The sequence below is a fragment of the Rhamphochromis sp. 'chilingali' genome (assembly GCF_963969265.1).
Source record: "Rhamphochromis sp. 'chilingali' genome assembly, chromosome: 10".
Taxonomy (NCBI): Eukaryota; Metazoa; Chordata; class Actinopteri; order Cichliformes; family Cichlidae; genus Rhamphochromis; species Rhamphochromis sp. 'chilingali'.
In genome coordinates, this window is record NC_137937.1 from 14,925,766 (window position 1) to 15,064,642 (window position 138,877).

General features: G+C 41.3%; 9 protein-coding genes and 1 long non-coding RNA gene across 16 annotated transcripts; 6 read left to right on the top strand and 4 right to left on the bottom strand.

Moving 5' to 3' along the window:
* Nucleotides 1-34,244: 34,244 nt before the first annotated feature.
* LOC308404709 lies at nucleotides 34,245-37,884 on the bottom strand. The gene is made up of 3 exons (XR_013973178.1): nucleotides 36,448-37,884; nucleotides 35,492-35,976; nucleotides 34,245-34,954 (listed from the first exon to the last, which is right to left on the bottom strand). It is a non-coding gene; the product is annotated as an uncharacterized lncRNA (long non-coding RNA).
* A 1,032-nt stretch (nucleotides 37,885-38,916) lies between these two features.
* On the top strand, nucleotides 38,917-40,997 carry LOC308404708 (dual specificity protein phosphatase 18-like). The gene has a single exon (XM_080894869.1). The coding sequence runs from the start codon at nucleotides 38,948-38,950 to the stop codon at nucleotides 39,584-39,586; it is 639 nt and encodes a 212-aa protein (XP_080750995.1). The 5' UTR covers nucleotides 38,917-38,947; the 3' UTR covers nucleotides 39,587-40,997.
* Nucleotides 40,998-41,997: 1,000 nt separating this feature from the next.
* Nucleotides 41,998-46,431, bottom strand: tgoln2 (trans-golgi network protein 2). Its single transcript, XM_080894868.1, has 4 exons — nucleotides 46,235-46,431; nucleotides 43,618-44,342; nucleotides 43,056-43,139; nucleotides 41,998-42,970 (listed from the first exon to the last, which is right to left on the bottom strand). The coding sequence occupies exons 1-4, from the start codon at nucleotides 46,296-46,298 to the stop codon at nucleotides 42,965-42,967; spliced, it is 879 nt and encodes a 292-aa protein (XP_080750994.1). The 5' UTR covers nucleotides 46,299-46,431; the 3' UTR covers nucleotides 41,998-42,964.
* A 3,721-nt stretch (nucleotides 46,432-50,152) lies between these two features.
* Nucleotides 50,153-80,897, bottom strand: tcf7l1b (transcription factor 7 like 1b). Of its 2 annotated transcripts, none has more exons than XM_080894997.1 (12): nucleotides 79,904-80,897; nucleotides 79,704-79,776; nucleotides 79,459-79,586; nucleotides 62,349-62,432; nucleotides 55,449-55,584; nucleotides 55,108-55,210; nucleotides 54,425-54,508; nucleotides 52,483-52,623; nucleotides 52,210-52,372; nucleotides 52,006-52,113; nucleotides 51,764-51,815; nucleotides 50,153-51,155 (listed from the first exon to the last, which is right to left on the bottom strand). In XM_080894997.1, the coding sequence occupies exons 1-12, from the start codon at nucleotides 80,087-80,089 to the stop codon at nucleotides 50,665-50,667; spliced, it is 1,749 nt and encodes a 582-aa protein (XP_080751123.1). In that variant the 5' UTR covers nucleotides 80,090-80,897; the 3' UTR covers nucleotides 50,153-50,664. The 2 variants fall into 2 exon arrangements, with proteins under 2 accessions (XP_080751123.1, XP_080751124.1); XM_080894998.1 differs by having other exon boundaries at nucleotides 52,210-52,369; nucleotides 79,904-80,895.
* A 13,184-nt stretch (nucleotides 80,898-94,081) lies between these two features.
* Nucleotides 94,082-98,690, top strand: ube2d4 (ubiquitin conjugating enzyme E2 D4). 2 transcript variants are annotated; one of them, XM_080895156.1, is made up of 7 exons: nucleotides 94,082-94,352; nucleotides 95,568-95,631; nucleotides 95,710-95,741; nucleotides 95,836-95,913; nucleotides 96,010-96,115; nucleotides 96,569-96,662; nucleotides 96,785-98,690. In XM_080895156.1, the coding sequence occupies exons 1-7, from the start codon at nucleotides 94,329-94,331 to the stop codon at nucleotides 96,828-96,830; spliced, it is 444 nt and encodes a 147-aa protein (XP_080751282.1). In that variant the 5' UTR covers nucleotides 94,082-94,328; the 3' UTR covers nucleotides 96,831-98,690. The 2 variants fall into 2 exon arrangements, with proteins under 2 accessions (XP_080751282.1, XP_080751281.1); XM_080895155.1 differs by having other exon boundaries at nucleotides 95,836-96,115.
* Nucleotides 98,691-100,815: 2,125 nt separating this feature from the next.
* On the top strand, nucleotides 100,816-109,298 carry dbnlb (drebrin-like b). Of its 3 annotated transcripts, XM_080894507.1 has the most exons (15): nucleotides 100,816-100,972; nucleotides 102,620-102,675; nucleotides 102,902-103,014; nucleotides 103,097-103,171; nucleotides 103,488-103,637; nucleotides 104,637-104,714; nucleotides 105,022-105,173; nucleotides 105,281-105,335; nucleotides 105,483-105,554; nucleotides 105,810-105,933; nucleotides 106,226-106,342; nucleotides 106,652-106,741; nucleotides 106,948-107,006; nucleotides 107,088-107,175; nucleotides 107,968-109,298. In XM_080894507.1, the coding sequence occupies exons 1-15, from the start codon at nucleotides 100,890-100,892 to the stop codon at nucleotides 108,102-108,104; spliced, it is 1,449 nt and encodes a 482-aa protein (XP_080750633.1). In that variant the 5' UTR covers nucleotides 100,816-100,889; the 3' UTR covers nucleotides 108,105-109,298. The 3 variants fall into 3 exon arrangements, with proteins under 3 accessions (XP_080750633.1, XP_080750634.1, XP_080750635.1); XM_080894508.1 differs by lacking the exon at nucleotides 106,226-106,342; XM_080894509.1 differs by lacking the exons at nucleotides 106,226-106,342; nucleotides 106,652-106,741.
* Nucleotides 109,299-116,872: 7,574 nt separating this feature from the next.
* arid5a (AT-rich interactive domain 5A) lies at nucleotides 116,873-120,267 on the top strand (the record flags this gene model as incomplete). Its single annotated transcript, XM_080893714.1, has 4 exons — nucleotides 116,873-116,983; nucleotides 118,012-118,109; nucleotides 118,203-118,362; nucleotides 118,452-120,267. The coding sequence occupies 4 exons, from the start codon at nucleotides 116,873-116,875 to the stop codon at nucleotides 119,634-119,636; spliced, it is 1,554 nt and encodes a 517-aa protein (XP_080749840.1). The 3' UTR covers nucleotides 119,637-120,267.
* A 2,830-nt stretch (nucleotides 120,268-123,097) lies between these two features.
* On the top strand, nucleotides 123,098-127,513 carry gins4 (GINS complex subunit 4 (Sld5 homolog)). The gene is made up of 8 exons (XM_080895032.1): nucleotides 123,098-123,373; nucleotides 123,468-123,554; nucleotides 125,228-125,341; nucleotides 125,423-125,520; nucleotides 125,616-125,704; nucleotides 125,828-125,918; nucleotides 126,056-126,160; nucleotides 126,496-127,513. The coding sequence occupies exons 1-7, from the start codon at nucleotides 123,275-123,277 to the stop codon at nucleotides 126,150-126,152; spliced, it is 675 nt and encodes a 224-aa protein (XP_080751158.1). The 5' UTR covers nucleotides 123,098-123,274; the 3' UTR covers nucleotides 126,153-126,160; nucleotides 126,496-127,513.
* Nucleotides 127,514-127,661: 148 nt separating this feature from the next.
* ppp1r3c2b (protein phosphatase 1 regulatory subunit 3C2, duplicate b) lies at nucleotides 127,662-129,721 on the top strand. Of its 3 annotated transcripts, XM_080895030.1 has the most exons (4): nucleotides 127,662-128,109; nucleotides 128,358-128,414; nucleotides 128,554-128,625; nucleotides 128,846-129,721. In XM_080895030.1, the coding sequence occupies exons 3-4, from the start codon at nucleotides 128,606-128,608 to the stop codon at nucleotides 129,714-129,716; spliced, it is 891 nt and encodes a 296-aa protein (XP_080751156.1). In that variant the 5' UTR covers nucleotides 127,662-128,109; nucleotides 128,358-128,414; nucleotides 128,554-128,605; the 3' UTR covers nucleotides 129,717-129,721. The 3 variants fall into 3 exon arrangements, with proteins under 3 accessions (XP_080751156.1, XP_080751155.1, XP_080751154.1); XM_080895029.1 differs by having other exon boundaries at nucleotides 127,662-128,414; XM_080895028.1 differs by having other exon boundaries at nucleotides 128,358-128,625.
* Nucleotides 129,722-130,941: 1,220 nt separating this feature from the next.
* Nucleotides 130,942-136,773, bottom strand: phyhip (phytanoyl-CoA 2-hydroxylase interacting protein). The gene is made up of 5 exons (XM_080895031.1): nucleotides 136,644-136,773; nucleotides 134,313-134,489; nucleotides 131,926-132,100; nucleotides 131,583-131,700; nucleotides 130,942-131,494 (listed from the first exon to the last, which is right to left on the bottom strand). Exons 2-5 carry the CDS (start codon nucleotides 134,478-134,480, stop codon nucleotides 130,951-130,953), a joined length of 1,005 nt encoding a protein of 334 aa, XP_080751157.1. The 5' UTR covers nucleotides 134,481-134,489; nucleotides 136,644-136,773; the 3' UTR covers nucleotides 130,942-130,950.
* Between the last annotated feature and the right edge of the window lie 2,104 nt (nucleotides 136,774-138,877).

Here is a 138,877-nt window from a genome sequence, read left to right on the forward strand (position 1 = left end):
GTGAAATAACTAGGGAACAGGTCTCACCTGGCCCTGAAACTGCTTGTCAGTCAATTGTCCAATTAAGTTTGAACCTCTGAAAACAAGGGACTGTGTATAAAATGGCTGTAATTCCTTAATAGTTAATGTCAATGTTTTGTAAAAACTCCTTGAATTGAAGCTAAGTCTGTCATGTATTGATTGTTTAAAATACACTGTAGTACTATATAGCTTTCAACATAATATATTGCACAACTGTCCAAATACTTATGGGCTGGAGTCCATTTGATTCCCAACCTTGAACTTGAGTAGTAATACTCCAAAATGCTTACTTACCCTTAGAGAGTTTAACATAGAAATTGCTTGACTACACTGTAATATTTAAATACTTTGTAGTTAAGATAAAGTTCTTAGTTGTAGTCTGATACAAAAAAGTTTGCATGTTGTTAGTGGACAAATCCCTCCAAACCACGAAAAATGTGTGCGAGCAGACGATGGAAGTACTGTGATATTTCCTGTCTTCCATCTCCCCGAGAGCCCGGCTCTCTGGTACTCCTGGAAGGTGGTGATGCAGTGTCGGATTGTCGCTTCCTCTGATCTGCAGTCACACAGCGGATTCCCAGGGAGCGTGTCACCGAGGGCGGGTGGGAGACGGGGCTCAAATGCTCTGTTCGTTACTCTAAACGCTGCCTAATTAATAATGTATCAGAGAGGACGCGCTGAGACACAGCAGGGCTCCTCGGCTTGTCATAAGCACTGCCGCATGCACGCACACACATACGCGTTCGAGAAGAGACTGATCAACCCCCCGCCCTCCTTCTACAGAAGCCTCCACCCAAATCTCTCCTCAGACACAGAAGCAGCAGGAGGAAATAGACACCAGCCTCTGAATACACGTGTCAGTCCATTGTTGATGAATCCCTCATCCTGCTGAAGCCCTGTACGTACATGCATGTACATACTTACTGCAAAAACTCGCAGAGACAACAGGAAAGGAGGAACTTTATTCTTTAGGGCTTTGTTTCTGACGTATGAATTTACATAAGTGAAATTTTATAGTAAAAAGAGCTGTTGTTGGGAGGAGTGGGAGCGGCGATGAGGTTAGGTTCTCATGACCTCTATGAGACTAGTTTAAACACACAAATAATAACAAGTAATGGCCTCTCTTGTCCAGTTGAGTCGCTTAGTGGTAGGCCTTAAAATCAACCACATGTCTATTTGTGCTTCGATTTTTAACATGTTATCATCCATAAGCCTCTAAGCAACAAGGATGAGAGGACTCACGCCTGTTTGTGCCATAATGGTTCTATACTTGCACTAAAACAAAGCAAAATATTGGTTGATACAGAGGCTTCAATTTCAATCATCACGAAATCAAGCAGCGTTGCACAACTATAATCTATTCATAGATTATCAACAATGTGATGGTTATTTATATATATGTTCTGAGACTGACATCCAAAGCTTCTCTTTGCCCTTTTTTCTTTCTCTCTTTTCCTCGCACTTGATTTATTTTGCTTCTTTGTTTGTGTTTGTCATATGGAGAGATGTAAATTTAGCCACCCCAAGGGAGAGCATCCTCACTAGTGGCATGAAAAAAAAAAAGACGACTGGAAGAAAAAAAAATCAGAATAACATAAACCACAAAAAAGTGAGGGGTGGAAGGATAAAGTAAAGGAGGGATTGTGGTTTGAGCAAGATGGGGGGGAGTTAAGAAGAGAGGGAGGTTTGAGATGCACAGGACTCTGTAAACAGTCGACGCGGGGGCTGGAAAATTAACGCTGCATAAATTGTGCAAAATATGTCCTATTTTCCTTTCTCTTTTTTCCTCTGCACCCTCTTTTAAAAGGGTTCAGGATGCAGGGCTGTCAGATGAACGCCAGACAGGCATTTTCCGACTTCGTTTGATCCCAGCTCCTTCTTTTAAAAACACTTCCCAATGACAGAGGGGAGGCAGAAAGCAGGTCGCAGTTGTATGTGTGTGTGTGAGGTGCTGGTGGTGAGCTGGAGGAACAGGAGAGACGAGCCGACAGGAGACACATGTAGACAGACTCTCACAGTTATCACACCCTCAATGACACTGCCTTTATAGTCCCTGCAACCAGCGCTTCTCACTGGGAGAGCGGCAGGGATTTTGTGTCTGATAACTGTGTCAGCACCTCAGCACAGCAGATCAGCACCTACTGATGCAGTGGGTGTTAGGACAGGGACTAATAGGACTCTTAAGGGCCAGTATAGGTGGACCAAAGCAGAAGAAATATATCAAGGAAGAAAAAAAAGACACTCCTGCTTAATTGGCTTGTTTCTGTTTTATATATAAGTCCAGGTGTGTAGATTTAATTTGCTCAAAAGAGGTGTTAAAGGTGTAATAATCAACATGACAATAACAAATGAGAAGCAGAGATTTTATTTTACGTCTATCAAATCACTGCAACGTTCAGCTTTCCTCTTGGTTGGAATACAGTAGCCGTATTTATATACAGCCATTCTGTCCAAAACAATAATGCTAACTTCTCTCCTCCTGCTTCTGCTATTGACTTCACCCTTTGTGTCAAACTACATCTGCCTGTGCTTGCTTCACCAGCTAATGAATTCCAAACAGAGTGAAGAAAAGAGAGGGGGGGGGAGAGAAAAAGCAGGGCATCTCTCAATGGTCTCTCCCTTTCTCTCTCGATCACAACAACACCATTTCCATTTATAATTTCAATTGTTAATTTGCATGAGAAAAATTAGTTGGGTGACATGCGTGATGTTTCCCCCCCCCCTTCCCCCCCCTTTTTTCTTTCTTTTCTGCTTAATTTTCCCACTAATTATAAGCAGCAATGGCACATTATTTACATAAATAATTGTTGTTCCTTCTGTTCACTCATATTTTCCTCCTTTCTTTCTTTGTCAGAGTTGTTTTGGCATTTGTCGTCCGCGGGGGCATTTCTCCTCTGAGAACGTTTTCACATCTCTCCCGACTGAAATATCTTGGATCTTGAGTGTTTTCACCCGATGTTTGTTGTGGTGTTTTGCTGTCCTTTGTTCAATAAATAGATTTATCCTACATTTTTTTCCCATCCCCTCAAAACTTCTGAACTCTCATAAACAAATATGTCAGTTGAACTTTTCTACTATTTTTACTTTGAAGACAGACCACCTCTCCACTTTGTTGCCTGTACAGATAAGTTTGTGGTACAAAGGATCAAACACAGGACCTCACATGTGCGTATTTTTATTCATGGTATTGTTGCTGTGAGGATAGCAGATACGGCTTTCAGTTATCCGGTCGTTAAGTGATGACGTGACGAATCCTACTTCCGGGCCTAAAGTAGTCTGCGTTTAATATGGCTTTTGTGTTGTTAACATGTTTAATGTTTTGTATTTTCTTCTATTTAATCTCAAAAAGCTCCTAAAACAGTCAGTGATCACTGTTGACCTCCCTTGGCTTTTATTGCCGCTAATCATTTATTTAAGCTCAGTTTTTAAAACCTTAGGATGTAACTACAGCCCAGCCCATGCAGCAGTATATGAATGACTAACCTCGTATTGTGGATGGATTATTTCAGTTGTTCTCCTGGCTGAAGTTTGGTCCTTTTACAGCATCCTGCCATGCGATTACATTTGTTCCTGACCACCGAGAACACTCACGTTAACTTTTATCGAGTGGAAAAAAAGTTAGCCTGTTTATATTATGCTAACATAGCTGTGTCGCTAGCGGTCACGTAGCGGTCATCATTATATACAAGCTAGCCAAACTTCAGTAACCCTACAAACGTCACTGCTGTTTAGTTTTCTGTCTTCATTTACGTTGGAAGTGATAACAGAGCTGTACGTTTTAATTTGTTTCCAAAACCCCGCAGTCAGGACATGCTATATTGTATTTAGATAGAAGCTAGCGAGCTAACGTCCTGCTAACTTCTAACTCCATTAAATGTCATAAATTCCGTTTTCATGGATGCCTGGATGTTAAACTCAATTGTTACACCTGGTAGAGCAGAACGCTGATCATTTTATTAAAGATGAAAGACTTTAGACAGTTTTTCAACTCTCTGCCATAGTGATCATTTGATATATGGACCTGCAGCGGAGTTTAGGCCCAGACACGGCTAGTGACATCAGACTTAACGACCGGATAAGTAGCATGCTCTTGTGTGCATTGCAGGTGGAGCTGTAAACTGCCCCCCTGCTTATCACAGTCTGGTGCTTGTGGGTATTTTCTTCTCTGCATGCCAGGGCGCGGGTTCTGACACCAACCTGTACACTTACTAACAACATGATTATTGGTTCTTTGCTGGACATTGCAACTTCTCAGATCCATCCGAACACATTGTTGCCTAAAGCCTCAACAGCAATGATTTCTCTGTTTGAGATATTTAATGTTCATTAACTTATTACTGTGGAACATGATGGTGATTTTGTCTTTCAGTTACAACCTTGTTCAAAACATGTTTATATGTCCTGTGTATGTTGTCAGAAAATAAGCAGTTAGGACAATTTTCTGCTGACGCTGAGTAACTGAATCTTTGCACCATTGCTTATAACAGCTGTTATACACATAAAGCAGCTCACGAATATCTGTTAAAATATCATTGCAATCTTATTTTTTGTGATTGATGCAACAATACTGTTGCTTTAACTGTCTATTTTTATGACGTTTTTAAGTAACTGCTAATAGTATGCTAACGTTAATGTGTGCTAACATCTATAATAACACATCTATGTTAACATTTTTAACACTTTAACGAAAAAGGAGAATTACTTACCACTTAAAATTCCTTATTAACATCTGTGCTGTAAAGTGCTCCAAAGCTGCATTCTTTTGATGGCCATCGGGAACAATCGCTGATCCCTGAGTAGTATTTTGTAAAATACAATTAATACATCTAAAAACATGCATTTACCAAACTACTACTTTCTACTTAAATAATACATACCAAAGGACCAAAAATGAATAACATTTTAATAAAGATAATATTTACATTAGTTGCATAATTTTTTTATGCATGTAATGATATGAACATGTTAGTAAAATTAAAGACTGGCTGAATCATATACAGATTATAATGTCATTTTCTTTCATTTCATTAAACCCTGTATAAAGATCCAGAAACCAGGCCTAAAGCCCAGCTAAATGTTCTGTCATTCAACAGTTTACTGTTTCATCAGCCTCTCTCTGTGGCATTTGTAAGTCTGACAGTTCCAACTAATGGAAGATCACAGTTTCATTAAAAAAAAAAATTCTTGGTAATGTCAGAACACAACCGGTCAGTTCATTGTTGGATACTTTTATGAGATTAATTAGGCAGGGGATTTATACACTCTAGTGTTTTCAGTGACACTTCAATACAGCAGCTGTGGGATTGATCTTTTTTAAGGCAGTACCTCTGTTGATCATAAAGAAGATAAGTTCCCTTGTGTAAAGGATCACTGGGGGGTTTAATACTAATAGTAAAGAGCAATGGCAGGGGTAAGTAACATATATGAATTCATTTATTAACAGGCAAGCTATTTCTTTTCAAAAGGCAAAAACCGCTTTATCATTTGTTTACAGTTAGTGACAATCACTGCATAATCTAATAGACTGTATAAGTTCTTGAGCTTCTTACTTTTACATTGTCCTTTTCCCCACACTGGTGCTGAGCTCAGATGTGATGATCCAGTTTGTTCTTGGTAACAAGGGGAGAGAGAAGTCATTGGAAACAAGGTAAGAGGGCTGCATGTGGGGTACACACGTTTAATTGAAGGGAGGAAAATGAGCATCATAGTGCAGTGAGGGGCGGCGGGCAATCTTCAGAGGCCAATTAATTTGGAATACAAAACAGTGGTGCAATCTGCTCAGACTGTCTGTACGCACGGCGAGCTCACAGCAGTCCTGTCTCAAAGGCCTCGAAGATCAAATTTATTTAAACACACTTCCTTCACAACCCCTGACTCCCTAGATACGACTGCCACCTCTAACGCACACTCATTCACTGTCCATATGTTCTTTATTGTTGTTCTGAACTCTAAAAAAGCAATTACTCCTACAGTGCAAACTTATTTTATTACTGCACAAAAAGTAACAACACACGCACACACACATGTGCATGCACATACACAGACTAAGCGGTACCTTTCAATGTAGCCACAAATAGCAGGACTTTCCTCTCCAGATTATTCTCTATGTACCCAGCAGAGAGGCACACAGAAATGGCCAAAGCTCATGCAGTCACAGTGCACCTTGTCTGGACCAACTGGGAAAAGGGTTTAAAATAAATAATGAAAAGAGATTAAAGTTGTCCTAAAGGTGAAGGTAGGTCTTTAGTGACTGTACTACTGTGTTACAGAGTATAGCATGGTGGAAAAGGATGGAGAGAATCCCCCACTAAGCTTTTGGGTTGGCATTTCTTTAGATTTTGTTTTGTATTAATTGCATGCTTTGGTGTTTTTTTTTTTTGTGTTTGATGTGAGGTGTGGGCCACACCCATGTGGGAGTGGAGATTCTACTCTAGTCCAGCTGCCAGCTATTTGGAGTTGAATACAGGGAGCAGCTGATTGGGGAGGATTGGAGCCCTTCTCTATAAAGGGGAGAGGAAACAGGAAGTAGGGGTTGTCGTTGTTTTTTAGTAGGACACTGGTGAAGCAGGGAAGCCTCGAAGATCCAGGATGAAGTGTGCACATTTTAATGGAAAAGATTTTTAACCTGGCCTGGTTTTGCTTTTAAAATAAACTGAGGATGTTGGAGGGAGGACTCATTCTTATTGGGATGTGAGTGGATGTGCTGGAAGGCAGGAAAACAAACACTGGACTGGAGACTCTCTGTGCCCCTGACAAGGAAACTGGACCAGTTTTGGGGAAGTTCCAGCTCCCAGGATGTGATGTGGAGACCCAGCCTCGAACGAAGTCAGGCCTGAAAAGGCTAACAACCCTGACCGCGGTGGCTTTGGGCCTTGGATTCCTGGCCAGAATTGTGTCTTCAGCCAGTAGTTTTACCCGGAGAAAGAACAAATAAATCTTGTGTAACCCATTACAGTGTGCGTGTGGTGGTTCGTTACTGGTCAATATTAGAGCTACTACTTTCTTGTACGGAGGCCATTTTGGGCCTTACGTAACAACTACAAAAAGTGTACGTTTTTCAGTGCAGCCTCGAGCAGAAGACAAAAGCATATGAAGCTGCAATGTGAAGAAAACAAATAAATGAAGTAAGTATGAAAATAATTTTCTTTTTTTTAAATGGTGGAATCAATAGGATTTTTTTAGGTAATCACTGTCAAGAAAAGAAGACAGTTGGCCACATACTTATTTCAAGTATGAATTAGAAAAACAGGTTATCGTCAAAGTTTTTTTTTTTTGTTACAAAGAGTATACTTGAGCTTGGGGGCATGGCAGAGGTGAGAAAACGGATAATTGGGTTTTGCAAACAAGTGCTCTAATCTGAAGATATGCATTACAACCAAACAATATAATATATTATGGACAGTAATGAATGAATAGCTAAAAAAAAACACAATGCAATGACACTGTGAAAGGATCCTAAGCATGCAGTGGTTACAGAGTTGAGAAACTGTAAGAACTACAGTCAGTCAAAATGTTTGCTAACGTTAATCCTGTCACAAGTACAGTTTTGCAGCATATTTTAAACACAGAATTGCTTGGTGTAAGGCAACACCCATAATATTTTAGCTAATATCCACAGACTACTGAAAACCTGGAACTTTCCAAACACTTTATTTCTGGACATTATAAACAGACAAAATCAGATGAAAGCTAAAAACAGGAATCGCTTGGTCTTTGTTTTCATTAGATGTCCTCTTGCCTTTCTTGATAATACTTACACTCTATCTACGATTAATAATGATAATGATGGGTTTCTCACCCTTTACTCCACACACGATGACTTCAGACACATACATTTGCATTAAGACAACAGAAATGAGTAAATTGGAACTGTAATTTTTTTTACGGTAACTTGTTCTGTAAAGACATTTATTTTAATCAACAATAATCAAATAACTCTTTCAGGAGGTCCAAATATTTGCTAGTGTAGTTGTTTTTTTCAGTTCTCAAATCTATAGTAAAGAATCTTTTAGGTTGTATAATTGAAAAAATATTTTGGATTCATAAATATACATCGATAAATGTGTAAATATGTCTTCTAACAACTTGCTGTGTTATCATAAAGTTAGAATTAATCCATTAAACGTAAAAAAAAGCCTCCACGTCGACCGCCATCTTGAAAGCAGTGGCTAGTATGACATCCACCTAACTGCATTTTAGGTATGTGGCTAGAGGCCGGCCACATACAAGTTCTCTTTAATTTAAAGATCACAAATAGCTCTTTCAAACTACATATCACTATTTAAGATTTCAACATGCATATTTTCATAATTTCTTTCTCATGATGCCTTTTTCCTCCTCCAGCGCTGCTCTTCCTCCTTCATCATTTCCACCTCATTCTCTTTCTCCTCACCTCAAGACTTATGTCCTGAACTGAAGTCAGGGCTCTAACACATGAAAACATGCATAAAAGTGCTTATTTATCCCCAATATTGTCTCTGGGCAGCTGACACACTTTCCCTCTGATGAACAGTGTGATTATATTCTCACATCGTATGAGTTTATTGAGTCCAACAATGTTAGATCCACGTCAAAGAAATGTTGTAATATTTTACAATATATTGTAAAAACTGCAATGCTTCCTGAGCCAAAAGTTTAGGATATCCTCAACAGCTCGCCTTAGTTTCACTGTCATCGGACAGAAGATAGCCTCACTGACTCACCGACTCATATCGGGCTCCTTTCACGAAGTTTTACTGCCTCCTCGAGAGTAAATAGGCATGGACACATATTGACAGCTGAGATAAACAATGGATGACAACCTACAAAGATGAACAGCAGACACAGTTGTTTGCCCTACAGCGGCCAACGTAGCTAGGATTACGTACTTGAATTGGGAGTGGTAAGAACACAGAATTCAGCTGACTGCAATCTACTGACATTTAGTGATGAGATGTTACACACTCTACCTTTAATTTATTAACTTTGAGTATTTGAGTGGCTTATATTCAGAAATAGCCCTTGAGCTTTCAGTATAAGCTACAATTTAACATGAAAAACTTTGTTGAACTTACTAAAGATATGTTTTGGCATTGTATGCATCGCTTGGTGAGAAAATTGTGCCTGTGTTTGCTTCTTATAGGTCCAAATTTATGTTTGTGGAAGATTTTTGATTGTCCTAGTATTTATAACCCTTGCTTCACAAAAACCATGATGAATGGAGAGGATAAAGGACTGAAAAATGGTAAGAAAGGGAAAATTGTGATGTATGTCCATGCTGATGAAGGCCTTGGTAAAAGAAAGAGTCGGGGAAAGCTTACAAAGAGAGAAACCTAATTGTGTAGGAGAGAGAGAGGATTGCAGAATTGAAGTCCTCTGTGAGCTGGTTAATTTATAAGAGCAGTGGTGGGGGTAACGTGACAGGCCAAGTAATGGTAGGGAATAGTTGGAGAGATTCCTTTGTCTCTCAGGTCAGGCATCCATTCATGTCACTCAGCTTCCTCTTCTATCTTCTTTTTCTCACTCTCCTTTTTTTTCTGTCTCTTTCCCTTAGTGTATATGCTCGTTTCCCCATCTCTTACAGAAGTAATCAATCTTAATCATGGTTCGAATGCAATATTTGCCTTGGCTCACGGAGGGAACGGCACTCTCTGGGCTGAATCAGGTTTTCTCCTGTTTACACTAAAGCCTAGAAGGTCTTTTACCACAGGAAACCGGGGTGGGATGTGATACACCGTACTAGTGTTTCACAAAATTATACATATTATGATTCTGCTACATTTTATGTTTTTATTTTCTCTTTAACCTTCATTTTTATTCACTGTGAATCTGACAACAAATCCTGTTTACTGTTAAAGTCACCCTTTCTCTCACTCATCCTCGCTCTTTCTTCGCCCTCTCTCTATCTGTACCTCATTGCCAATGCAGGGAGCATAGCGGCGGCCATAGACTTCAGCGTGGAAACACCCAGCAGACAAGAAAAATGACGGCCAGCGCAATCTCATTTTCTGAGGGGCTGCAAGTCAGGCAGGAAATGGCTATTATTCCATCGACACTGTCGGTATTAAGTTATTTCCTTCTCTAAATACGAGAATGTTCATGAATATCTATTGAGTTCCAGGTGCAAGCGCTGGAGGTTTTGTCGCCACACACTTGGATGATTGCAGCCCTATATTCTGCCCGCTGCACCCTCACTTCTGAGATTGAAGTGAAAGACAATGGTAGTGGAAATTGGCTAATAAATCCAGAGAAGGCAAAGGGCTGTTTGAGCAATACTACCAGCTCATGCATGCTTTTTAAGAAGAATAAAACCTCCTGGCTTTCTTCGACCTTATGCTGTTCTAAAAGGAGGTGACCTCGCCTAAATTGCGGCGATGGTCCTAACAGCACTGCTTATAGAATTTTGAATTGTGGTCAAAAGGATGGCACACCATATCTCCATGTACACAGCATCAATATTTCAAAGGAATAAGATTATGCATTTCTGCTGATAGCGCCAGAAACAGTGAGACGAAAAAGCTCAGCGGTTAGAGAGAAGAGGTTCATGACAGAACTAGGCAGCCTTTGCATTTGTTTTGCACGTGCTTCTCTCGTTTCTCCTCCTCCAGCTGTGCACTTTGTTTTTCATGAAGCTCAGCCATATAGCTGCTTGTCGCGGGCATGAGCAGGAAGGTGAAAGCTGGGGGAGGACACCAATGAAAGGGGGTCACAAGACCAAAGTGAAAGCTGTAGGATGGTGACCAGTAGCCAATCTAAGACTCGAGTGCCCAGTTACCTCCCACAGCAAAGCGACACAGAGGGCAAGAAAAGAGAGAGACAGAGAGCTGGAGCTCTGCTTACATGTGTCCAGTCACAGGCAGTGCATTGTGGGGAGGAGACAGGGGCACAATTGATTGAAGGTGGTGGACCATAAATGAAGGTATTGATTTCAGGGTCAGAGCCACAGGATGAGGTCTTGAAATAAATTGAAATAAACATATCAATACATCAAGTATATTACACTATGAGTGCACACATACACTCTCACAGATATATTATGAACCTTGTTTAGCCTAATAGACGGTTGATTCATGCACATGTAATGGTTTTGATCCAAAACTGGATAATACATTCAAAATAAGATGCCATGATTATTTTGTGAGGGATAGTATACGTTTAGTTAAGCTAGAAATTGTTGACAATAATATAATCTTTGAGCAATCTGGAAAAATGAATTTGAATGTATTTCTTTACACTCAAGTGAATACCTGCTAATGGATTTACATATATTTTGCTATGAGTGCAGTCTTTAAAACGTGATTTCACAATAAAATGTTAAAAAATAAAAATAATAGACAACAGGTGTGGCTGACATAAGTGGGAATTTCAAATCTCAGGGGGAAAAAAATCATCTCAGCTGCATAATAAAAGAATAAAGCGAGCACTATAAAGTGAACACTCAGGAAAGGTTAAAGTACTTCCAATTTATAGGTCATAAGGAGACGCTTTAGCTGAGGAAAAAAAGAGAAAAAATTGGCTAGGAGACCAACAGAATCTTAGCGTAAAGACATGGCAGCCAATTAAGAGAAAGGTCAAACCATAAAAGAGGAAGAAGCACAGGAAAGGTTCTGCACACAACATGTCCTTTTCAGCTATCTCTGGATCCACAGTCTACCTGCTGCTCGCAAAATGTCTTTATGTCTTTCATAATAACAATTTGTTTTATGAACCATGTTTCAGACAGAAAAAAAGTTTATCACCAGCTGCAGGGTATTCAAATGATCCGTCATGTTTAAGCATTACTGTATGTAATGAAAAGCTTAAATCAACACGCTTTACACAAAAGATGTGAAACCCTGAGGATGTTCTAAGATGCTAAACCAAACTAACATTACTGATGATAATCTCCTCTCTTTAAATGTCTGCAGTCTTACAGACATAAGAAATATAAAGCCAATATAACCTTTCAGTTTCTGACAAATTACTTATAGATTTCTCTCTTTTGTTTGAATAAAATCATAATTTTACAGATACTAAGAATCCTTCCTAAGGTGAGAATCTTTACCATAGTCACATGACTTATTGATATGCACAAAAATGAAAAAGACAAAATATAAGTTAACAGTTCTCATCATGCATTATGATGATTTCAGACTGGCTTGTTTTAAACTGAATGTTAACTCTTTGGTATTTTTTGGTAAATAAACCACTGCTATAGAACTTACATGGTAAATTATAATGATAAAAATGGAAAAAGACGTGCAGTAACTGACAATAATCATTTTTTTCACAAGATGAAAAATAAGTAGACTTTTTGGCACCTTGAAAGCAACTTAAACAACACAGTTTATGGAAAATTGGAATGGGCGATATAGCATTTAAATGATATTGCAATATTTTAAGAGAATTTGCAATAAAAATATTTGTGACAAAAAAGAAAAATTGAATGTTTTATTGATGCTTGCAGGCGGCAGAATCCGTAGCTCTGAGTAAATAAAGGGCATTTTCCATCCGTCTTTTCAAATGAGCTGCAGTCACTGATGACACACTTCCTAATCTGAAGTGTGAATCTACTGATCCAAGGTGCCAGCAGTAGCAGCATTATAGTGCAATAGTAGTGACACAGCATAAGTCAAATGTAAGGACAAAAGTAGCCTACGTAGTGTTTCTCTGAAGTAAAAGTATTAATTTAACAATAACTAAAGTAACTTAACTAAAGAAGTCCTGTTGCTTTTGCTTCCAAGCGCCTTAGATTACTATAACCTGGATGACTGAGAACCTATACGATCAAGCATAACATTCAACCACTAAAACTGATTTTTCTGATCAAGAATACAAGTAAATAACTGTCATTTCAAATTACAATAGTAAAGGTGTGCTTTACTATTTTTTTCGTTCATTTTTTGCAAAACAGTAAATTTGAAAATTCATCTTTAATACAGTAAATACAAGGTTGTTAAAATCGTAGCATAGCAACAACAGTGGCTGCAGTGACTCAAGACATGCTTGAAAAACTATGGGACAAGTGTAGACATATGCCACGTGTCCAGAGGGGGACACACTGAGCACTCGTGAACATTGTAAGTTTTTATTGTAAAACATTATATTCATTTCAGTTTTATTTTTTTATATGGCCAAATCAGCCATTTATTTTTAAATGTGATGCAAACTCCAATGCCCTTTTTTTTAAAAATAGTATAGTAATTTTAAATCTGATGATTCTTTTTGACAAACCCTGTGTTTTTTAGCATCAGTGATATAACTCTGATTAAACAGTTTGTGCATGCAGGTGGATTAACCATTACAGAAACAAGGATTGTGGTAATTATTACTTATTTAGGTTTATTTAGCTCAGCTGTGGCATAAACCTTACATTGGGTAATGGTCCAGTACATTTGTTTTTAAGTGTGAGCTAAAGAGCTTTACCTTTGATGTAAACTATAGCTGCAGATTTCTGGAACTGTGATTGGAGGACTTGTTACTGTTAAGTCATTTCATGTAAACACATTGTGAATACGTGTAGCATTTTTCTCTTACGCTTAGTAGCTAGGTGCCAACTTCACCCATCTGCTATTTGATGCTAAGTATTGCAGTTTGCACTTTAAGGAACTGCCTTCTGCAGCTAAAGCAGTGCTCATGAAAGCAGTAAGAACAAATCACATAACTTTTCCAAAAGCCAAATTAAAGAGCTGGATTTCTGAAATAATCATTAGCAGCTGTTTAACATAAGTTCAGAAATTTTTAAAAACAAGAAAATCTGCAAGATAAAATGATCAGTTTGCTCCCATCCAATTTAAGATTTTATCCCCCTGAAAAAAGCCAGTAAACTCCTACTGTTCATTATTTTCTAATGTTTGTCAGTTATTACTGAACGAGCTTGAATTAAACAGGTGCTGTTATAATTGTAACTGTCGCTGTTAACTGCTCTTTTTTTCATTAAACTGTCTCACTAGTTTCGAAGCTGCTAGAAAACAATTGTTGCATTAAACCAAAGCAGAAGCACGCGCGCACAAATACACATTGTGAAAATGATTTAGGATGCTGACTTGTTGGTCAGGTTAAATGCCCCCCTCCCCACTGTATGTTTCCCATGAAGGATATTGAAAATGGCTCGTGGAAATAAAAAGGTTTGAGGAATTCTATTATTTCTCACTCTCCCTTTCCTTCTCACGGTGATTAATGTGTGTCATGTGTGCCTGTATGAATTTCTGCCCCCACATTTCAGTGCACAGCCCTCCTCCTACAGTGGCTTCAGGCCAGCCTCTCAGCAACACCATCACAGGTCGCTCCACAAGACCTGCCATGCAGGGAGTGAGATCATCACTACTGTGAAACTGTCTCATTTGCTTCAAATGCTTCAGGTTCCTCCTCCCTACTCCCCTGGACAAAGCCTTCACCTTAGGACCAGTCAACCATGTGGCCTCAGCTCCCTGACTCAGTCGCTAAATATAGTTTCTGCTTTTGTTCAAATGGTGGCAGGTTGGGGTGGAGGAGTTGTCAGGTGCAACAGCTCTAAAAAAGGAAAAAGTGTACCTGGGAAATACTATGTGATGTGCTCAGAAGAATATTTTTCTCAGTCCTAGATTACATTTGCTGAGGTAATGAGACAGAACAAAAGCTGTGTAATATCAAGCTGTTCTAATGCATTCCTCGTGTACTTAACACTGCTTTTTCCAGATGTTCCTGCCCAGAGGCTGCATGAAAACTCACAGTGATTATAGTTTTCTTCTCTGAGTAACGTTGGCAATTTTGCTGTTTGTGAAGTTGCATTAAAATGACAACACCCTCCTTTATAAAATATAAGGACACTTATACTAACATGGCTAGAATACCGCAAACTGTAACTTAAAAATAACATTTTTAATGCATCTGGACAGACAAATACTTGCTTTATTAAACAGAGAGTGGATAGAGTGATAAAATTATTATCATTAAAATGATTATTTACAATGTTTGCTCGTTTCTCCAGAGATTTTCTTTATGTTTTTAGTCTGGTGAGGAAGAATAGTTCATCAAATTATTTTTATTTTATTTTTTTAATGGCTAAAGTTTGAGTGACACCAATATAAACACTTGCCCTTGCTTCACGTTCCCTTCCTTGTGTGCAGCACATGGGCATGGGAGCATGGCATGAGGAATGACATGTGTAATGGGAAGTGGCGTGACAATTAGGAAGCTTATGTGGTACTGAAGGTGGGCTGGGTGTGGAAATGCAGTCTGCTGTACTACAGACTGCTATGACGGGTAACTAACAACATTTGGAACAAATTGCTTAAAATAGCAAATGAATAAACTCCATCACTAACGGCTCAGTCTAAAGTAGAAAATCTCAAAAAGGTTGTTTATCTAGATTAAAATGTTACATAAAAGTTGCTTCTGTTTAAAAAAATCTGAACTTCAGTCAAATGTAAACTTACAACTTGCTAGCTTTGCCCTGGCTTCATTTTAATTTGTAGTTTTACTAAATTTCTCCTATGCAGGTAGTTCTTGGCACTTGCATGGTTTTCATGTTTGCATGGAGACATCTGAACTTTACCACTCTACATTTTAGCAGCCCAGTGCCCGGTTATTATTAAAACCTTTTTCTAATTTTGTTTTTCAATACTGGTTGGCAAACAGTCTGTAGGTGTATTACCACCACCGTCCTATCAGACGATGGCAGACAAGTAAGAATATGTATTTATTTCAAGGCAAAAAAAATAGCTGAATAAGAATGTAAGTAGTTTCTTGTTTGTCTGAACAGACAATAGAGTTAAACTGTTACTGAGATTAAGACTCTTCTAATAAAGGTATGTGAGTCTACACCTTTAGGCTTTACACCTTTAGTTTTATTTACTGTGACTGATGACTGATGGGTTTCTTGGTATTTGTTTCCAAACAGTTCTGTTTCAGCTCATCCAAACTCGAACAGGGTCAGAAGCATTACCAATGTTTCTGTTTTAGGGGACTAGGAGATTCATGGATAATGTTGATCAAGGTTAACAATTTTCCCCCTCTATTCCTTGCAGAAATTATTTGTGCGATAAACTTAAGAATGTGTCAACATGGAGTTTTTGTCAAAGCCAGATTATTCACATCTGCTGTGGAAAAATCACTGGTTCCAACATGATCACTTGAGCAACGCTTCCAAGGAATCATCCCTTAAAATTAAGCCTTTTTTTTTTACAAAGGGAATAAGATGTACATGAGATAGTATATGAGAAGGTCAGGAAGTCAGATGGAGGACTGGCACAGAATCCAGTCAATTTTTAGAGTAAAAGATCTGTCTGCAGACCAAACTTATGAAACACAATACAGCAGATGAGGTTTTTGCTTTGGTAATGTTACTGGTTCTGTGATTTATTTTTACATAATCTCTTCATGATTCCATTAAAATTCAAATTCTGCGGTACAAATTTGGTCTCGTAGGTTCAACATCTAGAGCTCTTGAGAAAACAACCAACGTGTCTGTTCTGGTATTACTGCTTTGAACAGATTAGATGGTTATTTAAAAATGAGTGTTGACTCATTTAATTAATTTCATTTATTCAGTTTCATTAATTCTGCTTCGGATCTAATATTTCCATGCTATTCCAATTGTGAAGAACCAAATTATTCACTGAAATAAGTGATTATTCAGAGAAAAAACTTCATTTTACAACAAACGTTCTACCAGAATGGCCCAAGACTCACCTCCAAGTGAAACCAAGTGAAAAACTGGACATTAGCCATTCATCAGGAAAATCTGTCCTTTTGCTCAGAGAGATGCCTACAATAAATCTGAATGACTACAAAATTTGCAGCCTTGCAAAAGTTGGAATTAGTTTTAACACAGTTTCTCTCTTCTTGATTGTTCACTGGAACATTTCATATGTGTTAATCTTTATTTGCCTTTCTATGTTAAAAGATTGAAAAATAAATTCCAGATTTCCTTTTGTAATGAAGCAAACTGTGGGAACAATTATGAGCTTCTGACCTGTGGAGCGCAGGCATCACCTTCATTCATTAGCCATGACTAAATCTATAATGTAGGTACAAGCAAATCTATTAAGGCTTTAGAATTAATGAATAAAAGTTGAAAATCAATTCTGATTCGATTTGACAAATAGCCAGTGCAGTGTAGTGAGGCTGGGGGTGATGTGGTTTTGCTTGCTATAGTAGCTAAGTTTTGAATGAGTTGGAGGCATGAGATAGACTTGTGACTGGGACCCAATTACAATAGTTCAAACATGATCAGATGAAAGCAAATAACATTTACCAAACTCCAGGCAATGTCTCAGTAAATCCAGAATAAAATAAAGAATGATGACGAGATCCTCTCTAGCGTCACATCCTTTTACAGTATCCTTTAGTGCTTTTACAGATACTAATTTAATTTATTAAAGGAGATAGATGTACTTTTGCATTAAGTATTCTCCAAGTTTATTTTATCAAGTAAACTTTTGTTTCACTTAATGTGCAAATAGCTGTTTTTGAACAAGGTAAACTACTTGACATCACGTACAGCGGCTTGGACAGATAACATCTGCTTCCTTGCAAATCTCTGTTTGCCTTAGAAACCAATACCACACAGCTGTGGCCCATCTAAACCTGCTCCTTGCTTTCAAAAAGTTCTGCTGCATCCACAGATAATCCTTCCTTTGGGAACATGGTGTGATAAAGATGTACAAAATAGACTTAATTTTACTATTTGTCATGACCAAAACCAGCGATTAAGCCCATAAACTCAGCAGAAAAGTGGTTACAGAGGTCCCAAAAGGTTGATTCTGTTCATCTAGATGTAGCGTTTTAAGTGGGAGAAACGCTTCGTCACTCATCCAAGTGACTTCTTCAGTCTCAGCTGGCAGGCAGGTTTCCCCAACCTTATAAAAGGTTCATTTGCACAGTAGCTGAACCTAGCCCACTGAATGAACAATGGGCTGTGAGGTCAGTTCTTTGATCATTAATATGGAAACTGGTTACAGAAGTCAGGACAGAAAACTGTTTTTCTGTATATTTCTATAGGACCAGAAGTCTTTCTACAACCTTAACAATCACCAAACAAAGTGCTATTCTTTTTCTGCTTCAGCAAGTAAGGATCGATTGCATGTGTACCTCCTTCAGTCTCAGTTAAGTTTCACTTGACTTTGCTATTTAGTCATCGATAACTTAGACCCACATCTTACCATCCATAATTACTTAAACAGTCACAGTACTACTCTAAACCATCATCTGCATACAACGTATTTTTTGCTACATGCTGTCCTGCATCATTTCACTGAATTTCTGTCCACAGTCAGCTCCACTAAAATGGTCTGAAAGTATAGTCATATGCATATATCTACATTATAAGTATAACTGAAGTATATCTGTCAACACCGAGATTAGAAAATATGAGAAAATTTCTAGTGCCTTACCCTGTGGCCATCCCACCACTCTACCAGTGGTACACTCAATAAATCTGAAAATCAGCACCAGGCAGCCAGTTTCTTTAAAAAGAGATTGAATTAACTAGTTCCAGAGCTGGTCCTGACCCTCCTGGGGGCCTAAGCAATATTCTGCTAAGGGGCCCTCCTACCTGACCTGTGAGCCATGTAAACCATTTGCCGCTGCCTCACAGTTACACATGATAGCCCAGTCGTCTCACTGTAATCCTCACTCCTGTAAAACCGTCTCCTCTATGGGTGAGTCTCAGAATAATACAGCCATAATATCAATCCATGTTTTGAATCTGTGGGAATCAGAAGAAACTGAAAAGTAAAGAAAGAAAAAAATATTAAAAATAAAATGAATCATGTATAATTTAGTCGAAAGAAACAGCAGATTACAGTTAATAAAGTCTCTGGACTGGTCTCCATATAGCTGCTGGGGAGCTAGCTGGAGAGCATGAACAAGTTTTCTAGCTTCAGTTTGAAAATACTTCTAATAATTGTATTAATTCCTAATAATTTGTGATTAATTCATAACTAAAGTCTCTAAACAATAAATACCTGGAAGTGGCTGCAAGCAAAATGACACACTGAGTGTTGCACGCCGCTTACCCACTAAGTAAGCTAGGCAAAGAGTGCAAGAATAGCACATTAAGCTAACATTTGATGACATCAAACTAGAAGGATACGTTTACCAGACTGCTGTTCCTGTGAGCCAACCTCGTTGTATTTTACCTGTTTTGTGACCAGAAGGGTAATTCTTCTTCCTCCTTACACCAAAGTTCATCTCACAGTGGCTCCCCTGAGTAGAAACTGTAACTAATGAGTAGCCACCATTTTAGCTACTAGCAAAAACCTGATTTACTTATGTATGGCACAGACGTGTATGAATCATTCATGTTGTTATTCTTAATATCAGAAAAAAAGAAATATTATTAAAGTTATATTAGAATTAATCAAAAAGAACTAATAACCCAATTATTGCTGTGCTGTTTCTTCCCATTGTTGTTGTTTTTTTTTTTTTTTAAAGAGGTGCTTTAAATATCTTAGTTTATTTCATTTAAATTAATAACTTTATGGAAATCTGGTGAGATGAAACAGTAAAGTCTTTTTACAGCCTCTGTGGAGCACAAACCCATTATGAAGAGAAAAGTAGTAGTAGTGGAGTTGGTAACAAGCAAGCATACTAGACCAGTTTAGCCTCCCCTACTCGTCGCTGCTTGAGGCAAGTGGCTTGAGGCTACATTGGCTGCTACTCGCATAAAGTCATGTTGCAGGAAGTCTAGAAGGAATCCAGTGCTGCAGTTCAGCGATGGCCTGCTCTTTTAACATAAACTGTGATTGCAGTGGAAATCTAGCACATGAAAGATGTCTCAGATGTTATACATTTCAAAAGCCTCCACTGACTTTGCTGTAGCCATATTTCAACAAGCAACAAAGAAAATGAATATGTGGATAAAACATGGAAAATAAATGATTAAAACATTACCTGATAGGTGAGCTTGCTGTTAATGGTCAAAGGTTAAAAAATGGCATTTTTTAAAAGTAATATTCTACTGCCACTTAAAGCAGTTTTAATCTATCCATGTTAAAACTGTACAATATGGGGTCCATGCTGTTCTTTAGACAGCAGAGCAGAATGGGAGGTTACGGTACAAAGGCCTCACTCTAGGGGTCTAGGGTTTTGGCAGCAGTATGTGTTTACATTGTAATTAGGACTTAATTGTCCTAATTAGAATCCCCAAACCCTGATTACTCAGAGCCTTGCAACCTGCTGGGCCAAACGACCTGACTCCGCTTCAGTCGTCAACCTAGACACCCTGCATAATGCCTGCTCCTAGTGTAATATTCATATAATTTTGCAAAAAGGCTCTGATGACTGTGAAGGGACTACTCAAGACTGCCCGGGGAGTTTTGAGAAAAATAGATTTCCTGGAAGTGTGTTTCTTGCCTCAGGGTGGGAATATGTTAGCATAGGAAACCGTATGCACAGGCATATACACAAAAGGAAAGCCTCTGTCACAAACTGCATCCTACAGGACTCTCCTATCGATTTTTATTGAGCAGATTTTATTAAACTAGTTTTCATTCCATCACATCATCATGGCCCTTTATTGCCCTCCAAGCCATACCCTCCGTGGTTTGTTTTTCTTTCCCCTTTTCTGATTTTCTCCAGTTTTCTGCAGAAATCAATGCCAGGGCATGTGTGTGTGTGCAGAGGCGGGTGAGGAGGTGGGGGCAACAAGTGGAACATAAAAACACCTGTCTCCCTCACCCTTTCTACCTGCCCTCGTGGGGCTGATGGGCAGAAGGCACCATCAGCAGTCCATCTGAGTCCTGTAACTAGGACTGCCAAGCCCAGCTCCCACAGAGCACACCGGGGCTGACACGCCAAAAGGTGTGCGGGGAAGCTGGGCAGCCTGGCTGGCTGCTGCTGCTGTGCTGGAAGAAAGCATGGAGCATGTCAAACCACAGCCAGTCTCTCCGGGGGTTCTGCACGGCTGGACAGGCCTGACGTTTTCAGACACAGGGGGATGCATCGATCCACAGCCAAGTCATGAGAGGCTATCCAGCGTCAATGATAGGGAGAAAGAAAGGAGAATAGCCCAGTGTGCTTGCTGCCTTTAAGGTGTCAGTTTTTAAATTCCATACGTGCTTTATACTTTTATTTTCTAAAGAACTCAGAGGTTGAAGATGCTGGTTGTATCTTTAAAGTTCAGCTAAATTATAAATGTATTTTGGCTAAAAATCAATATCCTGCGTTTGGTCCAACCTTGCAACAGAGAAGAAATTCCACCTTTTTTTGTATTACATGCATAAAACCGAATGTTTAGTCCCACTTATGGCAATGCAAAACATACATCCAAAAAATACCCTTCATTGCATACCTGCAAATATATTTTTTACTCAGGTGTGAAAAATGAACCCAGTTTGCAATGTCATATTCCATGCCGAGGTGTGTGAGACCAGCATTTGGGCCGCTTCTCAGTGTGTGAGCTGCGCTTAGCCCACGCCACTCACTCACATCATTTAATGAACCCAGTCCTCTCACTAATGAGGCTAGTAAAGGACTCAAGGGTCAAGTTTTCTGTCTCTCTCTCTCTCACACACACACACATACACACACACAGACACGCACACAGTTCCCATTTACACTCTCTTTTGAAGCTCTATTAAAAATGTGGGGATACAAAATTTAAAGGCTCTTAGTTAATTAGCAAGGACAGGTCAGAGTGTGTTCATTTGACTCAAGTTCATTAACCTTCAATGACACCTGAATGATGAGGAGCCACTTTTATGATATTGTTGAAGGAAATCATAGACGACTCCATCTGCTTTTTTTATAATCCCATCAAGTATAAAAATGGATTGTTACATGTTTTGATGTTCGAGGCTGCTATAAAAAATATCCCCGTCATTTTAACAAACCTCTGTTGTTATTATCAATTACTCTTGTTGCTATTATGCTTCGTGATCTGCCTGGAAACATTGGCTCGTTGTTAGCGTTTTTGTCCAAATATCTAATGCTGTGCAGCCTCAAAGCAATAAGTATGAAAGTGGATTTAGACAGCCAATCAGCGTTACAGGAACTTTGTCTTGGCAGAAGTCTTGTAACTTTGAAGAAGATTATTTTGAATATAATGCAAATAAACATAGCTGTTCTGCAGTCTGAGGCAGACACTGGTGATGAATCTCGTATCTGTACATCTAAAGGCATCCTTCACTGAGAGGCGCACACAATCACAAGAAAATAATGCCTACATGCCCGCACGCACACACACACGTAAGCACATGCACATACACATACACACACACACACACACACACACACACACAAAATCAGATTCTCCATCTCTGCAGGTGCTGTCATGGGCCCACTCTTCAGCCTCCCATCTTTCCTCCCAGCTCGCCTCTCCTTCCTTTGTTCCCAGACTGCACACCGTCATGTCCAGGTCTTGCCTCTGGGGAGTTCAGCCTGGCAGGAGGCTTGTTTTTAGAGCTTTGCTCTTTTTTTTTTTTTTACTTCTCTCCTTTCTCCTTCTTGGGTTTTTCGTTTGTACTGGTGCTGGCTAATTACCGGCGCATTCTCCTCCTGCCAGCAGCGTGCTGCTGCTGTCGAAACCCCCCCCCCCACACACACACACACACACACACACACCATCACTTCTACCACCACCTCCACCCCCACTCCTCTGTTTCTCTCTTCCTCCTCTTTAGGAGTGAGCGGAGGAAGGAGGCGGAGGGGAGGGCCAGGTTACAGATGTGTATTAATGAAGCAGTGAAGGGCAGGGGGTGACTCATAGAGAGGAAGAGAGCAAGGGAGTGAAAGAGGAGCAAGAGGCGATTTGCATGCAGAGATGAGATTCACTGCTTCTACAATGCCTCTCTCTCTCTCTCTCTCTCTCTCTCTCTCTCTCTCTCTCTCTCTCTCTCTCTCTCTCTCTCTCTCTCTCTCTCTCTCTCTCTCCTCTGTCTCTGTCTGCTTCTCTCTCCCTCCAAATCCTCCTCCCATCATCCTGCATTCTCTTACTGTTTTAGCTCTCTCACCCTCTCTCTCCACTACTTCCTTGCCTCTCCTTTGCTCTCCGGCTTGCTGCCACTGCTGATTTGAATAATTCAGCACAAGCCGGTATTCTCCAGGGCCCCATTGTCTGCGCGCGGCAGGAGAATGAGAAGGAGAGAGATAGGAGAAGAGGGAGAGAAGAGATAGGTGGGATTGCAGGGCAGTGTGTGTGTGTGTGTGTGTGCGTGTGTGTGTAAATGGAGAGGGTGGAGGGAAGGGTGGGGGGAGGGAGGTCCACGCTGCCTTCTTTCACCTAGCTGTGGCGTAAATCAGCACTAATGAGGTAGAGGAGGAATACCGAGGCCTCGTAACACACTACAGAAGCTTCTATTTTTTCCATGCAAACGCACTAACGCACACAGGTAGACACACATTTAGCAGTCTACATGCATACAATCACCCATAACCTTCATTGCTCTGCTGTGTTGTGGTTATTGACTTGTTGCTAACCCTCACTCCAGCGCTATCAAAAGGAGGAGGAACGCAAGCAGAGAGACAGAAATGTTGTCATAAGAACACACAGGAGAAAAAATGGCATTCGTTCTTTGCGTTTGTGAGTTGGCTTCAAATATAAAACACTTAAAAGTGAAACAGACCTTTTTAGTAATTGTTGTCATAAGAAAGAAACTTTCTGCCCTTTTGTTTTCAGCTGGAATGCAAAGTGTGAACAACTTGGTCCAAAGCAAATCCTGCATGTGCACAGCAGCTCTGTAGTGCAGATCTGCTCTCCCTCTCTGGAGGTTTTCTGATGTAACATATTTGTCCTGATGCTGTGACCATTTTAGTTTTTACAGCTGCTTGAGCGAGGACAATTTAGCTTCGTTTAGTGCAAAGAGGAGGTCTGTCTGCTTATCACATACCATAATTTGACTTTTCCACCCTTCTCAGAAATAGATAATCAGCTTCTGATTGAATCCTGAAAAAGTGGAGGCTGAAACCAAATGAGCACACCAGGCACAACAGATGCTCTCACATTCTGTCTCTTTTAGCTCCCTTTAACTTTGCTTTTAAAACCTTGATCTCCACTGCACATCTCATCTCCTGCCAGCCCTCCGTCTTACCATCCACCCACAGATTCTGATATTGGGGAGTGGGCCCAGAAACTGTCCCATCCATGAGAACTTTCCCAGACAACAGGCACCACACACTGGACTGAGATCAGCTGAATGCGACAAAGCTCCGGAGATTGTAGTCTACGCTGCTGCATCTTTACACCCAACTGGTGATTTGTTCCCATAAGAAAATATGTCAGTAATAGCTCCACCTTCATGAATATGGACCAATGTGGAAGCTTTGTACTGTCTACACAGTGACTTCAGTCAAGTACCTCTCTCTTAGGAGATGACATACTAGTCCGTCAGATGTAGGGTTTTTAGTTTCTCAGAAAAAAAGAAGAAGAAGAAGAAGAAGAAAAGAAAAATATATAATGTCTAGACATCAAAGGAATGACGCAAATGTTATGAAAGGGCTTTCTTTTGTAAGTCTTGTGAACTCGCTGTCAGGCATGGGTAAAATATGCATTTTAAAATGTTTGGAAGGGTAGACTCAAACCGAGTATTGCACATTATTTCTATCACATCTTCAGCTCTATATTTGGCTCCTGTGGGTGAGGAACTCAATAAAAAACAATGAGCATGGGGGAGGAACTGATTCCCTGGGTACATTTTATAACTGTAATAATATAATCTGGGGAACATTTATTGGGTTATTTATCTGAAATAACAAGCTAAAAACATGTTAGATAGGCTCAATTAAGCAGCGAATCACGAAAGCAACGTAATGCTGGTGCACTCTTTTTCTCTTATCTCAGTTTCTGCTTATTCGCTGCCCCCCCCTCCCCCCCAGCTCAGCTATTAAAAAGGCTCAACCAATAGCTGTTTGTTAGCCATCAGGAAAAGAGGAAGATTTTTACCTCACACCTAACCCACATGAGTGCAATGGTCAAATAATCAGCTTCTGGAGGATGCTTAACCAGTCCAACTTTATCCCTGGAATAATTTTAGTCAATGAAGGGAGGAAGGGGAGACTTTCACAGTTTGCACCCGCTCACTTTCGCTGCGGCCCCCCCATCACTAGTCTCGCCAAAAGCAATGGCTGGAGGAGGGTGGAATTCCTCAAGACTTACTGCCAATTGGGAAGGTTTGAAGACAGAAAAAATTATTTAAAAAAACAGCTGTATCAAATGTAAATGATGTTGCCTTACCTGTTGTGGGGATTATGTGTGGCTATTACTGTGGCTATTATTACTACGTGAAGAGAATTACAAATGTAGTCATCATCAAGAAAGAAAGCAAAAAAGAAACAAGGAAAGTAGAAACGTATTCAACATCTGTTTTGCAGCTGGGAGTATTTCTAAGGGACACCGGGAGAAAAAGGAATTAAACACAAGAAAGGGGGAGGTGGGGGGATCTCTGGGAAAGCTGGAAGAGAAGACAAACACGGGATCCAACATGGCTGGACTGGATTAAAATGGCTGGAGTAAAGAACACCTTTCTATTTACCCAGTTTGAACTTGCATGTCATACAGCTCTGATGTCTCTGCCATGATTAACTGGAATCTAGTGGAGAATTAGACTTCACATGCTGACCTTCTCTGGAAAAATGAGGTCATTTGCACCTTGAGCAAAGTTTAACATAATAAGTACCACGTTTACGGCAAATCGGGGGGTTCATGTCATATGCAGCTGGTGACAAATGCCAAACTACCCGCTTGATAGCCGCTTCCTAACAGCTATAAAATGGCAAAGAGCACAGACCACAAACACCAACAGAGTGTAGCAAAGCCCCAAGCCCGGCTCTACAGGGCCTGACAGTAATCAGGAGAAGAAGTGAGTGCTGAGGAAGTGTCAACAGAAACAAACCCTGTGCTTCGTTTGAGCCAGACTGAGCTGATAGCTCATTGCCAGTGGCATAATTTAGATGAATGGTGGGTGCAATCCATCAGAATCAGAGTATAGCTAGAGTTAGTATGAGCGCAAGGAGGAAGAGGAGGGGTGCGACCCTTTCCTGCGCTCGCCTGCCAGTAACGGTATCCCATTACCCTACACCTGTTAACAACACCAATCCCCTTGTATAAACAGTAAAGTGATCCACTCATTGAAGGCAGAGGGACAGAAAGAGACAGACGGTGGGATTGAGGTAGGAAGAGAATGCAGAGAATGGGACAGGAAAAAGAGGAAAGAGTAGATGAAGCAGTGGGGATAAAGAAATGTTTTCTTGTTTGATTTTAAAGAGACTAGCACCTCTGGACATGATGGATGAACCCAGGGTCTGGAGAGACAAGTCATGGACAGATGGCTCAGATGCAAACTCCAACAGCACTGCAGCAGCCTTTACAGTAAAGCAACAGGGACATCTAGTGGCACAGAGTGTAACTTCCCCAACGCTCTCAACGTGCATTTGGAACGTGCACTGATTTTATCAAAGCAGCTTTAGCTTGAAACATCTTTGAAAGGCATCTGTCTGTTTTCATTGATATGTGACAGGTGCAATTAAAAAGTTAGAGGCAACAAATCAAAATTAAATTCTTCATTTATAAACATAACCCTTGAAATTGTTTAAAATGTGTACACAACATTAAGTAGGCTGCATATCTGAGTATTTTGTCTACATTTTATTGTTGATTAAAGGAGTAGATGTCAGTTTTGTCATAGCAAAGGACGATATATTAAAAAAACAGGTTTATTTATGAATGAAAACAGCTGCTGTGTTCATTTCTTTCTTAAGTTTTTACATTCGGTTACGGCACAAGTCAACCACATTCCTCACCTACCTTTGCCACAGAGACGATCCCTCAGCAAAGAGACATTTAATGAGATACAGAGAAGAATTGTTAAAGCCACCAAGTTGCCACAGTCTTCCTCTGAAAGGCAACTTTTATGTGTGTTTATTTTATTGTTCCTGAATGGATGGCTCATGTGAAAAAAACCCTGAAAAAGTAACTTTTAGGTAAAAGCTATTGACTCAAGCGGTCGGCTAATTGCCCATTTTCAGGCAGTGAAAATAATGGGCAAAAAAATAAAGAGCCATCCAAATTTTGACTAAATTACCCTCCTATAGCTTGGGAAGGTATTTATAGTCAGAATAATAATAATAGTCAGAAAAACACAGCGCTGTGACCTGGCAGATTAGAAGGTAACCATTAGCGGTTTGATAGCTTCAGGGCAGTCGAGTATCGACCCGCATGTAGCTGCATGCTTTTGTCATTCTTGTTCACTGTCGGCTCTCTCTCTTTTCTTTTCTTTTTTCCTTTTCTGGAGAAGGAAATAAAGCTCTTTTCATGGCAGATGGCTGTTTTTCAGCTAGTTCTTCTCGGCTACAGTTTTACACCACTGACACAGATGAGGCGAGCTGCAAACAGCACATCAGGGCTTCAGGACTGAGGTGTGGACAGGCTCGCTTTCAGTGTTTCGGGAAATGTAGGTGTCTGTGGCATTGTCTGTCACACTCATCCTTTTATGCAAAATCTATTCCCTGTTTGGCTTGTGATACTTTTATTTTGGAATACTTATCAGCAGCACAAAGCCTTATTCAGATTCCTTCACAGGGTAAATGTCCAGTTCAAAATAATAATGCAGCAGCTGCACTGACATGCCCAAACATGCCAAAATTTATAAAAATGCATTTCAAGGAATCTGTTGAAGAGTCGATTATATCTTTGGGTCTTTGGGGAGTTTTATAAGGAAATGGCCAAAGTGGGCTAAGACTAAGTCATTATTCAGCCTGTGAACTTCTACATCATCATGTGTCGTAAAACTTTCAGCAGAGTGTGCGCTTGCACAAAAGCTTAAATTTGAATTGTGTGCGTCTTTGGGGTAACTTCTTAACAACAAACCCAGCGCAATTGTCTGGAGTCAAACTGTGACTTGTTCTTTAAATAGAAGCTCCAAAAAATCAGAGACAGGGAGAATTAAGGAGTGGGAAACCAGCGGGAGAGCAGGCGTTCAATCACTCCCCACGCAGAAGATATAAAAAGTCTCCAGTAAGAATTCGAATAAGTATAAATGTAACACACATTTCCAAAATGACCATCAGCTCTTTGCAGAGGGCCCAAATTTTGCATCTAAGACAAAAATGAAAAGCTGAAGAAAGTTGATAGAGAAGATGAAATGTGAGTGTAGAGCTCGCCGCTGTGTGCAACATTGTGCTTAAAGGTGATTCCTCTTTGGCTTCAGCATCGAGTCCTGCTGCCTACTGCCTTCACACCTGGCTTTTTTGTATGCACAAACAGGATATAATGAGTAAATAAGGGTCTCGTGAGCTTTAGAGGCCAGCCAAGATTTTTTTTCCTCAAGCTTACCAGCTGCTGTTTTTAGGTTTATATTTAGCGTAAAGATAAATGAGTGGTGTTAGTCTTCACTATCTCGTCACCATCAGATACCTGATAGTGGTTTCTTCCTGGTAAAAATGAGTTTGTGCTTACTCATTGGGGTTGTCGGATGGTTGGGGTTTTCTTTAAAATACTGTAGCGTGTTCACAGTACAAAGCACCTTGGACTATTTTTTTCTTGTAGTTTGAATTGAAAACCTGAATTGATTTAAGTCCAATTTTATCTATTTTGCAAACAAACAAAAAACAGTCAAATTGTGCTTTTCAACATGTCAAATTACAAAACTGGTGGACTAAAAGCTTAACAGTTTGCACAGGTAGTGAAAGTGGGGTGCTTTTAAGCTAAATATCACATTCATTTATAAAGCTATTAGAATTATTGTTATTATTTTTTATTTTATGGTGCAGTGAATGTGTAATAGCCTATTAGAGTTGATTACAAAGCAGCGGATACTGTGGGAACCTGTGACCTGCGAGGAAAATCATTCAGGAATATTTTAGCTTTAAAATGAAATATTTCCTATTCCAGCGCTAATGACAGTCCAGCTACCCCACCATCACCCCCTCCCCACTATCAATTCATCTTATCAGTCCACAGTATCACTTATCAGTGAGTTTGTGTAAATGGCAGTGTGTGGGAGAACAAGTGCTGCAGCTCAACTAACAGCATTCCTCCTCAAAGGAGTTTCTCCTGTCCTTCCTTCCTTCCTTCGTCCCCTCCCTCTCTCCTTTCACTCTCATATTGTGTCTCTAACGAGTCACGTCCTTCTAGCAATTATTATGAAATTAAAGCTATTTTCCACGGCCGATGTTTGCCCCGGTAATAACCACACCGAGATAGGCTTCATTCATTTAGCGTTTTAGTTCAGCTCAATTCCTGTCGCATTAGCAAGAGGAGCAAAATCAGAGTGTCACTCAGATATTCTGCTTAATGGTTTGGCGATGGCCTGGCCCCTTTTCTTTTTTTCCCCCTCCTTTTTCTTTCACGATCCCCCTAACCCTATCTCTCTGCCAATTACGCTGTTTAATCTATATGTAGATAATGGTGTCCAGGACCTCCCTGTTGAAATGTCAGGTGTGAAGAGGTTATTAGCTAACTTTTAATTACTGTCCATCATTCACCAGGCAGCAGGACAGATTGGTCTTCTCCAGCTGTCCGCTTATCTGGTCTCCGAGTTGGGTGGAGGTGTGGAAAAGAAAGACGTTTAGGAAGCACCAGGTCTTCCACTTAATATCACCATTTTTTTTTTTACATTATTAACTAGACTTAGTGTTTGGAAGGAAGACACAGAAGCGAGGAGACCAAGTAGATCATGTGTCATAGGGTTTAATAGAAGCTGTCCATAAGGTGAGTTGCTCAATGGAAGGTGACTGTGATGCTGTGATGGCACTGTATAATGTGCAAACATTTTGCAGAAAATGTGCAATCATTTTAGCATCAAAACAAAACAATCTCTGCTTTCCAAAAATCTGAAAATAGTTGGCGCTGGTTATCAGAAATGCCAGTCTACCGACACTTTGAACAACCTGCATTCTAGTTTAAAGTGAAGCTTAATAGAGATCAGCTAGATCATAAACGTTCCAGCACAAAAATATTTTATGAACTCCCCCCAGTTCATGTGTCAAAACCTATGTTGTGCGCTGAAAGACCAACAACCCCAGAGCCACAATTTAGTACCCCTGTCTTCAGCACTTGTACTTGCTCTGCTGTATTGCTCCAGCAGGGAAGCAACAGGATGACTAGTGCAGACAGATGCCAAGGAGAGTGGCCTTGGAATTGTCTGTGGAACTGTTGCCGGATATGGTGGAAGAATTGGACTCAGCGTTTCCCAGCAAGACACAACCGCTGAAAAGACTGATTTCTGATGGTTGGTGCGAGACCATTTGATTCAAGACTGTTGCACCTGTACATATAATGTATAAGTTGGACTTCTAGCCTGGTTTCAGTTTTAGTTCTCGTTGTTTCTTTAATGCCCTGGGTTTGCTTTACTGCTACGAGCACTCCTTTTTTTTAGCTGCTCTCTACCCGATGGAAAAGGAACTCCCTCTTCCTTCTGCTTGTTCCTCTTCTTTACATGTGTAACTTGTCTGCTTCTTATCCAGACTGAACTGAATAGGAAGTCTCCATTAATTTCCACATACATTTTTGCAAATGTATGTGGAAACAGGACACAGGTTGTAAAGGTTCTACAACACGACAACAGCGCACATACAGCAGGCCTGGAAATCACTTTTCCCCCTAAAAAATAGAAAACCTGAAGAATATTGTAACTAGATTCACGTCTTCATTCAGGAAGCAGCGACACGTAAAAATACACACTTGCAGCGAGAGCGATCTCTTTTCAGTCCTTGAACTGTCTTTCAGTGGTTTTACTATTTTAAGCTCTACAGGGCAGAGCACTGCTGATTACAGTGCCACAAAGAGAAATACTTCCCGGGCTTAGGTTTTCTTCTTCTTCTTCCTCGCCATCTTTTACAGCCTACACACACATTCCGCTGGAAGTAGCGGAGCTGTTATTTCAGCAGGCATCCTCCATATGATGGAGGCTCTGGTTACAGAGGGCTGCTTCTGGATCGCACACATAATTACGCACGCACACATGAGCAGTGTGCTAAGACATTCCTTATTTTATTCAAACAAAGAAGAAAACGGAAATGGATAATTGGTAAAAACTTGCAGAAATTCTGACACAATTAGATAATTGTGGAAATTACTGATTGCTTACATCAACACACACACGCACACAAGCTCTCGGTCTCTGCCTCTCTCTGTCTTTGGGACATAAATGTCTCTGTGGTATCCAAGCCTGTATAAACTTGAGCATTAGTGTGTTTTCAAAACTAACCATGCGCTAGAGGACATCATTAAGCCGATTAAGGCTTTTCATGCAAACATACCTGCCTTTGAACTGAGGTTTGTGTGATATTTAAGACTTTAAGTGGAGCCTCACTTTTCTGCGCGGGGTTTTGTGTGTGTTAAGACTCTGCTTTCAGAGCTCTGCGGTGAATTACCGCTGACCCATGAAGACCCCGGGCCCCCCAGCTTCTGCCTGTGGAAACCCCCCTGTCATCTGGATCACATTGGGCTCAAATGGGGGGCAGAGCAGAACCCAGTGTGTCTGACCCATGCAGATCAGGAGGATGCTGGAATGAAGGTCCACTGCGGTGTGTGTTTCGCTCTTTCTGTCTCTGGCGCAGACACACAAACCTGTATGACGTGATGGATCTAATGCACACATTACAAGCGAGTTTTAAAGCAATACACTCATATCCTACTAACATTACTAACCACTTTTGTTTCACCTTTGAGTTGTAACACACTTTGTGTATTTGTAAAATCAACATTGCTGAAAATGTGGTTTAAAAGGAATCATAAATGCAGTGTTTGAAGCAGGCCTGATGTAAATGTGAAGGAGTATCAACAGAATAGTTTGAAACATTGCCCCATCACAAATATGTGTCCGCTTGACTTAAATATAAGAAGAAACCTGTGCTAGAATTTACATCGTTTTTATCTCCCAACATGATGAGTTGCTGCCCCCTGCTGGAAGTTTGCATCCATGAAAACAATACAGTTATTTTAGACAGTTTGTATGTATGAATTCACAGGAGGAACATGGTGATCTGACTGATCAGCCAGACACATGCATAATATTTAAGTTAGTTTAGTAATACAACCACTTCCCACTTTGATGCCAGCGCTTCTCTGCCATTAATGATGATTTAAGGATCCATGACATTTCTTTGAGAGATAAAGTACTACAGGTATGTAAGCATTTCAAGATAAACAGAGCTTCATCATTTGACCTTAACCAGATCCTTTTTTTATACCTGAGCAGCTGTCAGAAACAAATACAAAAGATAAATGTTGAATGATGTCATCCCTGTTATCAGGTTAAAAAAAGGTTCTTGAATTCTTAAAGGTTGTTGAGGCACTGACACAATGAGTGTGTTGCAGTGTTTATGGGTCGTAAACACATATCGTTACACTAACACTCCTTCAGCTCCCAACAAAATGAACTAGTAGCTATTTACTTTATGCAAAATATGAAGCAATCTGGTCATTTTTTTCTATACTCATTGCTAATATTATTTATGTACGTATTTACAGAATATACATGCACATATACATATATTATGCATATATATTTATTGCTGATTGTGAATTAATAATAAATAATGTTACAAATCACTAGCAATATTATTTTCATTATTTTTGATGCAATATTGTCTACTTTATGGTTTATACATAGTATTTTATATTGAATTGGAGCTTATAAGATGCAATACCAATTGTGTTCTGATGGCCATTGTCTTCACATTTTAAAGCAATGTGTAACCTTGAGTGTCATTGCTAATCTGCGCTTGTTGCTTAAAACTAACTCCACGCCGTCTGTGACCGAAACAGGACAGGAAACACGGGCCCACAGACTTATGACGAAACGCTATGTTGCAAAAAAATTTATTAACTGGATACAAAGTTTTAGAAACAAAAGTTACAACATTACAAAAATATTCAGAAATTGTTCATGAAACAGTAAACGATACAATCACTATCAAATTATTGTTTTTAAACTTTATTAACACATTTTCTTAGACCTCCTGCTGTTCTTATGGACATTTTGCTTGTATTGCTTTTTTGTTCTTTTCAAAACATGATTTATGTCAGTGTAAACATTAATTAACATGCTGCTTCCACATAATACATAAACTGAGAGGTTCAAGGATTAGATTTAGGCTGCAAGAGTATTTGGAGGTTTTCGCAGTGCTCACTGCCAGTTTGCAACTTGTTTGCATTTCCACACAAATACACCTCTTGTACACACTCGCTCTTCTCTCTCCCTCTCACACACATTCAAGCACGTTGTTGAATTTCATTCTGTTAGTAAGTGACGCATCCCCTCGATGCTGGGGCGCTTCAACAATTCTGAGCAGAGAGTTATTGATTCTAGTTAATTTTTGTTAGGTTATGTGTTCATTAGTAGGTTAGTTTGTTAGTTTGTGGAGAGCTGTTCAACACTCTTCTTTTGGGTTAGTGAATTGTTTTGATGACTGTTGTTCATAGTAGGTCTGTCCAGTGGTATTGCTGGGCATGCTTTGATTTACTCAAAGTTTAGCAAAGAACAGCAAACAAAGACATTAGTAAGATGGACATTTACAGGATCAGGACTGTTAGTATCAGCACCAATCAGGAGTTAGCACTGAGGTGTGCTCAGTTTCTGTCTGACATCACCGCCCGAGCTGACAACAAGCCAGGCACTCACCTGCAGGTTGACCGCACTGAGCACGTACAAATGTAAAGGCTGACCTCTCTGAATCTGATCACAATCGTTTTTGCGATGATTGCTCGTAAGTGTGTGGTCAACCCAGTTTGATGTCAGCAGCTGTTCCCGCTTGTCTTTTCACCTTGAGCTTAATCGCTTTCTTTCCCTTTCCAAGTCCCGAAACCCTTCTTGACATGCTCAGTGCAACATTTTTCCCGACTTTAACGATTTATTTAAACTTCTAAAAGAAGGGATGCAAAATCATGCAAAGGAAGTATATGCGCTGCAGACCGCGGGCAGAAAGCAGAGGGTTAGTCAAGTTAGGGTTAGAAATGCCAGCCAACAGCATTCTCAATACAGGTTAGTAATCCTCCAACTGTTAGCACATATATTAGTACTGTTAGAGATTAGTGAGATACTGTTAGTACAACCCAGATGTGGGTAAAAATCTATTTACGCATAATTATTAGCATTTGCTGAAATTGGCTTCAGTGTGAAATGATAGGACTGCAGGCATCGGGACAACTTAATTAATGCCAGCGGGCATCGTTTAGAAAACTACAGACCATTAATTTCCAATGGCATCCTTGTGATCTAAATCAGCATAATAACTGCTACTTCAGTGAGGTTGTAACAAATGCTAAGAACCATTTGTAAATGTTGTTTTATCCCTTATCTGGTACATCCAGTGGCTAAAAGAATATAGGCCTGTTATTGAGTGTGCAGCTGTGAAAACAAAAACCACAGTAAAGCAGCTTTTAGCTTCAGGCCCGTTACAAATACATTTCATCTGACTGATAAGAGACACATGCAGACATACGTACAGGGTACATGCAAAGAAACACGTGCACTCACGTAGACACTCCCGTAACACACACACACACACACAAGTGTGATCAACTTTAGAGGTTTCCACACAAACAAAAACATACTGTGTGAATGGCACATTGGGAACTTGTCATTTTCACACAATTTAGCAGCTTTTTTTTTTTTTTTTCAAATATCAGAGCTTTGCACAAATCTGTCAGAGTAAACTCCAGCTATGAAAAGACACAAAATAGAGTCTTGGTGAAACACTGCTCGCTTTGACTGAAGTATCTTATATAGGAAGAAACCATCAGAGGGTTAGAAAGAGTAGAGGTCACCGCACGCGTCACTGTTTTTGAACAGCAAAATAAAGTCAGAGAACGGGCCAGGACGCGCTTATTACTTACAAAAGAAAAAAAAAACTGTATCAAATTATTCTGTACAACACCCATGAAATATCTCCCTGCTAAATCTGAGCACACTGATGTTGACCACGAAGCAACAAGTGAACTACTGTTTTCACTGATTTGCAAAAGCAGAAGTCATCTCTCAGTAGGGAAACACTGGAACACGGACTCGCTCTTCTGAAGGTGCAGGGCAGGGAAAATGGCACCATGTGGTCATCGCTGCAAGACAAGTCACAATAAAGGGAATTAGGATGGTATAGTGTAGTATAAAATAATATAGATATAGCGAATGATGGCATGATTACAAAGATATAGTTTTGTACTGGTTTGAAAAATATTGACAAATATTTCCTTTTCTACAAAAATCTTGAATAAAATCACCCGAGGGGCAGATTATGCTAATATGATTTGGTCACATGATCCAATTTGTGGTTTATCTCACCTCTTAACCATAATCATGAGAAAAGTACCATATAGCAAGCATAATAATAATAATAATAAATGTCAGTGATTAAGCACATAACTGATCTCCCACGTTCTATCTGGTCTTCATTTATCTGTCCTCTGTGCCAGCATAGAGGCTTAACACAAACACACAGAGACACACACTCACACAAAAGCATGACTGAGTCCATAAAAAACTGGCTCTGTATTTTATATTCATCGGCACTTATATAAGAAGTCACTGTGTACAATATAAAAGTGAATGTGGAGGAATAAAAGTCAGTGGTATAAATCTGTGGCTAGATCCTGTACCAGTCCATACGCAGCACAGTAGAGGGCAATGGAGCGAAGCCACCGGGAGTACAATGAAGTCCTGTCGAGCCCCCCCAACAATCTGCTTTTTCCATCGATGTAACTGGAGAAGAGCACACAACACAAAGCAGCAGAAAAAAGTGGGACACAACCCAACTGTCCTCACAAGATCCCCCAGGTACTGGTTGTTCTTTCATCTTTTTTTTTTTGTTTCTTTTTACTGCTTTATATTTAGTATCAGACACGGTGGACTGAAAAACACCCACTGTAAAAACATATGAGTCACTTAGGATAGGAGTCAGTAATATCAGTTATCTAAATGACTGAGTAATGCTATTAAATTTCCGTGTGACCTCCCTAGAGATGATAATGACGACAATCCAGTCTGTACACATAACCTGTCCTGCTGTTGGTTCCCTTCTGGATCCTCCCAGCATCCTGTGTGTCTCTGTCTGCAGCGCTGTGGATGAATCCACAGGGAGTACCTAAAAGGCAAAATACTGAGTCAAATGGACTTGTCTATATACTATATACTATGTATATACTTCATATATACTTCATATTAGATGTGACTCTAATATTAGAAGATCTAAGTTAAGGCTGGGACTATTTGACATTGCTCTTGGCAAATCAGTGCAAAAATAATGACTACAGCTTGTTCTCTGCAGATTAAAGACATATAGGGTAGGTTGCATCCTGCTGTATTGAGAGATGTATTGAGATTAAAAATAACTACAAGATTATTTTTCATATTCTATGGTAAACGAGTATACACCCTACAACCTACAAGACATATTCTCTATAATCTAGGCCCTCAACTGGAGGGATTAAAGGAGTTAGTGTTTGCCTAAAAACATAGATCTTATTAAAGGATTGGGAGGGATAGAGGGGGGTAAAAGTTGAATGCAACGGAAGAGCAGAATAATTGGAAATAAATTATCTTTTTTTTTTCCTACCAGTGATCTCCGGGATCCACGTCCACCTGTCACCAAACGATAAGAAAAGATCGCTCCTTCTTCGCCTTTTTTCTGCTTTCTTCGTCTTCCTCTACCAGGCTGACCGCAAGCCGATCAGACGGGAAAACAGGCGTCGTGTGTGTGCGCAGTGATTACGCCCGCACTGAAAGGCTGGTTGGATCGAGTGGCAGCACGCTACTAACACGAACCGCGGCTGTGCGTCCTCTCTATATGGCTGCCGAGCGGAGAGAAGCAGATGTGGGAGTGCCAACAACAGCTGCGCACTGACGGGAGTCCAGTCCACGGAAAATAGGATAAAGTGGAGTCGGAAGCCTCGGGACAAAGAACATGAGCGGAGGGTATTAATGAGAACAGTAACTTCTTTCACTCAGCGCGCAGACCTGAATTAATCGCTGGTCTCGGTCTCCAGCTGCTGCCACAGGTTTATGGTCTTTTGTATGCGCCCCCTTCATCCACCATCTGTGTTTCCCGGGCAACGAGAGGACTGCCTGCAGGCACCACCAGCAAGGCCTGCATGCAACCACCTCAAATCAAGGCACACTACAGTGCTGTGATTCTGCTTACTGTAACATAACCAGTGGTTGATGTTTCTTCATTGTTAGGTGCTTTCTACACGTACACACGCATAATCTCACACCTCTTCTTTCGCCTGCTTTTCATTCACTCATCCAAACTGGTGTTTGAACAATATTTCTTATCTTCTCGGTGCTGTGATTCAACACATTCAATTTCAAATAGCGGGTACTCGACTAAAAATGCCAAGTTTACCAGTAAATCTCAGCAAATAATAAAAGCTCTTAAAAAAACTGGACAATTGCCAACTAAATACTTTTTCAGACACCTAGCTATTATCTTGATTTTAGTTCATGAGCAAAAGAGCTCACATTAATCAGATTTAAGCGAGAAATTGCCACAAACGTAGTTTAATTTAGCCTTAATTTTCAGGTATTATTAATTAAAGGGCTTAATTATTTCAGAGCAAATCAATGGGAAAAATGGAAACAAGTTGTAAAAATCTCAAACTGGAACAACATTAGGCTGTGTGTTATCAATCATGAGCATAAAAGAGAATCCGATACAAGCTGTTAACCTCCGATAATTCTCAGAAAAAGAAATGAAAAGTTTCCATAAAACAAGAAGAACAAAACCGGTGAAGTGGTAAACGGATGAAACAAATAGTGTCTATCAAAGAGAAAAGCTTTAGAAAGAGGAACATATGTAGACGGGGACAAAGATCCTGACCCAAAGAATGTGGTTCTGCCAGGGGTTGGATCTCCTGGGCTGCCGGTGGAAGCGGGACACTGGCTTTTACTCTTGATTTTCCTGCCAACTAAATAAAATGCTGCTTTTCTGGATCAGGACCTGGAACATTCTTGACTGGCTGAGTTAATCAGCTGATCTCAGTTCAACTGGGCTGCATTCCACTTACTGAGGAGGAAGATTAGTCTGAGAGACCTGACAAGAAGCAAGAATGAGTTGCTTTCAAAACCACTTACACTTACATTATCTTTAAATTTAGAGTTTTCATGTTTGCTTTGTGTGTGTGTGTGTGTGTGTGGGGGGGGGGGGGGGGGGGGGGTGATGATCCTGTTTTCTGTTCTGTATGTCTCAGTTTTCCAGGTCATGGTAGGCTAAGGAGCTTGGGGGGGAAAAAACTCACTGGACTTCTTTACGTTTCGTGAAAATGTTTCATCTCTCATCCAAGAGCTTCTTGGACTTTAAGTTTCATGAAGGAAACATCTTCATGAAACTTAAAGTCCAGTTGTTTTCTGTGCCTTTAGTTCCCTGATTGCTTTAGTTGGTGAAAGGTTTATTAATCTCCATTTTGCATTCCCATTCTCGTTTATCTTCTATCTCTTTGTCAAATTCATGTCTCAGTCCTGGTCTCAGTGCTGGTTATTTCCTGTCTTATTTTGATAGTCTCTCGTCGTGTGCTTTCGCTTTGATTCTACTCCCACACACTTATTATCTGTTATTAGTTTGAGCTGTCCTCTTACCTGTTGCTTGTACCCTTGTTATCCTTTGTGAGCATATGTTGTCTCAGTCCTCTCTGAGCTGTGTCCTGGGTGCCTGCTTATCTTTGTGCTATTGTTGGAGTGTAGCAATAAAGCTGTTTTTTCAGTTTTATGCCTTTTGTTCCCAGTCCTGCACTTTGGGTTCAATTACTGAGGCCACACAGCAAATCTTGATTTTTTTAAAAAGTCATTTACATGATAATCATAACGTTGATGATTCATTAAAACTGGGATGTTTAACGTTTGTTTGTTTGTTTTCACAGTGTAGGTTATTTGAATTGTGATCACACTTTAAACCCACTGCATAGCTGTCAGTATAAAGCTGCCTAGTACGTCACTAAGAAAGGGTATTTACATTTCATTAATTCGACCTTGGTATCCACTTGATAAAACCCCCATCCAGCTGGAGGCGCCAGCTTGCGCGCTCACAGATGTTTGGCCTTCCTGAGTCGCCGTACCACTGCATGTACCTCGCTGCCCCAGCCGTGCGCGCGCTGGCGCGATTAGTATCATGGAAAGGAACAAACTGTGAAGCATCGCTGAATGTGACGTTATCCATGCATCAGCCAGCTCCGTCGGCTCTCTCGGGTCTGTGCCGAGTCACCGACTGTCTTTACCTGAGTAATGCCCGAGCGGCCGGTGATCCCCGCCAGGTGACTGGCTGCGGGATAACCTGCATCATCAACGTCACTGAGAAAAAGGGCAGCGTCTCGCCCCCTCCAGGGGTGGAGTACTTCCACATCCCGGTCTCTGATACCCCGGTCTCTCGACTCAGCGATCACTTTGACGAGGTGGCGGATAAAATCCAGGTTACAGCGGAGAGCAGCGGCCGCACGCTGGTGCACTGCAACGCCGGGGTGAGCCGCTCCGCAGCCCTGTGCATGGCTTACCTAATGAAGCACCGCGGCGTGAGCCTCCTAGAGGCCCACGGCTGGGTCAGGACCTGTCGCCCTGTCGTGAGACCCAATAACGGGTTCTGGAAACAGCTCATCCAGTATGAGGGCGGGCTTCGTGGTTGCAACTCTGTCCGCATGGTGTCCTCATCCATGGGAGAGATACCTGACATTTATGAAGAGGAGGCCAGGAATATGATGCCACTGTGAGGGAAGCACGCTTCTTTGTGTGTGGTGGGAAAGTGGGACATAATTTCACAATGATCTGCAGTGTGCTGGCCTTAACTGTAAAATCCTGTGCAGCCTTGAAAGGAAGCATAAACAGTGAATGCGTTCCCTCCAGGCCCTCATAATAATGGGCAGTTGTGCAGAGTAACAGTGAGCTACTGTATAATTTATGCCTGCCGTGGTTTTCCCATGGTGCATTTGGCCACCTCTTGCTTGATTATGTGAGATTTTTGGTGAGCTCAGGAACCGCTTGCAGATATAAACCCTCCATCATTCTGCAAAATGCTCAAACATCCAGTGAGAGTGAGATTTACCACAACACGTTTGTCATGAATGGGAGCTCTAAAGATAGGCTTGTAGTAGGCTTCTACTCAATGTGACTAAATGCTGCTCCACTGTCTGTTAATGATAAATGTTGTGGTATGTTGTTTTACCACAACATTTATCTGAAAAATTACAGGATGTCATATTAAAGGATTCAAAGCTTATAAAATACAACAGAATAAATGAGTGATTGCTATTCTCATTGAGTTATTCCACATAAAATTAACCAAATCCCTCAATAAGGCAAATAGTATCATCTGAACTATTAAGTTCAGATGATACTGATCGAAGAAAAATGGCAGCCATGAAATTCTCTTGAGTCATAAGGAATCATTGCTGGAAGATGATCCTAGTATCAAAATCGTGGCTCAAAGAGTTGGCAGTTTGTCTTGTAACCGGAAGGTTGCCGGTTCGAGTCCCAGCTCAGACTGTCTCGGTCGTTGTGTCCTTGGGCAAGACACTTCACCTACCGCCTACTGGTGTTGGCCAGAGGGGCCGATGGCGCGATATGGCAGCCTCGCTTGTCAGTCTGCCCCAGGGCAGCTGTGGCTACAACTGTAGCTTGCCTCCACCAGTGAGTGAATGAATAGTGGTATTGTAAAGCGCTTTGAGGGCCCCGAAAAGCGCTATATAAATGCATTATTATTATTAAAATGTAAAGTTTACACATTGTACTTTTGGGGGGGGGGAGATGAGTCATCAGAAAAACATCCAGGTTATCGGTTCTTGTTTCTGTTATTCTGCGTCACTGATTTGAAAATAGTTTGTTTGTGGTCTTGGATCTGAGCTTAAATACGTTTTTCAACTCTGAAAGTTTAATGTGGCCATCTCATGTATGTAAAGGGGAGGGATCAAAAGTGCTGGGAGACTCATGTCAGATATCAGATTATGTACTTTGAGACCCTGTAACTCAGAATGTTCATAATAACAATAATAATAATAATCTAGAAAGTTTATGCATGAAAAACAAAGTCAGCTGACTCTGAGGGCTCAGGTGGAAGCTCTGATTCAACACTCACTTTGCTTTTAAAAATGTTCAGAAACTCCAATAAACTCTTTGTATACTTTTTATGTGGATCAATTGTACATTTAGATAAAAGTTAAAGTCCTGCATTCACAGCGTTGCTAACTGAACTATTTAACATTAATGCTTTGATACTTTTTACTCTCAAAGTCAAAATAAGAGCTGTGACACTGAAGGCTGTTAACAAGTCCGACTCAACTGAGACAAGACAGTAGAAAAAGCATTTCTTTTCCAATAAGCATACAACTGAGCTGGCTCACCTCTCACCCTAATGAGCAAGAAAGCTTCTTTTTATTGTTCTTTGTGTTTTTATTTTTTAAATGGACAGTCACTCCTTACAACAGAGAAATAAAGTCTACATGGCCATGATGTTTTCTAGCTAATTACAGTGCTTCATTAAACAAAACAAAAAAAGATAATTTCACTTAATTCTTTAATAAAAATATACATTTTCATACCATAATATGGGATTCCTTAAGTCAAAAGAAAACAGCTCTATTTCTTACACAATTAGCTTTACGTGCCCGCCACCTGCAACGAACAGCGAGGAAACTGAGGAAAACGGGTACAATATCTGAGCGACGCCACGGATCACAGTAAAACTCATTCACAACTTGGCACAAGTCTGTCATTTCTTTTAAACATAAACACACATCTGTTACAGAGTAAATGTGAAATCTTTATATTTAAGTGGTCATCCCCGAGACACACATGTAGTGGTACAACGTAAAAATATTCTTCTAAACCACAGACATGATGGATAGATTTCAGATCTTTAAACACCACTTTGAAAAAGACTGGTCGTCTCGACATACTGTCTGAAATAAGAGATTAGCATGCGCACCCAGTAAACCTAAGACAAGTCTCAATTTTTAAAAAGGAGTAGTCGGCCATCATACGGTTGCTCCCTTTATGCCACGAGTTTGCATCACAGCATTGACAGTACGTTCATCTCTGCATCCAACACAAACCTACAGCCAGCTTAGTGTTAATAAATATAGATTCCAGCCTTAAGCAGCGCATCGCTAATCGTGCACTTAAGTAGTCTTGAACAAATGGAAAAAAGTTCACGCGAACGCCCGCTTAGAAAGTCTTACAAACAAAAACGAAAAAAAAAAGATGGTTTTAATTTTTTTTTTTTTTTTTTAAATTAACCATCAAAGTGTCTTTTTTAACTTTCAAATGTCAGATTCTGTTCTGCAATCAGTTTATCGTAAACATTGTAATATTGTACCGGTGCATCAATGAGCTGCTGCCCACATAGGGTGATTTAGCGTAGGTAGAACAGTTTAATAAGGAGCAACCTCTAATAACAAGTCTGGTAATGAAGTTATATTTGGGAAACTGCTATAAAACACTGTTTACACAATCACCACACACTAACTTTGTAGTCCTCATTGATTCTACATTCCACCTTAAAAGCAAAGATGTGCTTTCCGATATTTGTGCCAGGCTGTGGCTGTATTTAGCATGCAGATATGAGAGCAGTGACTTTTCCTTCTTCCATGGTTATATTTAAGCCATTACCTCCTTCTGGATTACGGTTGTTACAACATTCACATGGCCTACACTGCAGAGTCTGACCTCCAATATGACACTTTTACATCTTAATGAAATCTTGATGTATTTTTTAAACTCTAAAAGACATTTTTAACAACCGCAAATAAAAAGCACATTACAGTATTTTACAACGATTCAGATGGCTTATTTAAGAGTAAGGCTGGAATTTGCTACTTCAACATCCTGAGCAAGGACCTTTGTCAGGCCAAACTACAAGTGAAATAATGACACAAGTGCAAAAACGGCATGCCTATTTTACCTTCATTGCACTTCCCCCATTCCCTCAATAAGGCAAATCGTGTCACCTGCATAGTCATGCAATAAACATCTAAAAAGGTCCAAAATAGAAGAATGTTCATTTAACCCGAGGTGTAACCCAGAGTACTTCAGTAATATATCGAACACCGGTATCTGCACTCCTTCATTTCAAACAGCCAACAGCTGGCTTGAGATCAAATCTGAAAGAAAAGAAAGAATCGAAAAGTTACAACATTTCTTGAAAAGAGCCGCAGAGAAATGTATTTCTTTATAAAAGTCACTCACCTGCTGTTGCAATTTTTGGTATTCTGTGGACTTAGGTCGACGTGCGGCTCTGGATTGCTTTCCTTCCAAAACAAAGGCGATTATCTGGTGGCGAAAAAAAAGATCAGGCAAGTCTGGTTTGGACTGCTGTAAGATGTCTGATTTTCAAAATAAGGATAGTTAAGCTAGCCAATGTTAGAACTGAGTGTGCTACACATTAATGGACAACTAAGTTAAAAAAAAAAAAAAAAAAAAAAAGCTTTAGCTAATGTAAAAGTGGTTTTCAGCATTAAACCAGAACAGCTGGGAAATGTGTTTCTTTCCTTAAGCTCAGTGGAGAAATTTACACAACTCTCAACGTAATTGTTGTGTGTGTTCTACACAGGAAATGACCTGCGCCTCAAAAGGCAACCACAGGTGCCAAATATATTTTAGGCTCAAAGTTCAAGGTTCAAGGTGCAGTTTATGTTAGTTTAAACACCAGAGTCAAACTTTAAAGTTAAATTTAAAAAAAAAATCTTTTTCTATGTGTGTATTTGGGTACAAGACTTGGGACATCAAGCCGGTCTAACAGCAAAAGTACCTTGCGCTTGTTGTGGTAAGTGATGTAGAGCACTGCCACCAGCACAGCTGCAGAAACGAGGTAGGCGAAGAAATGGCTGCTTTCCCCGTTTTCCATCATTTTGGATGGGTCGTATGGAACTTTCACCTCTTTTCTTTTAGTCTGCTCCACACCATCCTTTCCTTGCTCTTCGCCATTAGCATGGTTTGGTGTTTCCTCATTGTCATCTATCCCATCGTCCTCGTCTACATCACCTCCTTGGAATTCCTCCATGGTGCTCAATTCATCTTTAAGTTTCTCTGTGGATGTGCTTTCAATTGGCTTTTTTTTAGAATCGTTTTCTGTAGGAGCTTGGGCTTGTGGACTTACTTCTTCTTTGTCTTTGGTTTCAGGCTCCGCTTGGTTGGTTTGCCCATCTGTCTTATTGGGCAGCTTGTTTTTCCCTTGGGTTTGCGGACCAGAATCCTGTTTTCCATCGTGCTCATCATTTCCATCCTCCTGTTGTTTTTCAGTTTGATTCTGTGTATCTGTTTCAATTCCTGCGCTTTCCGGATTTTTCTCGACCGCCTTGGGCTGTTCAGCTGATGTACTCACACCCTTCGTAGGTGAGCTTAGTGACTCTTCAGGTTTTGATACGTTAGCCGCCTTTCCGGTGTGGTTACCAGACACGCTTGACTGAGATTGATCTGTTCCATTTGTATCTTTTACTGGTGGGCTTTTTGCATCTGGGGAGACTTCACCCTGTGCTGAATACAAAAACAAGAGCCTCAGTATTAATGGAATGTTAAATGTGTTAACTGGGATTTTGAATTAACTATTTATTACATTACATGCACATCTGCTTGTTTATCCTCACTACTTATTTCTTCCAGTGCAAACCTCTGAAATATTATTTAATCTATTTTTCTCTTCTCTCCCGATATCTTCGTAACATTTTTCTTGTCAGCTTCCTCCAAGTGATTACATTAAATGGGATTACTCAATTACATAATTGAATCATGTCTGCCATGAAAAAGATTGGCAGCAAAACATTCCAGAAATCAAAGGACAATATAGCAGACGTGGATAATACTAGACTGTGACAGTGACCACTGACACTTTGAGTACATTTGCTTACATATGTGACATACTGCGTAGACCTACTACTATAGGACTAATACACCAGTTATCAAGGCTGGATTACCCACTATGCAAAGCAAAAGGTCAGTGGGCTACAATATGTCAGCTGACCTCATTAATTTGTTAGGTTGACTACAAAATCATACAAAAACACAAAGATATAAGCAACACGCACTAGGAATCCAGTATTTTTTATCATCCTGATTTTCAACTGGGCCAATAATCAGCAGAGTGAACACTATATGCCATTAGTATTTGGTCACATGACTTGTGTGGATCAGTGGTGCAGACCATGATTAACAGATAAATAATGCTGAGATTTTTTTTACTAAAAGAATGTAGATCTGTACAATAAGTTATAATTCATGAGTAATTTTCTTAACATTATGCTACGGACAAAATGATCCAACAGTGTCCACAGTTTTATCCAGCAGGTTTGGAAATATATGTAGTAGAGACCAACTGATTTATTGGTGGGTCAATATTATCAGCCGATACTGGCACTCCACCTATCCTGTTATAAAGGTTGATTAAAGAAAGTAAAGAAGAAAAAGGTAGAAACACCCTTTAATCGTGTTAGGAGTCTTAATGTTGCATTGTTTGCCAACTAAAGGGCAGTCTACAACTTCCCTGTTGGCAACAGGTACCACAAAATCAACAAGCAACGTCAGGCAGAGCTTAGGCGAGTAAACAAATAAGTGCATAACAAATGTCAGGGAAATCTCTTTAAGTTTCATGTGTCTGAAAAATAAACTATATATATTGGCCAATATATCCGAATATTGTCGGGGTTTTTAAATCATAACCAAATATTGGTATGGATATATCGCCTGTGTCAGTTGGCCTCCAGTTGGGAGGAATTACGCCAGATTACGGTGAAAACCTTGTATGTGAATCCATATTTTGCTATATTCACTGTAAAGACAGGGAATATTATGCACAGATGTGTATAGTAGAGTACAGCACAAGTACACATTCCCCTGCAAGAGATCACAATAAGTTAATTATATCGCAAAAGTGAAGCGGTGAAGGAAAAGGAGACTGGATGAGCGCAATCCCTCCCAAGCTCTTAAGAAGCAGAAGGATATCCTATTCACGTAACACCTGTGAGCCAACCTGTTAAACCGGACCGACTGCTCAAGGAGGATGAGGAAAAAGTCAAGATTATTAAAATAACAGAAAAAGCTCAAATAAAAAACTAAACTGAATAAATAGCACCTATTATGCAATTAAAAATAAAAATAAAACATTAAAATTTACAGTTTTAAAAAATGTCAACACATTAACGTGGCAATATATACGAGTTTTTATTACTCATTTTATTGTTTTATTATTCTTTTTATTTATTTATTTCTACAGTGGTGTAAATCAGTCTATTCTCCTTTCTCCATTTAAAAAAAAGGACTGTTTTGACATATATCGCCTATCATCTTTATCAGGGATTGTGGGGAATTCCATAAGTGCTCAACCAACGCAGGCCTAAAGCCAAATAAAAACGCAAAAACAAAACTCGACTCACCTCCGATGGAGCTGAAACACAGGAATATTGCAGATATAGTGAGCAGCAGCAAAGCCGTCCTCATCGTGTCGGCTGTGTCCACACGCCAAAGAAACGCGACCCGAATCCGTCTAATTTCAGCTGCGTCTTCTCAGAGCTCACGACGCAATCCGAGCTGACAAACGCAGGCCGACAGGTTCAAGAGGTTTGACAGATCCGGCCTGCTTCCGTGTACGAGCTGGCATTTCTCTTCTTCTGCGATTGTAAACACGTGAGTGAAGTTTAGTGCCACCTAGAGGCTACATGCTTTTATAACAAGAACGTGCTGACGGAGAAAGCGTGGCGATTGTGGTTTCATTACTTTCACGTCCTTCTTATTGTGCAGTTTTATCATTTCAGCTGCCCAGCTCAGCCTGTGACACCGCTGAATCTCTAGAGCCCATCTATGGTAGTATACGGCACGAAATCATTATACTTTTGTATTTTTTGATTCAATATTATGATTTTATTTCGTCTCAGCTCACTACCAAAGTGGATCTGCTTGTTTAAGTTGGGTTTGCTTTTGTTTTGTTTTTTGTTTGTTTGTTTTTGCGGGGGTGGGGTAGTTGTGGGGCGAGATTTGACACGTTCAAATGAGGTGTTACAATAGAAAAACCTTTCAGTGTCATCAAACATGTGCACCTCGCCTTGCTTCTTTTGTTGGAAAGCCATATTAACAGACACTAACACTAATCTGTATTTCTCTCTTTTTTTTTAAGTCAATCCGTCTATTTTCTTCCACTTATCGAGTTCAGGGTCGCAGGGTGGGCGGGGCCAATCTTTTGTATGGCTAACACAGGCACAGAAAAGCATTCACATTCACACCTATGGGCAATTTTAAATGACCAATTAACCTAATCACATGCATGTCTTTAGACTGTTAGGGGAAGCCAGAGTACCGGGATGTAGATAACGTGCAAACTCTGTAAAGAAAGGCTTCACAGGACCTGTGGCTAACAGTGGTGACCATACAAGATACAGTTATTTTATATTTATTATTTTTATTTACTTATAGCTTCTTCTTTTTTTCAGCTTACTTATAATCAATTATAATATCTTTGGTGCTTAAATTATGATAAAGACGTGTCACTATAGGTTAAGGGACAGTTTTTCATGTCCTGCTCCCAGTCATAGTGTCTCACCATTGTTGTAACAGAGAAAAGGAAAATCCCCCCGTTTCCTCCAAATATGCCTGCAGGTATTACTGTATTTAATTCCATATATGTATAAAGACAGGGATGTTCGAGGCAGCTCTGTCTTTACTCGACTTGGTTTAATTTAAAAGCTATGTGGAAACCACTAAAATTACACACATTACACAAATTTAGGGCACGCCTATTTGACCTCATGAAAAAAAAGTTGTGTTTATTATTCTCAATGTCTTTTATCCACCATAGAAGAAGAGATGGGGGTCTCGTTTGTGTTATACTGCCACACACGGGTTAAGTGTAGGCATTGTTGATATTTTTCCTTCATGCGTGTCATTTCACCTTTTCAGCAGATGGCAGTATTGGCATGTAGTGCAATTTAAAAAAACAAACACTTTACTTGTGCCATTATCTATGTAGGTTAACTTTGCTTAAAGGGTATTGAAAAGCATTTCTTCTAGTAAGCAATGGCCAAAATAAAACACCACAAAACAAAGCCATGACAATACCAATATCGCTGGCCTTGGAGCTGAACATGTTCAGCAGTTTCTGAGATAATGATATAAATGTTAATTAGAGGTGTTTTACATCTCAGTTGGGTGCAGGAGACCTTCAGGCTCTTGTAATGAATTTGTCTTAATTGTGGCAGGCTATTTGACATTTGAAAAGTCCGATGATCCCTCTCATTCTTGACATCCATTTGCATTTCCATCTTTAAGGTCAAATGGGTATGAATAATACATTACGGAGGTTCTTAAGCTCACAGCCAGCCATACCTGTCTTCACAAACGAGCCAGCTGAGGCTTGCTCAGCTCAGTGAATGCTACAGAAACAATCAATTAATATCACTTTGGGAAACCGCATGTGAAGCATCCTGTAATTAGTAGGAATATAAGGTCACAGAGTCAATGGCAGATATAGGTTCAGCTTTTTTTTCCTGATTATGCTCATGCATAAACACTGGCCTTGCCTTAAATGTGCTGCAGCTCACAGTTTAAGTGACTTCTCAGATAAGAGATCTAGAGGCAGCATTACGCAAGTAAAGTATCAAACGGTTAACCTGGAATAAATTTAAGATCAAAGGAAGGCCCAAAAAAGGAACCTTGGCAAGAGATTGGAGGAATTTAATGAGCAAAAATTAACATGTATTAAATCTGACCTCGTGCTTTACATGGCAGATGTTGAGCAGAGCAGCATCCAGACACGTTACTCGAGATAAACAGCCGTGTGTTACATGCTGACTGCAAGATAGCCTCTGTTTGGTTTCAAGTGGATGGTGTGATTAAATAAAAATATTTCTTTCAATATAGCAAGACCAATTTAACATTTAAAAAATAACAATAATAAGCAGGCACGGGTATGGAAATGTATTTACCTGCACATATGAACTTATTCACTTAGAGACTGGGCTTCATAATAGGGGTACTGTCTTTGGAGAATTGAACGCCGGGCTGCATGCATGGCCTCGAGGAGACAGATTTGCTGACTGTTTTGACAACTCATTACCTGTAATTTCACTGATGGATTGGTGAGGTGGCTCAGAGCAGGCAGCCGTGGCATCAGAGCACGAGCAGTTTGTGTCTGGAATGATGTAAGATAGAATGGCAAACAAGCAAATGCTTATTGTGCCTAATGATTGCTTAAAACAGCAGGGCACACTTGACAGTTTGGTGCCTCTACTATATAAGGCCCCAAACAGAAACGCATCCTCAGTCCCGCCGCTCTGCAGTTTTACAACAATGTTTAAAGTGAATTTTAAAAATATATATGACACAGGTCACCTTTTTTTTTGCTGGCGGCAAATGGATGATGCTTCTGTGACAATGTCATTGATTATTTATGTTTCATCTGAATGTAGAAAATCAGCTAAGACAGACAGATCGTTCTCTGTGTTATCGTTAAGTCTTCTTTATATGTAAATGCATGTGAAAAAGTAACATTTCCCAGCTCCCTGCAGCAGGTAACATCTTGCTTAAGTTAAATTGGTAGATAGAGGGGTTGCAAGTTATCTCGTCCTGGCCGGCCTCCCCCCCTCTGCTCCCACATAATTGGTCCATCTCCAAAGCCACCAAAAACTCATCTCCAAAGCCACCAAAAACTGTAACCTACCTTGTGTATTTTTTCACTAATTGAAATGCCTAATGAGGTCCCAAGGGCTCCATCCCATTACCTCTGAGTTAATTAAAGCCTAAGCAGTGTGCCAAACGGTGAATAAAGATGCAGCAAAAGTGCAAAAGGAAAAAAGGGGAGCCCGAGTAGGGTACGGTGCACTGGGATGGAGGGTTGACCTGCTTTTTTTTATTTTTAGTCATTGTTGAGGGATGCCACATTCCAAGAATGAGCAGATGTCCATTATTTTTTTATTTGCGTCTATACCGGGCTTGAAATTTCCATTACCCTGGCTCAGGCACTCATTTTCCAGTGTGGTTAGCCTAATTCTGCTTTATTAAACATTAAAGTCTTTGCCACCGTCAGGAGGGTTTTGCTGAAGACGTTCTCACGTTAGCGCTGAAGGATAATGCAGGCATAAAAAAATGACAGCTGTGTTTGTTTTTTGTTTGGCTGCCCCCTCCAGTTTAAATGCAGCCCTGATAAAATCATACTTGTCTTTAAATGTGATTTTCTACACCTACAGTGTCATGCCCTGTGGTCACTTTTTATAGGAACGCTAATCCAAACCACATCACCTCGTTAAAGCAATTTCTCCTTGTTAAACGACCAGAAACAGCATTGAAAAGACAGACTTGAGATATTTCTTTTAAGAAACAATTTCAAATGTTTATTTAACATGTCAGAGAAGGGGCACACACTCGTGAATTAAAAAAAAAAAAGAGGGGTTGGGGGGGAGAAGGGGGTTGCAATTATTGGCCAGTACTAAGACTTAAACTTCATACTAACATTAATCAGGTTTTGGCTAAAGTAAAAGTGTGTTTTTTGTTTCTTTTTTGCTTTTATAAAAGAAACTATGTACATAGGTTCATTTATACAAGAGGTTCATTGGATAAATGCATCAAAAACAAAAACAAACCAAAACAAACCAAAACAAAAAAAAGAAACCAGTTCTGCAGTAAACTTTACAAAAAATACATTTTTGTTTTCATTGAGAGATGTAGAAAAGGAGACGGTCAAATATTGACCAATAATATTTCATCCTTTTCATTATTTAGAAAAAAAAGTTGTTCTAATAACTATTTTTTTTTAAAAGAAAAGCAATCAATATACAGCACAATAAATGGGGAGGAAAGAAAAATTGCCTTTGTGAATTCATTCAGTTGGTTTGGTAACCAAGGAGAGGGGCTGCGACTGGAACAGGGCATGATGGGAATGAAGGGCCTGGTGGAAGGGCGAAGGGGGAGACAGCATGGAGGGGTGCAGAGAGGTGAAGGGGATTGGCCGGGTGAGGATGGGTGTGTTTGACTGGCTACCTGAAGTACCAACGGGGATGGACATGGTGGGTTGGGAGGAGGAAGAGGAAGGGGTGGAGGAAGAGGAGGATGAGGAAGAGGAGGATGTGGACCCGGAAGCTTTCCCGGGTATCGAGAAGTGGTGTTGCATGCGCCCCTCCGGTTTGGTGGTGAGCGATAGCGGCTGGGCCTGTTCAGAGTGAGTGGCAGCGGGGGCGGCGGGGGAGGCCAAGGCTGCGGAGGGAGTGGCCGGTGAGTCCAGCATGCTTCCGTGTGACGACGCGGGGCTGTCGCACATCTTCTCCGAGGTCAGGTACTGCACGCACTGCTTCTTGCTTCTTATCGAGAAGTCTGCGGGGAAACGAGGAAAAGTGAGCAAACTGAATTATGGATCCGCCGCTGACTTCAAATCTGGTGCAAGTCCCTTTATGCCACGTCCGACAGAAGTGAATGAGTGATTATTTAAGCAATGAAGCACGATGTTAAAGTTAGAAACAAGACCTTTTTTTAAACTGACAACAAGAAGACTGAAACAGGATGTTCACAGCATAATACGAATGGTATGTGTGCATGGATCAAAAGAGGAACAACACAAAATGTACACAAAATGTGCACTAAAGAGTGAAAAGCTCCCTTTTTTGGCCAATTTGCCGTGGTAACTTGATTGCACAATAGCAGACATACCTACCACTATTAGCAATGAACCTCATAAGCTGCTTGTCAAAGTATAAAAGCAGGGAAAGGAGTTAGTTAGAGCCAGCGAAGGACAAAATTCACGCAGAAATAAAAAAAAGGGGGAAAGAAAATAACAGAAGAAATGTGCAGTGTCAGGTTGGGCTTGAGCTCTGCAAGAAAAATAAAGCCCTCGCTGTTAGTTCCTACAATTTTTCTTTCTTCTCTAATGTGAGAGGGGAAAAAAAAACCAAATAAAGCCAGTCAGGAAGAAAATGGCCCCTTACCCTCTGGTTTTGAGTCTGGTTTATTCTCTCTCTTCCTCTTTTTCCGCTTTCCCTGCACACATGAAACAATGCTGTTAAAAACAGTTTTTTTCATAGTGAAAGCAAACAAAATTCACCGACTTCACTTCAAAGATTAAAAGGGCAGTTTCTATAGTCATAGCTGGACTGAACTTTAAAGGGAAATGAATTTAAACATCATCCAGTCACGATATGAAACCTGAGAACAGAAATGTGCCACTCACATAGTTATCTCGTGCTGACCATCCCGGATAGAGCTGGGAGTGAAGTTGCCTCTCTTTCCTGGCCAGCTCATAGTATTTGGCTTGCTCCTCTCTTGACAGGGAATGCCACTGTGGACAGAGTATATCAAAGGACATTTAAACACTCTCACACACACACACATATATGTATGTGTAAACTCCAACGCCTTTGTCTGCACTGCTTACCCGTCTTCCAAGGATCTGGTTGATGGCCGCGCTCTCTTTCAGAGTGCACTCTGCCACCACTTTGGCTCTCATCTCCTTCATATACAGCATAAAAGCATTCAGAGGCTTCTTGATATGAGGCTTCTTGTCCTCTTCTTTCTTGGCAGGAACGGGGGACTTTCTGCTAATCCAAAACAAGAATGAAAGTAGCCGTGTGAATGACCGAGTAAGCACGAGTAGATTTTAGCATAACGAGGAGCAGCAATGAAGGCAGGTTTTGCTGAATTGTCTTACGCGTGCATCGAGGGGCTGATGTCACCGCTGGGCTCCTGCTTGATGGCCGGGGAAACTATGGCCGGATGAGGAATGCCGGTCTGGTGGAGGCTGTGCGGAGGTGGGGTGACCATGTGAGGGGAGAAACGGCTGGACACCAAGCTGGGAGGGCAAAAAGGGGGCAACGTTTTAACAGCGGGATGTAACAGCGTACCTCTGTCAGCTTGACATGGCATAAAAAAAAAAGTTCAGCTAACCTGGCACATAACCGCCCTGCCTCACCCTCGGGGTGAAATTCACTGTGCCTACTGCCTCCGTCTAGACTAAATTCATACACACAATGAGTAACATGCTTTCTTTTTTGTTCAAATAAAGACGTTTTCAAAAGGCCTTTTATTCACCAAAGGCTGAAGAAAAGTGGAATGTGTTGTTACCATGGCAACGGCAGGGCTGTGACACCTGAAACCTCTTTCCTTACCACGTCCCAGACCGCGGAGAGCGCTCTGACAGCCGTCCACACAGAACACCTTTACAAAGTGTCTCTCTCAATTTCCAGTAGTTAATACAAAGGAGCATTGTAACAGACAAGAGGGGGAATTAAGCTCCACAGGCCAGGATCAGTCACTCTAGTTAATGTTAAGACTGGAACATTCACCTCTTTTAAGTGTTTTAGCATGTTACACAGGCTGTCGTTAGTGACACCACACATATGTATTATATATGTGCCTTATTAACCTACATATGTGATGATTTCTAACCGTCACACTCAGCGACATGTGTTCAAACCAAACTTCTTGTCTTATAAAAAGTCTAAAAACAACTCAGTAAACAGGAGCTAATTCTCAGTTCATGTGTTATTTTCCTTTTTTTCCCCCTCGTCTTTGATATTCTTAATAATTTATACTGCATAAACAAACAGGACCCTTATGACTCCCCTGGTAATAAACCTTTACCAGCTATCCTTGTAAACATCCTACTTATTCCCCAGTGAATAACTCAAGCTGCTCCGAGTGATGGCATGCAGTCAAGCTCCGTATTTTGAAGATATTGCTTCCATTAGTGTTCATCATTGTTGCCATAAATTTTTATTCACGCTTTACACTTACGCTTACTTATATCTTACTGATACTGTCGAAAGTGTTTCGTGTAACGTCTTCGTTTCAGCGGGTTTCTTCCTGGGTCAGAGAGCCTCACCGCGAGTTTATTTCAAATCTCCATGATAGCAGAAATTTTGGCACAATATTTGGCACACAGTGCGTCTGGTGCATTAAATAACCTTGTGTGAGGCGTGCTTTGATTGTTGCGAGTTCATTTCAGGATGGAGTTACACATGCTATTGATCACAGAGAACCCTCTGAATATTTCATCTCATACTAACACCGGAAGGCTCCCTACAAATCTTTCCAATTTTGACAGAGGGTCAGAGAGTTTAGTCTGAAGGGACGTGTTGGCTCAGATGAGCTTTGATTTGTCCTAATCGATTCTCAGCCCTTTCATCTCTTCAGTGTGTGTGTGTGTGTGTGTGTGTGTGTGTGTGTGTGTGTGTGTGTGTGTGTGTGTGTGCGTGTGTGCGCACACATGTGGAGTGGCTCAGAACACTGGCCTGACCACAGAAGTTTAGCTCTCAAAGAAAAGACAGGAGAGAAGCCCTGAATGCCAATAATGCATTTGCTCTATTTAAGAAGCTGAACCTGTCTCCAATAGACTTAGACCTTACATCCCTTTGTAGTCCTGACACCACTGCCTGTCCACCGTCTCACAGTGTTTTCTCCAAGCGGATATACTGCATTTTTTCTTTACATTCCTATAAATAAAGCAACATCCACTCCAAATAACATTTACAGTATTAACCACTGAAGTTAATACTGCAGGAAAAATGTGAACAGAGCATGCCACAGAGGCAACAGATATTAGATGTCTCCCTTCGGGAGGGCTGGGGTGTTACTGAACGTGATCCACTCACCTGGACATGGATGGATTCATTGCTAGCGCTGGATAGGGGTGACGGAATCCCCCTGGAGGGATGGAGTACATGTGCTGGCCCTGCCTGGGAGACAGAGGTACACGGAGTGAGCGAAGGCTGCAAAGTGAGGTGGATCAAACACAGCTGACAGCTAACCCATCAGCACTAATCCTCCCCTCATCAACTCAAATCCCCTGCTTGTGGAACAGCACCGCTGCAATTGATTACAGGACCCATGGCAAAACCAATAAATGCTCATAAATTGTCTTGTCATGATACTGTCATGATATAGTTCTATGCTGCATTAAAACCTGGGTGTAGCAATCAAAAACTTTCTGGACAAGAAATACAATTTTTTTCCTTGCTTGACTTGAATTTTATAAATCATTTATTGCGCTTTTTTAAATTTTAGATCAGGGAGAAGCGGTCGAAAGTTGGCCACTAAGCCAGCGCAGCTAATTAGCTAACATCTCTGGTGGTCTGTTAATATGCATCATCACAGCAGGTGGACGCGCCCACAAAGCGAACTCATTCCAAGAACGTGACGCAAGATGGTCGTCAAAAAAAAATCTATTTTTTAGGCGAGCACATGTAACTGCAGCCAGTTAAAAGAGATATGATATGTATAAATAACTAAGTAATACATCTGGCTATGCAAACAGATCACAATGAAAGGAACGTACTGTGGCATGAGCCAGCTGAGAGGGTGTGCAATGGAACCGACTGCACCAGGAGACAGGGGGTAGTATGGAGACAGTTCTGATGGGTGAGGTGTCCGAGGAATACCTACGGAGGCCACAGAAAGATCAGTTTAATAGGAAAAAAAAAGTCTATCAAACTTCCACAATATATGCCAAATTGTTTTTAAGGCGCGAAACTTTCAAGCCAATAAGATGTGCACTTATCCGTGCACATTTCAGTGCTTAATTTCATATTATTATAACACAACAACTGTAGTTTTATCGCCACTTTTCCTTGCAAAAAGATTCCATGTGAAGGTTAGTCCATCCATCAGATGCTTTACCTGTCTTTGGGTCAAGGATCTCTGGGGAGAGGTGCGATGGCGGCGTGCCAGGGGAGAAGTGTTCATTGCTGTAGGTGATGAGGGGCGTCAGCGGGTGGACATGGTGAGCATGCTGTACCACTGGGACTTTATTGGACTGAAGGAGACACAGAGAGCTGAAGGTGAGCAACAAGTGCCTGACATCATGATTGAAGAGAGTGACACTAATGTGTTTTTCTGTACTAGTGTTTTATTTACACATCAAAGAATTATTTATATTTGTATCTGAAGCAAACATTTTGTCTCCCATAAGTGCATGATTCACGCTGGCTATTGTACAACAGAAATGCACGCCATAAATAGGCCATAATTTGTGAATGCCCTCCATGGTAAACATCACAGTTTATGCGTGTGACTGGCCCTGTGATGCAATCTGGACCGGCACCAAGAAGCAGTAAAAAGGCCTCGCGGACACATGCCAAGATCATTACGGCCATTTAGCTGAGGAGAGAACTGTTTGTTCAGTCCAAGAAGAAAAAACAACGGTGCCACCGAGTCCAAAAGTCGCACCAGCAAGCCGCAAATAAACACAATGGGGCTAAGGTAAACGAAACGACCATAAACATGTGGAGCCATCATCTCCCACTCCGTCTGACAGCAACCACCACGGGCGGATTACAAATGCTGCTAATGTTGGAAAACCACTTAAAATTCTGTATAACTTCAGATAAGTGGTGACGAGCAGAAAGGCCAGCAACACGCAGAGTATGTCTTTCCCTTATTTCCACAATGCTTCACACACTGTGAAAAAACAAGAAAGCACACATCCTCTGTGAGATCTGACCAGCATTAAGAAAGGGATGATGAAGACAATAATAATAACCAGCGTCTCTACTTTCATTAGGCAGCACTCAGCCTAGCAGTCATTTCCCCTGGCTGCAGGGCTGAATAGAGCACTTGTTGGCTCAACTTGTCACAAGGGAGGGTCAAGGGGTGGGAGGGGAGAAAGAAGTCTTGTTCCTCCAGGCTAACCTTTCTTCAATATCCCTCCCCACCCCCTTCCCAACCTCTGTCTCTCTCTCTAACGTGGTCTGCCAGGGAACAAGGTTTGCATTGAGAGTCCTGTATGCTCTCTTGCTTCACGCTGCTAAGAATTGTTCCAAATGTTAGCTTTTTCTCTGCATCTTTTTTTTTAAGAAAAAGGAAGGTCCAACCTTTTCCTCTTTAAAAAAAAAAAGTCTTTAGCAAAGTGGTTTCTCCTGTTTAAAGCAGGCTTTGATTCAGGTAATGCCAGATGGAGTGGGGAAAATATTTACTGGTGTTAAACATGGCTATATTAAGATCACTTTCCACAAGAGTTCTCTTTTTTTAAAATGTCTCCAGACTTGGAGGACGCGAGGTAAATGCATACGGAGAACGGAGGGCTTTGGATCGTGGTAGAGATGGTGTTGACTTAGTAGGTTAAAATCCTCGGTCCCACATGTCATGTATATTTGAGTTGTGCTTTGTTGTTCCACTTCATGTACAATATGCCGACTTATGAATTTCCCTATATTGTGAGAGCTGTTTGAGACCTCTAGACCTGGGTGCCAACACATTTTGGGAAGCAGTTCAGTGAGAATTTGAAATGATACACATTAATAATTCATATCTTGGAATACATGAATCGGGCGCTCCAAAGATATTTCTAAGTTTGAAGGCACTAGTTTCAAATCCAGGCTGCTTCCAGCCTGACAAAATGCAGAGAGAAATGCCGTGTGCAGCTTCCATGGACGCAAAACTATTCTGACCTACATGCTACCTGTTAGAGCTTCTCTGTTAGAGATGAAAATGGATACTTGAGCTAGCAAATTCCTTTTTTATTTCGACATATATTTTTAATTAAATGAATAGAAATCAGCATAATTGTAAGCTAGTTTAAATTAATTAAATTCCCCAGAACTCAGACATCATAACTCAAAACCAAACAACTTGTTTATCAGTGCCTTTTTTGGCTCGCTTTATGTCCGGGGTAATATTCCTCAAGCCCGTGAAAACCATCATAGGCGTAGTATTATTATCCACAAGCCAAGTGTAAGAGGAAAACCGCAGGAGTCATGAGCCACGTTTTAAATACAAACAACACATACAGACGCTGTCTACGCCAGAAAGATACAAATCTTTACATCGATGTGCTTGTTCCAAACATGCCTGCAATGGTGCATAACCCTCATCTATCCAAGTAAAAACACTCGGAGCTGCTCATCTGAAATAGCAACAGGAAGGTTTAAGAGAGAGAGAGATGGGGGGAAAACAAAAAACAAAAAAGCCAGAGCAGAAAGTTTCGGAGCCGGTGCAGAGAAAAGATGTCTGTCTCTGAAGAGGGCTTAAAGCTAAAAAGGCCGAGGTGGCAGCACCTAGCCTGGCTGTCCAACTTGGAACGGTGCTAAGAAAAGCACAGTCCTTGGTCAGTGTGGGTGGAGGAGTGGATTTCATTCAAGCAAACATGTTTTTGGATCCTGCACATCTGAATTGAATTACTAGGCAAACAGCCGATGGGGAAGAGAGCTTAGAACAAACTGAATAACCCCGCAGCTTTGTGTGTCTTTATGCTCGGCGATTCTGGGTGGGAGGCTCAGAGGCCTTTCAAAACTCGAGGAAAGACGGCGTGAAAAGAATGCCTGGCATGCTGAGAAATCCGAGCCTTGTTTGTCAACGCCAACAGGAAGCGGACGTGAAAGGGGACTGACCGTGTCGTACGGTTGTGTGTCTTTAAAATCAGCCACTCCAAAAAGTATGCCATTCATCACAGGCAGTGCACGCCTTTGCGACTGGTCATCGCCTCTGACAAGGTCAACGGCATTATAATTCTAGGTTAGAATAATACGGCATCAGATTACTGGAGTGAACATCCTCAGCAGTCATTAAATAAATGAAGAGAGCTAGCAAAGTCAGCACCATAAATATGGCTGTAAACACGGACAGATCTCTCTGGAGCCTAACCAGCGATAAATATTTGTAAATTATCAGACAGTAACATTACTTTCTGGTGAATCGGCCACTAATAAACAGTATCTTTTCACTCAGTCTGCCGCACTCGATCTGAGTACGCTCCTCTAAAGAGTTCGACTGGAATCAAAGCACTGGTTCCTCATCACATTTCTGAAGAGGATCCTGTCTCTGCAGTGGCCCAGCAGGACTGCAGACCTTAGATCAGTATTCAGTACAGTCCTCCCAAAGCCTTTGATTTCATGGATCTCGGTTGTTCGCTGCCTAATGCAAAACGAGAAAATCTCACCGGACTCCCAGTGAAAGGTCTGTTAAAGGAATATAGGTCGAAGGCAAATATGTGTATCGCTTTGGGGAGGGAAAAAAATGTATCGTTTTTATTTAATATTTCTTCTTAAAATGTTTTAAGAGCCCATAGATGTAGAAATTACACCAGACGCATGTGGGAAGACAAAAAGGCATCTCTGGAATCTTGCTCTCTACCATGCCACTTTGATTCATTTAAACAATTCGGTGACTAAGTAGCTTGTGATACGCTGACAGGATCAGGCCCCTTGGTGCCGTGATTACTCCATACCATGTTGAAACAAAGAGGGCGATTCTGTCAAGCGCAGATCGGCCCATATTTGACGACTGAGTGTGCTGTAATCCAGTAAGCATCTGAGGGACAGACAGCCAGTTCTGTCTGATTAACGAGTCACAGCTTCTCTGTAAAACAGATTAACAAAACTATTCAGTAATGAGACAGACAACAGGTCTAATGAATGAATTACTGCAAGTAAGTACGGCAAGGCTTGTGATCACTATTAGCAAAGTGGGAATCGATATATTATAGAAGATTCCTCTCCTCTCCTCCAGCTGGGTCACTACTGATGGGCTGACAAGTTCTCCATACTGCATCACCTGGCCCTGCAGCGCCTTTGATGCGTTATTCATGAGGCAAGCCTCTGAACACAGGAGCTGAAATGGGGGTTTTTGGGGTTCACTCGAGTGTGCATGTGTGTGTGTGTGTGTGCGAAAGACACGCTGTGGTATGTTCATGAAAAAAAAGCTTGTTCCCTTCTTCCCAGTCCTCCAACCCCACCATCATCATTACTACCAAAAGCAATACCAACTGAATGCTAAACAAACCTGTCTGTTGAATAATTGAGGATCTCGGGCAAGAGCAGGCTTCCGATTAGCATACAGGCCTTATGGACCCAATCTGTGGCAAGATGGTCTTTCCCCGGACCCACCGAACACAATTTCTATTCACCAACATCTTTTCTTGTTTCATTCACGCCAACAGAATCGTCAGAAATGTCAAAGCAATTTTGCTCTGGCAACACCGATTGGTAGAAATTTGAAAGTGCATTGTCCCCCCTCCCCCCCCCCCAAAAAAAAGTTTCACATATCAACATGTGGCAACTGGCTAAAAGTTATTAATGTGCAGAAGAGCCTGACTGAGCAGGCCTCTCCATAACAGACTGCAAAAACCTTATCAGTGAACCCAGTTGTCGACATGCTTTTAAAATGCATGAATACGCATATCCCTATAAGCAGGCCCCAGCAGATAATCCAAACTGTGGCGGTCCATCTTCACATAAAAAAAGAAGTAACAATGTCAAATCTAACACACGCAGGGAACAGGTCCGCTTCAGGAGTCCCTGCTGGGGTCTCCTCAGCGTCTCCTTGGGTCTCTCTCTCTGGCTCCTCTTGGCCCTGGGCAGTAATCCCTGGCCCCCCGTGTGTGCCCATCCGCTCCCCCTGCTCTCATTAGTGCAGTGTTGGGGCCTAGGGAGCCTGCAGGCCTGGGGAGCCAGCCTGCTGCTCCCCTCCCACTCTCCTTCTCTCTCCTCGGCTGGAGTAATGAGCACATAATCAGCCTGGCTCCCTGTCAGCAGCAGCACACCAGAGGAGTATGTGGGCACCTGGCCCAGAAGGGGGGGGTGGGGGGGTGGTAAGGGCACAGCGGGGTGTTTCACTTTTTATCCTCAGTGCCCACAGTGCGCCGTACCCAGCGTTCGATCTACCCACCCCACATCAAATAACCCTGTGGTCCCAGGTCACAAGATAGAGCGTAGCGACTTGCTCATCTAGATGACAAAATGAAAGCAGTTACACTTTCAGTGAACTTCCCCATCACTGACACTGATTTAGCGCAAAAAAAAGCATAATTATTTTTTCCACAAGTGTTTCATACGTGACATTTGACAGCGCACCGCCCGTGCATTACAGCCGTCTTAACAGTATTAGCATTAACAACGCCAACACCAGTACAGAGCTTGTACAGATGTTGAATTTAAAGGCAATTTCCAAGTTCTGCTGTGCATATACAAAAACATTTTTTAAACATTTAAATGCATAAGAAAAGAGAACACATGTTCCAAACTTCCAAAGAGAAATACACAAAAACAAATGATACTTTGTATTCAGACAGTTTTTGCCAGAAAACGATCCCTCGCATTCTCAGACTTCTACATTGTTTCTTTCTGTACTAGCTTTTCTGGTTTAATGACATTCAAAGACATGAAGGCCACAAGACACAATAGAGTCACATAAAAAGTAGCAACAGCTACTGAAGGACAGAACAGAAACAATCCAACCGCAGAACTAAACCTCAGTCAACGTTCTTTAATTTCCTTTAATCCAACTGCCATCATCGCATTCATTTCTGTGAATTATTGCTCACTACAATGGGGATTCAGACAATTTTATAGTGTTCAGTACTGGCTAAACAGCAAAACTTCACCAAGCAGCTGCTTAGAGTCTAAAAGAAAACCAAAAAGGGTCACTGATAGGTCAGCATTTTTCCTAATAGAATATCTTTAATTGAGACATAAAGTCAGGACTGCAGTCCCATGAGCAAACTCTGTTTTCTTCACAATTTCCCATTAATTGCTCTCAATGAGGACTTTGTCAAATGCATCAGTGCAATTACAGGATTCAGAGGATCAACCGCAAACACAGCAAGCATGTCTAGTCAGGATTTAAGGTCAAGGGGGCTGAGTCACGGCGACTGTTTTCGACTACAGAGCAGTGACAATGGCTTCCTACTCTCTGCACTGTTTAAAAATTGGCTTCCTGAACCAGAAAACGCCCTGATACAATCATGCAGGTGAGATGCTAGATAGTAAACTTCAGGCTCCACGTTATCTTGTGTTTTCCATCTGAAAAAACACACACATCCCTCAGTGAAGCCACAAACCAAACAGGTCTGCTGAGACCCCGCATTGTCTAACCCGAGTGAGACACCATCATGATTAGCTCACACCTGTGTGGGAAAGTTGAGGAATGGCAGGGAGGATCAAACTTGAGAGATTTATGCTGCAGACTGAGTTATTGTGGTAAAGACAGACAGGCTGCTGAGCAGCTGGACTGCGGGTGTTGCAGGCTGTGGTGGGAAGCTGCACATGGATGGGTGGGAACCGGCAGATTTGCATGCACACGATAACTTCATTATCGTGAATAATCGCATTACGCTCATGGTCTGATTAAAGCATTTATACGGCTTGCAGTAAATTGATTCCCTCAATACATTTATATGATTTGTCTGATAATTGGGTTAATGTCTTGTAGGATGCAGCCGGGAGGAAGCATCTTATTAGCGCCACAAAAATAAGGGAGGGTAAATAGTGGGACTCTGCTGGTGTGCACATTAATGGATTTGCTGAGCTGAGTTGTGCAGTGTGTGAAATTCTACTCCGTGTTTATTTCTTCCCTCATGCAAGCTGTTCTGCTGCTTGTCAAGCAAGCACTTAACTTATTCCACAATCTTTCTGACGCACGCACTGAAGCAAACCTGCGGAAGACATCCGACACTTGCAGCGTGCACGTGCAGCAATCCAAAGTGTTTGTCAGTGATCGGTAATGCCAAGAATTCGGAGTCGAACCCCGCTTGCACATCTTATCGTTGTTTGGGTTGAATTTTGTTCTGTTTTGAGATTTACTTACTAAATGGCCAGGTGTCGGAGAGCGAGAATCCTTTAGTCCTGCAGATCCGGGGACATCTAGAAGTGGCCATTTCATCTGCAAGTACTGCAAGTGAGAAAAAAAAAAGAAGCAGCGTTGAACCACAGCAAGTACACACTACAGGGAAAGGGGGTTACAAAAAACAACCAAAAAACTGAAAATAAAATATATGGATTTAACAAAACGCATTCAAAAATAGAGTCTCGTGTGCAAAAGTCACTCTCTAATGTGAGTGTAGGCAGACCAATCTTTTTTTCCGCACAGTGCAAAAGTGGCATAAAATGGTGTCAAACCCACAGAGATCTCCAGCAGACACCTGTACGAGACCCGCAGTGCTGCTGGAGTCTGACAGTGAGTTCTGGCACAGCGGAGAGTAGGAAGAGCGATGTGAACACAACGGACTGGTGGAGGACTGTGAAATTGCCGTTTGTCAGGGAAAAACAAGAGGCCAGCTGTGGGCGCCCATCGCTGAGCGGGTGGGAAGAGACAGCTGGAAGGAAGAGGAAGAACCATCTAAAGATCAGCAAAAGACTCCTGACTACCCACCTCAATCCGTATGGCCCTTTGACCTGATCGCAGCCCCTGCTCGTTTCTTTCTTCTCCACACTTTTTTCAAATATGAAAGTAATCATACTCTTTTTTTCTGGCATTTGCTAGACAGAAATCTGCAACTGCTTGTCAGATTATTACTGTTCTTCTCTCCCTTTGTGAGAAATGCGCTCAAGAAGAGGTTTTACTGCTCGATGCAACAAACTGAGCATTTTGTTTTTGTCCCACAGCAATGAAGATAGCATGAAGCCCGAGAGCTCCAACCATCTGGTTTATGAATCAGCTTAAATACCGGATACAGCAGCTTGTCATGCATGTGGATTTTCTCCCTGGTACAATTTAAAAATAATCAAGAGTTTTATTTTATAGGTAGTGTTGTTTGTTTTTCATTCATGCCCATGTCGAGTTGACACATAAAGCCTTCGCAAGTCATTGTTTCGGTAGCGTTATAAATTCTGTCACATGTTGTTGCGCAATTTCCCCATGCATCCACTGTTATCAGTCTGCAGTGAACTAGCATTGTTTTATAAATAAGACTCCATGTATGACTTCCAGTGCAAAAAAAAGTCCGCCCACTGGAAACATCTTGCTAATAAAGAAGGTCATTAATAGTACCCGTCGCTTAAAAACATTTAAAAAATAAATTTTTTAAAGCTGGACAAAATCAGCTAAAGACTATATGCAAAGCTTTGTCCATTTTCTGAAAGTCGGTGCAGGATAAATGATGACAAAGAGGCAAACTAGAGGAGTCATGCATTCAGGTTTTGATTTTTAAAACTCCATTCATCACTCCGGGTTTGTAAGGAGGAAGGAAGCTTGGATGGCTGTGGGTTAAAAATGGAAAAGACATTATGGCAGGAGAGGGAAAAGGGAGAGGAGGGAAGAAGAAAAAAACATTTTCAGGAATTAGTTTGTCGGAGCAGGCAGAGGGTATTGTTTCCTGACAGCTGGGGTCCAACAGAGCACTAAGGTAGGGGGAGGGGACCTTTTTTTTCCCCTTCGAAAAGGGGGGAAATTCTTGGAGTTGACATCAGCCCTCTTCATTTTCACTATACTGCTCAAGGCTGAATCGTAGGTTCCAACTAATGGGCCCAAGTCCATACAACTGTCAGGAGGCAGTTGCTTTTAAAGGCTGCTAGCTCCCTATTGAAACTTTACTCTGCTGTGTGCATAGTGCCTAATGAATGCTACTCTCCGGAGAGAAAATCCAAAACAATGCAGTTTTCTCTGTCTAATCTATGTCAATCATTAGTCCTTCCACAAATGAAACGAGCGCTATTGTGAGCGTTTGGTCTGGCCCGGCCGTGCCCACTCCAGCTCTCCCACCCAATCCATCCCTTATTTGACAGCTTCTGCCAGGACTGAGGAACATGCCCCCGGGCACTTTTTTCTGAGCACCTACTTTTCTTTTAATTGCCAGTGTGCCCTATGTAGCAACTGTTCACACACTCCCCGAAACATCCAGCCAGGTAATGCCAGCCGCACACTGTCACATTAGCTCCAGTCCACACTTTGAGCTACACACCGCTCACTCATACATGAGAGGGAGAGAGGGAGGGTGCTCGAGTCTGTGAGTTGCTTCTGGAAACAAAAGGTGAGGAATTGGGGGCCATGCTGCTTAGCAAAAACTTTCTCTGTGTTGCAGTGCAGAAGGAAAGAGAAAAAAAAAACAGGTAAAGTGTCAGAAGAAAGTTTGCACTGCAGAATAGGAGCCAGCATTTTTTTAAGTGGCTGATTCAAATGCCGTGGCTTAAGCGGTACTAGATGTTTGTAAAAGAGTGAAACAGGAGATAACCTAATATAAATTAAACTGCAAGACATTTGGAAATGCTTTACACGCGCCCTTATTTTATTAGAAACAAACGCAGCCATATGGTTGAGGTCTCATAGCAATGCCTATTTCAGCATGGGGGCTGGAAGCTCTGGTAAGCACACTCGGACAGAGTACTGAAAGAAGTGTGTAACTAAAGTGAAGTTTAGCTGATCCATTTTCGTAACTCTCTAATTGTCTTCCAGCCTTCCCTGCTGCCTCCAACACTCAGAATAGACATCAGTAGAATGTGCTACTTTTACAGGACCCAGATGCAACAAAGGTGGCAGTGATGCCACTGAAATTTTCCAAAAAAGCTGCACTGGAGGCGTTTGGGTTTTTGAACACAGAGAATACAACATATGCTCGGGGGCATGTGGCCTGCCAGAGCTGGGTTCTAATTGTTACATTGCTCTCACAGAGCAGAGGAAAACACAGCCAAGAGTCTTTGTCATCTCTGAAGTGTGCGCTGCCATACTCCAGGCCAACAGCGGAGCACGGAGAAGAGACAGATGTCTGGACATTTGCTGTCAAACTAAGTCAGAGAGTCTGCCAAAGGGACAGAAAAAAAAATCCAAACTTTTGCTAACAACTATCTGTTAACTTAAAGGTCGCACTGAGGAGTCGTGTTAAGCGTAAATCTAGGTAATGTTAATTTTGCTATATTATCTAAAACGGATTGCAGGATCTTGCATATGTATTGGTGGCGGTGGATCAGGAAGTGGCTCAATACATGGACCCCCGGCCCCACCAAATGTTACTTAGTTATAAAGGGCATAAAATGAAGCGCTGTTTGAATGTGCGCGAATGGGCAAATGTGGCTTGTGGCAAAAAGCGCTTTGAGTGGTCAGCTGGAGTAGGAAAGAATTATATGAGCACAATTCCATTTACCATTTAGCATGATATGCTCAATTGGATTAACTCACTCAAATCAACAGAAAAACAGTCAGACAGGCAACAAATAAAGGAGTGAATATGCATAAAGTGGCAGCTCAGACGCGGCCTGGTGCTTGTAAAAGCGGCTTCGCCCAACTTGCGGTGAATAGCCGAGCAGCAGGAATGCCTCCATGGATCACCCCGGCAGATAATGTCAATCACCTACTGTGTGGAGAACTCCTCCCCATTGTTTTCTTTTAACCCTCCTCCCCAACAGAAAACAAATGGGCCACACAGCTTGCTGTTTGGCTGAGGTGTTAATTACCGTCCCCCCGGCCCATATGAACAGCAACTTCAGACAATAACCCTGTCAGGCTCCCGGCAGGAACAGTCCCTCCCAGGTTTTCTCTGCTGATATCACCTGCTCCACGCGGGGCTATTGACACCTAAACCTGATCTATGCATGAAACACAATTAAAGACTTTAAGGCACAAAGGAAAGTGTGATAGGTAGCACCCGCCTTTGTCTCAGAGTTTGCATTAAGCGCCATTGTTTGTCGACATTAAGGACAATTACGCAGACAATTGTTAAGCAAACCTTGGAAGTCATTGTGCTAATTAGCGTGTAATTGATGGGGAAATGACAAGCGGCTCAGCTGGTAATACCCGCAATACCGTCTGCGAATGAGGCTACTGCCTGCACTGAATGTGGACTTTTCAACTGGTCCACTATGAGGTAAGTATGCATTAGTAGCGGTGGTAGGGAGGTTGTTAATTAGAGGAAGATTAAAAAAAACCTAGTTTGGTGAGAGTGTAAGTTATGGTGATATTTCTATTGCAGAATACATGGAGTATAAATACAGTTACATTAGGCACCCATAAAAAACTTTTGGGGTTGAAGCCTGTCGTCTTGGTTTATACTACATTAACTGTGAGAAGCCCGTGTTGCTGCACTGGAAATAGCATGCTGCTAATGGCTACCACATTTGAAGTGTCCATTAGCCCACAGAGGAATGAAGTTAAGTGACTATGACAGGGGCACTCCCTCAGTTTGCCAGGCTTCTATTGTGACCCGGTTGGTCGTCCTGCACTCTTATTCACAGCCAGTAGAAAAACTGGGTCAAAGGTCAGACATCCAGAGTGCTGTGGTTTCTATGACGACGTGGCCTATTAAGGCCAGGCTCATTGGCCTCTTAACATGCTCTTGTACACAAAAGAACTATTAGTGCAAAAAAAGGGGAGCGAGAAGCGATGAAGGGAGGCAGCGCCGGGGAGGTCCTGACAGCGCAGCGTCAAGCTTCTTCCGACATTTCCAAGACGGTTCGTGCAGGATACGCACTGTATGTCAGACGTACGCAGCGATGACGTGCTCTTCCGAAAACAGGCAAGATACGTGGGTTTGCGCTTTTCTCAAAAGGTCTCAGCTTTAAATTACTCAATGAGCGATGCCGTCATATGACTACCTCATGTGTATTCTGCACAAGGCCAAACTCACCAGCAAACCGGGTTTATTTGAAAAGTCCTTGGAGTGAATTTGTTTCAGTAATAAAACAGCATTAACAGAATACAAGGCCAAGACAAACCCCCATAAAAAGCTTCTTTAACATTCTGTCTCAGTGAGTGAGCTGCAACTTAAGCAGGCGTTTGCATTTTTGCAACTCAAGCAATTATTTGTTTCATGAGGCTACTCTTTTTTTTTTTTTGTCTTCCTTGAGCATGACATGGTCCTGAGTTATTACTTCCTGCATCTAGAGTGTAACCAACGTTAACTGCAATGTGTGTGTTAGAATGAAGCCGCCATTGTTCTCCTCCTTGGATTTCAGCTAATTTTAATCAGCCGTTTAAAGCTAAAGTGAGGGTACAGTCAGGAATAAGTGAGTAATTTTGTTACAGAGCACAACAGCAGGTCACATAAAAACTCACTGTGTAATTAGACGCAGGAGAAAATAATTATACATCTGGTAAGAGCAAGGCCATCTCATAAAGACAGAGAGTAGGGTGCAAAGCTATTCAAAGTTAATTATGTGAAGTCAGTTATGTGGTTTTCTGCACCTTTGGAGATCTGCTTTCGATTGTCACAAACGGCTCCCTGCTAATGTCACAATGATCCGATGTCAAGACAGGCTAGCCCTCTAATGTTCAAGATATGCTTTCTGCTCAACGACCCGCGGCATTGTTTGTCCAGTCGCGCAGGAACGCAACGTTTTTATTGTTTGGGGAGTAGCCTCGTTTCATTGAAATTCACAGCTGTAAACGTCTGTATAATTAACTCCAGAACACGACGTGGTTACCAGCAGTCGGCTGGTTGTTTACAGTAAAGCTCGACTTAGAAATCAAATCTAGGTGTGTGTGTGTGTGTCAACACTACGCCAATGACACACAAGTGAGACCTGAATTTTTCATTTATGACCAAACACAAATTGACCGGAGACAGCGTGGGTTACCAATATAATGCTGCGTTTTCTTGCCAAGGCGTTTAGGAGGCAATAATAAGTTCTGCATGCACCCCCACCCACTCGCGCTGAACGGGGCAAATACCACAGCGTGGTAATCACTCCCAAATACACAGGGAAGACATAAAAATAACCCCTCTCTTCTTTTTCCAGAAATTGCAAATAAATATTTACCCCCAGCCTCCGAGAGTAAACACACGTACGTCTAAAAGTGCACCTTTTTTTTCTCACTGACAGAGCACAATTGTTTTTCTCTCTCTTTTTTTTTAACTTCCCAAGAGTAGCTGACAGGGCTAGAGGAGAGGCAGCAAAGCGTCGTGAAGGGGGGCAGTCAGTTTTGAAAAACTGAGGTGGGCATAAGTGGGTGTAGTGGAGAAGGCAAGCGAGAGAGAGCGAGGGAGAGAAGGAGGGAAAAAAAAGAGCCTAAATTAAACACATTTGTTTCTGCTCTCACATACCACAAGTCTTATGAAAACAGAGGGCTGATTGTGTTCACTCTGCAAGTCCTACCCCCCTCCCCTCTGTCTCTTCACCACCACCCAGCTCCACTCCCCCAACCCCTGTCCTGAGCAGCAGCAGCCCCTAACCACCCCCCCAAACACACACACACACACACACACACACACACACACACACACACACACACACACACACACACACACACACACACACACAGCTGCCTGCAGATGCCTCCTGTGTTTGCTCTCTTGAGTGCTAAAGCGCAAATCTCCAGGCCCCGCAGACTTCTGGGCCCTGCCTCATCTCAGTTTTTACTACCTGACATCCCTATCACCCCACTGCAAACTCCACTCCCTCCACTCTCCTCCGGCTCTCTCCTACTCACACACACACACACACACACACACACACACACACACACACACACACACACACACACACACACACACACACACACGTTCAAATGCCACAGGTATGTTTCAGCCACAGTCAGTCCTTAAACACAGGGGACTCAGAGAGGGACTGAGGCCATATAATTTAAGGTGGCAAAGCTGTGGAATCAGTCGCTTTGACGTGGAATCAATTCATTTCCATCTATATGTCGCTGTTTTTAAGCTCTAACAGTCATGCAAACTATATTCAAAAATCATTTGGCACAAAAGAAAGAAATTTGCTACATGTGCTACAATGTAGCTTTTGAATCGAACAGTAAAAGCAATCTCAAACCTCCACAATGTGTGACACAGCACAAAATTGCCATGACATTCCCCGGGATTAGTTATGCGTACTGTCAGCAGACTGCAGGGAGGTCTGGAAGACTGCCAGCGGGGTTTTTTTTGTTTTTTTTAATACCTGAAACATTTGTAGAAGTCATTTCCTTACAGTCTGCAAGCTTCATTTTCATCGTGCTGATATTGAGTGCTAAATCACGATTTAGCAATAGGCTTGTCTATAACTTTGTCCCCATGCAGGGCTCTTCTTACATCTCTGAAACTCTGAAAAGCTTGAAACCCGTCAGACAAAACCTACACGTTCACGGTGTAAAGAAAAGCCTATAGAGGAATCACAAGGCAGGATGGGTCATTAGGTCCTTTACCTCTTCAAGGTTCACCAGGTCTCTTGAAAGCAAAACAATGAAGCAGGAACATGAGCAGAGAACCAATATCAGTTTATTTTAATATTGACTAAATCACTTTTTACATATTTTGGGAAAACATGTCCAGTTTTGAGCAACTAATATTAATTCATACAGGCTGTCACAACTTTTTGTAGAAAAAAAATCTTCATGGCATTAACCAGACCACTGAGACCTCGAGGCTGGACATGCTACTTAAAACAATACAGCTGCTGCTATCTTTCACTTTCAATGCAATCTAATGAGAGGGGCAAGGTGATTATGATCAGGGGCTGCTGTAAATATCAGATTCCCTGGGACAGGGTTGAGGAGAGGCCCCCTTACAATTACATAGTATTCAGGAATGCAGAGCATGAACCACGGTAACAGGGAGCTGAAGACAAAAACGCTCACATCCCATTCTGAACGTTTAGCTCACACCATGCGACAGGGAAAAAAAGGGGGTTTTACAAACAGCCTTTAAAAAAGTAGGAAAGTTTATCTTTCATGGAGAACTGTTTCTGCGATACTGTGCCACAATGCAACAAGCTTCCACTCAATCCAAGCTGCACACTTCTGCAAACAATTAAATGTTAACCCAAGGACTGTAAGCTGCTCAGAGAGAGAGAGAGAGAGGGAGAGAATAGGAGGGGGTGACTGGAGAGAGAGAGAGAGGGGGGGGGGGTGCTTGTGCACAATTACAGCAGGGATTTATGGCCTGAGAAACAATTTATAAATCACAGCGCCTGAGCTAATGTGCTCCAGATTGTTCTCCATGCAGCTGCAATTTTGGTCTGCGTGAAACGGCATAATAAACCTGGCTGGAGGACATGTTTGGGTGGTGGCGGTGGTGGGGCAGGGAGAAAAGTTGAGATTGTGGGTGGAGGCTGAAAGTTTTGAGGTGTTTTGAACAAAGAAACTGAGAAGGTTTTTTTTATTATTATTATTATTAATATTATTTGAGGCCGGGTGAGATTGTGCTGAGGTGTGATTCTTAATTGAGAAAGGCTAAGAAGGTCTTAACAGAAATGTTCAAATTATGCAAATAATCCCAGTTAAAGATTGGTGGGAGGTTTGGGGGGTAATAATGGACAAAACAGGAAAAGCAGTGAAACTTCACAACAAGCGCAGTAACATTGCAGTGAATGGTTTTCCACTCACTGCAAAAACCGTGAAAGGCACTCTTTTAATTACACTTCTGACATGAGTCGAAAATCATTCGGGTAATGAAAAGGAAAGACAAATGCTGCAAACTGATTCCTTCATTGTGGCTGCTGGGCTGATGTAGAGGAGGGGATCGGATATGCCGAGGGGAAGCCTGAGCTTTCGCGGCCACTCAGCCAACTGGCCCTGAACCTTGACCTCTAACCCTTCACCCAGGGGGGCAAACAAAGCTCTGAGTGACATCTGAAACTAGACACTCTGTGGGGAGAGAGTGTCTGGACAGGACTCAAATAACCCCATTAACTCTGCAGAAAAGATTTATGGCTATTTATTCTCCATCTGCAAATTTCGAAAGCTGAAGAGTCACACAGATCTGTCAAAAATAATTGAGCGATTAAGAGGTGCGCAGCGAGTTTTATCCCGTTTACTTGCCAATATCTCCATCTTGCATGAGGATAGGCAAAAATGCGCCATAATTAACAACTCTGAGTGGAGCTGTGATTAGCAGTGGTACACACATATGCCAACAGTTAGTCTGCAGCAAAATAAATTCTGCTTAATATGAACAGCATGAGTCCGTCTTCAGGCAGTTTTAAAGAGAGTCACTGATGCATATTCACCCGCACCTCTGATGGATTTCTGTACAATGGATTACGTAAACAACTCTGGCATTGGTTTACTGTAAACAAAAACAGAGGGAAAAGTTGATGGTAAATGTGCTGCGGTGAATGCGATCGCTCCGTCGCCAGAATGCTGAAAGCCACTGTAGTATTTAAATCAGGCAAGGAGGGAGGAAGACTGGGCCAAGCATTCTGTAGCTCAGCTGTGAGGCTCTAAGCCGTTGCCCTAGGGTCTTTGTCCTGCCTTTCAGGGCAAGTCTGAGGTAGTCAAAGACCCTATTCATGACCGGCGCTCCCCCTGCCAACACACCCATACAGCCCCAGTCAAGTCAGCCGAGAGCTATAGAGCCTTCCCATTTCACACGAGAATCAGACCTGCCCCTAAAGCCTGCTTCAGGGATTTCCAATAGCCAGCTCCTCTAACCCATGTACAAATCAAACAAAAGGGCTCCTTGGCCTATTCCATGTCATATAGGCTTGATTAGATCTTTTTTTTTTTCTAATGTAGCTACTCTACATTTGAAGCAAATAAGTCAGTCAAATATGTAGGGAATTGTTCCGATGGAGATCCTGACCCTACCCCACATCCATGATTATCATCTGATACAAGATCAACCTCATGCCAACACTTACTTCTTTAAAGAAGCACCCAAGCTGAGTATATCAAATGATAAACTCTCAACACAAAGCAACCTAATCATGCTGATTATCTGAGGGCAGGCGTTAGGGGAATCCCGCTATCTGTAAAGAGTGTCTTATGTCTGCTGAGCACAAGGCCCTCAATCACATCCCTTACTCATAACTAATCAAGAACATTACCTCATAATTTTAAATTGAGCAGATAAGGTCAGGGAAGAGGGATATCCTGTGGCTGAGAGCGATGCAAACAGCTCAGGCCATCAGACGCTTCTGCTGCTCCTGCTGTTTATTCTAACAGGATCCACAAGTCTGGACCGAGATAAGGAGGCTACACATTTTCGATGACTTGTGCCTTTGCTCGGCTTTAATCTAATTTGCTGCTCCGCAGAACATTGTGACTTCTTAACAAGTACAATTGGTTTATGAGGCTAACGGGGAAAGAGAGGGGCACCCAAAGGTTAAGTTAATACCAATATCAGGACAGGCAGCCTGATCTCATGGGAAAAGTGTCAATGTGTGATATTTAACAAACAAATTCAAATTCAAATTCAAACTTTATGGGGTTTCCTGGTTGTTGTTTTTTAGATATCTAAGATCGGCGTGCTCTCATGAACATTTTATAAACTTCACTTAAAAAACACTGTTGCAATAAAGTGGTAATGCATAAATTCTTTTACAAGTACTGTTGCAGACAGTTTTTAATGGTAAAATGTAAACCACTAAAGCTTACACGGACACGTTCCAATAATGGCTTAAACAACAGAGTGAAATAATGCTTCTGTGACATACATTTACCCCAGGCTAATATGCGTGTGTCTAAATAAATGTATTAAACACGTGACACTAGCTCTCCGTCTTTATTTATACAGTTACATATACGATCCATTACTTACGAGCTACCAGAGCTAAATTCAGTTTGCAGATGGCGCGTCAGTCTTATCGGTTACAGCGATGGCTCTATAGTCAAGCGCGTGCAAGTTTTGGTCTATTTCAATACAACAACGTGCAAGAAATCATCATGCGGCAACTTAAAATGCGTGACAAAGTGAGAGATGCATTTGCTTTATGGGTAAAGTGAAAATCTGCACGGGTTAAAGCAACTCTTAAAATGTCAGTGCGGAACAGGTCACGGGTTGTGTACGGGTGCAACGTGCGGATGTGTGACATGTATCTGTCAGTGGGCTACGAGCTCCAACAGCACTCCTAAACCTGCTCCACCATTTAACTCGGTGGGAAGCGGCATTGCTGATTTATAACCTCAACCAGAAGAACAGCTGCTCTGCTTGCAGTCAACTAACCTCATTCTGGAAGGATGTCCATCCACTTCTTAATTTAGTATGACACTACAGCCTCACTGGTACAACGCATACGCATGCCTTTATTGGGCCGCACAGAGCACTTCCGTGCCCAGCATATGAACCGAAGCGAGGCCTGGTGTAAATCTCAGTAGTACTGATGCTACATGCACATGATCTGATATCCTCCTGCTGTTGTTGACTGGGTTGTGACTGTAAGGTAATGGTAAGGCATTGTGGTCTACGAAGAAGAAGCTGTGCTCTGTGGGAGACAGAATCCCTCAGATAAGTGAGTGCCTCAAGGTCTGGAAGGCAGCCCACCACAGGATAACAGGCAAAGGAATAGCAGCACCCGTATCTGCCCCAGTTTATGCTTCTACCACCACATCTCATCAACAATCTCTCCTCATGCCTGCTCCCTCTCCCTCTGCTGCTGCCTGCAGTGCTTAAACTGAAAACAGCTGCTTGGAATACCAGACTGATGAAACCCTGTTTAGAGCTTTTTTTTTTGTATTCCTGCTGTACAATCACATTTTACTAGCGAGGAGTTTAAGGTACAATTATAGAGGGAAAACATTTCTTTATGCGACCTAAACAGTAGTGGTTATGGGTATGCATGGGCATACAAACACTTATATAAAGAAACAGTCACTCTACCCTAATCTACCAGTTAGACTGCTGTGGTAGGGATCATTATGATTTTATCTGCAGTTTTCACTGAGAAGCAGTGTACTGGAGGTGAAAAGACTAGTTAACCGATAAGACTAATTTAACCAATCCAGACAAAAAAATCACAAGTTCATCTCCTTTCTTTGTCGTATTACACAAGCGATTACACAGTTAATCCACCTTCATTCAACTGGCTGGATCATAAACATAATTATGGTTAGATGCAGGCATAATTAAGGCCCGACCGATATATCATCCGACATTTGTCTAGCACAGGTAATTTAGTCATTTAAAAATGGTATCCGACAGAGTTGCTCCGACTCCAACTCTGACAAACTGTATTAAGAATAAAACTCCTTCTCCGTTTCTATGAGGACAGAGACACGCACACGATTCTTGCGAGCTTTAATTTGCACTAAGAACAGCTTTTTTTAATATGTAACAGTTTAACCAAAAAAATGAGTGACAAAGAACGCAAGCTTTGGTTTTCCATTGCTTCTAACTAAACTATATTTGAGTCTCACAATAGATTCATGATGCAGAGATTATCCGCTAAGCATTGCAATTGTTTGAGCGCAAAGTAAGGACATGTGTAGACATGACTCTCTATTTGTTCACCGGAACGCCTATCGCCTATATTTAACTCTTCAACAAGAGTTTTGTGTTCCGAGACTAGAACAGCGGAGACATCGGCGTGCGCTCCGAAGCGCTAGACGTGTTCACCTGTTTGGCCAAATGTATCTCGACTTAAACACAAGTTCTCCCATTTTTTGTTTGGTCTTTTTAAAGGAGAAAAAGCAGTGTACCAAACTGAGCAGCAGTTCTGGCCAAACGCAGCAAACGAGAAAAACACATAAATTGATTTTTAAAAAAAAAAAAAACACTCGCACACATATTCATCTTGGCACATCAAAGGGATTCATTGATGTCACTGAACATGGGGAGTCTGCGGCTGGAGAGGGGAGATGTTGGTTATCCTTTCCTCAAAGGGTGCTGAGATGCTCCTGATGGGCCCCGCGCTCGAGAAGCCAGAGAACGCTATAAACAGAATTTCTAATGTCAGGCGGGCGAGTGGGTGGGTTAGGTAGTGAACCAGCAGGCTATGGGGTAGCGGGAGGAATTGACGCCAGCTCATGCTTTCCACAGAGATTAGAGAGAGAAGGATAGAGACCAGGACTGACACCATTTCACACAGTTGTGTGTGAGGGATGGTAGGAAGAAAGCATCCGTGGGCTGAAAATCAAATGCCAGATGCATGCATCCCCCCCCCAAAAAAAAAAGATTTGCATGTGACACTGCTGGAGATGGTATAAAGTTATAACATCTACTGATTTGTTGGTTAGTTTCTGTGTAAATTGGAACATTTGCAACATATTATTAGCTGCACTGGTTTGTGTTGCACTAATTAGAACTGACCTTGATTACCCCTGTGCAATATAAAAGCTAATTGCTGAGAAATACAGCCGTGAAATATGTACCAATTCACACATTATGTGGAAACTGAGAATGTAAACATCTCTCCCCTTCTTCTGCAACTAAATCATGATTGTTTTTCAATTCCTTTAAGTCCGAGCAGAGGGTTCATTATCAAAATGACTCCAGGCGAGAGCTCCCAGCCAGTGATGGCATTTCTGCGGGCGATCGAGATCTCCTTCTAATTGGATAGTGCCACCAAATTGATGTAGATGTGTTTGCCTTTGAAGGGAAAAAAATCCTTTAAAAACTATAAACCTAGTCAAAAATGTTAGCTGTGTTGACACAGCGCTTGGGTATAAAAATATTTGCACGCCAACATTCAGGAATACAACACTGAGCGTTGTGAGAATGTGAGCGCCCCGTACACTGTTCCCTCTGTTGCAAAATATCCACACAGCATCACCTGAACGCCCCCACTCCCCCAACCCTCCTGACGCTCACAGGCTCTGCACAGACAAACGTGCAGCACGCATGGTTGCATGTTTGCTCATTCACACACACACACATGCAGCAAGGTGAGTGAAATGCCAAGTGAGCCACCTGATGAAAAGACATCTCCACACAAACAGGCTTTGCTTATGCAGGGAGAGGCCCTTTTATTCAGCGGGACAATGTCTGTGTTGACTTTTCTTTGTCTGCACATTTTAAGCACCAAAAGCACCAGAAAGAATTGAGGGGGGGTGGCGGTGGTGGTGAGAGCCAATGCGGCATGCAATCGTAGCCACTGACATGTCCAGACTTATACAAGCTCTCCATTCATATCTCGATCTCAAACCATTTTCTATTCAACAATCATGCTCGGGAGTTCGAGTGTCCCACCGTGTATTTGATGAAGATATGTTTGAGCGGCTAACCTCGCTCACACTCTCTCGCCACCTCTCACACACAAGAGGCATTTCGCTCGTCGGCGAGGATGATGGTGATGTAGTGGCCGAGTTATCTAAAAGTGCTGATGAAGGCAACAAGGGGCGGTGGCGTGGAGCGGAGTGCGTGTTTCGCCAAGTTAAATCTGACAGTCTTCGATCACAATGCAAATCAGTGAATTGGCAAACATTTAGCTGGATTTGTGCTGATAACTTTGATAAAGAGGGGTAAAAAAACAAAACAAAAATTTAAAAAAACAAATGCTCCGGTCCTGCGCCCCACAGCAGGCAGAGGTCTGGTGGAACATCTCTGCAAACATAAAACCTCCTCCTCAGCTCTCAGTGGATTACAGCGGAATGTCAGCTCAGAGCAGGCTTTAAATCAGTTATGCTTGGCCCTCAGGGGAACTCTGTGCTGATCCCATGTAGGCCTGTCTCTCATTGCTCATGATAGGGTTGCCACATCCCAATTTTTATTTTTTTTTTAAGTTAGGGGCTCAAAACCTTCAAGACTGCAGAGTAAAATTACTGCATGACAACTCTTGAGCAACACCTCACGTCTATTATATGCACTGAATGCACATGCAGCATTACTACACAAAAGCAGCTGGTTGGGAGAGCACAAGTAGGAGTTATAAATATTTTCATGCAAATGTGAAAATGAATGTCTTGCATACATACAAAACTAAAAAAAAAAAACATTTACATTACGCTCAAAGGTATCAAGCTGCCTAGTCTGCACCAGGAAATGGAAACGGTGGATTTTGTTGCCTGGCACTAATCACACGATCTGTGTGAGAGACGCAACTTTAATGCGTCTCATGCAGCACAAGTACAACCGCGTACTGCTGGGCGCTTGTAAAACAAATGTGGCAGTTCCAGCAGCAGGGCGTTCCAAGCTGCACAAGATCATAAAAGTATTTGCGGGCACCAGGATGGTTTTTATGTCAAGACGGGAGAGGTGACAAAACAAATTCATTTGCCCTGTAGGAAGAAATTTAATCTCACTAGCCTATCTGCATATTCCACAGAATGATTATTCGTGATAAGCTTTACTGCAGAGCTCATCATGTGTGTAAAATGTGTGATAAATATTATTCTGTAAACCTATCTGCACTAAACTTGATCCACAGGTGTAAATAAATCAGACTCTCGCGATGAGAGGTGAAAAAAAAAGAAAAATGTTGAGCCTTTCCCCAATCACATTCACGACATTTAAGCCACGAAGCCAGTCCAAAGCCCAGTACAATATGGAGACCTTAAGACGACCGCTAAGTATGCCAGCTATTGTCTGCCTGCTTGTTTTCTGCCACAGTGATGATTGACACAGTCAGCCCACTTTGTCCTATTGACCCCATTCTTTTTTTTTCTTCAAATATAGAGGATTATACCTCAGAATTTAAAATCCCCTGTAATTATTTGTTACTTTGCCACAAGCAATAAGCTGTATTAATTTTCCGCTCTTGTTTTCCTAGAGAAAATACCAGGAAGAGCGAGGCATTCATACCAGACACGCATGACAAAACAAAGCAAGGGACGAGATAACAGAGTTGAAGCCGTTAGGTTTGTTTCTTAATTACACCAAATACATCTACCACAGTTTCCTTTGGGGGGAATAAACGTATTCTAATGCACTTCTATTCGAGCACGTTTATCTCTTGGGTTGTGACGTCACTCCTCGGAAAGTCTGGTGGCCAAAACCAACAACATAGACAAACTACAAGATAGCGTGCATCACATGGAGTGAGGAGAGTAGCCATTTAGTTAATGAGCCCCAATGGAGACCTCCAATGAAGCCATCAAGACTGCTCAGAATAACAATGGTCAACTAACGCCTTTCTAATTGAATGGAAGGTACAGGGAGGCAAGGGGAGTGGGCAAGGAACAGTGAAAAGGATAAAGGGGGAGGGAAGGGGGGCTGGGTCTTTTCAGTCAGATGCCTGCCAGGCCTTAACGAAAGTACTTGTTTTGTTTTTTTTTTCCTTTTTTTGGGGTGGGGGGTGACATGGCTTGGGGGATGGACAATCTCAAGAAAAACAGAGCTCACAAGCAGAGATTATTTCAAGGAAGTTTGTGCAGCACCAATTACATTGCATTTAACAGTCTCCCGATTCCAAATATTAAACTACCTAAAATGTGTGTCTGTTTGACCTTAAGTGTCCACAGCATTACTAACTGGCTACCCACTGCTGTGTGAAAATGTCATGTTTGAAGCCAAGCACTGCAAAAAAAGAAAAATTGCAACAACAACAAAAAAGCAGCAACCAAACCAATAATCAGTATTAAACACTATAAAATGTTTACAACTTCACAAGCTGGGAATGCCTCAATGCAACAGGTTAAATGACACACTCCAAACTCTGCATCAGCAACACTTGCTTAAGACTGTCAACCTTATCTGGACATTTAAAGTCTCTGGACAGCGTCTGTCGGGGGACACAGTGCAGTGAAATGCCTCCCGTGTGTGTCAGAGTGAGGTATTACATTGTTGTTACTGTAGGATATGACCTGACCAACAGCCTTTTCCCCCCTTTTGCAGAGTAGCTTTTAATATGCAGGCCAACAGAAGAAGTTAGCCTGCCTATCAAAAGAAATGCCACTGAAGCTAAAAACATTAGAAAGAAATGTGGTGCAAGTAAAAACAACACGAGAATATCTTGCGATTCTAAAATGGCATTTTAGCCTCTGCACTGCAAAATACAAGTCCCTGGAATAACAGCACTTTAGATAACATCAGCTTTAGTAAGGCGAGGCCACTATTAAGTATATAATGAAGACCCAGTGTGAAGCTGCAGCACAGTTTTTGTAAGGGACTGTCAAAGTTGCTCCTTATTTTCAAAAAGACTGAGCAACGTGTCTGAGGTTTCCATCTGAATAAGAAGTTCTCATATGCGAGCCTTTGCGAGGGGTGGGTGGTAGGGAGAATTTTATATCCCCAAAAAGAACAAAGAAGTAGTTAGTACTCCTTGAGAGGCCACTCGGAGGGAATATGGCGGTCTGAGTTGTGCACAAGGAACTTTTACGCACGGCCAAAGTTTTTTGCAGAGTAAGAGGGAACAAAGAAAAGAGAGCAAGGGGAGGGAAACACATCCGCAGAGACACTTACTGTTCTTGCACTGGGAGACAGCGAACCATTAGAAAGGTATGGATTGGTGAGGTCTGGGATCATGAGAAACGGGTAGCCAGGATAGTGTGGACTCTTAAAAAAGCCACCATCTTGCTGTCTTCTCAGTGCTGCAGGGATAAAGAAAATGGTTAAGCAAGACACAACAATTACCAGTTGCACTATGCAAAAGACCCAGAGTTCCTTTTTATTATTATCATCATTATTATTATTACTGTTATCATTACCTTCGCTGAAGTAGTCTCTTGTTTTCTCATAACTTTCTGAGTCGGGTCTGGTTTGGGGGCGCCTCTCTGCTTGCTACAACGGACATTAGACACAGACGGAGGAGGAGGGGGGAAACTAGTGAAACTTTCAGCGCTATTAAATCCCATTTCTTTTAATGCTGAGCCCCGCGGAGAGCACTTAAAATGTGCTCTGCACTTACCTCCGAGTCTGATGAGCTGCTATTGTTTTCCGACTCGTTCACTAAGGAGGATTTCACATCATCCAAATCCCTTTCCGCTGACACATTTTCGGAGATCTTTTCCTCCTGCTCCCCTTCGTCTTTAAACGATATCATTTCATCGTTGGCCCCCAAATCGTCCCCACCACCTCCGTTTAACTGTGGCATTTTCGCAGACGAGTGGAGAGTATCAAGGAGGACGAAAAACAAACGCAACAATTGACCTTTTCTTCTTTCTTTTTCTTTCTTTATCTGATCAGCGTAGTCCAAGCGAACCACTGGAGCAGTAAACTACAAGAAAATGTTCATATTTTAAAACTCCTTTTTCATCCTCTGAACTTGATCCCGTGCGCCATGTCGAGCCTTGAGTTAATAATCCACAATTAAAAGTTTGCAACAGCGACAGAAAAAATCGATGAAAGCTTGGCGTCGGTGGCCGGATGCGCCGCAAACTTGGCAAAGTTTCGTCTCCTTCGCAGGTTGTGGACAACTTACGGTCCCTGTGTGTCTCTACTTTTTGTGCCGCTGAGGAATGGGACTTTCTTTCCTCCTACAAGAGTCCGGAGACCACATAAACTACAGCACGCGCGACAGCGAGGTTATTCAAGAACGAGCAACACGTCCGATTTCATCTCCTAATATCCATGCGTAAGAGAACTGCTCAAGTTTTTTTTTAAAAAGAAGAAAAAAATGAGGAAAGAAAAGGGGAAAAAAACAACAACGACACGGGCTGCAGTTTTCTCCACTTCGGACTCGCTTGCTTTCCCCGAGAACCGACAATTTGTTATGTGGGCCCCCAACGTAAACAAAGTTCATAACTAGAAAAAGAGAAATAACAAAAGACGTGCAAAAGTATAAAAAAAACAAAAGGTTCAGCTGGACGTGCTCGCCCTTTCCCTCCACATTGCTGCCGGGGAATGCGCTCTGAAAACTACTTGGTTGTTCAAGTGGAAGAAAAGCGCAAGCCCGTCCGTAGAGGAGGAGTTTGCGCTGAAAACCGACACTTCATTCACCGCCGTGTAGGCTACATCAGCTATTCTTAACCCTAAAGCCACCAATGCGCAGTCTCCATACAGACCATGAAGTGATGAGGGGGGGCATTTTAACTGGAGGGCTGCGTGACCACAAATAAATCACCACCCCAATATATTATTATTATTATTATTATTATTATTATTATTATTATTATTATTATTATTATTATAGACAAATTACGAGGTGGACTCGCTTTGTTTTAAACATGCGAATAAAGCACAAACAGCGCGTCACCCTAATCGCCTTTTAATAGTTTAAGTAAACACCAGCAGCAGTCTATTGTGTGACGCGACCAGATGATATTCCCAGTATTGTTCAGGTAAGCAGCAGAGACCACGCCGCCTCCATCAGGGAAGGAGGAAATAACAGGCCAGCTTTTAGTGACAAACTCGTAATTACACGCTTCTATTTAAATTGCACGTCTGCGCTGCCCTGAAACAATAAAGCGCAATAACACCCGGGATAAAGCACGGCCTATTACGGCACAGCTACCAGGCATGACAGTGAGGCAACAAGGCTCTGAACATCCAGGCCTCCTGTGACATGCCTGGCTCACTTCTCTCTCTCTCTCTCTCTCTCTCTCTCTCTCTCTCTCAAGCACATTGCCCCATTGTTGATTTGAGGAACAGGACTGGAGCCTGGTTTTGCAAGCTTTGGAAGAACAAGGGAAGTGGTTACATTTTTTTAAAAGATATGAAGTAACCTCCTCACAAATCTTAAACACGGGGATGAATTTTAAATCCACGACAAATGAAATGAGCTGAGTTTGTTTTGTTTTTCTCGCAAAGTATGGAGAGTTGCTAAAGTTATCCAGAGGTGCAACACACTTAGGAAAGTGGTTTCATTCTTCAGGAGCTTTTTCTTTCTTTATGCCTCACGTTATCTTGGCATTTCTTATTCCAAGTCCAGCGGACCTCAGACTTTTCCTGACTTCTGATGCAATTCGACATTCTTCGCTTGCTTGTGAAAAGCAGTCACTGATGTTGTTGACTGTGTGTCAGCAAGCTGAAGGCTGACTGACAATTCAGCAGTGTTGTCTCCACGGGCCTCATTAGATCCCCAGATTCCTACTGAGTGTTTGTGTATGTGCTTGTCAGTGTGTGTGTGTGTGTGTGTGTGTGTGTGTGTGTGTGTGTGTGTGTGTGTGTGTGTGTGTGTATTTGTATTCGGTTAAAAGCAACATATACTGTAGTTGCATACTGCACCTAGTGCACTTGCACACACACACACACACACACACACACACACACACACACACACACACACACACACACACACACACACACACACACACACACACACACACAGGTGAGTATTTGCCCTCAGGGCTACAGAGCCTTGCTTTTTTTTAAAGGGGTGGAAAATGTAGGAGGCTACAGTATGCAGAAAAAAAGTATGAGTGAATTTTCCAAATTGTGCTTCGGTTAGTTGATGATTTTGTTTATCCGAAGTCTGTTTCGCAGCCTTTTAATCACACCCTTTGTTTCTGGTGTGCATATCTCTATACCCCTTCTCAAAAAAAAAAAACCTAAAGTGGAGGAAAAATACAGATTTCTCCCCCTTAAAGATATTACGTGTCAAAGATGCAATAGACTATGCATGTCCCAGCAGGTGTAATTACAATAATTCAACACTTGTGCCCCATAGCCTTATGAATGATTAGTAAAGAAATCAAATATTAAAACAAGTCAACACAGAAAAATAATAATGACATGCATAAGCAGTTGCCCAACAGGAGTATCTCTTAAATAATGACAACCTTACACACACACACACACACACACACACACACACACACACACACACACACACACACACACACACAATAGTTGAAGCAAGCATGATAATAAAGCACACTCGGTCAAACTGTGGACAGCATCGAGTATATTTGCAAGATGATAAACGTCAGCTATCTTTAATATGTTTTGTGATAGTGCCAAGGCCTTCATGCTGATTTGTTCACCACTATCTCTCTTTTTGTTCTTTTCCTTTTTGCGAAATTCTAACAATCCAGCTTTGATAAAAATTAATTTCTTCACACCCTCAGCACCTGAAAGCAGATTTAATCTCTCTGACTTTAACCTACGGATCCCCGTTTCTCCGTACGACTGCCTCGTTGGAGCGGGATCGGTTTTAACTGAGAGCTGATGAGGGGTCAGGAGAGATGCGAACAGCCACAATCTTAGCCCGGGGGCAGATCAACTGGTGGCCAGAAAATTTATTCAGAGGGTGCTGTCCCTGCATCTGCCTTACTTTGAAGTTGCTCTCTCGACTCTGGCATGTCGTACGTGACTGCGTGTTCATTTTTTTTAACCCCCCCTCCCCACTCTCACTAAAGAGAGTGTGAAAAAGCCGAGAGGGAGCGGTAGTGTACACATGTATGCGCTTCTGTCAGAGTAGGCTTATACTTGTGGTAGTTCGTGTGCGTGTGTGTGTGTATTTGACAGACATGAGAGTGGAGAGAGGAAAGCAGGGGAGGCGGGAGAGAGATGGAGAGATGCTGTGTGCCAATCCATACTCGCGCTGGAGAATTCAAGGTCATTCTTTCATGTTTTGCCAACCATCGGTCAATCAGTTCCCAATCAAAGTGGTGCTTAATTCAGCAGTAATTCCCATCTCCTTATTACGTTTTTGTTTCACCACCACCACCGCACCCCCCTCACTGTTTCAGAGGTGCTAAAGCATTTCCCCTGTCTTCTATCTGATCTGCTGCAGTGTGTCCAACATGCCCTGCCAGGCCAAACCCGCGCTGTCAAGTTCTTTAATAATACCAGTTAAAGTGTGTGGAGGACATGTCAGATCACACAATGTGCTACCAGTGCTTCTATCTATCTCACTTCAGGAGATTTAGGGCTCATTTGATTGTCTCTGAAGCGTACCCAAGTCATGTTCTTCCATTAATCAGTTCAACCCTCCCCAATGTCTCCATCCATGTCTGTGTGTGTGTCTCTTACAGATTGAAACTGGAGCACAGAAAACTGTCCAACAGGAATCTGGAACAGTTATAATAGATGTGATGTTGTATCTTAATATTTGTGATTCCGAAATCCAAAGAAGATGCTTTGTTTACGCTGCGTAAAAACATGCCGCTGCCCATCTGCTGCCGAGCATTTTCACCCACGAAGAGAAAGCTTACAAATCACTCAGCGAGTGTCACTCACTCGAACCGCAGTGTGCAAAAATTAAGCATGCACCAACAGTTGCACATTGCAGAAGGATCAACAGACTTAAAAAAAAAAAAAAAAAAAAACACTAAGCACTTCAGGATTTTTTTCTCCTTTTTTTCAAAGGGCAGGATCCAAAAGCAGATGAACTTGCACAACTCTTTTGCATCACCACTATGCTATATTAGCTCACCTCCTCAGTCATCATGCTAAGTCTAGATGGGAGTGCCTCGTGCAATCATGGATCTCACAAAAATAACCTCATATCCGTTTTAATCCAGAGAAAGGTCCCCTTTCCAGGCTGGTATGGGCGTATATGGCATTTAAGACTGTGTGAGGATATGATTAGATGACAGTTTTTACTGCCTAAAGGGTGTAACTGAAACACTAAACTGTGCAGAGAGGGGAAAATAAAAGACTGTGTTGCAAAGTTTTATTCCTGCCCTTCTCCTTCTCTCTGGCGCTTTGTTGCATTTTTAGTATCCTTTTCAAGCAGAGTCCTGTTTTCAAGATGAGACAGAGTTTCCTGCCAAAAAAAAAGAAAAAAGAAAAAGCAATCAATCCTACCCTAATGAAACAACTGCTGACTCTGTTCATTTCTATATGATCGAGCTATAAAAGATGACGGCAATGAGGCGCAGGCCAAATTAACATATTTTTCTAGCAAAGATAATAAACGTGCGACTAAATTAACTTTATAATGAGATATTCTCAAGAAGTATAAAAGATGATCAGACTTTAAAAAACATCAAACATGTCCAAGTCCTCCAGCTGAGATTTACATGGTCGCTAAGAAGTGCTCGCTCGCACCTCTTGTCTGAAAATCCATGTTCATGTTTTTCTGTATTGTGGAGGATGCTTTTAAGGAGCATTATTTCTGAGAACTTCAAAGCCTGCCAAAAGCACTCTCCTTTTGGAGTGTGCAGCAGCTTGAAAATGTACTTATATTTTCCAAATGGACAGGAAGAGGCCCTCACTGGTATTGAGGTGATGCTAATGCAGTGTGGCTCTAGTTTTTTTTTCTTCTTTGCTTTTTTTTTAAGTGTAACACAAAAATATAGCCCCATATTTAAAATAATAATATTGTTTTACACGACTGATTATATATAAATTTTAACAGCTTGAAGACAGATACACATTTATGTATTTTTTGCTTAGTCTACACAAACGCATATACAACAATGCCTACAGATACACTGTTTACGTGTACAGTCCTACAATCTAGCTACTATAATCTGAGTCAGATTCTTTCCAGATGCTGCATTCAGGTTGCTTGATATTCCCTCCTTTTATTGATTCAGTTAACATTGCTGCATGCAAGGCCGCTGTTTTCTTAGCTTGGGACACACTGCACGGCTCCTCGGGGGGGAATGGGGAATAGTTCCCGTGATGTAAGCCCTGCCTGAGTAAAAGCCTGTTGACTTTATTTAATACATCCGCCAGATTTTTATGAGCATTACGCAAATGAAATGGTCTGCATTATGTGTGAACCATACGTTCCACAGAGGCATGCATGGCAGCAGACAGCTGGAAGTAACTTGAGCCCCTCGGTCACTTATCAGCCTTGGCATCCCTGCCATTTCCCATAGCCATCTTCAAGCCAGAAGAATCCAGCCATTGTTTTCATCTCTGTGGGCCCTGTGTTAACTCAGCAGCCCCTTGCTGATTGTTGCAGAGATATTAAAGAAAATGGTAGATTTGTCTTTGTCCGTATAACCCTGTCTTGTGATACCAAGTCCCCTATGTGTATGTGAGTGCATGAGTGTTTGTGTGCGCTGTGTGTGTGTGTGTGTGTGTGTGTGTGTGTGTGGTGGGGGCTTCTAGTCGATGCAGTTGTAGAGAGTAGCTGCACCTGCCCTGTATGTCAACAACAGGGTCTGAAGGAGACACTCAAGAAGAGAGGTGGCTTTCACACCACCGGCCTTTACTAGAGCTGCTTACTTTCCAAAGACAACAATGACCACGCTGCTGTGCTGCGCAGTGGAGCTTTTAGGCTCTATAGACTTGGCGCCTGCTCTGTGTGGCCTCGAGATTATCTCCCGACTGAGCCCTCAACATACAAGCTTATTGGACTTCCTCATGTCCCCTTGTTTTTGTGGCTCTAGAATTTCCAGGATGCTTTTTTGACTGTCTGTTTTACACATAGAGACAGGATCCCCCGTGGGGGTTGTTAGGAGGTTACACGGGGGTAGTAAAGGGGTCAGGGAGAAACTGTCAGTCTATTTCCTTTCTCTGGCCTTGGGAAACTGCACCACAAGTCTTTTGCATATTTTTAGCGTCCTTGCTGGTTTTTGTCTGCAAGTATCCAGAGGAGAAGATAAGTTATTCCCAGTCCTCGTGAAGTTCTGTTTTTCACATGGATTGCTCATTATTAGTGTATTCTCTATGGCTCCTTTTTTTTCAACTACTTATAGGATGACCATATCCAGGACAAGATCAGTCAGAATAATGCACAGGATCTGGAAACCATCATCTGAATCTCTCTTCCACAGTATTCCTGCACAACCCTCTGCTGGATCTTGTAGATGTGAATTTTTGCATTTTACATTAATTAATAAAGTCGCATTCACAAGCCAGAGAAATGCTGTGTCCAACAACAAGTTATGTCACAAATTCGACATAAAAAGAGTTAAATTGTGTTATTTGGGATAAAATGTTCTTGTTTGTGAGCTGCGGGAGGATAGATGCTATCTGTGGAAAGTACGGATGTAATTTTCAGGTACTTTAATGCTGTTATGAACACAGAGGGTAAATAGGTGCTATGTTTTGCTATTAGTAAATGCAGCAGATGCTCTAGCAGTGTACTGTTTAAGGGGAAATGAGTCATGTTTATTAGATGCATCCGAACTCTGAAATAGGACTATTTAAAAAAAAAAAAAGCTTGAGAGGGAGAAATTGCACAAAGTGGGCTGGGTAAGTAAAGAGCACCACCCCATATCTTTTTGGGCAAAACTTGCTCTGATGTCAAGGTGGGTATTGAGCGATCACGTACACCTGAGAGAGCAAGCTTCTATAAAACCTGCTGGACAGTCATGCTTGGCAGATTCAGGCAGCATTTACAAAGAATCACAGACACGTCTTACCTGCTACACCACATTTCTTCCTGAGTTATCTCCTGATGCATCTGCGCCGCTATCTTTCTGCATTATGAACGGTGAGGCGCTCATCTGCAGCTGTTAAAATAGCTGCTGTACGTTCGCTGAGTCCTTCCAGAATAGACCACTGTAAGAGTTAATATCATATTTACATAAAGTCAAGGTTATTGTCATTCTTTGTGTCTGGCGACAGTGACTATTTGTGTTCTTTGCTTCTTGCGCTTTTTACATAATACAGTTAAGTGTGGCTGGTGCAGTGTGTCTTCTGAAATAGACTGTGGTCAGAAAAGAGGGTTTAGCAGCACAGCGAAAGCCTACTGTAAAAAAAGTCCTCAGAGTGAACAAAACCACCTTGAAGTTATTACCTGTAAACAGAGAGCAACTTTAACCATATTAAAATTATCTCAACCAGACTGCTGCTCTTGTTTCGTTCTAATTCCACCATACAATTATCACTCAGTGAATGGAAAGGTACGTGGCAATAAAAATAAGTAATTTCTGTTTTGCTTTGGCCCACCTCTCTGTAATGCTTAACTCTGCAGCTGCACTGTGAGCTGTGGAAAACAAACAGTGCAGTGCAGCTGGGCTTCTCAAGACAGCAAAAGGGGAATTTTAATCCCTTTTTTTTTTCTTTGGCACCAGTCTGATTTATTTGGTCATAAAGAAAGGAAAAGCACCCCACCATCTGAGAAGGATTGGGAGGTGAGAACGCAAATTATGCCAGAACCCCAGTTGCAGACTGAGAAGAACAACAGACCAGGAAATGAATCCCCAACAGGTCAAAGAGCTCAAAAAACACAGAAGAGGTCATTTAACTATAGTGACATGTTACTGGGATGCTGGGACAGCGCAAATCAGTTTATCATATGCCCCCTAGCAACCAAATATGCTACAATGCGGGTTTTTTGCAGCGACACTATCTCTGAGATACAAAAGAACTACAAGGAAAGGCTAACCTACACGTGTCTCTCATCCAGTCCCGCAGTCTGCTCTGAAAACAAACTATCCGGAGAGCCTCAAACCATTTCCAGCTGTCACGTCCCAGCTCCAGTATAAGGCCTAACTTGATATGACAGGGCAAGGCGAGGTAAGGGTCAGGCTTCGGGTTTGGACGAAGATTCAAAACATGTAACTCAAACTATGAGCATTATATTCATAATTGCCCGTGGTTGAAAAATGAAGATGCTTGTTGTCTCTCATGTTACCTTTAGCACCTTCTCATCTTACATCACACAGCGCGAGCCTTCCCACAAACAATAACACGGCAAGGAAGAACGTATAGAACAAATTTGTAATATTATATGATAATACACCAGAGCTAGCTCCTTTTAAGTATGCTACACTGACACACACAAACACGCACTGCTGATGAACGTTTTAGGGGCAACGGAAACTTACACCATGACTCCTTTTTTTAATACTAAGCTGCTACACAGTATATAATTGCCTGTAATTTAACCATGTAACTATAAAGACCTACTTCTACAATGCATGGGTTAGGATGTAACAATAATGTAATATTGCTACATTCTCTCACAAGCCTCTTTATTAGACTCAACAAGTTGCTGGAACGTTCTTGAGAGATTTTGGTTCATATTGACATGATGACATCATACAGTTGCTGCAGATTTGTTGGCTGCACAGCCCTGATAATAAATAATAATAACTGAGATTTGAATAGCACCTTTCAAGGAACCCAAGGATGCTTTACAAAAGCTTAAATAAAGCCACGATGTGAACCTCCTGCTCCACTATCAGATTGTGATCTGATGACTGTAGAGGCCATTTGAGTTCAGTGAACTCATTTTCATGTTCAGGAAACCAATTTGAGATGATCTGAGCTTTGTGACACTGTGCACCCTACTGGAAGCAGCCATCAGGTGATGGGTACACCAAGGACATGGTCAGCATCAGTACTAAGCTGAGCTGTGGTGGCATTTGAACATTGCTCAGTTAATATTAATGTGCCCATATCTGGGTAACTGAAGCATGCCAAGAAAATAATCCTTGCACGATTACACCAGCAGCAGTCTGAACCGTTGATACAAGGCAGGATGGATCCACGCTTTCGTTTTCTTTGTGCAAAATTCTGGCCCTACCATCCAAACATTACAGCACGTCACGGTGTCAGTATGTCAGAGACTGAAATAACACAAACAGGAAAAAGTAATAAATACAGTACAACAAATTTAAAAGAAAAAAAAGCTTTGCAACAATCATCTGGAATAAAGCTCAAAATTCTGGTTTACTCAGCTTCATAAAGAAGATAAATGTCCAGAGAATAGCATGTCTAATCAATCGACTCCACCAGTGCACTGAGGCACAGGACAGGCCCCAGAAATTCTTTGGTTAATGTGCAATAAAAGACTACTGCTCAAAACATTTTAAAACTAAACTTCACAGACGACATTACAGCAACGCTGCTGCATAAATGGAGGAACTCAAACGGACACAAACCTCAGCCTCCGCTATCGCTCAGTACCGAGTGTCAAGAGACGTATAAGATGTTTCCTCACGGGCATCGTATTGTCAAAAACTGTCTCCTTTTCTGAGCTGACGTGTTTAATTGAGCAGCAAAAAAACCTGCATCTGACAGAAAACAGAGAGCGCTGCGCTCAAACTAATCAGGATGTTCAATATGAAATAGTGAGTTGGAGCATTGTCCTGATTTCATTTCCTGAAACTCTTGATAATGACTCAGAATTGACAAGAGAGGGGAGGGAGGCAAAAGAGAGGCGATTTTGACATTTTTTTTTGTTTTAAGAAGTGTGTGTGCGTGTGTGTGTGTGTGTGTGTGTGTGTGTGTGTGTGTGTGTGTGTGTGTGTGTGTGTGTGTGTGTGTGTGTGTGTGTGTGCGTTTGTGCTGGCGCCTCACTATCCAACCTCTTACCTCCCTTTTGGGGCCTTTAGGAGCATCCTGTGACCTCTGACCTTGCAGACAATAGAGGCCGGGACGTTTCCCAGTGAGCGCCGATGGAGCCAACAACAGGAACATGAGGGGTGCTCCTGGGAAACAAACTGTTTATTGTGCAGCAGGATGGACAGCCCCCCATGTCCCAGTCACTTACTTTCACACACAATCAGCGGCACTCACTACGCACCTCTGCACAGTAAAATCCTGTCAAACAACAGGTGGCTGCTTTAAAGGCCGATGTACGCACCAGCAGCAATGCTCAAACGTCCCGTATCTTCCGAGGAAAGGGGTGTGTGTGTGTGTGTGTGTGTGTGTGTGTGTGTGTGTGTGTGTGTGTGTGTGTGTGTGTGTGTGTGTGTGTGTGTGTGTGTGTGTGTGTGTGACAAAAGTGACAAAAGCCCAGAGATAAGAACACGTCCCTTTCACCTAAGTCACAAAATATTAGCATGTGTTGCAACTCCATATATACTCTTTTCTTCTTTTATCATTCAGTTGTTACACAAATATGCAATCTGTGTCCCTGTGTGCAGCCTACAAAAAACGTGTTTCAGCTGCTTTTTTTTTTATTCTGTACTGGTTTGGACTACAGATGATAAGTTTATATTTAGTGAGACTTTCTATTTGATAACAGTACCAGGCCATTTGTTGGTGCTGCCACTGCCTGTCTGTTTCAGAGGAAATCCCTCCTTTGTCTCTCAAGGAAGCTCAACAAACTGGGAAAACCTGAATTTGTCATCAGAACTCAAACAGCTGGAACGCATTTGATTAGGGAGAGTCACCACTGAATGCAATAGTCAACACTAAAGATTAGTTATTACCAAGACTCAGGAGACTAGTCATTTCAAGAGCAGCACAGTAAAACGGTTTCCAGAGCTGTCAATCACCTTTCCACAAGTGTGGCGCAACGCAGAGTCACAGAGGCCTCTGGGGATTCTTCTGTAAGTGCTAAACCCCGATGGATTACTGGTTCTTTATGACTACATGTGTGGTTTGGGTCTGTGCTCCACATGATGCACATCTGATAAGGGTGGATCAGACAGGATAGGCGCAGGAGGCCTGGATCTGCTGTCTCCGGAGAGACATTAAATCATGATAATCAGAGATCAATTGAAATAAAGCCATTAAGAATATGAATCCACAAATAAGGATTGTGCAGAGCCTCTTAAAAGGCAAATATGGCTGTTTTAATAGCAACATTGTTTTAATATCAATATTACTGAACCTCCCATACTTGCGAAACATGTGTTAAAGCTTTAAATCTAATACAGTGTTTGTTTCTTAAACAACAGTGTTTCTACTCTTCAATTGTTATTCGGGGGGCTTTTTTTTTTTTAGATTTGCTGGAAATAATATATAGAACAAATTGTACAAAAGACTGTGATTCAGAAAACAGGTCATTAGTTGCCCTGTGACTGTAAACACTGCACGGCCTCTCAAAAACACTAAAATGTTGTAACGTTTTTCTTCTAGGCCCCCTGCTGCTTGTAAAAGTGAAATTCCACAAATGAAACCTGCAGAGCTCTCTATGTCCGCAATTATAGCATTTAATGTCATTTAGTAATAACATCCTCGAAGCTATAAAAGTTTACATCATTGCATCATGTAAACTCTGCGAGCCAAAGGAGCACACAGTCATGTACCAGCTTGTTTTTATGTCCAAGGGAGCACAAAAGGGAAAGCTCTTATCATGCCTGTTTACTTATTGATGCGAGCTGTAAAATTCACAGATACCCACAGAAGCAAAAAAAAAGAAAAAAAGGAAGATTTGAGGAGCAATTTGGAGATTTTTCTAGGTCAAAGGCCAACTTAACACTGACAAGCAAAATCAAATCACAGCTGAGGAAATGAACCATGAAACAGTGATTGCTTCATACATAATGACCCTTTTTCCAGTTTCTTAGCTCAAGAATTATTTGATTGTGCAGAGTGCTGACTTCACTGCAAACATGAGTACTACTTGCACATATTGCCTGAGTATATAATCAAATCTAGACCATTGATACAAGGGGCGAACAAATATCTCTTAGTATGCATGAACAATAGATCTTTGTTCCATAAGAGAGCCCTCAGAAAGCTAACAGGCTGACCTGAAGGTAGAACACCTCTGGGGATTGTGAGCAAAGCTTGTGCTCAGCATTAATTGGTTGCGCTTTTATTGGATAATTTAGACATTAGTAAGACCCATTTAAGTTAATTTTGAAAATGACATGGAATATATGTGCTTTGTCACAGCAGCCATGGGAAAAGGGCCATTGAAAGGAGCATGGGCACAGACGCAGCTTTTGCATGATTGCTAAAATAAGTGGAATGCTTTCTGTTATATAATTGAACTTCGACTAATGATGATTCATGTGACCAAAAAGACAGATCACTGGAGTCTGCTGAGCCCGTGGTTTCAAATAACAGCACTATAGGCTATATCCCACATGAGACAGGTCAGCTAAGCTCCTACCCCCACCCATATCATCCCAGTTCTGACACATTCACACTTTGAGTCATACATCACTGGAACTTGGGGCACCGGTCATGTAACTAAAAACTCAACCTCTGGGTATAGGTGGGAAATTCCCCATACAGGTCAATGATCTGTTACCTTATTGAAACAGAGACATTTTACTTATTGCCTTCATCCCCTAAGCATCCCCTCCACCCCCTTTAATTGCACTTATCCCTATGTCAACTACAAAATCCCTATAGATTTGAAGGACACAGTAGCAAACAAATCATTGTGATTTGAGATTTCACAGGAAACTGTACAGCAAGGCGAGCTCTGTGAACTGAGGCCTTAAGCCAACAGTGTAGGCTTGGCTTTGTCTGAAAACCTCATGCTGATAAACAGCCTCTCCAAGAAGACAAACTCAGGCCCCTGCTGCACAAGACTCAAAACTTCAGCTACCTCTGCTGCTTGCTGAATCTGATTACAGGCAAGCCCCGAGGACAGGCAGGTCATTGAGAGCACAGAGATGAGCAAACAATAAGATATTATCTGAAGGAATCTTCAGTTTTCCAAAGGAAAATGGTCCCTCTCAGTGTCACATTGACGATAGGATCCTCAACCTGACACTGAATCAGCCATTTAAGAAGAATGAACACTGCGAGCCATTCATGCATACTCACTAAAATAATGAGAGCTCTTTTTTCACTCTTGTTTAAGACATATAAAGAGAAGCTCATGAGGCTTTGCAAGACAAGGCCATGCAGAAACTGGAGCATGCAGCTGACTCAAATGAATATGACTTTACAGTGATTGGGTATTGAATGAACAATTCTTTAGTCTTTTTCTCTATTCTTTATGTGCGTGTAAATAATAGACGTGTTTGACCTCATTGTACTTTACTCATCGATTGTTATGCACTTGAAATAAATAATTTGAAACAACATTGTAAAATACAATCCTTTGATTCTGGGAAGTGCAGTGTTTGGTTAGAAAAATTGTGCTTTAAACCCCGAAAAACTATTTAAAGTAAAAGTTGAACAGCATAATCTATTCTGACCATGTGGTTTCCTTGTGCATTAGCTGTTTCCAAACAGTGACATCTTGTGGACACCTCTGCTCAATTATTGTTGAAGCCTTTGTGTGTAATAATGCTTGAAGACATGTCGCTTGCCACTGTCTGTCTATTTAAACTTGAAGGATGCGCATTGAGGGATCACGCTTCATTTTGTCTGGGTGCTTTTAAAACAAACAAGCAAGCAAAAATCATGAAATCATTAAAATATGAATACATTTTTAAAACAAAAAAGTAAATACGTTAATTTAATAGTTTTTGTTTTTAAACAAATCGAAATCAGATTTCTTTCTCTAGTTTTCTTTTTTATTTATACAGATTTTTTACTTTTATCGTGACTCGAAACTGGTTAAATTACAGTTTGAACTACAACAATGGAAGTTGTAGGTCGGTCAATTCGTGAATTTTAAGTAAAGTCTCGCGATATTTAAACTGGCTGCCAGGCACCCAAAGAAGAGCAGTAATGAGAAGGAGACAGCAGCAAAATAGCTCAGTTGTTCCTAAGAAAGATCAACATATAACTCATTGTTGGTCACATTGCTTATACTAGAAACCAAACGTTCAGACTTAGACGGCATTTGTCGTTTATACGCACACTGAGATTTGAAAGTACGCGGCCTCAGAAGCCAAATTTTATGTGTGAAGTGCTAACTGTTAGCTGACAGGCTACCTAGCATAGCCATTGAAGCAATGGCGTTGAAAAGAATTCAGAAGGTGAGTGTATATTTGCTTACAAGTGCTAGCCATATCTTCAATATATACATTTTTTAAGCTTGAGTCCCCTCTGTAACGATGTTGCCTGTGTCTAAACTTTTCTTTGGGTCGAATTAGCAGTGCTAGCTTGATTTTTCTGCTCCTGTTTAAAATAATTTATAGACAAAGAATGGCTAACCCACCGGTGGCCCCATTGGTGCACTGCTACAGTAACGGTCGCAGTTAACAAACACGCTGTTTATTTTAAATGTTTCTTTGTGTGAAATTATGCCTTTTTCTCCTGAAAGGTTACTAAGCACTCTTGTTAGTGTTTCTAGTTGTGTTTCACAGTGCAACGTAAAGCTCGGCTTTGACATTATTGAGTGTGTGCTCTTTGTTTTTATTATTGTTGGGTATGTAGATGACCTGTTGATAAATCAGTGGGCGGACAGTTGTCTTTATCGTTGTATCAGTAACTGTCGCTGATGATGTTGCTGAATGACAGCTGCTTGTTGGTTGCCAAAATTGAACCCTAGTGTCAGTGTTGCCATATATGGAATGGCAAATGGGGCACTGGAGCAGGGCACTGTGTATATTTATATAACAGAATAGATAGGCTTTCATTCAAGAGATGTTTAATAACGGGCCTTATTTCTGTTTGAATATCTGCTGAATATCTTTCTGTGTTCAACCAAGCTTTGATTTGAGTTAATTACATATCACAGCATGCCTCTTGGGGGGGAGGAGAATTAGATTTTAATTTAAAATAAATGTTTTTAATCCGTGGGTATGTAGTTCATCAAACTACTGATGAGGCTTCAGTTTTGGCCTATTTTCTCCTGCTACAGATGTGTTATTTCTATATAAAACAGCCTGTCAGATGGAACATATGGGTGGGACAAAATATTTATGACATTATATTGCAGTGCAGCATCTTGTGTTATAATATTGTTCCTTTTAGAGTGCAGGCACTCTAAAAGCGTTCCCACACCAGTTTCACTTACCAGCGTTAGTGGCTCATAAGACCTCCAGGTTATGCTTAACGATTGAATTCATCTCTTATTTATGTACACAGAGACTGCAGTGTTTTGTAGACTGTTGTGTAGTCTATCAAGAACTGTTGATGGTGCCAGTATGCTGGTACATGGATTGTGATAGCATCACATCAAGAGTTAATTTGTGTTTTCTTTGAACTTCAAACGTTCTGATTCACTTTGTAATTACCCTGACTTTTAGGAACTGTCGGACCTGCAGAGGGATCCTCCTGCCCAGTGCTCTGCTGGACCAGTTGGAGAGGATTGTAAGTAGTTTAACAGTTGTTGAGTAATCTTTGAAGATTTATGTGTGATTTACATAATTTTGTTTTTCCTCCTCTCAGTGTTTCATTGGCAGGCAACAATAATGGGTCCAGTAAGTGAAACACTTATCACACCCAATACAGTTAAAGTGCGCTTATAAATGAAAATCATGACCCCTTACTTTATTTCTCTTCCTATTTAAACAGAGTGACAGTCCATATCAGAGTGGAGTGTTCTTCCTCACCATTCACTTCCCAACGGATTACCCCTTTAAACCACCAAAAGTGAGTAAAACAGTGAGGCACAATGCTTCTTATTTTTTAAATTTATTCTGTCATATAATTGGCCTTACATCATTTTTTTTCTATGTTTTGGAACAGGTTGCATTCACAACAAAAATTTACCACCCAAATATCAACAGCAATGGAAGTATTTGTCTGGACATTCTGAGGTCACAGTGGTCACCTGCACTTACAGTTTCGAAAGGTAAAAAAATAAATTAAAATGTGTGGTGTGGGTGTACATATACCCAGTACATGAGCCAAAAAGTGTTTGGGGAAAAAAAGATTTAGCCAACAGATTTATGATAAACAGATTGTTGCCTGCTTGTTGAGAGAATTGAAATGATGCCAAAGCCATAACATAAAATTACACTCTACGTAAAATTATACCTTCCGTTTCTTTGGATTGTACTGTAGATGGGTCCAATTCATCTGCTAATTTTGGGCTAGTGCGTCGATGTAGTGATTGATTAACAAATTATTATTGAACTTATTTGTAATGGCACATATGAAATGATTGGAGTGCTTCTAGATGTGATTTTGATTATTTAAGAAGTTAAAATGACATCTTGCTGTGCTGATGGTAGGAGTAGAACACAGTTATGTCTATAATAAATCCCCTCTCAAAGATTTTTAACTTTGATTCTTTCTCCCACAGTATTATTGTCCATCTGCTCTCTTCTGTGCGATCCAAACCCAGATGATCCGCTGGTACCAGAGATCGCCCACACGTACAAGGCTGACAGGGAAAAGTAAGTGTAAAACATGACTGCTTTTGCCACAGTTGAGCTCACAGCCAGGTACACTCATGCTGCAAGATTAACTTCTGAGTTTGAGGTTAAGTTAAACTTTTCACATTGCATGTGTTTTACAGGTACAACAAACTAGCAAGAGAATGGACACAGAAGTATGCAATGTGAGAACACCAAGGAGATCAGAACGAGATCAGAACTACAAGAACAAAAGAAACACAGATGATTTGTAACTTGAAGTAAATGAGCATCAAAGTAGTTGGGGGACTTTGGGGGAGGGGGGTAAACTAAACAACAGCCCACTTTTTGGAGAAGGAAGCGGTACTATGAGGTACAGTGCCACTTGGCTTTGTGTGTGTTGAGCTGATACAGTGTGCTCTGCTTCATGACTTGTATGGATCTGCTGAGCAGGACCTAATGGACTCCTTAAAGCACTCCCACATGGAATACCAGAAAACTCTTTACAATCCCTACCACCGTACTCAGACTTTAAACTGTTACTCTTGCTATTGTGATGATCATTATAATTGTTGCTTTCTATAAGCATCATTTTTACCATCATTGAGTCATATCGTCGTGCTACTCAGAAACAAAATGTTTGATTTAGGAGATTATTTCTCCCTTCATTTCAGAGGTACTATCTGCACCCCACTGGATGTCTTGTTACTGTATTTCATGTTTTCTGGTGGCCTTTCTGTGTTATGTTGATGTGCAATTTAGACAGAATGTTTCCTGTTGAACACAAAAGTGTGCAGTGCCATTACCAGCAGCTGATCTGTTGGCACGTAACTGTCTCTGCCCTGAAACAATGTGAAAGGTGTTAAGAAGGATTTGTCTCCATCATCCGCTGCAATTGGAGTTGTAACAGTATTGAGTTGTTTTGAAAACACTGGGGAGCTGCTGTTTATAAGTTAGCGGGTAGGTTAACGTCCACCTCCATCTTTCTCACACATGCCATCGTTCTTCTGTCTTGAATAATAAATGACGGCTGGTGTCCATAGTGCTCAAAAACTACTGCTGTTTAACATGTTATGCTGTGTAGCTATGAATGTGGCTACTCTTTGTCGTGCAGTCATAGCTGTGCGCCACTTCCTCAGTACAGTTACTCAGGTATCTTTAAGAAGATCATCAGCCTTTTACATGCGGTGACCCATGGTGAGAAAAATGATCAGGGTTAACACAGTCCGACTTCTAAAAATAGCACTTGCCTAATTTTGCGGTTCTGTTCAAATAACGACCCATCACTGACTGCAACTTACTGCAGTGTGATCAAAGACATACCACAATGGGTCTGTGCTGCACAGAAATATATGCTGTCCGAAACATACTGTTACTCTCATTATTTCTCTCCACTTATTTCAGTGTTTTTAAAGCGACTGGTTGTGTGGTTGTGAACAGCTTGCAAATGATGCTGTTTTTGAACAGACTTGATGTTTTGCAGCTCTGTGTCACTTACAGTCATAACATTACAGTTTGGTATGCTTTAAATATCAGGATTTATGTTCATTTTCATCATTGTTCTACTTTTTTTTTTTTTTTTTTCCTCCTCCATTAATAAGCAACACTGACAGTAAACTTTTTCCTTTTTTTTTTCTTTTTTTTTTTTTTAGGGTATAATGTTTGGCTTTTTTTTTCTTCTTCTTTTTAAATTGTATCTTTGAAAGTGTGGTTTTTTTTTTTTTGTTTTTAGATTTTTTTTTCTCATTTGTGTCATGAATATTGAGCACGATTTTGATGTGTCATAATGTAATAGTAAGATAATCCATTGTAACTGTTGGACAAAGTAGTTGGAAAAGTTGTCAAAAATCACAATTCAGTGCGTCGACGCTGCCAGTATAAAGGGAATTATTGGATATTAGGAGCAAGAAATTTCTGCTATTGAGCTATTATTTAATAGATTCATACAGAAAGGTAAATAGCTAAGCATGATTATTTAAGAAGCTTTGATTGTAGAATTAACACCATTGTTTAGATGCTGACTATAGATTTTTAATATTCTACTGTAAAAATAAAAACATGTCAAAACAAGTTGTCCTAAAAGTATACCGTATATACTAAAATGTTTTGAAAATGTACCCACCGAATGCTCCGACACCTCCGCTGTAATACTACAAGTCCAGTCTTTGTGTGCATTGGTGTTTATTCATCTAGCTATTTATTTATTAGAAAGCTGGGTATCTTCCAACTATTCAGCAAGAGCCTCAGTTCATAATATGAGTAATGCTACATTGACTTCCTTTAACCCACGTGTTCATTACGGTTTCATATAGGCAGCTTGGCATGCTTTGCACTCTGGTGATCCTTCTCAGCCATTTTGCAGAATATCAGGGATTTCGTTGAATTTCATCTGCCTAACACCTCTGACTAAAAGTTTAGCCTTAACCCTCCTTAACCCTCATTTTTGTGTATATATATATATATATATATATATATATATATATATGGAGAGAGAGAGAATGTGTCATATAAACTGTAAATTTGCTATCAGGGCTGTATTCCCAAAATGGGTGATTCATTATATCAGTAGAACTGGAAGCCTGCATAAAGAGTTCACAATGTTTTGTTTAAAGAAAAAAAAAATCAGCTTAGCTTTTACTGAATGCAGGACCAGCCTTCACGCATCTTAAAATCTGGAATATATGTGTGCTTGAACTGCCATCATGAACAGTCACGTCTTTGCGTAACCTACACAAGATAATTATGACCTTGTTATAACATGAATAAAGTTCATCTTGATTTCTTGTTGTTTGCAGTCATTTCATGGAGAGCCTGACTGATTTCTCAGCGTATCACACAATGTTTCTGTACCCAACATAATCAGAAAAAATATGTTTGGGGTCATTTAGAAATGGTGTCACCTCACAGCTTGTCCAGCAGAGTGCTCTCTGACTCATTTACAATGCTTTTGGCAACCACTGCAGCACCTGTTTGCATTTGTTCCTCATCACGGGGGATTTTAAATTGGGTATTTATGATTTTTTTTTTTTTTTTGAGTTGGCATTGACTTGACATTAAAAGACATTCAATTAACATTTTGCAGACATTTTTTAAAAAAAAAATACTTCTTAAAGACAAATGGTAAATGGTTCCTTTATTTTATAATAAAAGTTTAGGTTCATCTCTGGAGAGAGAGAGAGAAATATGTACTATAGTCACAGCAGTGATTCATGTCTCAGTCCTTTAAATGTTGCTATGAAGACATTTTCAGGGTAGAAATAGAGAAATGTGTGATCTGGTTTGTTTTAGGGCCTTAAAGCGGGTTTTATTATACCTAAATTACATACACTGGTGTTTATTTTTACTGTGAGTCCTATTACTGCTAAAATTTATTCACTGTTACGATTCCTTCCACTGTGGTTGGATATTGACTAAAATGTGTCTTACTTTTCTTTTGGAGCTGTCTACTCGGCTCTTTTGTGGATGCCAGAACATCAAGTAACCCTGCCATAGAGTATCACAACCTAGTTTAGGGTGTGGGCACATGCACAGTTCAGTGAATTAACTTTAAGCACATTATCACCATATTACAGCAGCTTTGCCAGGTATTGAGAAGCAGATGTCTGTGTGATATATTTATCAAAATTCCCAGTGTGAATCAAGACAAATGTTCATAATTTTCCTTTACATTTGATCCCTATAGTTGTTTCCTATACTTCCTATATAGACACTTTTGGGGGAAATGTATATCTTAAACGGGAGAGAAACCATATATTTTGCACCATTTTTTTTGTTGGTTTGTTTGTTTTAAAGTTACACAAGTTAAAAAAAAAAAAATAATCATGTAATATGCTCTAATAACTGTAGGGTTAAAATTTTGAATTTCTAATTTATTTCAATGAGTTCCCAGTAAAAGGTGAGGCCTTTACTGGTCCTGTGGACGTTTGATACGTAACATTATGGGAGATTTTTGCGGTGCAGACAGCAGTGATTGCGTAAAGGTCAGTTTCGTCTGATCTCACTAAACCTTTGATATTTGCATCATGATTTTTCGGAAACATCGCTGCAACTAATTATAGTCGACCCGGTAAATTATTAGAAACAACGCACACAACACCCCCAAATCGGCAGCGTCACGCCACACTGTTATCATTACCATGGCTGACATCTAGCCTCTAGGCTAAACTAACCCCCCCTCCTCCGGCTGAAAGTCAGCAGCATCATTGTCACTCCTCCCAATAGGAAGGGCGCATCCCGGTAGCTAGCTGGCTAGCTGTACTCAGAATAACGATGGCAGTTAACCTCAGCAAAAATGGCCCTGCATTAACAGCTGCATATAAAGAAGTGGTAGATGAAAAATCCAATACCAACTGGTAAGGAGAAACATTTTCATAGCAGTATTAGCTGTTTGTACGAGGGAGGTTGTTAGCTACATTGTTGGCTAGCTTTGAGCGAGTCGACAAGTAACTTAACCTATCGTAAAATAAACTTAGCCAGTTACCTAGAAATAATGGTAGTTTGGGAACCACATTAGAGTTTGTAGTTTTTATATAACCGATAACGTTTATTAAGAGTCATCTTTGTATAATGTAGGAGTTTAGTTTCTGACATTTATTGGTGATCTGTTGATTAATAACCTTAAAGATGTGCTAACGAGATAGCTAGTTACAGTGTTGTCAGTTGACGGCTATACTGAGCCAACTAAGATGCTCTGACTGTATTTTTAGCTCAAATTAAATGAAATCATGAAAGGGCGTGAGGTAAGTCGCTAGCGTCCTTGCCCACTTCCTGGTAACATATCAGAAGTAATTTATAACCAGTAAGTGATACTAGAACTTCCTCTTTGTTTTACCCAACGTTACAGAAAGTGTTTGTGGTTTGAAATTTAAACCTGTTGAAGTTCAGCCGCCGTGTTTAATGATGACCCGAATTAGATAATCCCCGAGAGGACGTGTTCAGAGAGAGGACTACTGGCTCTGTGTGGACTCTGAAAATGTCTCTCATCAAACCAATGTTTGCCTTTCTTCCCTCATTTTAAGCAGTCGACAGCCACCGCCTACCAGCTCAGCAATTTGCTTTTTTTTTTTTTTTTTTTAAATGGTGCTGCTAACAGGATTAAGTAAATGTAGAATAAAGAAGTGATCTTTCGGAGTGAGCAAGTTCCTCTGATATGAACTGCTACGTGCTGTGTCCTGATAACAAGCAAATGCCCTTTAAAATCCACAGCACACTGGATTTTTACTTTGTAAGCGTTATTGTTGGGCTTAAATTAGCAGCCTGTGTTGAGCTATAATTAGCATTATAACATGTGGCTGCTTTTTATGAATTCTGTGGAGGAACAGATCAGTTCATCTGTGTAGTAAATCATAAATGCATCCTGGGTTGTCTCTGGAAGGAGATCTCCAAGCCAAGTGAAATAAGAATGTCACAACACGTCCCTGAATTACACCATACACCTACCTACAACTTACTAAAAACTGACGCAGTTATGAGTTCATATCAGCCAAATCTCTGTTAACTTCATGTGGAACTCCCCTGCTATTCATCACCTAAATAAATATTTTGTTGCATACAAATAACCCACAAAAACTCGTTTAGACTGACCCCGACACGAAAAACCAGACTCTATGAAAGGCTTCTTCAAATGCCTCCATTATTAATGTATTTACACACAGAAAATGGAGCTATGTATTAACTAAAGCTTGTTTGTTTAGGTCTGCTAGTCTTTATTTTTACTAGGATTTTCACAGCAAAGAAATTTCAGTGGAACTTTTCTTCTTGGGCCTGCGGCCTGTAAAGATTACTCAAAAGGCTGCTAGAAATGAGGATTAGAAACTGCAGCAGTGTTTACACTACACCTGTTTCCCCTGTATCGTGTGTAAATGGGGCTTAAGTGATACTTTGAATAGGTTTGCAAAACAACTCTTGTTTACTGTGAAATGATGCGTATCCACTTTTCTGTCTGTGGGATCTGTTTTCAGCCAGTGGTGTAATTAGGTGTAATCTGGTGCTTTATACAGGGCCTTGTTCACCTATGAGGGAAACAGCGATGACATCCGACTGGCAGAAAAAGGGGGTGAGTAACCATGTGGATATTTTAATCAAGTTTTTATGATCTCGACACGATATTAGCAAATGTGTGCAGGAATGCCACCGTCAGCATAGCGGTACTGGAATATCAGCACAAAAGGACTGCTTGCCTCTGCTTTCTCACCCCATGATTTGCAATGGGGAAAAAATGCCAACAGTTACACAATGAACCACAATAACCATTTGACTTTTCCACGATGTTTATGCATCAGATGGAGGACTGGAAGAGCTGGTTGAAGAACTCAACAGTGGAAAAGTGATGTATGCTTTCTGCCGGGTCCAGGATCCAAATTCCGGCCTGCCCAAATATGTCCTCATCAACTGGGTCAGAGCGACACTCAGCTATTAAACATGTGTTTGCCGTCTCTGTTATGGTCACTAACCCTCTAAATGTTGTTGCATTTCAGACTGGAGAGGGAGTTAAGGATGCCAGGAAGGGAATATGTGCAAATCATGTCAGTGCCATGTCCAATTTTCTGAAGGTAGTGTGAAACCTTTGAGTCTAGTTCAAATACACATTGGAATTTGTACTGCTGTCTGCTTGTGTTTGCAGAGGAGGCCTAACTGCATGCACCTTAATGCTGACTTTACCGCATGACATTCAGTAAATGGATACACATTCCTGCTCCTAGAATTGTCATTAATGTAATAGCTTTGCTGGAATGATGTCAGTGTTATTAATGCCACACTTGCAAGGAGTTCATTGCTGTGGCTGGTTTGTGTGTCGGAACCAAGATGAAACTAGAAGGGTGTCCTCCTTTGTGTTTTAAAAGGAACTGTTCTTCTTTGCTGTTTCAGGGGGCCCATGTCACAATAAATGCTAGAGCAGAGGAGGATGTGGAGCCCGAGTCGATTATGCAAAAGGTGGCTAAAGCCTCAGGAGCCAACTACAGCTTCCACAAAGAAGCTTCCAGCCGCTTCCAGGACAGCGGTCCGCAGGGTCCCGTGGTATGCACTTCCACTTGCCTGTCAACAATAGAACAAGATAAGCAGTGAACTAGATCTTAACTAGACTCCTTTATCTCAGATCATGCACACATCTTAAATGTTTTTGTTTTGTTTTTTTGTTTAATGGTCATCTGCAATCTGATTTATAAGAGTTAATTGGATCCATATTAAAAATAGTCATTATTCCTTTTACAAATCACAGTCTACCTCTGCACACATGTTTCAGCATCATTTCCCTGCCCAAACATCTGCATTCAGTCATAAACAGTCACAGAAATGAAGCTGCTGATCCAGACATCCAAATATTGGCACTTGTACTGCTGTATGAGCATTTTCACGGTGAACTCAATCTGCATTATATTGAAAATGTGCCATGCAGTGATTGTGTGAGATCTCTCACTGTTTTTGCACAGTGCGTGTGTGCCAAGTGAGAATGCAGAAGGAAGAGTGTATTCAAGCCACCCTGGTGTGGAAATGCAGTCACGTTCACACAGAAAATAAACAAAGGCAACATTGTTCTTGGTCACTTGTGCACATATTATAAAATGAGTCATCCTCTGTTCTGATTTTCTTCAGCGCTCTTTGATGTATCAGATTTTTTTTTTTTTTTTTTTGGTTTATCAGTTAGCCTTGTTAATGTGATGTGAAAGCTGCTTCATATTGAGGAAAGGCGAGCCAGGCCTTCATGCATCCTGTCACATCCTGTCACATCCTGGCCTCATTCTGCATTTCAGCTGCTGTGTGCTGCTGACCGCCGGTGTCAGCAGCGTACAGTCTCGCCCTTTCCACTGCGCTCTGTGTTGGGAATGATGACAAAGTGATGACACAGCACTGATTAAAAGCTGAGCAGATTTTTAGATTTTGTGTCATATATGATGTGTTTATGAAGTTTGTCCACAAGTAACCTGTGAAATAAAATACTTTTTTTGTATTTTAATTTAGTCTGGCAATTCTGCCAACACTGGACGGCATATCGATGTTTGTTTTCTTGTCATACAGGGCTCAGTCTACCAGAAAACCAACGCCATGTCAGAAATCAGAAAGACCAACAAAGACAACTTCTGGGCCCAGGCAGAGGTACACTCATTAAACAATATGTACTTGTCTCTTATCTCTGTGAAAATGCAAGAAATGCCTCAAATATTTTAACATATTACACATCCTGCCTTTTCTGTTAAGCTCCTTAGTGCCATGTATTTTTCACTCTATAAAAAATACATGGCACATAGCCTTTTCCATCACAAATGTAACTGTGATGAGTAACCGCTTAGTTACAACTTTTTGGTGGTGCTAATTTCCCAGCAGTTTTCTTTTGTTAATCATTGTAAAATCAAGCTTTTCAACGACTGTGACGTTTGACCTTGTTGCTGTGATTGGCTTTTAGAAAGAAGAGGAGAAGCGTCGACTGGAGGAGCGGCGCAAGGCAGAGGAGGAGCGCAAGCACCTGGAAAGGGAGAGGAAAGACAGAGAGGCCAAGGAGGCAGCGATGAGGGAAAAAAGGGACAAGGAGAGGTCCTCTCAAATTGACCAACAAAAGTAGGCTTGTCTAATAATGAGGCCAGTTTGCAATTGTTTCTTTTTATCTTTTCTTTTTTAAACAAAGGTTCAAATTACATTTTCTCTGTTTTCTCATTATTAATTAGGAAGTACCAGCAGCAGCAGGAAGCTGAGAGTAGAGAGCAGGAAAAACCCCGTTGGGTGAGTGCCTCACTGGGCCACTGACACGACTACATTTAATTAACCGTGTTCATTTTTGAGTACTTTTTGGTGGTGCTTACACCTTCTAAACGCAAGTCAGGAAGGTAGCAAAGTCAGCAGTGCCAATATTGATATTAACATTATCAGGAGGAGCAGGAGGAGAACCAGGCAGCCCAGACGAGAGCAGTCAAGAGAGGTGAATCTGTGGAGAAGGCCAATGTGAGTTCCCCTTCACCCAAGTGCTCTTCTTCTGGCTAATTTACTCTTTTCTTTTGCCTAAATCAAAATCTCTAATCCAGTGTAAGCCCTTTGATGCTCAGGGGAACGCACCTCTCTTCCAGCTTCTGTCTCGTATGACGTCAATCTTCAGATTGATTTGTTATTTTTGTGTCGTTTGACAAACGCTTTCCACCACATTACCGACGACCTCGGTCTAATGCTTTTTGTACATATTATTGGTTTTCTTCCTCTCAGGAGGCTGCTTCTCTCATCTCTCAGCGTGCTGTGAACCCCAGAGAAATGTTCAAGCAGAGAGAGAGAGGAATAACTCCCAGTGACTCAGATGTACCTCCTGCTGCTCCTGCAAGCCCTCAGCCAGGTATTTTCGCACTGTAAACAACGACTTGGTCATGTAAATCATTGAATGTCAGCATCTTTTTCAGGTAGTGGTAGGTATAAATTCTGTAAGTGATTATTTCCCCATCACTGTCCTTTTCCATAGTTGAAATGTTCCATCAGACTGTCTAGTTGTCTCGTAGTTCATACTTAACTCTGTCGCCATAACGCTGTCTCTTCCTCTGCTCAACCTGTCTGGTCTTTGTTTTCTGTCTCTTCAATTTTTGTTTTGTTTTTTGGGGGGTTCTGGGGGCTCAATATGCATCTCTGCTCAGGGCGTCTTCAAAGCCCCTTTCTGTCTAAGCAAGTGTATGAATCTGAGCGAGCCAGCTCACCTCAGCGCCAAGCTTCTCCTGTACCTGCAGGCTCTGCCTCTCCTGTCCATGCCACAGGTGTGAGCTTTAAACACACACACGCGCACACACACACAAACAACAAGTTGGGTGTCAGACTGACACTTAACAACAGCGAATCGCTTCGTGTCTCGTTGTTCTGGTGTCTCATCTTTCACATTTCTTGTAATCTGCCATTTCATCATGAGTCATGCTTCCATTCTGTTTTCTTAAGACTTGTTTTGATACTCCTTAAGTTAAGCAGACCAAGAACGCCCTTATGTCTGAGCCTGGTGGTGGAATTTAAGCTTGTGTGCTCTTGTGAATGTCTTCCATATGCATGTCTGTGCTGGTGTTTTGGGTGATAAGAGCCTGATGGTGGTGATGATGATGATGATGATGATGGGCCGTCCCGGTGTGAGTATGATGAGCAGGACGCAGCCCCTCAGGAGCAGCAAGGTGGGGTTCATTTCACGGGCAGTGTTATCCTTTATATCATTTTCCCAACCCTTCCATCTGCTTCAGTATAAACACATTGTCGTGATTTGCTGTGATAAAATAACTAAACTTGCATCTTGATAAAAGGCTGTTCCTGAAACCTGCTGGTAAGGCTGACAGCCCAGGCCCCCCACACACTCATTCTTACAGTTCTCTCTCTATTCCAGAAGAAGCACCGACTGCTAACTCGTGCGTCACAGAGCCAGTTTATGAAGACCCTCCTCAAGTGAGTGTTTACTTACCTTTGGCTGGACAGTGATAGACATAAGCAGCCACTATTAAAACCAATTTCTCTGTTCTCTCCTAGGCAGAGGAGACTAACACCTATGAAGTGACTGCTGAGGAGACATCAGACAGAGGCATCTGTGCGAGAGCTTTATACGACTACCAAGCTGGTCAGTCTCGGGTTAAAGTTCTTAGATATTTGACCAAATTCCAACACATGGCCATTTATCTATGGGACACATTCTTGATAGAAGGAATATGGGTGTATATTAATTTTTTTTGTGGAAAACCTAATTATCCCTACTACACATGACAGTCATCAGCAGCTCTCACACAGTAGCTACTAAGTAATGCAGAGTTCAGAATTGCTTTATCTCGCTGTGCTTGTTGTTTCCAGTTAGCTTCAGTATCTCAGTTAAGTTGAAAATGACGCTGAAAAGTCACCCTAAAAGTAGCAGTATGTTTTGTAAAAAAAATAAACGGGTAAAAGACAGTAAAGAGTGACAGAAAAGGGGGACATGAACAAAGATTAGGGAGAATGAAAATAGAAGTTGCAGCATCCACGCTGCCCTGGCTCAACATCCCAGATATCCAACCTATTCAGCCCTTCAGCTATTCATCTTTTATCTAAGTCAAGCGCACCTCACTGGCTCGGACTCATTTTAATTCAGCCTTTATGTTAAAATGTGTGTATTTCATACTGATGCCTATCAGGGTCACAATGACTCTTTTGGTGCTTCTAGGTAGAGGTGTGTTTTTTCTTTTTACCCACACACCCTAGAATTCACTGTATGATTAATAAACCCATTTTAGGAAAAGTCCTGAAATCTGAGATCATGGGGTTTTATTTTAGTGCCAGAGCACTTTCAGTGACACCTTTGATGGTTTTAGTGTTTAGGAAGTTTGACTGAAGTATGTGTTGAGAAATTTCTTAAAATAAACCCAAACTTCTTTTCTTTTAGCTGATGACACAGAGATCTCTTTCGACCCCGACGACATCATTACCGGGATTGAGATGATAGACGAGGGCTGGTGGCGAGGCTACGGCCCAGATGGCCATTTTGGAATGTTCCCGGCCAATTACGTGGAGGTCATGTAAGCCCGGCGCGCCGCTTTCCCCACCGATCATCAATCGGAGCGGCAGGCCCGTAGGACCTCTGCAGTAAACACGACACACAGCAACGTCAGTCCTCACACACTAGATATCAGGCCGAAGTGAAGCAAATGAGCCTCCACTTCCTGGATAAAAATAACATGAATGGTCATCGCGGGCCTGAAGCTTTTGATTTCAAGAAAGTATTTCCATTAAATCGTTGATGTTATAAGCAAGTGATGGCATAGTGTAGGGATTTGTGAAGACCTACAGGCCAACCAAACACCTCCCTTTGTCATTCCAAAATTAAGTCCTGTAAATGTGATGCAGTGTCAGCCTCTTTAATTTTGTTGTGAGCATTTCTATTTCACGTTTCTTCCAAAGTGGCTTCAGTTTGATTTCAGGTATAATTTCGTCGTTACTTTGTAGCAATTGCTCCTCTCCATTTCAGGAAAGAAAAAAAATCAAAGGTGGTGGTACCAGCTACAGAATAAACTTTTGCCTTGATTTTTGCCTTTCTGTACCGGCAGACTGAATAATTTTTTATTATTATTATTGTTATGTGACTGAATTTGCATCCTGTGTGAATTTGAAACCTTTACTGATACGACTGTGGTTAATTACATATTTAAAAAAAACAAAACTTGTTTGCTGTGCTCTGAGTGGTAGGCTCTGTAGTAGGAAATGCATAAAGTGGTTCCTTTTTAACTGTGAGCAAACGTTTTTGCTTTCATTTCATTTCAATTCCTTCCTCATATGGGCCGCATCATTTCACCATTTGAACATATTGAACTTTTCAGGGAGAAGTTGAAAAGAAGAAGGCGTAATCAGCATTATTTCTGTTCTGTTATATTTGGATCTCGCTGGACTGAGGTTGACTGAGTGTATAATAGATGTCTGACGATAAGTGACGATATTATGGTGCCATTATGACGGGGCGTTAATGCAGTGATAACATTTTATTGACACGTTTAAGCAGCTTGTCGGCACATTTTATGCAAGACCACTATTTTTTATCTTGGAACAAAATGTTTTGCTCTTTTGAACTTTGAGGTCAGTTAACAAAAGGAAAGAAATGAGTTGATCGCAAATAGCAAAGGGCATTGTTTATCCATTCCAATGTTTCATGTTTGAGGTTTCTTTTTCCAGAGTCTATTGTAATGCACAAACGTCCTTCATAATAAAAATAAATAGGCAATCTGTGTTGTCATGTTGTTATTTTTTTTTTTTAAACAGGCGTACATTAGAAACACATTGAAATAACATAGAAAACCTTCAGGGATTTTCAGAGGTGTAACAGGAACTCAGATGTATACACAAGCTTTAACGTCAGTTTCCTGGAATGAGACAACAGCTGGGGAATTCACCTCTAATGCATAGGTTTCATTTTCACACGAAAATCAGATTTTGCTTCTCCCACATCCTTCAGTTAAATCTTGTGTTCAAGTGAAGAAATTACCTGCTTTATAATATTGCAAACTTGATTTCCAGAGAAGAGCAGTTCTGTTGTTGTTTTAGCAGTGTCACATTGTCAAGGCCTCTTCGTTGCATGTGTCACATAAGTGCCTTATATCTTCTCGCCTTTTATGAGCCTTTATCATTCGTATCTTGAGTTTAAATGCAGTTAAAGAACTTCCCACAATGAGATGGCACTTTAATAACGGTCTGAAGAGCGCGCTTCTTCCTCCTGCTTCGCTTTAAATACATGAATATTTTGTCTGAGCTTGTTTAAATTCAAAATTTTAACTGAAACTCTTTTTTTCTAATGTAAATTAATATTGGCTTGTCAAGAAATTAATCAGCCAGTTTAGTTTCAGGACAAGTTCCACATACGCCTACACAATCTAGAAACTAAATTTTAAACCTCTGCTTTAAATTATTGCGAGTTCACTTCTGAAGATCCGTGCCGATCCCTAAAACAACCGGGGAGAGGTGCAGATCTTTTTTAAATCCCTAATCTACAAAAACAAAAAAGCAAACGCAGGATTTTTTTGCAGCCTCCTTAATAACCATTTGTCACCGTGACTGGAATCGTTATGTGCCAGTTACACACTCTGCAGATTGTTCCCAGGATAGTGAGTCACTTCAGACAGGAAATCAGTGTTTTGAAATCACAATATTCTCTCCATCTCATTTACATTGAGCTGCCCTCCTCTCAACCTCACAGTGTTTATGTCAGTGAAAGTCACAAATGAAAAGCTGGGGATTTTCTCATTCTTACGAATGATGTTTTTGCTCATCTGCACATCAGGTCTGTGCGTTTGTTTTCAGCGGCAGGAGATACAAAAGCTCACAAGATTTCTGCAAAATTCATTGTCACAGTTACTTGGAATTAAGATACATTTCCTATAAATCCTCAAGGGGAGGGCGCAAACATTTTCTCACACCTGATATTTCTAAGTTCATTTTTTCTCAGCTTGTCTTAACGGCTACGATCACGTCTTCCACTGTTTTTTGAGCAGCTTTGCTCGTGTTCTCAAAAAACCAAAACAAGAACATGACTATCAGTCGTGAAAAAAAAGCCCTTTGAAATTTGGGCAGTTTGTAGATATTTGGTTATTTTGACATTTGAAGTGTTAATCATTTTGAAATGTCACACTCTATCCGCAACAGATGGAGGAATAGGGCATCCCCCTTTCAAACAGATCAAAAACATGCGGAGGAAATGTGGATCACGTCAAGTGCAGCATCTCTTGACTCGGGTGCTTTATCACGAGATCTATATAGGTTTGCTGTGTGTGACATAGCAAAAGGAAAATTAAGGGGAAAATACACTTTTAAAATGAGATTCAGGTGAAAAAAATTAAGAGCAACAAAATATATATATTACTCAAATAAGAAAAACAACTTGTGTTGAAAAGTCACTCCAGTGCATCCCGAGTTGCAGGAAATCTCAAGACTCTGACTCATAACTGGTAATAAGGAGACAGATGACCGTTTTTCTTTCACGCACTTTTTTTTCCTTTTTTTGGGGGGGGGGCACTCATCTCTAGTGGAAAATTCTGTTTCTGCCATATCCTGGCATTTTATTTTTAAACATGATATCTTTCTGCAATGGTCAGTAGAAACCGTTTTAAAGAAGTAGAACATTCACACTTCCTTAAAATACAACCTACGGGCTTAAATCCCTGCAGCTGCCAGGAAATTTCAAAGCTTTCATTTACCTACATGTTACTACTTAGAGTATGTCTTTAATTTCTATAAGTTGCTATGAGTCAAAGGCGCATACATGAGTGAATCCAGTCTAAAACACCTTCACCCAAATGGTGCAATTTTAAAATGCCATTTCAGGTTTGCATACATCCCACTCTAGTAACAGTGGAAAGTTTAACCTTTTAGACATGATGCACTGAAAAACGAACATTCTGAATATACTCGAATGATGTCAATAAAACAGACACTCCTACTTGCATAATAACACTCCTGTAGCCTGCATGGATTTTGGATGACTCCTATCTTTGCTGTGTTTTATGTTACCTATACTTTGTTTGGCCCTATGTTTCCTCCGTCACACATGTGAATAAGTGTGCTGTCACTTGATGCGTGACAGGGATTTTTTAACGCTGGACAGCCTTACGGGTGTAATGATGATTCACCTTACATCTGCTGTAAGGCTGGCAAATTTGAAAACCTGTATTCAGTACATGCAACAAGCAGATAAAGCTGACCTTTTAAAATAATAAGAAACTTGACTGCACAGTTAGCCTAGCCTCACCGTTATATATAGGGCAAGCATTGATTACACACAAAGATACACAGTCTGTGGTTCAGCAGCTTGATTGAAGTAAATGTGCCAGGTGTGACCTTTTTTAAGGGACAGTACGCAACGAGCAAAAGATGCAATAGCTTACATATAAAAGTCTTTATAGATATATGTATATATATGCATAAAGATCCTATTAGCTTTATTATAGAAACCTTCAAATCTTACGAGTCAGAACGCACATCATGTGGTCAGAGTATAAGACCTCTATGTGAAAAATAGTCCCCATATCTTCCATTGCTCATGAAGTAAACAAGCATTCCTCTGTGATTCAGTTTACATTGTTGGCCACGTACAGCCCACTTTAATCTTAAGCAGGCCAGACCATTGAAACTGGCTTTTCTAACAGTCTAATTTAGCTACACACTGAATGAAATAAGAAGTGCAATGAAATGCTGCTGCAGGGAATGCAGGAAACCTTTTAGCATGACTCTTTGGGCTTAAATAGTAAGAAATAAAAGTGTAAAATTACGGGAAAGGTTCTGGTAGCACATTGTCCAGAATGATCAGTAATTATAAAAGAAAGTTTGTAAGGTTTTTTATTCACAGAAAATGTATTTTTGTATCTTTGTTCTAAAAAAATAGATATTTCTATGGTATGGAATGAAAAAACAGGAACTTGTTAGTCATTTAAATGTTTATCTAGTTATTTTAGTGCACTATGAGTGGTCATGGGGGAGGCCCTTATCAGCAGGAACTTACAGCTACTTCAAAATCTATGCCCTCCCTCACATTTTCCATTGGGCCAGATTGGAGTGTTCGGCAGGCCGAATCTGGTCCCGGGGCCCTATGTTTGACACCGTCTGCTTTAAAGAAATATTTTTTACCTACTTAAGCACTGATGTTAATAAGTGATAGCTTCCTATGTTTACCTGAGAATAGTCATTAGTGTACATGTTCAGGAAATGTTACGCCCCCATTTAAACTATATTTGAACTTACATGTGACTGGAGGTATTTGTGAGTCGGTATGTTTGTTTAAAATGAAAGCTGTATAAGAAATCTTCAATAGAATCACTTGTAGTAATCTCTACAAAATCAGAAATATGTGTTTCATGTGCTGATGACACCACAAGTATAGACAATAGCATGTCCTCAGGAAAAAAACAGATGAGAAACAGCACACTGTGAGCTACAGCTGTCAGACTGTAAGATACCCAAATGCAGATTTTAATAAAGTTTTAAGCTGACTATTCAAACACAGCTGATGGAAGAAGAAAAAAAGGACTCAGTTTCCCAGACTCATTTGCGGTGTTACATCAGTCAACCAATGAAACTGTCCTGTGGAGACACCTTCCTATTTTGTGGTGTCAAGTTGACGTGAGTGCTGCATGAATTACTGTCACAGTTAAGCCGGAGACTAGAAGGCAACATCTGGAAATGGGTAAGAACGATCTTGATTTTGTACTCAAAAGTAGATGCTGTTTACATGTGTTGCTTTATGAACGTATAGAAACGAGTTAAACACATCATTTTAGGGATGATTTTAGTTCTTCTGAAGTTTTTTATAAAGACACTTTGAAGATTTTTGCAAAAGTAAATTCATGTTCATGACATTCATCTGTGACAGAAGCGACTGTTAGACCCAAAACGTCACAAAGTGTCACAGGAGTTCTCGCTGGCTTTTAAAGTGCCGCAGTTAATCTGTCACAATAATGTGACTCCGATCGATATCTGCTTCAAACAACAAGCGCGTGTTTTATGTGAAGCTAAGTAACCTCTGAGAGGCAAAGGAACGTTTTTTAAAAACAATATGTCAAAAATATTTCTCCAACACTCAAAATGGAGAAGTTCAGGGCTACTGAAAGCAGAATTAAAGGTTCAAGCCGCAGCACAGGAAATAAATGATCTCAAAAGAGAAGCATATTGGTTTTGCACACAAATGATATCACTGTGGGTGGAGGGCTTCATGGTATTGAGCTGACAGTTTGTGAAGAATGACATGTCATTCTCAGAATTGCATTTCGTTCCCAACCTTGGTATTTTCTTCTTGTTTGTTTGGCTTTTTTAACATTCATATTATTTCCAGCTACATTCATAAATTCCTATATTTTGCAGTCCTGAACGTGGAAGCACTAAAGTAAAAGTTAAACTGTTGCCAGGCGAAATATCACAAACCACTAACGTTCACGTTAATGCAGGGCAGGCAAATGAATGAAAGTGCCTCAGTGGATTCTCATCTTGCTTGAGATTATCTTGCCAAAATACTGTAGTTCTTGTGTCACAATATCATACAGTGCAGCGTACAAGTGGTTGTGTTCATGAGCAGGAAGTGGTTTTGCAACCTGTGGTTTTATATCACACCCAGTTGACAATATGTTCTACAGATTACTGTTTTTCTTTTTTTCCCCCTGAACTTATCAAACATTATAACTGTTGACCAAATTACAAGAACAGTGATGAAAATCACCTTTAATATTATTTATGAGGGATGCTTTTAAATTTTGATCAGATTGCGCACTTCTACCCAAGATATGTCTTGAATTTAAAAAAAAAAAATCCAAGGTGGCTCGGGTAAATTCACATACCCAAATGACTCGATTTTTGTTGAGTTTACCGTCTCTGTCTCTTTGAAGCTCAAGAGGACCAGAATGAAACGTCACAACAAACGGCAGCCAGTGACGAAGAGAAGGGGACCGCAAAGCAGGTACTAAACTCTGTCACTGCTGATAAAATGACAAAAAAAAAAATGACAGTTGGTCTTCTGGCAGCCGTCTGGGCAATTTCCATCAGTTACAGTTAATCAGTGACTACAGACATGACTACTCAGAATGAGTTATGTGTTGTGTTTTCATTTCCCCTTTTCAGTGGATTTGAGTGGCGATTTTTTGAAGTGCTGATTATGTGCGTACAGTCGTTTCATCTCTATGGTCGATTATGAAATGAGTAAGGAGGAATAAGTGATTCTGCTTTGTTTTCTGAGAGGCCTCGAAAAGGCGCACACACACACGCACACACCTCACACGCCACAATATTTCGTTGCACATAAAGAAACTGCGGGAGCACTGCCACTCACAGCCGCTGTTCTGGTAAGTGAAATGAGAGGAACAATATGAGAAACACAAATTAGCTCATGAAATTTCCAAAGCTGATGTTAGTTGAAAGCATGGTGGTTAATGTGGTGACTTCTGGCCTGACGATAGCATCAATCCAGAACGCCGCTGACAATCATTGTGAGAATTGTGTATCAACACATTGACATCAACATCACCCACACAGTTTTCCAAAAAAAAAAAAAAAAAGACAGAAAAAAGAGAAAGAAAAGAAAATTCATCTGTGAAAATCAACCGAAAGTTTCACGATGATATTTGTTCTCTGGTCTTGAGTGCGATCTTCAGCGCAGGGGCTTCATTATGTGGCTTACAGTGAAGACATTTCCTGTAGGCGATCATTGATGCGTAAACCTGAAAGTTTTGTGAATCAGATCTAAAATACAATGACTGAAAACAGCCGAGCTGAATTCTGTGCAAGATTCCAATCACCACTTTCTCACATTTTTAGATGAATATCATTGCGCGCGCGCATTCTGCCGCATATTCAATCAAAATCCCCTGATTTGTACAAATGTGGCGAGAAAAGCAGGTCGCCCGGGGTGCTCTTTTAGGTGGTGCAGAAAATATTGCCTATGAGAAAACCTGTAGAAAACAGTGGAAAGTCAGAGCTGTTTGCTGCTGGCTGGGAACAGGAGTGTAAAGCCACTGAACTGTGACTCAGTTGGGCTATCTTGGTTAGAGGCCTGCACCTTCACTATTACTCACTCTAGGGGTTTACTTCTCGGAACCAGGAACCACATAGAGGAACTTGATTCAATATGAAACCGCCTCTAGCTGTTTTGTTGTACAATGAGTGCCACAGAAATAGCAGCTTCTATATGTGGTGATTCAAAGTAAAATATTGACAGCGTCCACTGCGGTATCCCTTGACATCCAATCTACCGAAATTGATCAAATGCAGCTGTGATGTGAGATCTCACATTTAAATAGATGCTGTAAATTCCAAACTCTTTGTTTTGACTACGAGAAGTGACTATATCAGCGTTTGTGATGTATGAACCAGTGTTTACACAGCGTGAGCGACACGGTGGCTGTGAACAACGGAAGACTATCACACCCAAGGGTTCGTTTTTAGCTGCCCTTTTTTTTGTTCTTCTTCTCTTTTTTTTTTACTTCAACAATAGAAATATCATCTGAGCTAAAATTAAGCAACAGTTTCTCTTCTTGAGTCTCAGCTTTTTGAAATCTTTTGAAGCGACGGTTTTAATTCTGCATGCCTTTTCTGTTTCATTTCTGTTTTCTTGCAAACCACAAATAGTGACATTGTGAATTTCCTCTGCTGGACTTCTGAGTAATGTGAACTTGACGCCAAATTTCTTGGTATCTTAAATTCCTCGTTAGTGTCACTGACACTACTTTTGCAGAAACGTATGCGATTTTTGGAGCTCTTGCAAAACAACATATTTATTCACCTACTGACTTGCAACGACTCTTCTCTTCTTGGCTCAAGCTCATTTTACTGAGTGACATTTGTACCAGTGACTGACAGCTCCAGACCAAAAACCCCACAAGTCTGCTGCGTTCTCTCCAGACAGGATGTATAGCGGTTATCTATTGAAAGTAGCGGTAAAACCCTACTCTCTGATTTTGACGTTTCATTTCAACATTTGTGTCTCATGAGACAACTCTGCATGTCGTTTTTCCCATTTCTCTCACAGTACCTTCAGCTGTAAAACAGTGGACTGTGACACATTTACAAAGCATACTAATGTAGTCCTTTCATGCATCTGTTTCCTCTTACTGTAGGCTTCTCCTGCTGTTATTGAGATTCACGACTCTACAACTGAATGTGAAGATGAAGGAAGGGCCAGTGTGGTGCAGATGGAGGAGAAGGCATTTGTCTCAAGTTTGCACTCTTTTATGAAGGAGAAAGGTACACCCATTGAAAGGATTCCTCACCTGGGCTTTAAACAAAGTGAGTTTACTCTATTATTGCTTTTATATAAACACATTAGTAAAATGAAATTAGAAAAAGAAGTAGATTATTCATGTGTGTGTGTCTCCCCCCCACTCTCAGTTAATCTCTGGAAGATCTACAAAGCTGTTGATAAACTTGGAGGCTATGATTCAGTAAGTACTTTATTTAGCTTATGTAACAGATGCAAAAAAAAGGCTTCACTGCTGGCGGGCTTTTAAGTGGAAATGAGCTGTAGGTTTAGGTGCTAGAGATGCAGACAGCGGTGCTGTCAACACATCGCTCCCCATGCTCTGTTTTCTTTGATGTTGACACTGTGGCATAAGTTGTGAGAGTGAAACTCATAATGAAATGGAACTAGATCGAGGCTTGTGTTGACCACCGTTGCTTTGTCCCAGGTTGTAAATACACCAATATGAGCCACCTACGTTAGCACAGGTTTAAAATTGAAAGTGTAATTTCAATACCGAAAACCAGCAGACATGGCATTTAAAGGGTAAGCAACCACTGCCCTTCCTCAAAAACATTTTTACAAATAGATCTATAAGTAAATATTTTAGGGTCCAAGCACCTGAGGTACAAAAATGAATAAATTAATTCACACAAGCGCAGTCTGCTAGGTGTTAGTCCAGGTCTAGTCTCTGACTTGGACCTTTTAATCACACTGTTGCTGCCTTGGTATGTTACACAGAACTAATACAGGGGTGGACAATTAACTTTTCCAAGGGGCTCCATGATAAACTGGGACTTCCGTGGAGGGCCACACCCTCACCAGAGTCCTATTTTTAGCCTGCCCTTTCAAAGAATTAATATCGAGCAGAACTGACTCCACCTTATTGGTGAATTTCCTTGTTTCTCAGTTTCTAATGTACCCCCTTGGGAAAATGAATTGCCTGTGCACTAACAAGTGGCAGTGCACCCATACCTGCAAGCATGTTGTTAACTGTCAATCCTCTTGCCCAATTCTGATTTTAATTTTGTCTCCAAAAATAAATAAATACAAAATTGAGGATTTGTGGTTTGAATGGACCAGTAGGTGGTTACATCCATCTTTTATATACAGTCTATGGTTTCATGATAGAAACAGCATAAGATTAGGATACCAGATACTGCCATCCTAGTGGGAACTGTTTAAATAGTGTAATGATTTTTAACTGTTGTACACGTTCATTTTTGTCAACAGGTGACAGCACGACGCCTTTGGAAGAAAGTCTACGATGAGCTGGGAGGAAGCCCCGGTAGCACCAGTGCAGCTACTTGCACTCGCAGACATTATGAGAGGTGAGGATGACTCTGTTTCTCAAGAACCTTTTTTGGTTCAAACACTATAAGATCAGCTGAGACTCAATTTAAACTGTGCTGCTTATGTGACAGGCTGGTGCTTCCCTTTGAGAGGCATATAAAAGGAGAGGAAGACAAACCCCTGCCTCCAAGCAAACCACGAAAGCCATACAAGAGAAATTTGGATGGCAAGATGACTAAGGCAGAAGGGAAGAGGAAAAGAACTCATTCAGATAGAGACATTGATTCAGAGGTAACAAATTATAACTCTGACAAAACACCTAAAAGAGAAGTGTTTGTTTATATTGTGTTCTAAAATCCCTCCTCCTCTATGTCTTTCAGTTACTCACCCAGAGAAGTCCAGAATCTTCCTGTCAAAGTGAAGCAGTAATTCATCCTCACTCTGCTCTCTGGGCTGACAGACACCACACTGAGCCAAACAGAGCCACCAATAATGTCTGCCCTTCTGTTTACCTTCTCCCTGCATCCAACTCGTGGATTGCTCAGTTATCGACTGCAGCCGGAGAGGTCATCTCTCCTCTGGAGAAAAAAAAGAGAATGGCTCAGGCTAGCCTCAATTTGCCGCCCAGTTCTCAGAGCGAGGATAAAGAAAGGCCCTCCGTCATCCACTGTTCCCAGTCTCCAGCCAGGGCTTCTTCCAGCAGAAACTGCAACTCCTCTGATGGCTCCCCACTCCCTTTATCCTCCTCCTCTTCCCGCAGCCCCTCCCCTTACTCTGTTTCATCAGAGGAAGGTCCAGCAGGAGGTGAAGATAAAACTGCATCAAGCTCAGAAATGTCCCAATACGCTTCTGTCAAAAATCCATCGGGCCGCAGTGACGATAGCAAGACTGTTAGTAAGACACACAAAGAACCTAAAGGACAGAATAAGGATGTTTCTCAAATCGTCTCTGACTCGATTAAAAACCAAGTTAAAGACTGGAAGTCCTACAAAGGAGCAAGCAAACATTACCTTTATCCTTTCCAGCTACCCACCACATACTCTGTGAAACCTGGCTTTTCTCCAACATCTACCTCTAGCTTCACCAGAGTTATTCCAAAATCTGGCAATGTTCTACGACCCACTCCAGTTCGGCCAAGTACCAAAGGCCAAACGGGTAGGTTGCTTCAGCAGGACGACTCTCTGACTTGTGCAAAGAGGATGTCTCTGTGGCCCTGTCAGACAGAGAAGAGAGAGAAATCCAGGACAATGCAACAGAAAGTTTCTCCCGCTCAGCAGAGCCTGTCCTATTCCGCCGCCAGCATGCCGTTGCCGTGTGTCCTGTCAGGCTACGAGAAAACAGCCAGAGACTCCAGGCTCCAACCTCCCCTGCCCCCTTCATTTATCCCCAGCAGAATGAGACTACCTCCCTCTCAGCTAATGTATCGCAATGTACCAATGGGTCCACCTCCCTCTGCTCTCATCGGGTCTGCTTTTTACTCCTACCCCTACCCCATTCCGCTGTTAAATCCCCAAACTGCATATGCCATTCCTGCCATCAGTCCCATTTACCCTCAAAAGTTGTGACAAAATCACAATGATAATCACAAAACAAGACAGTGGGTTGTTGCCCAGTTGAGTATTGTTGAGGCCTCCTGACATGTTTTAAACATTAAATATTTTCAAGTTATTCCAGTTGAGTGACTGTATGGATCCTGGGGATTAACACCGAGCAGTGACAGCTGCAAATATTTATAGGAGCCAGTGAATCATGTTGAAGACTTGCTGTCCAAGTGCACCTGAAAGGTGCACTACTTAAAAAAAAATTACAATATGCAATATTTCTTTAGCTGCTACACTAGGATCAAATAATGTAATCTGTCTAATATAAATTTTGGAAAAACAGATTAAGGTCAGTTATTTTCAGTTTTAATTTCTTTAGATTTTATCTAGTAAATTTTAATGATATGTTGCTATGATTATTAAAATGAATTTTATATTCAATTCAGGTCAAAATGAATGTGATATTAAGGTTATCGTCAATTGCACAGTTTCAGTATTTTGTTTTTGGAAACAAAAAACTGTCTAATGTTCCCTGATGTACTGTAGTTATGTCTGAAGATTATTATTATTTTGAATGAATGTTGGTCAGTGTTTGATATAAAAAAATATCTATATTGTTCTCATGTTATTCAAGTGTATTTAAACGAAAGACTAAAACAGCCAACAAATAAAGAGAAAACATGAAAACATATTTGTTCTTTTTGTTCAGTTCAATCACAGCACTGTAAGATTGTGAAAGATGAAAGCTTTAGCACTAGGCTCTCTCCTCCGCCTTCTTGATATGATGTTCTTCTGCTTTCCTGCCCGCTGTATCTTCGGCGATGCTGTTAGCTCTTTTTCGTAGCGTCCTGATGACACACAGTTTGTGCTCCAGGGGGTGATGGCAGTCAAACCTTAATTAGAAAAAGTTGCATTTCCTGAGAAAATGCAGTGTGAATGCCTTGTAGTGGAATCTGCTGAAAACAGCTGAAAAAGCAGAAGTTTCAGCTGAAAAGAAGTAAAAAAGCAAAAATTGCCACAGGTCAGATTTGAACCTGTGCCAACTGCTCTCAAAGCAGCTGCTCATCTCACTGAGCAGAAGAGGCTGAGATTTGTGTTTATAAGAGGTGAAAAGCTGAAAATTCTGCTGAAAAGAGGTGAACTTTTTGAACTTTCTGCTGAAAATAGATGAAGAAACTGAAAATTCTGCTGAAAAGTTGTGCTCAAAACAGGTGATCAGTGAATTGTGGTACATCCTGAGGTTTGATTTTCAACCAGGTGTCATCCACATACCTGTACCAACGACTTGGGGGTGTTCCAGGGTAGGATAACAGAGCCCCGTTTTCCACTTCTTCCATGTACAAGTTGGTCACAGTGGGTGAAACTGGGGAACCTACGGCACACCCATGTTTCTGCTTGTAGTACTGACACTTGTATTTGAAATAGGTGGAATGAAGACACAGTTCCACAAACAAACACACTTGGTCGGTGCTGAGAGTGGTCCTGCTGCTGAGGTTGGGGTCATCCTGTAATCTCTTATGAACTACCTTCACTGCTTCAGTGACTGGAACACAAGTGAAGAGAAACGTAACATCATATGAGACCATTGTTTCATCTGCCTCCATTATGACATCTCTAAGCTTCTCAACAAAATTCAAAGTGTTCTGGATATAGTGTTTAGAGCTGCCTATTAACGGGTTGAGGATCAAAGCCAGAAACTCTGAGTTGATCATGCAGACAATTGGTCTTAAAGGTACACCCTGTTTTTGTATCTTCGGTAAACCATACAGACTTGGTGTAGCTTCCCCTGGGTGTAGCCTGTGGTATGAGGTCTGGTCAGCAGCATTGTCTTAATCTAAGTGCTTGACACATTCTATGACCCTTTTCCTGTAACCACTACCTGTGTCTCGATTCAGAGCCTCATAAGTATTTTTGTCAGTGAGCAGTGACAAATTCTTCTCAATATAGTTTTTCTGTTATTTGTGTTTGCTGATGTGCATTAAGGAAACTGCAGCTGTCTGAGGCATGTGGTGAGAGCTGCAACCTTGCAGGTCTGATGTAGTCCAGATAAGTTCAGAGGATGCTGATAGCGTGCAACACTGAACATCACTATGGTGGCCGCAGTGCAGGCAAAAAATATGAAAGAACTATGAAGCAAGTGCAATGAGGAGTGATGAGAAGGAGCAAATAGGACAAATGAGATACTGCAGTAAGGTTGTCTGAAAGAGCTGCAACGAGGGAAGCAGATGATCTCTGAATTCACACGAATGAAACTGCAGGCTAAGAGCCCAGATAACGTGTAGATCTAGCTCCCAGTTTGGATTTGTGAGACAGAAACCATCTCTACTTTTAAGATTAGCTTTAAAACCTTTGATAAAGTATATAGTTAGGGCTGGATCAGGTGACACTGAACCCTCCCTTAGTTAAACTTCAATAGGCCCAAGCTGCTGGGGGACTTCCCATGATGCAATGAGCATTTCTTCTTAATTCAACTCTATTCACACTCTGTGTGTTTATATGCTGCTTTGTATTTAATCATTAGTTATTTTTAATCTCCGGCTCTTTTCCGCAGAGTGTCGTTTTTGCTTCCTCCCTCCCCACTCATCCACGACCACTCATGGCACAGCCTCCCTGAGCCTGGTTCTGCCAGGGGTTTCTTCCCATTAAAAGGGAGCCGCTTCCTCATAATGATTAATCTGATTGTTGAAGTTTATTTTTATTGGTTTTAGAGTCTTTACTTTACAACACAAAGCACCTTTACTGTTTACTGGCAATTAAATTTTATCAAATTCAATGACATGCTGATTTAGGAAATCAAATTGACTTCTACGGCATCAGTTATGTCTTTGTGTGTTTGTAATAATCACAATCTTTTGGTATTTCTTGAGTGAATATGCAGTACCCTGTCCTGTCACTGTCTTTTATACAGTGTCTATTATATTATGTCTATTAGTGGTATGGGAAGCATTTCTATGAGGGTTTTTCTAGATCATAAGTAATGCTTGTGTTATATATTTGATAGTATTAGCAGTAATTATCTGTAAATATATAAAATATATAATAAATATATATATAAAGATATCTCTCGCAATATAAGCACAATAACATAACTACTAATTATGATCCGTGAAAACACAATAGAAATGCTTCTCCCACCACTTTCTACCACTCTAGCATTACTTACAACAATCTTCAGCAACATGCAATATTTTGAGTGTATTGCTTGTATTCACAGCACGTGCTATGTAGAGAAGATTCCCTCAGTGATGCATTTCAGGAAAAACCGGGCTCATTGAACTTTTAAAGTTTGCGCTCCTGTAGCAGAAAATCCTCAACATCCCCGATCAATATTCTTCCTGAATGTCTAGAAACGAATTTACTGTCTTTTATTGAATGCTCCGTCCAATTATTAATAAAAACTATACTAAGCCTACGAGAAGGCTTGCCTGACAAGCTAAACTCGGGGAAACGAGCACAATGTAAATCTCGCGAGAAGAATCCCAGTGGCGCGAATAAACAACGAGTTTTTCCGCTAACTTGTGGCTGCTGTGACAGTAGTAGTCGCATTAGTACATTTTTTCTCATATTATTCAGTTTTAATTGCTCTATTTTTATTATTAATTTATTTTTAATTCAACAGATATTCTGCGTTTTGGTGAAATTTTGTATTTTTACTGAAAACCATGTCGGACGCTTTGTCTGACGACGGCAGCGACTTCAACCAGGATGACACCCAGGAGGATGTTATGACCCCGGCCGAGCTGATCGCTAAACTGGAAGAAGTAGGCCAGATTATTCCCCTGACGTGCAGACTCTTCACCTCTATTAGATATTCAGCACCGTCTTCACTGTTGTGTCCGTGTGTGTCGCCCACAGGCTTGGCTAAATGAGAAGTTCTCACCGGAGTTGCTGGAGAACAAATCAGAGGTGGTGGAGTGTGTGATGGAGCAGCTGACTCATATGGTAAACTACCCGGGGAATACCTCCTGCTGTGGGTTTCTAATGTTCAGTGGCATGCATGGTTATAGTTGAGTTTCTGAATTGCAAAACAGCAACTGAAACGCGAAGGACTGCAACCTATGACAATGTGCATGACTGATTCAAATGCAGCAGAGGGAAAACTATATTCAGTACTGTGCAAAAGTCTCGAGCCACCTCTCACTTTTTTATGTTTTTTATGTTATGTAGTGAAATTGATGCAGAATGTAAGGCAAAAGCAAAGTTAGTACAAGTCTAATGAGCTTGAAAGTCCATATTCCGTATGACCACCTTTATGTTATACACAGCCTGAACTCTCTTGGGCAAGCTTTCTTGTAATTTCTTTAAGTAATCTTTAGGAATTGTTCTCCAGACTTCTTAAAGGACATTAAAAGCTCTTTGATGTCGGCTGCCTTTTGTTCTGTTCTCTGTCAAGATGATCCCACACTGCTTCAATAATGTCGAGGCCAATCCATGACTGATAGTGTTCCGCTGTGTGGGTTTTTTTTGTTTTTGTTTTTTATGTTTGGGGGGGGGTTTTTTGTTGTTGTTTTTTTTCCCATCCAGGTATGCTTTTACTGCATTGGCAGTGTGTTAGGGATCATTGCCATGCTTAAAAATGACTTGTTTGGAAAAAAAAACTTGTCTAGTTTGCACAATTTTATTTAATGGCACACATGCTGAGATATACCAAGCTGATTCTCAGTGAGAATCATCTTGTTGGTGTAGAAATATAATTTCATACCTGTAAAATGTTTTTTTTCTTTGGCATTTTTAATAGATTCAACTAAAGGAGTGAAAAGAAAGAATGTGTTTTTTGCTACAGGCTCCCAATAGCAAAGTGCCTAAAGTAGCACGTTAAAATAGCTTCTTTGTTAAGTTGTCTGTTGTTTTTGCAGACGCGTTACTGGCTTTTCCTTCGAATTCGGTGCCTTTTCGTGCTCGGATGATTCATAGGTCAGTGTTAAGTGGCTTAACAAACAAAAATAGGTGCATTCCACCTCTTCTAAACTGTGAATTTTTTTTAACCCATAAGAAGCAAAAGATTGTAGAAAAAGACCCATTACAATTCACTAGAGCTCAAAATGCCACTTTATACACACAAATTAATTTATTTTTCAGTGTGAGTTTAAAGAAAGTAATTTCCTCTTCAGTGGGTCAAAAAACATCAAATGTTCAAAATATAGAAGTTGAATTCAGGAATATCTGAGATTTCTTCTTTTTGTTCGTTTACTTGAATTATTACAAACATGTTTTAATTTCTTCTGTCACCTGACAGATCAGCACTTCATTGCTGGTTTTCTTACTATTTAGTTTCATTAGTATGGATAAATTGATCTATAGGAAGCCCTGCAATTGATATCAAGACTTTGATGGTAATGTCAAATGTGTAATGTGGTGGTTTCAAAATAAAATCTCAAACAATTCAGGGCAATGTGGTTTGCTCTGTGACAAACTACTAACTAAAGCTGCTGCCTGTCAGTAGGACCTTGATTACATTACTATACATCCAGATGTGGAGAGTCATTCATTTCAGATGATTAGGATGGTATTAACACTGATATTCAAACATATCCCAGGGCTGTTGCTTTTCTGGTCATTCTGAGTAGCCCTGAATAAAAGGACCCTTTAATTTCTGACAGTTTTGTCACCAACAGGAGTCCAACTTGCAGCGGGTGAAGAAAGGCGATGCAAAGGCCAGCATCCATCGTATGGAAATAGACAGGATCCGCTACGTTCTCAGCAGCTACCTGCGCTCTCGTCTGCAGAAGGTCGGTTGGGTCGGCGCCACAAAACTGAGTTTTCGCTAAGTTGGTGACATCTGCCTGACCTTTTGTGCTGTTCATGTCTAGATTGAAAAGTATTTCCCACATGTCTTGGAGAGAGAGAAGTCTCGGGGTGAGGGCGAGCCATCTCTGCTGTCGCCTGAGGAGTTTGCTTTTGCCAAAGAGTGAGTGTACTGGAATAAAGTCGTTTAAATCGCTGCGGTTCTTGCAACACTTGGGAATTTTTTTTAAATCACATGCCAACACATCTGGCTTGCAGGTATTATGCCAACACAGAAAGCTACCTGAAGGCTGTAGCACTGAAGCGCATGCCAGCCAATGTACAGACTATGGATATGCTCAAAGCAGGTAAGGTGTCGTTCTGTGTCTAAAATGGTGATACTATTAGCCCATGCAGACAAATGGTGACATTTGCTGTGACATTTTTACTGACCATTGCACTGGATTCACCACTGTGTATCCTAATGTTAGTGCCTGAGCCCTGCCTGGACTCCTTTGTGTTTCTGCGAGTGAAAGAGAGACAGGAAAACATCCTGGTAGAGCCTGAAACGGAGGATCAGAGGTTTGTTTGCCAATATTTCTCTGGATGTGCTATTATTTAGGCATCCAGTAGGTGACAGTGTTGCCTTCTTGCATTCGCTAACCTTTTTCTGTATAGATACTAAACTGATAAAATCTCCACTGTGTCTCTTCTATCAGAGAGTATGTCGTGGATCTCGAAGAGGGCTCTCAACACCTAATGCGTTATCGAACTATAGCTCCACTTGTGTCAAGTGGAGCTGTGCAGTTGATATGAATGCAAAGGTCAGTACCAGTGAGCCTTGACTGAGGCATCTTTGTCATTAACTCAATACTGCCCTCACACCCTCTTCTACAGGCATCTAAAAATTCATTTCTGCAGCTCTTACATAAGCCATGGCTTTGCGGTGACATCTGGATTTATTTTTAGTGCTTACTTTTTTCTCTTTCCCTTTTTTCCCTTCTTGAGTGTTCATTGTCTCTTGGCAACAGATAATAAAAAACAGCATTGAAATTTTAAAGCACCATGATGTGTTTACAACAAATTTTAGTTGCCATCTCTAAACTAAACTACTGTTAACAGTCAAGGGCAATTAATAGTGGTCTTTTATATGTTGCAGGTTGCTTGTTACTTTGGATCCAGGAGACATTCCTGAAATAAAGACTGCACAGAGATCACATCAGGAAGCATGCCCTTCATCTTCATCTTTCATCCAGAATAAGGACTGACTTTTGGGATGTAAATATAGAGATGTTTGCAGCACCATGGGACCAGAATTTAATTCTGTGGGGGCGGGGGACACACAATCGAGGTCACTGCCAGCGGAAACTAAAAGCTGTGGATGAACCCTGTTTACTAAACTAGGTTTTTTGCAGCGCTGAGTTTGTATTTTTGGATCTTTTTAATCATGCCATGACATATGCTTTGTTGTGTAGTACATTGGTGTGCGTGTGACTGATAAAGACAGCTCTGTCTAATCTGTTTATTCATTACTCTTCATGTTGCTTCATCCAAATGATTCATGTTATTGGATGATTTCTCAGCTGCTCCATAACCGGATGCATCAGATGACCCGACGGTGAAATTTCATCAGTTCACTTGGCATCATAATACCTTCCATCCTGTGCTCATGCTACATGTGCATGCCTCTTTGCAAGATCAGGGTTTGTTTGCTGTGATTTAAGGACATTCACACTTGAATTAACATGCTTTAATGTCATTGATTATCCTGTTAATGCTCACGTAGCTGTTGTACATCGTGACATTACTCTTTTTCACATGTTGAAAGTTTCCTTTTTGACTTTGCTTTAAACTTTAACCTAAAAGATGTTATGAGAACATTGTTATGTAAGTGTTTCAGCGCGAGCAATCAGTGCTTATTGTTTGCCTTCACATAAATTCACCAGTAATTAGAACTAATAAGGGATTGAAAGAGTGGGCTTAGACAGTCGTCTTGATTACTCTCTGTTGCTAACTCTTAAACTGCATTCATAGAAGACCTGGAGAAGAAATGTTACTTGATGTTCTGATTATCACACTGCTGTCATATAGTGTGGGCCTTGACCTGGTAAAACCAGGAACAAATCAAGTTGATTTAGATGTCTGATAGCATACAGTGTGGGGAACGGGCCTGTTATTATTCCTATTAAAATGTTGGAAAATAAAGTAAATATTCCCTCAGGCATCGAAGATAGTTTGAAATGTGAGTTGGAGAAAAAAATAAAATGATTGTGAAAAAAAATTGCATTTATTAAACACTACACCATTTTTTTAGGCTTTGTAAAATCTTGACATTTGTAACAGTTTTTATCATTTCACACTAATTGTAAAGTCATAAAAATGTCTTGTAGTTTGGTGGCAACAGTCTCAGTAAAGATAGGTCTTCCATGTGTGGATATGTATGGAACTTGATATACTCGCATACGCACATGGACTGATTCCTGAATAGCTTCTTCGGCTAAGTGACCAGCCTGCTGAGAGTTGTTTGTAATCCGGCCCTCCTCAGGTTTGCACATGCTGATGGACTGTGGGGCAGTGATTCCTTTAGAGCAGGCGCTAGATAGCAAAGGTTTGGAGCCATGCCCAGGCCTCTGTGGGATCTGTGTCCACTAACAGGTGTGAGAATAAAGGGCAGGATAACCTGGATAGTTTCCATAATGCAGAGTGGAATTACACAAAGAAGACTTTGATGTACGTAACGCAGATCGTCAACACTGGACAATGAATGTGCAAGGTGACGATACAAATATTTAACTTCACATGGTTAACATTTAGGTGTGTTCATATGTTTCTTTCCCATAATTAAATTATTTATTTATGCAAAGTAATGGCAACCTATGAAAACATAAAACTTACTGAAATGCAGTACCACAGGGAGACATAAAGAGAAAAATAGTCACAAGCTGATTGGTCAGGACAGCGAAGAGGGTGGAGTTTACAATATGACATCTAAACTGAGGTGATACAAATGTGTTGTGCCAGATTCTCCTGTGGGGAACAACTGACAACACAACTGCAACACGCTACTCATGGGAGATTGTAAGTACATTTTTAAATGTCAGAATTACACACAAAGATTGTTGCATGTTGTCACACACCAATCTTTGTGTGCAACTTTTTTTTCTTTTTTAAATACAGATTTTCTTGTAATTGTGACAGATTTTTTTCTTTTTTCCAGAACTCCAAACATTGAGGACAATATTCCCATCACTCAGCATAGGAATACCAGCATGGAGATGTCCAGTACATCGTAAGCAGACACAACACACACACAAACTGTGCAGATTAGCTTGCACAACTTCTTTAGGGGTTAAATTAAAATTACCATAATATTTTTTATCAGATCCCTTTCACGTTGTGATGCCTTCCTTAAAAGCCCTGCATAAACATGTAATGACACAACTGCGATATATACAAAGATATATTCACATTTCCAGTCAGTACTGAGGTCCACGTGTGTTTCTTGTTAGTGTCCTGCCAGTGGTTGGCTTTGGGTCGATGGCTCGGACAGCCGGACTGCTGGAGATTGCTGTCAGGCTGTGCTTAAACCAGCGTAAACAACTGTGTCCTCATGTCTGGGTTCCCATCCTGAAACCCCAGCGATCCTGCATCCGTCCTCCAGCTTCAGAGCACTTATCCTCTGATATCTTGAGCCAAGTCTTTCCGCCCCATCCTTCCTCACCTTTCCTCGATGATTTGGACGACGGCGATGATGATGTGTTGTTCCCAATCAAGAGCAAACGTGTTGTTTTTGCCGACTCGCGGGGATTGTCTCTAACAGCCGTGCGAGTGTTTTCCGACAAAGAAGAGCAGTCTGACCTCGACCTGCTGCCATCACTGCAGTCTCTGGGCAGCATGACAGAGGATGGCTACAGCTGCACAGTCAGCACCTGCTGCCCAGGAACACAGCTCAAACTGGGCTTCCCGCAGCCATCTGCAAATTTCCAGGCCTTTCGTGCCAAGCTGGCAGAGAGCATGGTCATCTTGGAGAACTGCAGTATCAGCGAGAAGGCCCTCCGGGGTACCGTAAGGGTTAAGAATGTCAGCTACCAGAAGGATGTGCGTGTGCGCATCACCTTTGACTCGTGGCAGAGCTACAGAGACGTGCCCTGCACGTACCTGCAGAAACGCTTCGGAGGACCTCAGACGGACATCTTTGAATTTGACATTACTATTCCTAAAGTGCTAGATGCCAAAAGGAAGATTGAGTTCTGTTTAAGTTATTTGCCAGGAGGGCACAGCGAGCCTTTTTGGGACAATAACGATGGACAGAATTACAGCATTACAGTGAGCGTGAACTCACATCTGTGCCATGGGAAGAATCTAAGTGAAAGGTCATGACTCACTAAACCTAGAAGTGATCCTGTTTTTTTCCCACCTTCGTGTATACTGTATCAGTCCTGGGTGAAGGTTTCGTGTACATTTTTGTGTTTTTCTGTGAAATGTTACTTCTTTTATTTTTGATCATGTTTATACTGCTTAGTAACAGTTCTATATTTTAAAAATGTCTTTAAAACAGATCAGTTTTGGTGTCAGTTCCTTTCACGTTAAGCATCACACACTGTGTCCTGCATTTTGGCCCGTCACCACAGGATGAATTATTGTTGTGCGACAGGGAGGGGATCCCTTTCACTTTAGGCATTTCTGGGATTCCCATATAGGTCAGAGATTACTGGGCAGGGACAAACAGGAGGCCAATAGCAGAAGCCGCTAATCTTAGCACAGCTGCCAAAGAGCGACTGCAGGGAGCTTTGAGAGCTTCCTCATTACCTTTCTCTTATGTTCAAACACTGAACCTCCTCCTAATGGCTTTTACTGTTACAAAGTATCCTACTGTTCTGCAGTATGACAATTTCTTAGTCATAACCTTACATTTAAAGTGAAGCAGGAAAGTATTCAGTGAGGATGCTGGAAACTAACGTTCATGTTTCAGTGTAGTATAAGTGATTAGACTTCATTTTGTAGGAGAAACATGGCAGTGTATGTTGTTTGAGAGGTGATCACAATAAACTGAAATAATCTCCACAGGAAAAAAAAGAAGAAGTTTACATGCCGTCACACCAGCTTTGACTTGTCACAGCAAAGAAAGAGCAGGAGGACTGATGATGGCTGAGTAAGCTATGAAAGTGAGCAAGTGTCCATATTAGAAAAACGTCATCTTGACTATTATTTCCCTACTGCAACAAGTCAAAATGTCAGTTGTGAAAAAAACACATCAAAGGGAAAATGGGCAAAAACAAAAAGAACATCACCATGATGATGCCAGAAAAAACAGTCTTCTTAAGCCTGCTGTGTTTTCAGTGCATTTTTTTTTTGTCATGGATGCATCTTCATTGTATTTCCAGCTGTGATTAGGATGGAGTAATGCTATACACACTTTTATAAGTCTTCTAGTTTAAATACACTATCTGGTCCAGGCAGGAGGGAGGAGGGAAAGCAGCACGAGTGCACCCTGAGAGGTGACTCTTTCCACAGTGTTCTGACCTACACATGATGGGCTCAACCATCTTTTTGCATCACAGCGTCTGTCTTGGCTGCAGACTTGCACACTTCAAGTTCTGCGCCAGCGCTTCCCTCAGCGTCCCACGCTGATGTTGCACACTTTGCAGCTCGGGTCTTTCTTGGCATTGGCGGTGGTCAGACTCATAAGCTGGTGCCCGCTGATTTGCTCCACGCCGCCCTGATCCAAGTGAACCGGCTCGGTGAACAGCACCTCGAGGATGACGTCGCTGGCGTGGCAGTACAAGGGCTCCTCCCCGGGTCTCTGAGAGGCAGTGTAAGTCAAAAAGGGGTTGGAAGCCAAGTCCAGCATAGGGAGGCGGGTGCGGCAGAAGGCATCTCCCTCTGAGCCAACAGGGGCAAGCACCAGCACCACATAGTGGTAGGCCGTGTACATGCAGTAGAAGTCTGCAAAATACAGGCAGATGTTGGGGTTCAGCAGGTGTCCAGCCGGGATCTGAAACCGCAGGGGTCCGTACGGGGAGTCTTTGGGAGGGAGCCCTGTATCAAACTCTGTGTTGCAGCTGAAGAAGACTCCATGCAGTTTGCCGCTGATGGGTGAGCCGTGACTCCCACTGGTGTCTTTGAGGGCTGGACGCATCAGACCTCCACACTCCTTTCTAATTCCATACATTAAAAAAGGAAAATGAGTTATTGCACTCCGTTCATATGGGAATGTATAATAAAGAGAAAAAGTGAAGTGCCTACCTGACATAATCAAAGTAGTCTGGGTGCTGGTTGCGATAAAAGACAGAGAATTTCAGCAGCCTCCCCGCTGAGCCCTTGGCCTTGTCGAGAAGCTGCTGTAGGTGCTCCATTGCGTAGTCTGCAAAGTTTAAGTTTTGAAGCTGTGAAACTACTTGAAGTCTACACTACTTTCAAAGGTTAATGACTATCTGGTGCTGAGACAGAATTGTGGGTTGCTGTCTTGCCATTTTTGTGCGCTGCACTTTTTTGTTCCTCTCTTGTATCACTTTGGTCAGATCTCTGATATGTGACTGCATGCATAATCACTGTTATTTTAGTCACAACACACGAGTGCATGTCTTACCCCCAGTGCAAAACTCCACCACCTGGCTCCACTCTGAGACCAAGTAATCACCATCTGGCTGTCGGACAGCAGTTTGAACAGCAACACAATATTCTGTCCGCGGGCTGAGGAACCAGTGTCCCCTCACTGCCATGGGGAGAGGCACGGCTTTGGCCACCAGCTTGGTCGGCACGTCCTGCAGGATGAAGCAGGAAGCAGGTGACACCAGGGTACAGGATGCAAGCCTTTAACGGTCTGCCGCATGCATCATTTACATTTCAAAGCCGATGCAGATGCAATTGTTAGTCAAGCATTTCCTTCCATAAACTTTGCCTTTATTAGTGTGAGATTCCATTTTTAAGCCCCAGCTGCTGTAACTAGGATACATCTAATCAAAACAGCAGCTTCGTTTTGACCAAGGCCTCTAAGCAGCACAGCTAATTACTACAGGCTCAGAGGTCCATATATCCATAGCAACATCTCTGATGCAAGTTTGTTTGTGCCTCTTCGTGTATCAGAGAGAAATCATATCCTCCATCTAAGAAGAGCTCGCTCAGCCTGCCTTGATTTCACAAAAGCACTTTTTAGTTTGTGAATGCGTGCTGCAATAATATGCCATAATTACAGTCGGCATTTTGCATCTGCGGAGATAGCAACTGTTTCTTTTCATTATCATTATTTCAGGCTACAGGCATGCCATCAGTATAACTATTAAAAAGAACACGAGAAAAAAAGGGAAGAAAATTTAAAAAATGATTGGAAGGAAAAAATACGTTTTGAAATGTATAAATAGAGAATAAGGCTTGTGGTGGCTTTGGATGTGTGGAGCAGGCAAGAGGGAATGCATAGCTGTTGAAGTCTTTGGAGTTAGTAGGGTTTCATCATTAAGTTTAAGTTTAATTATGCCACAGTTTATTTTTAATGTCTGAGTAATAGCTCATAGTGCTGGCGGGGGCACAGAAGTGACCCTATGTGATAATGACTTCTCTAAAAGCCATCTGGGGTCAAACGTGCTGGAAGTGCTGGTAGAAGTTCATCATCATTTGGGGCTGCTTTGTTACCACAGTGCCTGTCAGCTTGCAGACACTGAGGGAAAAAATATTAATTTGAAAGCGGACCAAGAAAATTTCCATTTGAATTTCAGGACAGAAGTCAATATGAGAGCGGACTTAACAAGATGATGATCAACAGCAAGTTAATGAACCACAGAAAAGCTGCAGGTTTCAGAATGGCCAAATCATGACTTTAGCCCACTTGAGATGTGACTGTGACCTGAATAGAAGATGCACAATCATGAAATCTCAGAGTCCACAAAGGCCTCACAAGCAGCTACAGGAAATGAGCGATGAAGTTTTCGCTGGTAAAGGAGATAAAACAAGTTCATGAAGTGAAGAGTTCACAACTTTTTCCGCCTTGCACTGTAAGATGTGACTCAGCACTTCAGGTACAGATATGAACTGCTGTTGTGTTGAGTCATGTTATGTTTGTCTTTAATTGGGACGTCAGTGCTGAATGAAAATCAGACCGGGCTGTATGAGTAACATAGAGGTTCTGGTAACCACAAAGGAGTTCACCAGCTTCTGTGGAACTGCACACTGCATGAGTATTTCTAAAATTCATCCAAGTCAGCAATCTATCTTGCTCACACTGAAAAGTCTGCATAGCTGGAATAATGTTTAGATTAACTTAAAGTGGAACTAAGTTCAACAGGAGTTCCCGCCGTTCTGTGGGTCTGAGCCGCTATCATGGCTCAGAGCAAATGAGGATATGTCTTATATATCTAATATGACCCAGAGAGAGCAGATGGAAAGTAGCTGGTAGCTACACATCTCTTCCCTATGCTCAAGATTAATAGACTCTGACCAACATTAAAGATAAAACTAAAAAAAGATTTGTTGTCACATTATATCTGCGTTTCATGAAATCTTTTAAATTAATGAATTTAACCATGCACACGGGAAGGAATTAACATGAAAATACGTCTCCATGCTGCAGCTGAATTTGTCAGGTTTTGTCCACTTTCAAAAAAATATATAATAAAAGAAACAATGTGCAAGTGAGTCACTGGCCCGAAGCTGTTGACTGCACACATTTTCCTTTTCGCTTGTATTGGAAGTGACTGAAAGGGCACAACCACAGTTTTCTGTGTTCCGAGTAACAACGTGTAAGGCAGTCATCTGCTCAGCAAAGCAGACTTCGATGAAAATCAAATGATTTCCTGCCTCGTTCGTGCTGCCCGCTGTTAATTAGGAAATGACGCACAGTAAACGGATGATGAAAACGAGCACTGTGACCGGTGTGAATCTGGAGCATGAGTCTAGATGACACCAATACGGAGCAGGCTGCCTTCGGGGAGAAGGTGGGGGAAAGGTATGTGAGGTCATGCTGGAATTACAGAATGATCAGACCCTGTGTTTGAAGCGGTTGGGGTCCCTGTTGGCCTTGCGGCTTAAGTCGATGAAGAAGTGTGTGGCTCTGGCCGTGTCCTCGGGGGTCATATCCCACATGATCCGGAAGGAGTCGCAGGTCACCTCACAAATCTGGATATTACAGGGGGTCGAAAGGGGAGCATCCATGTCTGTAATCTGCCATTAGAATTAGAGATAAAAGTACTGAGTTAGATTGTAATAAGGGGATGTAATACTGGTGCCCCAGATAGGGGTGGGGGTGGGGGATATCTGCTAAGAGATTAAACCGTGCCACTGTACAACAGTTCAAAACAAAACACCTCAGCTGAATGAAATTAACCTTTCATTTAGAGATCTGTGTCCAAGCTCTTTCTTCACTGCCCCCCCCCCACCCCCCCACCCTTAACTGACATTTCCCATCATTGCACAACTCGATACGCTCCCAGCTGAGTGACTGGCCCCTGTTCCCCCCCTCCTGCATTTCATAATCCACTTACAGCAGTCTCTCAGCAACCACACGTCTCGCTGCCTCCCTCAATCTTCTCCTGTAATTCGCAAGGAAGGGGTCACAAACAAAAACCTTTCCGCACCCGTCAGCAGGCATCCAAACGTAAAAGGGAAAACTTTCTAAACATTTCTGTCTCCTTGCTGATATCTGCTCCTTTTCAAAACTGCAAGCGACGCGACTCCTTTCAGCTCAAGGAAAGCAGGGAGGTTTAAGCATCTGTAGCAGGTGATGTATGATCATATTTCCTGAGCTGCCCATCAGCAGTTCGATCTAGGCTGCTGCACATAGCCTTGAGTGTCAGGCTGGGAGCAATCTGTTGGCCAGCCTGTGTTTGTCCCATTAACTGTCACCTACCCTCCTCTTAAATGATGGTAACTCTCTTCAGTGTGTCCACAGTGCTCCTGTTTATCCCAGCTTGCTTGCAGTTTTCATCAGTCTAGTGTTACTGCAATAGTCTCCTCCACAGCTACAGTATATTTACTGATCTCTTGCAGTATTTTCAACACCAAAAGCAGCATTTTGCATATTTCTCTTATTAGCCCTGGCACAGTGAGCACGTGGCAAATATGTGTTCAAAAATAACTCCCCCCGTTGTGCTCCCTGTGATCCTACAAATTGCCTGGTTTAGAGTCATTGTCTGATTGCCGGGTCTGCTAAGGTGCGCCCCACCCGTCAGTGTGATGGACAGGCTGCGGTAGCTCATTAAAACCTGTGAACTGTGAAATTTGTGCGATGGCTCGTTCACACGGGCAACCGGGGCAGGGAGCCGCACCGTGCACGTGCAGTTCCACGCGTCTGTTTTCCAGCTGCTGTTCTCTTTTCTTGCCATAGTGTGCCTTTTTTTTCAGAGATAGAAACTGGGGCAACAGAAGATTCTCTCAGGACAAGTCATCAAAGCTCCCCGTGCGTCTGCATATGCTCCACTTTTGGATGGCAGAGATGTGAACACAGTTCAAATTCAGGTTGTTATACCATTCACACAATTACATTTCTCTCACTTAGAAAAAAACACACCAGTGTGAGCCAATTATCTCCACCACATTACCAGCTTTAACAGACAGCTGCTCCACATAAGGCAATGTGGTCTAACTAATAATTATTATGAGTACACATCATAACTCATAATTCATCTAGAAGTGCATAATTAGGCTACAGTTCACATCTCTGGCTGAAGTACATAACACACACACAGATGTTGTGCTGTAATCATGCATATGGAGCAGGGCATAGAAAGCAGCTCTCTGGTTCAAAGCTACGTTTCTTCTTCTTCTTCTTTGAGGAGAATAGTTTAAAAGACATTTACATAGCTAGGCGAGAGGGGAGGAAAAGGCGCAACCTTCTCGCTTTAGTTCTTAAACTGGGATGCTGAAAAGGCAGTCGCCGGGTATGAAAATGGAAATATTATCTCTTCGTTAAAGTAGTTTGAAGCGATGCACAGTTGGCACTGACATTTACCAGAATGACGCCCAATCTCTTTACACGAATCAGTCAGGGCTGCCATGTGAAATGTCCTCGCAGTCGCACGCAAAATGTCATTGGTGGGATTTAATAAATACCCAAAGTTGGCAGGGGGGAAAAATGCATGTTGACACCAAGAGAATAACAATCTGTAAATAAAACTCCAGCATCTGCTGCATTCATCTGACTTCATGTCAAATATATTTGGAGAAAACACACACACACACACACACACACACACACACACACCCAGGATAAGATCATTTGATGTCAACAACTTGTAAATAGACTCGTTTAATAAATTGATTCATTTTCTGGGACTCAGAATAATGTAATGTGAAGAATAATGTAAAAAAATTCCTTACTTGTATGAGGCTCAAATTTGAGATGGTAGAAGGTCGTCTTATTTCGCTTTCTAATTGCCTGCTATCGTTCAGCCGATGATAGATCCTCCAGGAAAACTGATTAGGAGGTGAAACGAACACACAGCCTCCTCTCTTCCTCTTTCTCCGTCTGTTTCTCTCTCTCTGTGTCACACAAACACTCTAACCCCCCACCTCCCACTTCCTGCCTCCCTCTCTCCCCCCCCCCCCTCCCAATCTCATTTTTCGCTCTGGGCGCTGCACGATGATAACTTGACTCCTCTGCACCCATAAAGGATGAATTAAAAGCTGAAAGAAGGAAAGGGGGGATAAAAAAAAGAGAAGATTTTTCCAGTTGCAGTGTGACCGCAGCGAGACACTCAGTGTACCTCGGCAGCATCGGAGCTCTCGCCAGCCAACCGTGCACAGCACATCACATCACTCGCTTGTAAATCTGCCCCGAAGCACAAAATCCAAATATACTCTAATCTGAACACTGAACTGCCAACATAAATGTCACCTCTCAGATATGGAGAAAGTCTGGGCTCTGGGAGTCTGAAGGTAGAAAGAATAACTGCTTTTTGCGCACTCAACTTGCCACACATTATTCTAAACAAATTACACTGTGAGTGGTGGCCCATAAAATTACACAGAGTCCTGTCAAGACCTCAAAAAACATACATGTGCCAACTGTCATGCCATATGGACCAACTCCACAGGGCATCTCCTTCTAGCCTATTCGGAGGTGGGGGATGCCACTATCTAAGTCCTGAGTAATCAGATTTCCACTTGCATTCATTTTCTGTGGGATGTTTTTGTTGTTTTTTTTGTGCTTGTTCGACCTCACTGGACAATTTAATTTAGGATTGCATCAGAGATTAAAGAGACCCTCCCCAGATTAATGCATATAATCTGCTACTAAAACAATAGACATGAGTGTAGGCTAAAGAGAGATAACAAAGGGATGAATTCATAGTGCTAGTGAAGTCCTTTCACTGTGTTTTATTTCGAAAAAAATGACAAAGATATAGTGCCTTAATTCCACACACTGTGTGGCATATTGAAAAGCTTCATTTATTTCCAGACAGCCACAGATAAGTGATACCCCTAGAGTATAATTAAACTGCAATCATCCATCATTAGTCATGCCATGACAGCCTCTGTCCAAATAACCTTCCCTGCTTCAGAAATGAGAATAACCAGTTTTTTAGGAGAGCAGTAGGTGTGCGTGTAGAGAAAGCAGAATCTGGCCCCATGTTATGGTTACAAATTGGCATATTTGAGTTGTGTTTTTAAAACAAATATTGTAAATTTATTCTAGACTCATTCAAGTATTTGCCGAGAGGTCCTTCCCTTATCAAAGGGACCAGGCACTGTTTGACCCAGGTTACCAAAAGTCTGTGGCACCCCTAGGAGGAATATACTATTACTACATTTACATAAGCGGATGCTCCCAGAATAATGTGTTACACAGATGTTCAGTCCGCATACTGGGAGAATCTGTGTCCACCAAATTATGAACAAACTCCATAAAAAGTTTTATTAGCAACTTGGCATTTTCTCTGAATAGATGAAATATTCTCAGCACATTTGCAAAACTCGAATTACACATTACGTGTTATATGTAAAGACTGTTAATCCTCATGTGGCCACATGGGAGCTATACTGATATAAATAGTGTGATGTTCAAAATCTTAAACTAAATTTGGGAACCCAAATTCAGTATAATGCAAAAACAGAAGCTGTATAATTTGTATCAACCTTGAAAGTCAATATCTGGAATGAACATTTTTATTCTTCAGCACAGTCTGTTAGGTAGTTTCATTGTAATTTATTTAGTCTTCAGGAATAGCTCTCCAGGATTCTGGAAGGACATCCAAAGCTGTTCTTTGGATGGTGGCTGCTTTTTGTTCCATTCTCTGGCAAGATGATTCCACACTTCTTCAGTAACGTCTTGTTTCTTCAAGACACGACTCTTTGAACTCGTCTGCAGTAGATAGTATTTTAAGTATGCCACTGAACAGGCTGAATCGGAGGGCCAGCTCTGTTCTAGGATGCCCTCTAGACCCAGGGGAGGTGGTGAGTGACAGGAGAATGGTGGCTAAGCTGTCATTCCTGTTGGACAACATCTCCCACCCCATGCAGGAGACTCTAACAGCACTGAACAGCTCCTTCAGTGGCAAGCTGCGGCACCCCTCTTTCCTTCCCACTGCTGTCAGACTCCACAACAAAGACTT

What these genes read in the sequence shown, in the direction of transcription:
- ppp1r3c2b (XM_080895028.1), top strand. Translation starts at nt 128,405, where the DNA reads ATGGGAGATTGTAAGTACATTTTTAAATGTCAGAATTACACACAAAGA. An exon ending in ATGGAGATGTCCAGTACATC is followed by an intron (nt 128,626 to 128,845) that starts GTAAGCAGACAC and finishes GTTTCTTGTTAG; the next exon opens with TGTCCTGCCAGTGGTTGGCT.
- tgoln2 (XM_080894868.1), bottom strand. Translation starts at nt 46,298, where the DNA reads ATGAGGACGGCTTTGCTGCTGCTCACTATATCTGCAATATTCCTGTGT. An exon ending in GTGTTTCAGCTCCATCGGAG is followed by an intron (nt 44,343 to 46,234) that starts GTGAGTCGAGTT and finishes TTTTGTATTCAG; the next exon opens with CACAGGGTGAAGTCTCCCCA. An exon ending in CTTACCACAACAAGCGCAAG is followed by an intron (nt 43,140 to 43,617) that starts GTACTTTTGCTG and finishes TTTCGCCACCAG; the next exon opens with ATAATCGCCTTTGTTTTGGA.
- tcf7l1b (XM_080894997.1), bottom strand. Translation starts at nt 80,089, where the DNA reads ATGCCACAGTTAAACGGAGGTGGTGGGGACGATTTGGGGGCCAACGAT. An exon ending in GATCCTTGACCCAAAGACAG is followed by an intron (nt 55,211 to 55,448) that starts GTAAAGCATCTG and finishes TGGCCTCCGTAG; the next exon opens with GTATTCCTCGGACACCTCAC. An exon ending in ATCAGCCCCTCGATGCACGC is followed by an intron (nt 52,373 to 52,482) that starts GTAAGACAATTC and finishes GTTTTGGATTAG; the next exon opens with CAGAAAGTCCCCCGTTCCTG.
- LOC308404708 (XM_080894869.1), top strand. Translation starts at nt 38,948, where the DNA reads ATGTACCTCGCTGCCCCAGCCGTGCGCGCGCTGGCGCGATTAGTATCA.
- dbnlb (XM_080894507.1), top strand. Translation starts at nt 100,890, where the DNA reads ATGGCAGTTAACCTCAGCAAAAATGGCCCTGCATTAACAGCTGCATAT. An exon ending in TCTCAAATTGACCAACAAAA is followed by an intron (nt 105,174 to 105,280) that starts GTAGGCTTGTCT and finishes ATTATTAATTAG; the next exon opens with GAAGTACCAGCAGCAGCAGG. An exon ending in AGCCCCTCAGGAGCAGCAAG is followed by an intron (nt 106,742 to 106,947) that starts GTGGGGTTCATT and finishes TCTCTATTCCAG; the next exon opens with AAGAAGCACCGACTGCTAAC.
- gins4 (XM_080895032.1), top strand. Translation starts at nt 123,275, where the DNA reads ATGTCGGACGCTTTGTCTGACGACGGCAGCGACTTCAACCAGGATGAC. An exon ending in TGCGCTCTCGTCTGCAGAAG is followed by an intron (nt 125,342 to 125,422) that starts GTCGGTTGGGTC and finishes GTTCATGTCTAG; the next exon opens with ATTGAAAAGTATTTCCCACA. An exon ending in GAGTTTGCTTTTGCCAAAGA is followed by an intron (nt 125,521 to 125,615) that starts GTGAGTGTACTG and finishes TCTGGCTTGCAG; the next exon opens with GTATTATGCCAACACAGAAA.
- phyhip (XM_080895031.1), bottom strand. Translation starts at nt 134,480, where the DNA reads ATGGATGCTCCCCTTTCGACCCCCTGTAATATCCAGATTTGTGAGGTG. An exon ending in CCAACCGCTTCAAACACAGG is followed by an intron (nt 132,101 to 134,312) that starts GTCTGATCATTC and finishes TTCATCCTGCAG; the next exon opens with GACGTGCCGACCAAGCTGGT. An exon ending in GACTACTTTGATTATGTCAG is followed by an intron (nt 131,495 to 131,582) that starts GTAGGCACTTCA and finishes GTATGGAATTAG; the next exon opens with AAAGGAGTGTGGAGGTCTGA.
- ube2d4 (XM_080895155.1), top strand. Translation starts at nt 94,329, where the DNA reads ATGGCGTTGAAAAGAATTCAGAAG. An exon ending in TGCACTTACAGTTTCGAAAG is followed by an intron (nt 96,116 to 96,568) that starts GTAAAAAAATAA and finishes TTTCTCCCACAG; the next exon opens with TATTATTGTCCATCTGCTCT. An exon ending in TACAAGGCTGACAGGGAAAA is followed by an intron (nt 96,663 to 96,784) that starts GTAAGTGTAAAA and finishes TGTGTTTTACAG; the next exon opens with GTACAACAAACTAGCAAGAG.